Source organism: Gopherus flavomarginatus, chromosome 2 (genome assembly GCF_025201925.1).
Source record: "Gopherus flavomarginatus isolate rGopFla2 chromosome 2, rGopFla2.mat.asm, whole genome shotgun sequence".
NCBI classification, from domain to species: domain Eukaryota; kingdom Metazoa; phylum Chordata; order Testudines; family Testudinidae; genus Gopherus; species Gopherus flavomarginatus.
In genome coordinates this window covers 30,970,856-31,098,853 of record NC_066618.1, presented here as the reverse complement: position 1 = coordinate 31,098,853, position 127,998 = coordinate 30,970,856, and the positions used below count along the sequence as shown (strand labels likewise).

The window sequence follows — 127,998 nt, the reverse complement described above, 5'->3', positions numbered from 1 at the left end:
AGCAGTAGACAAAACAGGTAGCTGCCAAATGACATTATAAGGGAGCATTACACAACTTTAAACAGTCATGTTTCCTAATTGATCAGCAATGTAACAACAAAACAATGTTAACCGGGACCATTGTAAGTGTGGAGTTACTGTACAAAGTGTACAATGCTCACCTTACATTTATTTTTATTACAAATATTTGCACTGTAAAAAACAAAATAAACAGTATTTTTCAATTCACCTAATACAAGTATTGTACTGTAATCTCTTTATCATGAAAGTTGAACTTAAAAATGTAGAATTATGTATAAAAAACTGCATTCAAAAATAAAACCATGTAAAACTTTAGACCTACAAGTCCAATCAGTCCTACTTCTTGTTCAGCCAATCACTCAAACAAGTTTGTTTACATTTGCAGAAGATAATACTGCCTGCTTCTTGTTTACAATGTCACCTGAAAGCGAGAACAGGTATTTGCATGGCACGGTTGTAGCCAGTGTCGCAAGATATTCACATGCCAGATGCACTAAAGATTCATATATTCCTTGATGCTTCAACCACCATTCCAGAGGACGTGTCCATGCTGATGACAGGTTCTGCTTGATAACAATCCAAAGTGATGCGGACCAGTGCATGTTCATTATCATCATCTGAGTCAGTCTAGTGGTTCGGGGGCTGTAGTTTCCTCATCGAAGTGTTGCTCTTTAAAGACTTCTGAAACTGTGCTCCACACCCCATCCCTCTCAGATTTTGGAAGGCACTTCAGATTCTTAAACCTTGGATTGAGTGCTGTAACTATCTTTAGAAATCTCTCATTGGTACCTACTTTGCATTTTGTCAACTCTGCAGTGAAAGTGTTCTTAAAACGAACAACAGACTGGGTCATCATCCGAGACTGCTGTAACATGAAATATATGGCAGAATGAGAGTAAAATAGAGCAAGAATCATACAATTCTCCTCCAAGGTATTCAGTCACAAATCTAATTAATGCATTATTTTTTAAACAGGTATCATCAGCATGAAAGCATGTCCTCTGGAATGATGGCCGAAGCATCGAGAGGCATATGAATCTTTAGCGCATCTGGCAAGTAAATATCTTACAGTGCCAACTACAACAGTGCCATGTGAACACCCATTCTCACCTTCAGGTGACATTGTAATTAAGATGGAGACAGCATTATCTCCCGTAAATGTAAACAAACTTGTTTCTCTTAGCAGTTGGCTGAACAAGGAAGAGGACTGAGTGGACTTGTAGGCTCTGAAGTTTTACACTGTTTTGTTTTTGAGTGCAGTTATGTAATAAACAGGGGCGGCTCCAGGCATCAGCATGCCAAGCGTGTGCTTGAGGTGGCAAACCACTGGGGGCGCTCTGTCGGTAGCCTCGAGGGTGGCAGGCAGGCTGCCTTTGGTGGCTTGCCTGCAGAGGGTCCGCTGGTCCCGCGGCTTCGGCAGACCTCCTGCAGGCGGTGCCTGCCGAAGCCACGGGACCAGCGGACCCTCCGCAGACAAGCCTGCTGTGCTTGGGGCGGCAAAATGCCTAGAGCCACCCTTGGTAACAAAAAAACCTACATTTGTAAGTTGCACTTTTATCATAAAGAGATTACACCGTGGTACTTATATGAGCTGAACTGAAAAATACTGGTTTTTTGTTTATCATTTTTACAGTGCAAACATTTGTATTAAAAATAATATAAAATGAGCACTGTACACTTTGTATTCTGTATTGTAATTGAAAAGTATATATTTGAAAATGTAGAAAAACATCCAAAATATTTAATAAGTTTCAGTTGGTATTCTATTGTTTAACAGTGCGATTAATCGTGATTAATGTTTTTGAGTTAATTGGGTGAGTTAACTGCAATTAATCAACAGCCCTAATTTAGAGGAAAAATGGAGGGAGGGCCAGGTAGACATATCCATGGATGATGATGCTTCTCTCCTCACACGAGGCAGACACCTTAGTTCTGATGAGGCAGGGATCTCTATTGTCCTGAATATCTCCGAAGTACAAAACTTGATACAGTAAGCCAAGATTACCTACAAGCTTTGCAGTCCCTTTCCTAGATGAAGTGAATAGGACAAATAGAAAATCCACTCTTTCCCAAACTTTGACACTAATGGGTAAATTTTCAGAGCTTTGAAATGTCACAGGGATGGGGACAAAAATTAGACAATGTGATGTCCTGCGTCAGGTAAACGAAGGTAATGGAGGTAAAGGCAGATAGAGGGGCCATATGGAGGGAAAGAGCAAGAGATCTAGAGCACTTGGGTTTGGATGCATCATCAGCCCTTGCTGGAACAAGTACTGACCACAAGGAAAATGACTACTCCTTCCCCTCAAGCTTCTTGGCTACTCTGGGAGCTATTAGGATCAAAGAAGTCTTGTGAAACACTAACTTCTACATTTATAAAATTTCTAGGTATTGCCTATCCTGCAAACGAGGCACTGCACCACACCCATCTACCCACCAAATCCCTCAAGCAGAATTTTCCTACATAAAAATCCTCTTGATCCTTGCAGCATGCAGTGAAGGTCATCAGATTTAGGCTATTTTGGAACAAGGCCTTTAATTCTGGTTGGGGAAAAACCAAGGAAAAGGGACCTTGCTTGAGCAGGAGAAGTTACGTACCTTGTAAATGAGTTCAAAATGTGAGACCCTATGCGTGCTCCACTTGAGAGGTGCATACATTGCTCTAAATGCACCTTCAATCTGAGATTTTCGGTCACAGCGCCCATTTGGCTTGCACATATTTCCTACACAGCCTCGTGTCCTAAACTGAAGATATATAGGGCTGTGTGGGCAAACCCCACTCAGTTCCTTCTCCACTGCATAGCCCCAAGATGATGAGATGGAGGGTAGTGGAGCACCCATATGGACATACATCTCAAAGAACTCCTGTTACTACTCATAGTAGTAACCGCTGCTTCTTTGAGTAGTGTCCTTATGGGTGCTCCATTTAAGGTGACTCCCAAGAAGTTCCCCCTGAAGTAGGTGGGTGCTTTGTAACTCGGTCTAAGGCTGTCTGTAGGATTGCAAAGCCAAAGGCAGCATCTGCCTGGGAAGCAAGAACCAAAGAATAGTGTCTTGAGAAAGTACAGACTGAAGCCTGTGTAGCAGCTTTACATATTTCTGTAGAAGGCATGTCCTGTAGCAGGGCCACAGACATGAATATGTTCTCATAGAATGAGTGATACAAAAAATCCTCAATGCCATCTGGCAAAGGAGTTACAAGAATATCCTGATACTGGTATGTACATCCTGCTTCACCAAAGGAAGTCATGTAAGGTATCAAAGGAAAGCCAGTGTCACACTGGTTATGAAAATTGTCATAAAAATTGTATTGATACTATGTAAAGAGTTACATAATGGAAATATGTTCTTATAGTTTGTATCCAGGTGCTAGTCCTCAGCAGAGGTGGTTTCCTGTCAGATCAGAAATGTTTATCCACCTGTTGAAATGTATTGTCTTGTTCACAATCACCAGTCTGAGATAAATACGGATGACGGACTGTAAGATTTAACAGGAAGAGAAGAACAGCAGGGGTGGGGGAGCTTATCTGAGGGTGCCTTTGAAAGGTTTACTAGACTATAACTGGAGGGCAAGAAAAGCACTCTGTTAAATGAACAAACAGTGCATTTACATTCTTGAAAATGGGATCACCACCAGACTTGGTTGGAAACACTGCAAAAGGGTGCGCGTGTGTGTGTCTGTTTTTGCTGGCTGCTGACGAAGTTTCTGAGATACCATGTGCTGTCTCTAAGGCACTCACTGAAGGCTCCCTTGCTCTGTCCTGAGCCCTGTTGTCTCCCCTCCCCCGCTCTGCAAAGATGGGGTACATGGGGAGATGGGAAAGAGACTGTGTGAGCTGGCTGCTGGGGAAGTCTCAGAAACCATGCGCTCAGTCACTCACCGTTCAGACCTGAGACCGCAGCAGGTCTGAGTCCTCCTGAGCCAGGCTGTCCTCTGTCCCCTGCTCTGCGGCGATGGGGTACAGGTGCAGGGGGGAGGAGAGGTCACCCTGACATCAGCACTCCCCCACACACACACACACACACACACTGCATAGCAAGCAGGAGGACCCTGGGAGCAGCTGCACTTGAATCTCTCTTGGCACAGTGCAGCTTACAGGGAACACAGGTCACAAGGGAACATGACGTATCTCCACCTAAGATATGAGGGCTGTGGTGCTAGAAACCTAAAGAGTGGGTGCTCTTGCTGGATCATGAAGGGGAATATAGGTTTCGTTGCCCTGAACTGAGACAATGATGACAAAGGGGTTTAATTGTACTTGGTTTTAGAGAGATTAAATGATCCTTGATCAGTTAGTTGTGCCCAGGAGAACTAATAAGCATGAAAGCAGTTTCATTTGTTTATCTAGTATCCTTTACTTATCTTGCTGTATAATCCATGGCTCTGTTTAAAAAAAAAAAAAAATCAATTAGGAAGGCTTCTGAGAAAATTGTCTTGCTTTCAGAAAGATCTAGTAAGATTAGACTTGAAGCCTAAAAGTCTCTAGAGAAGGCTGATAAGTCTTTGGTGGCAGCATTTGAAATAAAGTACCTCCCTGTTACCCCCGTTTTCCTGTTCTTTTTATGCAACACTTTGAGTAAAGCCAGAAAGCATTTTTTTTATTCTGTAATAATGTGGACAGAGAAAAATGTAACAAACTGAGGTACCTGGATCCAGAGACTGAATGCTGCTTTGATGTCTTAACCCTAGAGTATTGAAAAATTTAGTGCGAAGTGGCCATCTTTCAGAAGTATCCTGATGCTGAAAGGGCAGAATTTCATGTGTATCTTACTTTGCTTCTTCCCTCCATTGCGGCCCAAACAAGCCCAGATTAAGGCATACGTGCTACATGTCTGCAGAAACTGAGGTTTTATGTGGGAGTCGAGAGTACAGATTCAGTCAGCTTTCGTTTAAAAGTTTCTAGCCTCTGTGCAGAAAATGTGACTGGAGCATGACTGGTGTACTGACATCTGCCAGAGTAGGCAGAAAGCTGGAAGCAATAATTTAGATTTGAATTGCCTCATTCATTTCATTTGGGGTGTTAACTCCAAGACCATCTGCTCTGGTGGAACCTTCTGCCACCTTCACAATGAACTGTGTAGCAGGAAAAGAGTGCAACAGGACCAGCCCACTTAGGCATATCTACACAGAAAATTAGGTTGATTTAACTACATTGGTTCAATGTGTGGAAAAATCCACAGCCCTCAGCTGCATTGTTATGGTGACCTAAGCCCCTATGTAGACAGCACTAGATCCACAGAACTCTTCCATCAACTTAGCTATCCCCTCGCACTGAAGTGCATTATCTACACAGGTGGTGCTCAAACTTTGAGTTGCTGCTACCCACTCTTACCAGTAACTGAATCTGTCTGCACCCCCCTCTCTCATTACTACACAGCCAAGGCTTCCTCAGCAGCAGAACTTGGGCTGAAGGCACAGGAGGGATAGAACTGCGGATGGGGGAGGAGTGAAGCTGATGTTAGAGGCAGAGATGGTGGAACTGGCCCTGGAGGCTGAACAGGGTTGGACACACAGCTGGTCTGAGGGCAGTGTGTCTGGAAGCATGGTGTCCCTCCCTGCCCTGCATCATGGATGGCCCTGTCTCTGCACCTCCATGTTCCTCCATGCTCCCTTATCAGGGGGTGTGCCCCAGGGTTTGATAAACACTGATCCACACCAAGAAAACCCCACCTACAGGCATAGGTAGTGTCTACATCAAAGCACTACAGAGGTGTAGCTGTGCTGCTGTAGCATTTTAAGTGTAGACATACCTTTGGTAAAACAGAACGGCTTCTGGCATAAAAGTCGTAGGGATTTTCCTGCTGTAGCCCTCTGGCTCTTGAGGTAGGGGGACCTTGTTGCTGCATTCGCTGTTGCCATCCCGTCTAGAAGGGGAAGGCATCCTCTATTGCTGCATGAGAACACAGCCACAGTATGAGGAGGAGACACTGCTGTCAGTGTGCTTATGGCCTCAGACTGCTTTACTCTGGCCCTGCTACCCCATTTCTTGCATTCCTCAAATTGCCCTCTGCTCCTGCTGGGGAGAGGGAGAGAAGCAGTGTCAGCACACTTTTCTCTTCTCCACTGTCACACTAACCTGCCCTCTAGAATAGTTTATGAAATATAATCTAACCAAGGGGATGTAGTGGAAGGTTGGTTATGACTCCCTCCCATAACCAGGAAATGATGTACTGAAGTATTTTATAGGCAAAATAGCAGTTAAGATCCATGGATGTGCTTTTAACCAATTTTTAAGGAAAAGGAACTGGCTGCTGTAAGTCAGACTTTACCCAGTTCTGTGTGACCACTATTACTGACAAGCCAAAGTGAAAGGGCTGCACTGAACAATTAGGGAAGTCTCTACACCTAGAAGTTTCTCACATCTACCACATAGGCCTGTGTATTTGGAATGCCTCTGTATGTTTTCTACATCAAGTATACTGCCCTTCAAATCATTCTGAGAAGAGTTAGGGGGAAGAGAAGGCGAGAAGAGGAAGATTTTGGCTTTATCTTGATTTCATACTTAAAAATTAGGAGCAACTATAGGAGTCAGTGAAGATACTGGTGAAAAGGAGATCAAATCCAAGCCCTCTTCTCCATATCAGTTTATCTAGGAAAACAGTATATGCTATCACTGCCTCTGTCTCTGTGGTGGGTCAACAAATCCACTGCGGAAGCAGCTCACGGCATATTTAAAAGTCTTGTCATAAATAAGATGCAATCAATCTTGGAAGCTTTTCATAACATGAATTTACTAGAGTGAAAAAACACAAACTGTTAAGACTGATGGAACAATCTTTTCCCAACACCTACACTAACTGACAACAACAACACAACAAAGGCTCTAATAAAGTGAAGGAGTATACTGATCGTAACCCACAGCAAAATACATGTTGTCTTGCCAAATGAAAAGTATTAATATGAAGCTGACTCAATGACACTGTTGCATAGTCCTAATAAAGTTCACTACATTTCAAAGACTTTTTTTTCCTCTTTATTTAAACACAGATACATTTACAGCATGCAGGTAAGTTAAAACTAGATGGCGTCTTCCCCAAACCAATTATGTTTTAATGCATCTTCATGTACTGAAATTAAGTCACTGTGTTCCACAGGTAGACTTGTCATCTCATGTCAAATTTAGAGTTACACACAGTAGTGAGTCAGTATTTAAGTTATGCAAATAATTTAGTTGATCACCATGAATAAATATTATTCCTTTATTTAACTCAGTTCCTACTCTAAACCATTTTTTAAAAATATGATCCAGAGGAACATAAAAATAAAAACCACTCAGACTGCAAATTGAAACAGCAATTCATTTAACATTCTATTACAGATTTAATTTACAAAACAGTAACTGTCCTGTCCAGATGACCTACCATAACTGAATCAAAAAACAAAATAGCAATTTCTTTGAAAATTGTAAGTTGCAATTCTTGGTAAACTTCATAAAAGCTTAAAATAAAAAAGCTTAGATATAAAAAAAGTGATGTACATTTTGAGCTACATGCTAGTTACAGTTTATTTTACTGCTTATTACACAGCAATGTTCAGCACCAATACCCGTGATACATTACTTACAGGAATGAAACTACCATCTACATGAGAAAAAAAAATCCTGCTTCATCTGAGAATATTTCCAAGGAAGCCAGTTTTTAGCTAGTGTAAAGTAAAATATGTAGAGATTTGAAAATGTGCAGTTAATATTGAGAGAGAATGGACAAGACTGTTTCCATAAGAGGACTCCATTTAAAACCATCTATCATAACTGCTACTTCACTGTCCTCTTTCCTTGATATGCTGCCTTTATCATGCTTCAGAAGAATTTGCGTGATTAGGACTCAGAGAAACACTCCAAAAGAGCAAAAATAGGTCTCAAAGGTTGAAAACTCCAAAACAGTGAGGATTTCTGACTGATGCAAAAAATAGGTTTAAAAATCTAACCTATTACAAAAGTCAAGCTGCAGTAGTTAGTAAGGAAACAGAAAAAAGTAACTTGAATTAAGGTTTAAGATTTGACTATGCTCCATCATAGCATGAAAATTTTACTTTTTATACAAAGTTTTTAAAAGTGATTTACCATTGAGGTCCTTATGGAGCTTTTACGTTTCCACAACAACTGATGAATAGCCAAAAAAAGATCAGGCCACTAATAAAGATAACATTAGCTGGTTTGGGAAAAAACAATTATTTGACCTCTTTCATATTGCGAAGTTCTTTCCATTTCAAAGATCTGGTAACAGTTCTATCTTTTGAGAAGGACTGTTAAAAATGTAGTGGCTAAAACCCAGGAATAAATTACACAAACAATGGAATTACAACATTAAAAGCCCGATCCTAACCTCAGTGGGAGTTATGGGTGCTCAAAACTTTTGAGAATCAGCTCAAAACCCAAAGTTTATTTGTTGTTAGCCAATCCTACACAACTATATTGCAAAGAGAAAGAAAAAAAAACTACTGTGGAGTAGACATTTAAATATTTCTAGAAGTAAACAGATTACAATACAATTCAGTGTAGCACAGATTTTACACATATCTCTGGGATTTCTGGCTGCATCAGCTATGAAAAATGTTTCTTTGCCTCCATTATTAGTGGATTAATTCATTATCCAATGGTTCAACTGACTTTCTCAAATTGAAAGCTTAAATTTCATCTCAAGAATTCCAGTATGTATACGTTATTGGAAACGTAAGAATTGAATTCTAGATTACTCTAGCTCATTTCAGTGTACACTAAATTCGTGAAAAATATCCATTTGTCCAACTCTGGTGATAGTGAACAGACTCATCAGAATGAAGCAGAATGTTTTCATTCCATCAGGATATGCTATGCGTAGAATCAAGAACAGGACAGACGAAATATTCTATTGCCAAGCTTTTTCCCCATGTAAACTTAAGTTTACTCTTGTTACTTTTACAGTATTTAACTAAAAATAATATTTAATCAGATAACAGTTAAACAGCCTTGTTCAAACTGAAATCTTTAGTTCTGTGGTTTCAAGATTTAAGTGCCTGATGGCAGCTGTCATAAGCACACTTCAGTATTTCCACACTGTACAAATAATATTAGTCCTGGCTACATAGAACATCACTTCAGGAGAACTTCAACGTACAGTGCTGTTCTAACTCAGAGTGGGACTAGTAGTGTTATTTAAAGTGGTAAATATTGAAAAAAAAATTCAACGTTGTTCCGCATTCCCTAAGACAATAAAATGTACACAAATTAAACTAGGAAATTTAAACTAAGATTTTCTTAACATACATTCAACTTGGCACAGTGCAGACTAAATTTAAGACATGAAAGACACTAATGGACAGAGCTACACTTGAAGTAACATGTCATTTTTCAAGACGCCAAAATTGCACTCTAGTTTTGTTGGGAAATCAGCAGAATTTGTAGGAGGGGAGAACGCTGTACAGGCCAGGTACAATTTATACATTTTCAAAAAATAATCCTACAATCCTCAGTGGGAGAGATTATTGTCATGGAAAGACACTCTCTGCATGATATCCAATCATCTTCATATTTCATTTACTTTTCAGCAACTATAAAGAAAAAAAGACAGTTAAACTGATATGCAAACATATGCCAAAGACATGAAATATAATCAGTTATTTACACTAATTAAGAACAAGGTGCTTAGTGCTCCTTTCAATATAATACCTATTTCAACCTTTATCAAATTGACGGTCTGAAGTTTGCTTTATACCTCACAATGTGAAAATGAACAACAGACAAGGTTGTTTTAAATACCTTGATGTCTACAATTTACAGGAAGGTAAGTAGCTTGCAGTAATTATGATCGTTTTATGTAGCCAATTCCCTGGAAGGCAGGAAAAAAAGACTTTTCTATAATGTCTTTTCTTTTCTATTGCCAGAAGCTGGGAATGGGCGACAGGGGATGGATCACTTGATGATTACCTGTTCTGTTCATTCCCTCTGGGATACCTGGCATTGGCCACTGTTGGAAGACAGGATACTGGGCTAGATGGACCTTTGGTCTGACTCAGTATGGCCGATCTTTTGTTAACACAAGCACATTATATGCCAATACTTTCTATGATCATTGCTCATGTATCCAGCATCAAGTTGACAGCTACTTAGAACTGATATTTTGGCAGTTTTCAGCACGTAAGATTTTCACAGAGGTGGGTGGGTGCAGCACCTGATATAGATGCTCTTCAAACTGTATCATTTCAGCTGTTTTAGAAAGAAGAGGTGTTTGGAATGAGCCATCCTTGCCCACTAGTCATCCCCAAAAGACTGGGTTGTACGGGTAGTAGACTAATTACTAAGTTTCAAGAGAGAAATATCCCTACTAACCCTGGCAGAAAAGGTTAAATAATATACCTATATTTCTAATCTCCCACACTCTCTGCCATTCATCAGTTCAGAACAAAATACCATTGTTGGGTGGCTGGAAAGTGGGGAGGTAGAGAGGGAACAGGTGATAAGGTTTTTGACATGATCTGCGGACTGAGGAGCAAATTATGAGTTTTCAATGGTAAAACTGATGTAACTGCTCAAAGAGAACACAACTCCATTTGCCCATTACAGAGTAAAAAACATTACTAGTGTAAGTTAAATGTGCAAAGCATAAATACCAGGGGTCATTACCATGCCTTTGATGGACACATGGGCACTTACTACCAACGTCAATGGGTAAAAATTCATTTCTGAGTAGCCCAGATGACTATCCCTCTTTTCCTCCCCTCCCCCAGGGGAGTACTGCAATAACCTAATGCAGAAGTGATTTCCATAGCACAGACAACAAAAATTTAAGGCTTCAAAAGTTATGTCACTTATCTCCCTTAGCTGGCTAATCTGCTATACTTAAGAACTTAGTCTAACAGCTAACAGTGTCCCTGCTTGAATTTCCCAATGCCAACTAGTATACAGCTACAAAGAGTGAAAGTTCTTTTTCAAGTGAGATGCGAGCTCAACAGGCAATGAGAGTAAGAGAAAGTCAATATACAAATTCTATCAATGGGAGAAAACTATGATCTGAGTATTTATAAAACACCCAGTCACCACTGTTTCTAGGTGCTAATCACCTGTCAGCATCAGTTAGCTGTCTGATACTTACTTGGATTTAAAAATCTTGTACTTCACAGTCCTATTCCCTGGCTCCTCTCTAATCCCAGAAAAAAAAGCATGACCCCAGTAGCCTTCAACAACTTTTAAATCAGTGTAAAGGAAATGTTAGAAAATATGTTAATAGTAATTAGGAAAGAATGAACTGAGATAAAAGCCAAATTCTGAGTCCTTAAGGAGAGAATTATTACATATACAGGATCTGAGGACCTGCAGGGCTCTACGTGTGCACTGTGCTTCAGCCTAAGATGCAGACAGTTTCAATACAGACAACTAATTGTGCAGCAGATGCTCAGACAGATGGAATACTCAAAACAGGGCCGATGTTTTACCGTGAGCAGAGGGGAGCGACCAACTGCCATGAATCTATTAGCGTGAAAATATGCTTTAAAGCCCCAGATCAGCACTGGTACTTAAGTATGTGAAAGGTCCCACTGATCTCAATGAAGTACTCATTTGCTGTAATATATACTCATATGCTTTTTTTTCTTACATCACATACTAATCTAAGTTGCTGAAAATCTGATCACTGAAGCACTTTGTATAGTACTTTAAAAAAGTAACACTGAGAACTCAGCTCAAACAGCAAGAGTTTTTTAAAATCTACATTAGATGTTTTATTGTAGTACGGTTGTGGCAAACTGGTCTTTGTGTTACAGCTTTTGTATTTTGTTCAATTAGACGTACGATTCCTAAACCCAGAACTGCCCCTTTACTACACAACTGGGTTTTGGTTGTATAAAAGGAGGCAACAGTATGGGCTGCATATTTTAGCACAGCCCCTCTAATTGCAAGATATAACCACAGAATATTCAAGTGGTTTGTTCACACAGTTGGATGGATTACAAACACAAACTATGAAATACAGTATCTCAAGAAGACACTAAAAAACAGCCCCGAGAAAGAGAAACTTACACTTTATCCTGCCGTCCTCCACCTCCACGCAGTGTGACTGGCTGGCTGTTTTGAGTAAATGCACCTCCTCCACGAATTGCACTTGGATGAGTTGGAGAAGCTGCTGGATGCTGGCCAGGACGGATAGGCTTAGCTACACGAAATAAAATATGTCTATTAGAAATCATACATCAAGGAATTCTACTCATTTGACCTTTTATTATTCAAATTTATTAATATTTTGTTTTATGACTCCTTGAGAAATGCATATTCTTACTATTTGCTTCATGCTTTCTAAAATGAGAAAAACATTTTAAAAATAACTAGGGAAGTGATGTTTTGGGAATTATAATAATGAGATTGTTACTCAGGCAATGTATCATATGATTGGTTGTATGAAACAGATCAAGGTTAAATTTATAACCATGCACTCTGCATCTTAAGGCCCAACCAGGCTGATTCTGCCTTATCAAGAAAACAAGTTACTGAAATTTCTGCTGTTGATATGAGTCTTGAGTTACGCAGTTGCAGAAGCTGCACCCTATCAAAGGTGGAGGTGCCAACTTTTTGCTAATGGCTAAGGTGTACCACATCAGGCATTCAGCATTTGCTGTCACATCCTCCCTTCAAACAGCTGAATCAAAAGATCTGTCAGTGTGATCACCATATAAAGCAATTGGGTTCATGGTGGTCATGCATTCTCTTACATCCTGACTAGGTATCTTCTTAGCTGACAGCATCAGCTCCAGAAGTTTTGGAGCCAAGATAAGTTTTGTCTTATCTTGACAAACAGCTGCTACTCCCTGACAAAACTGAAGCTATGGCCCACATCAAGATAAAGATTCTCTTTCTCTTTAGAAATCCCCCAGGGAGAAGATGGAAGATCAGGGACAGGAGCACAGCCATCACTCTCCAGCAACTCAGAATGGGAAGGGGCCTTTCCTCCCTCATCCTTCCCCAACTTATAGCAAAAATCATAAAATAGGCCTGGGACACGTCTCACTTCCCTCTTAGGGATCGGAAGTTGGAGCAATTTCTCCTGCCTACCTGACCTCAGCAGTAGGAAGAGAGGGTACAGCTCTAAAACTGGGATTCTGGAAGCAAAAGAAGCTCTGTGCTTGTGTTATAGTTAAAGTTGGTATGCTCAGAGAAATCTGCATGACCTCCTCCCTTCCTGGTCCAGCTAGCTTTTGGCCTTTCATAGAAAGCCACTCTCTCCTAACAGGTCAGCCCAGGGCCATTTCCTAGCATATCAGAGGCCTCTCCCTATGCTCTGTGATAAAGGTAGAAAGAGACCCTCAGGGCTTCAGTGAAGACTGGATTAAGGTTAGTGGATGAGATGATGCTCCACTATTGACCAGTGGGGAGCGTTAGCTCACTGCACTGGCCCCACCCCAGCAGCACAAGGAAAATTTTCCAGATTCCTCCTACTTTGAGCAACAAATCTTTAAATCCATTTTCAATATAGACTGATGGTTTACTGAAGTGCAGATTAGCAAGTTTCTACTGTGTTTTCAGGTTTAAATAAGAAAATACTCGATGTTATTTACTCTGCCATTGAAATCTGAGGTTGAAAGTTGTTACTGTATAACACAAGAAAAATGGATAATAATGTGGTTAGACCACTCTCAGGTTAACTACATCGGATATCAGAATTGTTTACAGTGACTTCCCACAGACAATAGAAGAATTTGTGTAAAGTGAACTCCTGTTTAATAACTGGCATTTTGGATTAATGCAAGTTATAAAAGTTGTCTAGTGACTCATCATTTTTTGGATACAGAACTTGCTCTCTGAGCATATTATTTCCGCACATCCCAGCCAATTTCTGTGAATGCAAGACATTTCAGAGAGATTAACTCTTTTAATCACTTTCTGTTCCCAGCATTAGAATGGCCATACCAGGTCAGACCAGTAGTTCGTCTAGCCTAGTACCCTGGCTTTTGACAGTGGCAGATGCTGATGCTTCAGAGGGAATGAACAGAACAGAGTGATTATTGAGTGATCCATCTTCTGTCATACAGTCACAGCATCTTGCAGTCAGAGACTTAGGATACATCTACATTACCCGCCAGATCGGCGGGTAGTGATCAATCTACCGGAGATCGATTTATCGCATTTAGTGTAGATGTGATAAAATCAATCTCCGATTGCTCTAACATTGACTCTGGAACTCCACCACAGTGAGAGGAGGAAGCCGAGCCGACAGGGAAGCGGCAGCGGTCAATTCGCAGCCATCCTCACGGCCAGGTAAAATCGACCTAAGATATGCTGACTTCAGCTACACTATTCGCATAGCTGAAGTTGTGTATCTTAGGTCGACCCCCTGCTCCTTCCCTCAAGTGTAGACCTAGCCTTAAGGACATCCCTGACCCTATCCTCCACGAACTTACTTAATCTTTTTTGAATCCAGTTATAGTTTCACAAAAACATTCCTTGGCAATGAATTCCACAGGTCGACATCCTCTTTTTAGGGATGACACCATCTTATTCTTTATGTTGGGTAACAGATCATGGTAGGTGATAGCTGCTCAGGTACTATGGTAATGGCCACAGCATTAAATCCTTGAGTAAACAATGATATTTTGATTTGCAAGCACCTTCAATATTTGAGTGTGCAGAGGAGCGGCTTTACAGATAATTACTGTGCATAGTAACCTGTATCTATCCTACTTTTTATAAATTAATAAAATGTATGTTCTATTCCATGTTCTTATACTGGTCTCATCACCACAGTATCCAAGTGCCTTACAGTCTTGCATTAAGAGATTTGAGAAACATTAGTCACATGTGGTTTTGTTCTCATCTCCTCGAGAGGGGAAATTTTGTGACCGATTGAGTGTTTTGAAATTGGGCTTTTTTGTTTAAGTACATATTGCTTTGTACGGATATTAGAGAAGGCAAAGTTGAAGGAATGGACATTGCATTTGGAATGGAAGGTGATGAGGATTGTTGTGATCCTTACGTTTTAAGTTCAAAACATTGAATTACGGAAGTCTTAGACCTTGTGTTTTCTCTTTGGATTTTCCAGTTTTATAAAGAAATGATAGTCAAGTTTTGATGAGATCCTTCTATTCAAAATATTTAATTAAGCTAATCAATTACCAAAAAAGAACTGAGAAAATTGTTTATTGCTTTAGCAAAGGCATTACTAATTTGCTTATGAAATTGAGTACACTTACGTTTCTTGTCCTTCCCTTGTTTTGATGGCAAGATAACAATTGGCTATCACAAGAGTACAGCAAAGATTTGAAGAGCAAATTATAGAATTTTTTGGCTTATGTTCAAACTTCATTTTGTTTTTAAAGGAGACAGAACATTCTCCTTCAGGGTAGTTAGCGTTCCATGCAGGTGAGGTTTTATATGGTGTGAAAGCCCAACCACCAAAGAAAAATCAGGTCAAAGCAGCAATGACTTACAAAGATTTGCATGTATTTCAGAATTGTACACTGAAATTAACTATAGCAGTTTTTGTATTAAGTGACAAATCCTGCCTTTTTTCACATGTGCAACTCTCACTGACATTACTAGGAGCTGCAGGCATGTATGCAGGACAGAATTTGACCTTAAGTTAGTTCTTTTAAATATATATAAAATAGAATAGAAAGGAAAGTTAAGCAAAACAAAACGTGTTTGTAAACTGCAGCATCTTCTTTACTAACCAATCTGTGCAGAGTGCCCTCTTCGGGCCATGTTCTTGGATCTCACGGCTTCCTTAATACGGTCTACCTCTTGCTGATATCGTTTGCGATCACGAGATGCATTCTCTTTGGCTTCCCTAAGTGCAGACTCCAAAGCTTTAACTCTCTCAGCTGTAGCTCTAAGTCGTTTCTCAAGTTTAGGAAGCTCACAGCGAAGATCTGCATTATCACGTACCAGCTGAGAATAAGCAAAATATCTTAATTTTTCTCTGAAAAACTAATAATTAAACTGTAGCAAGACGAAAGAAACCATAATAGACGGGACAATACTTACTTTGTTGAACGTTTAAACTGAATAAACTACTGTATATACTTGATCATAAGCCGGTTCATTTATAAGCTGATCCCCCAAGATGGATAAGTAAAAATGGAAAAATTTTATGACCCATTCATAAGCCGACCCTATAATTCAGAGGTCAGCAAACTGACTCCCAGGCCATCAGGATAAACCAATGGGGGGCCCAGATGGTTTGTTTACCTCGAGCTTCGGCAGGCATGGAGATAAACCTAAGTAAACAAAAAGTGTCCTGGTGCACCAGCTGATTATCCTGACAGGCTGGGACAGCAATTGGTGGGGAAATTTTTTTTTTTGGGTGAGGGGGGGGAAGAAGCTGGGGGTCAGGGGAGAACCCCTGTGACCACCCCTACATAACTCCACCCCTAGCCCGGGACCCCCACACTCTCCTCATCCCATCCCTTCCCACCTGGGAAGGGTCAGGCGAGGATGTCTCTGGCCTGGCTGGTGTTGCTTCCGCAGGCTGGGCAGCGCGGCCGCAGCCTGCTCCGTGCAGTGTGGCCGGGCTGGGCCAGGCAGCATGGCTCTAGGGGGCGGGGCCAAGTGGCACGGCTGCAGCTGCTTCGCAAGCTAGGGGAGAGCACCACAGCCAGAAGTGGAGAAACTCTGGCCCTGCCTCTTCCCTTCTGGCTCTGCTGGCTGGAATGCCTCTCCTGGCTCCCTCTGTTGGGGGGAGGGGCTGTGTCCTACCTTTCCCTCACTATACCCGCTCATAAGCCAACCCCCTTCTCTGGTGCATCCCTTTTTTACTAAAAAAATTCAGCTTATGAACAAGTATATATGGTAATTAAAACAACAGATATGAGCAGTAAAATTTCCTTTTAAGTATTAAGAGTCAACAGAACTATACCACTTATATAAATATAGACAGACAATACACACCACCATTTAAGTCTAAATTACTGTAAAAACCTTCATAGAATACATTAGTCTATGTATTTAATATTAAAAATTGAAGTTAAAATTTCAGACAAGCAAGCTTCTCTTAAGAGTATGAACGACTATTCCAGGATACAAATATGTACACATGCATTATACCTTTAAAATACATCTTGAACAAGGAACAGTTTTTGAAGTTCTGAAGTTAAATTCATTTAGTCTTAAGTTTTACTATACCTGTTTGTGGACTTTTGTGAGCTGTTCAAGATTATTCTCAAGAAAGGAAATTTTCTGTTTTTGCGCAGCACTGCCTCCCGTATCATCTGAGTCAATTTCTGCACTCTACGGTAACAACAGGAAATAGTGATATATGGGTGTTCAGCTTTCTAATAAAACCAGAACCAAAGGAACTACATTACATTAAATTAGTCAAGCTCACTTACTTACTTCCACATTTAAATAGAGACAAGTCTTGCTATCATGTCATGTTACCTTTTTAACTCTAGTAGCCAGATCTTGAACAAACAGCTTCCGCAGGTTGTGTAGCGTTTGAAGTTCTTTTGCCTAAAACAACAAATAAGCATTTTACAGCTTAGAATTCTTAGCAGGAACAAAAAAGTTACAAGCATTTATTTTAAGTACACATTGTAATTAACTTACCACAGTCTCTTCCAAACCCTTCAAATCTTGTCTTGCTTGTTCTCGTCTGTCTTGCATAACCCTAACAATCAAAGAGAATATATACACACTAGTACAGCATAACTCTAACAATCAAAGAGAATATATACACACTAGTACAGCTAAACATTTATACTTGTGTAAAATACAAATCTTATAAATAATACTTTATGTTCCAAATAGAAAGGAGATTAAGTCCTTAATTATGTAAAGTGCAAAACCACCTTACAATCAGTCACAAATGGCAGAGCATTCAAGAGCCCAAGACTAGAAGAGCAGGGATATTGTGAGAAAAATTGTATACAATTAGTGTTAAAGGGGATTTCAATAAGTAAGTTCAGACAGCTGAGTTATAGAACACCCTAAAACAGCCATATTAACATACCAGAGGTTGAAAACTTCTGATTATAGGTCCAGAGCCATTGCTTCAAAATATCTACTGCTCCTACAAATATTTCTAGCGTTGACTGGTCAAGGAGATAATAGATAGCATATGGGAGCAGGGGGAGTTATTCAATTTGAAAAAACTTTTCATGTTGTTATACTGATTTCTTCCTTTATACATGAGCAGTTCAGATTTCCAATTTCCAAAAAATACAACAGCTTAATGACACCAATCACATTACAGAATCTCTCTCAACATCCTATTTAAGATTCCTTCCTGGGAAATAAGCATCAACTTCATTGTTAAGGCCTCTGGTTTCAGCTTCTTTCAAATTATGAGGCAATTAGAGAGATCAGGCAGGATACTTGGGAAAGGACCCAGGAACTTTATGATGATCAAAAACACAGTGAAGGGTGAAAAGTAGGGAACCAGCACTGGGTTTACGGAGAAAGGAAACAAAACTTTGCAAGTTTTTTTCTGTCTTTAGAACAATTTCCTTCCACCCAGTATCACCAAAAGTCTGAAGTCTAAATTGATTAGGCTATTCTACCACTTCTAATGTTGCAATAGGAAATGCTCATGCGCTCCAGCTGCATTTCAGATCTCATCTGGAGAGAGTCACAGCAAATTTATAAATATGTTTTTGAGTTTGAGACTAAAGATGTTTTACACTGTTAGTATTCAGCATTGTCTTTGGTTTGACAAGGCCATGCACATTTATGGTACTGTACTGTATAAAGTTAAAAATGAAATACATTGGCCTACACTTTAAAATCATTTAATTGTGATAAACACTTCATGCCATCCAAACTTCAATTATAATATGATTCAATTATGCATACTGTATGAGGAACCGCTAGATTAAAGAGATTAATGCTTGATATAATTTGGTTCCAAGTTGCTTTGGGGGTGTGGACATAAAGCAAAGAGTTAGAATGAAGTGACTTTATGGGCCAAAAAATTGTATCCTACCAGAATATAAAACAAAGCTGCATTTTCCTATGGTGTAAGGGTATCTGTTTAAAAATCTTTGACGACTGATAATATTAGATCTTAGACATGCTTTGGCTACCATCACTCAAAAAGGGATTTTGTTTTGGTACTGATCATTGACTGACCAGCAGCTCCCAGACCAACGTAACCAAGTTCATGACTAATCTTCAGGTTTTAGGTATGCAAAATTAAATCTCCTACAAGTTTTCAGGCATGAATAAAAATTTCAGGATCTGTCTTTATGGAGAACTAGAATACAACAGGGTAAAATATGACACCCAGTAAATGTAAATGACACAGTTCAATAAGGCAGTCAATAAAACAATGCATTCCGCTCTCTGGTAATCCTTCCAAATACATGCTCACCAATTTTCTGTAAACTAGAGCATGTTTTGTGTCCCAATCCTCACACAAATCAATAAATTTTTGGACAAAATCCTTAAAAAGATATCCATGAGAGCTCCTCCGACTAGTCGCATTTAGAGAAATTTCTTTTTACATTTATACATCCAATTTTGAGACATCATAACCAATTCCCTTAAACAGTTTATTTAAGTTCCTGAAGAAGTCTATAGAAGATTCAATCTTGCATGTACTGGGCAAACCACTACCCATTTTAAATGTGGCATGTGTGTAATCCAAAATAGTTCTCCCATAAAGAAATGGCATTACAGCCAACTAAAGGTAGCATGTTTAATTTTTTATTTTTTGGGGGGGGGCGGGGGGGAAGTGCCTCAGAATCAGGTCACACTTTCAGACTTTGATTTTTAAAAAGGGGAGGGAGAGAATGGTGAGATGAGAGGAAGAAAAACTATTAAAGATGAGTGAACAATCCTACAAGTAGTAGCCTGTTTCCACTTCAGAACAGTAATGGAATTCTTAAATCACAATAAAATTTCAAGTAACTGTGCTGCCATGGACTATTTTGAAGTGAAGTGGCACAAAACTAATAACACATTCTAATACTGGAGGAATTAACATGACTATGGTAGTGTGGCTGAGCAGCTCTGGAGGCTTTAAATAATATGTAAGGTTAAGATTCTGCCATAGATATTTTTCAGTAAAAGAATTCATGGAAGCCCGCAACCTTGGGAGGCAGAGAGGGAGAAAGAGAGCTGCTGGGGCTTGCAGCTGCTTCAGCCCCACAGGGGCTGACCGCTGCTGCTGACCCAACCAAAGCCACTGCTCTGGTGTCTCCCCACCAGCCAGTTGTTCCACTGGCCCCGGGGCTGGATGGTGGCCAGCTGTTCCGTTGACCCCCGGGTGGCCACCAGTCAGCTGTTCCAGCAGCCATTGCTCCGGCAGCCCGGATTTGACAGCTGCTCCCACCTTGCCTCAGAAGTAGTCTCAGAGGTCCCCAGAAAGCCACAGAACTCGTGACCTCTACTAAAGATATGATTCTGTCACAATGTGCTAAGTAATGAACATCTCTCCCAAACCACTTCAGCTTACCAGTATTTACAATTTTAAGATCCCTAGACACACATTTTCTTGCCTGAAGTATGATCATGAACTTACGTAAGTTCATGCAGTTTTCTGCTTTTCTCCTGATCTGTAGCTCTCAGTTTCTCATGCTCAACTCTAAGACGTTCTTGCTCAAGCATCATCTTCTGATTTTGGCTGGACACAGAAAGTTAGGATTAATATACAAATATAGAGAAACATGATGATACTCCAACAATGCTCCAGGTCTTCATCATTATATGCCATTCTTAACAAAACTAAGCTGAGATAGGATGTGCTCTGCTCCCTTTATTAAAGGATTAAATTTATAATGCAGTCTGAGCATTAGAAATCTTAGCAACTAACCCTTATGAAGGTCTGATGATCTGATAAATGATCAACAAATGAAATGATCATCTGTCAGATGAATGAAATCTTTATCAAAGAATCATGCTCACATTAAACATGTTTACAATGTTGGAAAGAAGGTTTTTTCACTATACCAATAGATGCCTAGTATATTATCTTTATTTTATCCACACTAAAGCTAGGATTTCCAAATTCTAAATTCATTGTTTTTTTCATTACTCATCACTTGTAGAAACCCTGAAAATCAGCACTAACAAACCAGTGTAAAAAAAAAAAAAGAGGATGACATTCTTTCCTTTGTTTTGAGCACAGTACCTCAGGTGACAACAAAAGAGTTATCCTACTCACTACTATGAAGAATGCTTAAAGACTCAACCGAAGAACTAATTAAATTAGAATAATCAAATATTACCCAGAAATTAATATCCTAAGGAATTCAGTAATCTGCTAGGTATATAGGTAAAATAATAATTACCTCAGTAGTCTAAAAACTTAGGTAAAAATCAATAAAATATTTTAACAGCACAACTCTTACTCTTGGAGTTCAGTAATAAGCTTCTCCTTTGCATCAACCTCATCTCTTAGGCTACTAAGTTGCTTTTGATGTGTCTCACGGTGGCTTTGAATCTGCTGCTCAACAGCTTGCTATAGGAAAAAAGAATATTTGTTTTACTATTTAATATATGAAGTTTTATATAAAACTATTAAGGAACAGCAAAATACATTAACTTGCCTTGACTTCATTTGCAGTTTCGACCTTATTTAAGTGCTCCTTCTCCATTTCATGGACTTTTTCTAATGAGAAAATAAAGTTTTCAGTTACAGAGCCTAGTCAATCATAGGAACAACTGTCAGATTTATATTTACACTCTTTCATTTTAAACCTTGAATTAGTTTTTTATATTCAGACAGATTAAGGTGCAGTCTTATATCTGTATCTTAACCCCGTTCTGAATAGTTTTTAGACAAGTGTGTCCAAATATATTATCTCTAACTACTTTGTAATTTAGATATTTTAGAACACACTATATAGCACTAAACTGCTACCTTAATAGGATAAACACTAACCACATATCTTCTCTGATGCCAGTTATGCATAGCCACATTAATGGTTACATACTTAAATATAAAGAAAAATTCAGACCCTGTGCCCGAAGCTGGACTAGTTCTTCATTAAGGGAATCCACAGATTCTTCCAGTTGCCTCCTTTTCTGTTCCACATTCTGAAGATACTCTGTCAGTGACTTGATCTTGGCTTCATGCTTTCAGAATGAAAACAACATTAATTTAAATTTAAACTAGGCATATGAAAATGAAGTTCCATGCAAGACTTAAAATATTAAAAAATTAAAAGGCAAAAAAACCTAATTTGAAAACCAAATGCATACAAATATTCTTTTTCTAGAAAAAGGAATTCTTAACCCAATTCAGGATCAAGACCCTCATAGTATGCCTTGTACACACTATCATAATATTTCAAAAACCTCTGCTCACAGGTAAATACATTGATAGAATGAGAGAAAGGCAGGCTATAGATTTTTATCTTTGTACATCAGGGGGATAAAAAATTGATTTTTTTGGAAAACAATTTTTTTTAAAATTTAAATATTCTATTTACATAATAAGTTTCATTTTTAAAATAAATCTGTTTATAATGAAATCTGAATCTAATGCAAGATTTGTTAAGATCTAAAATCATAATCTCTTAAAATATTAAAACAAAAAAATATGCTGAATCCATGAATATCAAAAACTTTGAGTTAAAGGCCGCTTTTCTCTATAAAGAAAGTCAGGGGGGAAATATCTAGCTTTTGAGGTCAAACTTTATAAATATGGCATAATACATCGTATACTGTTTAAGGGTTTGATCCTTTGAGGGATCCAGGGGCTGTGCTACTTGGTGCAAGAGACTGGCAAAATCATCATAGGCCCTGGAATCTGGCCTCTGACTTCAGGAGACATCATCATGCATCTCATTAGGATCATCCACTCCTGTTTTATAGCTTCTCTCCAAGTGATCTCAAATTATAAATATTTAAGATTCCACTTTCCATTGAAACTTACTCTCCAGCTCATGGACAAACACTGATCTGCCTAATAACTACCAGCCCATGCTTCCTGATGGTTCTTGACACTTCAAGTAAATGACTTGTGGCATGTGTACACAGAGTTACAAACAGAAATCCATTACTCTTAACTGCCTCCCTCGGTCTCCAAACAAATAAAATACTGCAATGCAAAAGCCATGTGGGTTACACAAGCAACAATCCTGGATTGTTATTAGTTCTTGTTTTTCTGGGGGCAGTGATGGCAGAGTTATATAATAAGGGAGAAGTAGCGTACACAACCCAAAGGGAGCAACACTGGTGTCAAAGCAATGAAAAATGCTCCTCAGAATGCAATGACTTTGAAGATGATGATGTGGACATGTTTGAAACAATTTGGATCAACTCATTGGTCAACTTATTGCACCATTCTTAAGCACTGCCTAGCATGTTTTACTATGCTGGAGAATAATAAATTTGACAGTAATCTAAGTTGAGTTTTGGATGGCTTGATTACTTATGAATTTCAAAATGTGTGTTCAAACTATAGTTGATATGTTAGTTTGCTGTGGGAATAGTTATAAATCACATTTTACTGTAACTGCTGAACTTCTGAGACTATTTTTTATTGTGAACATGATCAAACATACTAGGTGCAGATTTCCTGTTTAACAGTAAAGTTTTATTAGGCATTCATGAATTTTAACATTTTAAATTTTTTTCTCCAAGCTGTTTGGTATGTTGCTAGAAATAAAGATTTAAATAGATTTAGATAATACTTATGATTTATTATTTCCCTATAAAGTTGGGTTTACAATAAGTTATACTATTTAAACAGTGGTACAAACAGCTGCAGCAGGATGAATCAATTTACGAATCTCAGTGCACTGTTAAAGCAGTTCACTGAGTAATACTCAGCATGAGTGGGACTTTTATTTTTTTTAAACCATTTTGTTTCAGGGTCCAACTTAGGCAAAGAGTTGTGAACATCCATCTGCAATGTCTACAGCTTCAGAGTCATTTGCTGGTATCACCAGCAGTGCTGCAACTAACAGACACCAGATAGTAAATCACCTGCCTGAAAAAAAAAAAAAAAAAAAGGGGTGGGGAAGGGCTTTCTTTGTCATACAGTAAAATCATGGAAGAATTTATAATCTGGATCAGCAAATTCGAGCAAGACTCCATAGATGAAAAGGATGCATGGTTTATTTATGCATCAAGTTTGTTCTGAACAAGACAAAAGGAGCGAACATTTTATTGACATGGTACAATCAATATGACCAGGCTATACTCAACTCAGTAGAGCAGACATTGCTGGAAGGTTGCTGGATACAGTGAATGAGAAGGAAAATGAACAGTGTGAAAAAAACATTGACAGAAATTTTTTAATTGCAGTCTTCATGGTTTAGCCATGCACACACTGATCCAGTAATATGTGCTGTGTAACACAAGATGTGGTTGTCTATCTTACCAAAACAATTGGTGCAATCAGTAAATGCCCATATATCAGAATACTTAAAGAAAAAAAACACACACAATAAAAGCTGTAACAAACTGGACAAAAATTCCAGTGTCAAATGCATAACTTTGTCAGAGGCAATGCTGTAAATGTAGCAAAGATGAGAAGAAATCTAGAAGATAATGAAGTGAATCTGAAACTTATAACATGGGGGCCATGCTCATCTGTTGCATCTTTTAGCCAAATATGTAAATACAACTGCAGGAGTAAAGGAAAATGTTGACACAGCAAAATACTTCCGTAACAAACACTTTGCTTCAACTTCACTGAAGAGAATAAGACGATCCAAACTAATTCTCCTCCAAGATGTAGGATTGGAATTTAGTGGATGACTGTTCTGTGCTATTTATTAAGAACTAGCCTATTTTGATGACAATTTGTGAGGAAAATTGTGACAAAACAAATGGAACTATCTAAGCCAAAGTATGGATTTAATATATTTCCAGGCTTTGGACAAACTGCAGAAAGATTGCTGCTGTAATGCTGATGCTGTTGAAATTTGGAAGTGTACTTCAAGAGAAGCTGAAGAAAGAAATGCCCAATAACAAAATTAAATTGCACGCAGTAAGGAAATAGATGGATCAAGCACTTACTACATCTCATTTTCTTGTCAATATTCTCAACCCAAAGTACCAGGGTAGATACCTAAGTGCTGGAGAAGATGCTGCTGTAACACGAGCACCAACCAATCATGGCAAACCTATCAAATTTCAGGAGTGGAGGTGAACCACTCAAACAGTACATGTTTGCTGATGATGTTTTAAAGAAAGTCATACCAATGAACTGATGGACATGTGTAGAAACAGACATTGTTGAAATGCTAACCCAGCTTTTGACAGAACTAGCTGCTTCTGCAGGCACAGAAGGAATATTTTCTTCATTTAGACTAATTCAAAGTTAACAAATTGATTGGGAGTTGAAAAAGCAGTCTATGACTAAAAATGAGGAGGGAGGGGATGATATTTACTGTTTTAAAAGTCTGTAGGACAGCCTATATAACTCAGGAGACTGCTGTCTCATTTTCAAGAGACTTAGGTGAGTAGGAACTTCAACTCCATTCACTTTTACTAAGGCATATTTGAAAAAAATTTCCCCAGCAGACCTGAAACAGTTTAATTCACTGACTCTTGTTAATACCTCTGTTTCTTTAAATAAATCACTTAGTTGTAAATGTGAAACATGTTTTGATAAGTTTATGTATCCAAAACATTTAAGGTTATTTTGTTTAATAAAAATAAATGTTATATGTGGTTATGTGTGTTTGTTTAAATACCAGTTACCATCCTAATGCAGCTTTACACACATCAGCAAAGAGTTAATTATCCAGTAAATTAATATTTCAGTCACCATTTTCTAACATACTTCAAATGTATAATTAATAAGAATCTGAAAATATTAAGCTATATAGTTGCTTAAATAAATGTATATAGTTATAGTGCAGCTTCCCTAGGTGTCAAAAAGATGTACCAAATCTAGTGTGAAGGCTCTATTTAGCTGTAAATCAACATGTTTTAATGGTTAGATCAACCAATGAGAATGCACCTGTCCTCAGAAAATAACTGAAGTATAAATGCAAAAGTTGATTCAAAATGATGATTTAAAATTGCCCTGATTTAAATCAATCCACCCTGTTGCACTTGAGGATCTATCTATCCAGAAATGGAAAGCTGCTTGCACTATAAGATGGAGATAAAGTCATACCAGTCACACACAGAAAAGAATTAGGGAAACAGCCAGATTATTACAAATGGACAGCTAATTTGAAAATTTTGAAAAGGGGAGCGAAAAAAAGAGCAGTTCTACTGTGATAACCTCCTCATACTGTGTCTACACTCTGATGCCTTGCCTTCCCTCCTTTCAATTGGTGTTTAAACTGGCTGTCTCCTCAGAGCACTTCAGAAAAAGTGACTGCTTTTGCAAGCTTTGAGAAATTATTTGTATGCAACACTTCTCCAACAGCAAAAAAAGTCAACAAGTCACAAAAAAGTTAAGATTAACCCAGTATAAGAATGTTGTTTCAGTGTTAAATATAAAATTATGGAAATGGACATTTAAGTCTAGGAACCTATATTGGGGTTTTAAGACATATGAAACCACTCAACTGTGCTCTTATGGTTGACAGGAAGCATTAAGTCCCCTTGGTGTCTATAGTTCTCAGTGCACTTTGTATCGGGAATGAAAAAATGTTTTAAGATCTTATACACTTTAATGTATTGCTGATATTAAAAACAGGTTGATGAATACAACATTAAAACAGTTTGAAGAAACAGATGTCTGACTTTTCTTGTTCTGCAAAAAGAAGTTCAGATCAAAACCTCTGAATTACTATTTTCAAAATCTGACCTGAAAAAGACTTCTGTGTAAGCTTGAAAGCTTGTCTCTCACCAATAGAAGCTAGTTCAATAAAAAGATATTACTGCATCCACCTTGTCTGTCTATTTTCAAAATTGTATGCTATAGGTTAAGTGAGAGTAACCTAGCTACTGACCAGTAACTAGATAAACATAAGAATCATGTTTCAGAAGTGACTTGAATTACCAAAGCTAGAGTAATGCAACATTTACCTGTGAGATAAGAAGCTGACAAGCTGCCAGCTCCTTTTCATTTTCTTCTATTTTTTTATTGCTTTCAGTTTGAGTGCTTTCTAACTGCTTGCAGCGTTTTACCATTGTTTTCACTTCTGATTTCATTTTGCTAATGTATAGTCTTGCAACTGTGAATTCTTCATCTATCATGCCAGTTCCTTCAGGTTGCTGAAAGAAATACAGAATTTGAAAGGTTTAAGTGATCAAAAAAATAATTAACATTCATATTAAATATGGGATGCGGCAGCTCAAAGTGCAATCAGAAAAAAGTAGTACCTAGTCTCTAGTACACAGTCATGGCACTGCTATTCTATTTCAGACTATGTTTATGGTAGCCACAGGTACTACTATTTTTCATTTTCACACACAACTTTACCCCAGCTGCTTCCCACTAGAAAGGCTAGTATAAGTCATACTTACTTTTTTCCCCCAATCAAGAAATTCTGACTTGTGTTTGCTAAGTTGTAGGTCACTGCAAGTGTTTACAGGTCAGCGACAAACTCTTCAAAATAATTTAGTTTTTTAGTCTATTTGGGATTTTTCTAAGTGAACATGTGAGCGTTTGAAAAGAAACTGTCTGAAGTGGAAAATAAAGTCGTCTTACACCCACAGGGAAAGTATAGGCAGCTGTAGTATCTTCTATATATGGCTTATTAGTTAACTTAATTACTCTGGAAGGAACAGCTATTCTAGAAGTAAAAGCAACCATTTCCAGTCAGTGCTCAGTCTCTCCTAGAGCAGGTACCATCAACTGTGCCAATTACATCTGGTGATTTAGCCATGTGGACTGAAGTGACTTAAGCTGAGGAATGTTTGCACTGTATTTGCATAGTTAGACTAAACCGCTCTCAGACTTTGTACGCTATGCCTTATTATAAATAAGTCAGCTATAAACACTGTATTAGCGGTAAAAGGCAAATACTAGCACTTGGGTACTCTTTATCCTCTCTCAGAATCTTACAGGAAGACATGTACATGGTTACAGGTGTTATAAATTACCTTAGTTATTAAATCTTTATAACACTGAAAAGACCTAAACATGAATGAATGTATGTATCATTTTACATTTGTGACAGTTCCTCTTTACCTTTGCGTCATTATTTCCTACTGCAATTCCTATTTCTGCAAGATCTTTTAATAAGGAGGCCATCATCTCTGTTGCCCGTTTTTTCTGGTGGTTGGTCATTTCTTTAAGTTTCTGAAGCTCTGCATCTATACTGGCTAAAATTACCTAGAACAGGGATGAAAGTGTAAAATTAGATTTTATCAGTTTCAATCTTTACATGGGAATATTTTTCTTCTTGTTTTTCATCCAGCAACCTCAAAATTAATTTTCTATTTTTTATTTAGACATTAGAAAATCTTGTCCCTCCATTAAAGTGCCTCAATCTGGTAACTACATTATGTTTTAAAAGTAAGGGTTAAAAACCTGCAAGCACTGTAGAGTAGCATAATATGCAAAACAAAAAGTTTCAACAACGAATAGTATTTCACCAAAACTCCTGGAGTTCTTTTCTGAAAGACACAAAGCCCTTCAGCACACAATACATAATCCTGCAACTCTGCCAATGATTCTGCCAACACCCTAGAAGAGCATTTATGGTTACATTTACCAATGTGTGACAGCACAGGGGTTTCTCATAAAGACATTAAAATGTGACCCATCCTTATCTGCTTTCTCTCATAGTAAGACATACATTCATCACTATGTATGTTTTGCTAGTAGGACAATTTAGATGTTTATCTGCTGTCCTCTGCACAGAAGCAGATTACATCAATTTCAGTCCATTCCTGCCTAGAGCTTTCTGAACAGATGTAGCTGTGGGAGACGTTTCAAAGTTGTCTTTTTTGCAGTGCCATTAATTCTAGAGCAGACATTCACAATAAAGCTATGACAATTTACACAGACTGACGATGGGCCCATCCATGTGCAACCAACAGCTAACTCTAAATCCAGGGTTAGACTTAAATTGAAGAAGCCACTTTATGCCAATACCAGCTGCCAAACAGAACATACTTCTTCGTTGTTCTCCAACGTTAATTTTGACAAAGTCATCCGAAGCACATTTAGGTTCAGCATCAGAAATCTATACCAAAATACTGCTTTTTCTATAGATGGAGGTAGACAGATACTGGATAAATGACCCTAAGAGAACAGAAGGTTGTTCTAGTTTCCTTAGTCTGAGTGACTCCATTTTTTCCATTCTCACAAACGTTTGCTGCCAGGTTCTTTACCTTCTGCTGAGTATCAATACAAAGGCTTGATGAACGCAGCCATACATGCCTGCAAGGATCAATGATAAATACTTATCACTATCACCTCAATCACCACAAATAACAAAGATATCAATGCATTATCAAGGGAACCTTGCACCTGACGCGTGGTCATGTCCACACTGTAGCATGTTAGTTTGTGAATTCTTTAAACAAAGGTGGAACTTCTCCAGTTTGCTGATATTTTAGCAGGAAAGACAGTCTGAACGAATGTTGCCAACATTGCTCGCTCTTATCTTGCATCCAAAGGCATCTTGGTATTCTGAATCATGGCTAGGGAATACTGTACCATAGGCACAGTGGGAAGAACAGCCTATGATGTCCTAAATCCAAATGGTACTTTCTACAGTTGAGTGTTCTGCCATATTTTACCAACTGATACAGAGTTCAGTGTAAGGGCCCTTTCTGTTGGAAGTATCTCTGTTCTTGGTACTGTAATACCAAAGCTCTTGGGCTTTCCTGGACAGTCTCCATCTCAAATGGGATGGCTATAGCTACCGTTACAACAAAAAACAGAAAGCTGGATCATCCCGAGGGAAACTGGCAGTTCTTGCCTTTCTGAACAGTAAACAAATTTCCAACATTCCTGTTCCTTAGCAGCATTCACTTCATCCCATACAAACATCAGTTTGCTGTAATAACTAGCAGCATAGTGGCTGCACTGGCAGCAACATATACTGTTTACAAAGAGGACAACAATGTGATCAAGATAATGGCGTTTATGGTTCCAAGACTCAGTGCATGGGTACCAAAGCCAATGTACCCAGGTATTCCAGGATGTAGAGGACACTGACCATTACAGCTGCTAGGCCAGTGCTTCAGTGCAAAGATCAGGAACACCGTCAAAAGGCCTATCCTGAAGTGACCAGAAATTTTTGGTTTCTGAAGTTAAGAGCAGAGTACGTTACAAACCAAGCATGGTCTACTCTCAAAGATCAAGATGGACAGTGGTGACATCTTACTCAATAAAGCAGATTCAAGCACCTGAGGAATCAAAGCCTTGACAGAGCAGCAGAAGTAGTGCATGGGATCCAGCTAGGTGTTTTACAATGATGAGAATGACACCAGCACCTACCTTATTGGATTTATGGCACCAATACAAAGTCTCAAATCACAAAGTCTCAAATCACTTTTAAATCTTAAGACTGGTTTTTGAAAAGGACTTGGCTAAAGAACTGTACGAAACCAGAGGAACTTTCAGGTGTGTTCACTGGATCATGGCTACTACTGTTTACATATCCCACAGTCAATCATGGGTGTTTCTGAAGAATGTCACCTGTGAATCATACCATTCTATGACAGACAAGTTAAAATTGCACTCTACACACACTTAAAAGGCTCTGGCAAAAACTATTAAAAAAAAAAGGTGGAGGAGGAAGCTACACAGAGGAGACTATTTACTACTTCTAGTAAAAATGTGAGGCCTATCCTTGTTGCTAAAGAATGATTTACTAAGATTAGAACAAAGCTTGGAATGCAAATAGTACACTTGTATTAAGGCAAGTTTCAGAAGCCCAATAATGTTCCAATGAAGTTGGGATTAATAAACTCAACATCAACTGCACATGTTGAGACTCTCTGGACCTCAAAGTAGTACCATGAAACCCCCATATTCACCACTGTCATATGATTATGATATGTTTTGTACAATCCATACTGGTGAGATCTCATTTTATATCCTGTTGGATTGTATGTACTTCATTGTATGTGAAGTTATGAATTATTGCCATATGTGTTACTGAAATATGTTGGGAGACATCCATAGCTGGCCTTTCAGTAGGAACAAAAGGAGCAACTATCACTGGCCAGACAGAGGTTGCTGGCCAATCAAGAAAAATCCACTCTCTCTCAGAGGCTTCTCAGTGAGGACAGCCTAATCCTCACAGCAAGGATCTTTCCAGCAGCTGGAAGAAAGTATAAAAGAGGGACAGTGATGTCATCACTTGGCCTCTCTTTCCCCATCTCAAAACCTGGAAGGTCATCTGAAAGACAAAGACTTTCCAGCCTGGGACCAATCTCCCCAGCTCAAAGGGCATCCAGCCTGTGTACTGAGAACTGTGAGCTGACTGCACGCTCTCTTAGGGTGAGAGACTGATTCAAATCCTGCTTAGTCTGTTAAAGTTAAAAATAAATACACACTCTAAATTCTATTTCTTATGTAATCAATTTTGATCTATATACCTGCTACTTATAATCAGTTAAAAATCTCTGTAATTAATAAATCTGTTTTTATATTTTACCTGAACAGTGTGTTTTTGGTTGAAGTCCTTGGGGAATCTGAGCTCAGATTACAAAGGCTGGTGAATGTCCACTTTCCTTTGACAAAGTGGCAAACTAATTAATGAGCTTGCACTGTCCAAGTGAGTCTTGAGCAATGTAAGACTGTAAATTTCCAGGGTGCAAGGCTGGAGTGATTTGCTGGTGGCTCTCTCTCATGATTCATGAGTGGCTCGGGGAGCATTCATGTAATTTAGCTGGGTGTGAGACTCCACATGCTGATAGTTGAGTGATCACAGCACCTCTTTTGATCACAGGAGTTTTGCTGCTTGTCATGGGCATAGCTTTTTGAGAGAGAGTCCAGGCTGGAGAGTCAAGGGGCAACAGCAGTCCCACAGTTCCAGGTTGTACCCCAAGTATCCCCCAAGGGAGGCCTGAAACCAATTATCCCAATTTTGGCACAAACATGCCCAGAAGAGACAAGCCTGTCACTGACAAAGGGACACCAGTTGTCAAAACCCTGTTTGAACAAAATGTATACCCGAAACAAAAAAATTTCACTGGGGTATATGCAGCAATGTCCTGACATCTCACACCGAGTTAAGAAAAACTAGTGATCAGAGGATCCCACGCCTAAGAAACTTTTTTGTTAACTATAATCAGAAACTAAGTCTCTAAATACAGACTGAAATTAGCAGATTCCCAGGCAAGAGGGATGCCACAGGCCTGCTGCTGAGCCCAACAGTTTAGGATAACTACTGGAACTCCCAAGCTGGAATCCTGGAGTTGGGTTCTTTGGAGAAGTGAGAATTTAAAAATATTTTTGTGCTGGTTCTAGATTGATCATTTATACTGTCTTCATACTACTCAAGTTTGATAAAATCCATCTAAAAAAAGATGGAGAAGCACTTTCTTCTAAAATTGTTCCAGTGTCAAATCCTAATTTACCAGCATTCTCGTTCTTAAAGTATCTGCTATCCACTCAACCTAGAATGTTTGGAGGGACAAAAAGATGGGCACAATGGTAGATACTAATTGCTATTTCAAATAAGGCCCAAACAGCTTTAGGTTGCTGATAGTCAACAAATACTACCTCTTATGTACACCTAGTCACCATAGCAGAGAGTTGAGAACAAGTCCCTCAAGCTAGTATCCGGTTATTTACTCACTGGCACAGCAAGGAAGTGAAATGTAAATAAAGAAAGTCAGCACAGAGAAAGAAAATTCCCCAGGCTGGAGATCAGCTTACAGAACTAAAATGTTTCATGCAAATGAAGATCTAGTTTGGTATCACAAAATGCTTTTTTAATTAAGAAACTCTGCAACTGGTTGGTAAGGAAACAAATGGAAACATCTATATTGCCTGTATGAAACCACACCATTTTTATGTAAGCAATGAACACACACAGAAAATTGTGTGTTACCAGTGTGATGGAAGCAAAGGTAAAATTCATCCTAAACACAAACAGAGTAGTTCTGGAAACTTAATCAGTAAGAAAAATATTTTACCTGGGTAATAGTTTTGAAAAGTATTGAAAGAATCCAAAGGAAAGAGGATTAAGTAGATTTTTTTTTTTTGGATGAATTCAAAACCTGACAAACATTAGAACTTCTGAAGCAGCTCAAACAGAAGAAAGTATAGAGCGGAATCTTTCTCCACCTTTTGGTTGGTAATATACCGCTAACACCTGGACTAGGACAGAACAGACCCACAGAATGAGACTTGGACACCAAGAGTCCAAGGCAGGCAGGCACTTCTCTCATCAATAATACAGTAACTGCCTACTTATCACCCTTCAAGTGCTACCAGCAGTTAAGGGTGGAAAGTTTTAATTGCCTACTGCATTAACGTATTGAGAGTCAAACACCTATCTCTGCTCACTTTAGGAAACAGAACTGACTGTACAACCTGCTGCTACAGTGACGTAACAGGATTTTGAAACCACTCCCCCAGGCAAATTGCAAAAATTAGCAGCTATGGAATAACTCCTCAGAAGGGCAACTCCAAGCCGAGGCTCCACAAGGGAAATCTGAGTGGCAGATATAAATTGCATTTTCTATCTTTCCCATTAACTAGGATTTGTTGTGCAAGGTACATATCACATTAATATTTGCCAAAATCTGATTTAGATAATCAAATCAGAACTATTACAATTCCACATCAGAAATACATAAAGCTAAATTTCATGTTTTAACACTCAAAAAAGCCATTTAAAAGAGACAACATATGTAAGCAGTTGAAAAAACATGTTTCCCAATAACAAAAAAATTACATTACAGACATTTAGTAATTCCCTGCCCTGATTTCCTACCGATTTCTGATTGAGTTCATCACTAAGCAGCTCATACTCCTTTGCTTTGTCTTCTACTTCCTGAGATTTCTGATCATAGTTGACAGCAAGTTCCTCAAGGGCTTGTAGCACCTCTTTTACTTCTTCTTTAGAGGCATCATTTTCAGCCTGGAGGCGATTCAGCTCAGCTTGCATATTGTCTTGGTCCCGCCTGGTAGATGCTAGAAGCTACAAGAGTGATAAAAAAGTAATAAAACACAAGTTGTCACTTCCATGACATTAAGAAATGCAAGTGGGAGCCCAAATGTACTGAACAGTTTCTCCTAGAGTATAAAGCCTTATTTATTTAGAATTTGTACATGGTCTACCATCACAAAATAGCAATCCCTGAACTTATCCTCAGTACAACTGTATTTTAAGAAACGGATGGTTAAACTATTTGTCAAGGATAGTAGATAAAGCTCATGTTGTATATTTCAATATCTGGTCTAACTGACAAGATCTGCATTTTTATTTACAGTTAACTATTAGTCAAAACCTGGGGGGTGGGGTAGGGAAGAGAGGGAAGGCTTGAAAATCATATAGCAGATCTTCCTGGTGAACTTTAAAGAAGTCGTTAATCATTAGTTTAATTAGAATGTTCTAAACTCCCAATTGACTTAAACGTGGCCAGTACTTCACTGTCTCTGTATTTTAATATTTCATTACTGAATAGGTACATGACCAAGCAGAATGGAGAGTTTTCAAAATATTGAAAAACCAGAGCCGAAACCATTTTCTGAAGTATGGTCAAAGTTGTATATGCTCAGGCCTTGTCTACACTACACAGATTTGTCAACAAAAGTCAGCTTTCATCGACAAAACAGTGGAGGTGTACACACTACAATGTTCCTCCCGCTGGTTTAACATTCCTGCTATGCCAGCAAAATAAAATCACCTCGAAGAGAGGTGCAGAGTTTTTTGTGACAAAAGGCAGATCAACGCAGTGTAGTGTAGACACTGTGCTTGCTTATGCTGCTCTAACTGGCTTCCGGGAGGTGTCCCACAATGCCCATCATGACTGCTCTAGTCAGCAGTTTGAACTCTGCGCCCTGAAGAAACACAGGCATGCACCCCTCCCTTGTTTAATGGATTGAGAATTTTTGTAATTCCTCTTCGCTCAGCATGGACAGTTAACACAGGACCTTTCCAGCTGACCTTGCTGGCTTTTCACAGTAGATGCACTCCTGCATGGAGTACACCAGAGCTGAAGCACTTAGAAGAGAGGAAAGTGATCAGGAACAGTCAGCATGGATTCACCAAGGGCAAGTCATGCCTGACTAACCTAATTGCCTTCTATGAGGAGATAACTGGGTCTATGGATGAGGGGAAAGCAGTGGATGTGTTATTCCTTGACTTTAGCAAAGCTTTTGATACAGTCTCCCACAGTATTCTTTCCAGCAATTAAAGAAGTATGGGCTGGACGATTGGACTATAAGGTGGATAGAAAGCTGGCCAGATCGTCGGGCTCAACGGGTAGTGATCAATGGCTCCATGTTCAGTTGGCAGCCAGTTTCAAGTGGAGTGCCCCAGGGGTCGGTCTTGGGGCCGGTTTTGTTCACTATCTTCATTAATGATCTGGAGGATGGCGTGGACTGCACTCTCAGCAAGTTTGCAGATGACACTAAACTTGGAGGAGTGGTAGATACACTGGAGAGTAGGGACAGGATACAGAGGGACCTAGACAAATTAGAGGACTGGGCCAAAAGAAACCTGATGAGGTTCAACAAGGACAAGTGCAGAGTCTTGCACTTAGGACGGAAGAATCCCATTCACTGTTACAGACTAGGGACTGAATGGCTAGGAAGCAGTTCTGTAGAAAAGGACCTGGGTTTACAGTGGATGAAAAGCTGGATATGAGTCAACAGTGTGCCCTTGTTGCCATGAAGGCTAATGGCATTCTGGGCTGTTTAAGTAGGGGCATTGCCAGCAGATCGAGGGATGTGATCATTCCCCTTTATTCGACATTGGTAAGGCCTCATCTGGAGTAGTGTGTCCAGTTTTGGGCCCCACACTACAAGATGGATGTGGAAAAATTGGAAAGAGTCCAGCGGAGGGAAACAAAAATGATTAGGGGACTGGAGCACATGACTTATGAGGAGAGGCTGAGAACTGGGATTGTTTAGTCTGTAGAAGAGAAGAATGAGGCAGGAATTGATAGCTGCTTTCAACTGCCTGAAAGGGGGTTCCAAAGAGGATGGATCTAGACTGTTCTCAGTGGTAGCAGATGACAGAACAAGGAGTAATGGTCTCAAGTTGCAGTGGGGGAGGTTTAGGTTGGATATTAGGAAAAACTTTTACACTTAAGAGTGGTGAAACACTGGAATGGGTTACCTAGGGAGATAGTAGAATCTCCTTCCTTAGGAGTTTTTAAGGTCAGGCTTGACAAAGTCCTGGCTGGGATGATTTAGTTGGGAATTGGTCCTGTTTTGAGCAGGGGGTTGGACTAGATGACCTCCTGAGGTCCCTTCCAACCCTGATATTCTATGATTCCATGATTCTGTGATTCTATGTTGGATCTTCTGAGTCTGTGGGGAGAGGAGGCTGTGCAGCTGCAGCTTTGTTTCAGCCATAAGAACTTTGATACCTACAGCCTGATTGCTAGTGGGATGCAGGAGAGGGGGCATGATATCAGCAGTGCCATGATAAGATCGATGTGCTGAGACAGACATACCAGAAGGCAAGGGAGGCCAACCGTCGCTCTGGTGCAGTGAAGACGACATGCAGCTTTTACAAGGAGCTGCACATCATCCTTGGCAGCGACCCCACTTCAACCACCAAAAACCCCCAAAGATACTTCGGGAGGACTTGAGGCAGCGGACAGCAGAGTCAACCCTAAAGATGAAGTGGTAAAGTGATAGACGAGGAAGTGGAGTTGGAGGAGGCTGTGGAACACATCACAGGATTATCCAGTGGCGTGGTAAGTCAGGGCCTCTTTTTGACTCCAGAGAGGTCCAGCCAGTCCCATCACTCCAGCCCTGGAGTTTCTGAAGCAAGAGATGCGAGCTCCAGTAAGCGTCCATTTTGCTTTGATACAGCACAGTGAGAGGAACTGAGCTCATGTACTTTGTTATATGGTAGACGAGGGATAAGGCACAGAAATTAATAAACTTCTACGCAGCGCGGGCCCAGCGGAGAAGTTCTTTAATGTACACCAGCATGTCCCGAGAATCTGAGATAGCGATCTCTAGGAAATTTTTCTGTAGGTATTCTGCAATTCTCTGCTGAAAGTTCCTTGGCAGAGCTGCCTTGTTTCTCCCCCCACTGTAGGAAACTGCCACGCCAACCGGAAATTATTTCCGCAGGGATCAGAGCAGCACACTGGCGAGCAGCATAAAGGCTCTGTCTGAAGCCGCATGCATGCAGGAGATGCATCCTGGGTTACCCTTAGGAGTAAGATATTGGGTTTGATTATGCATGTAGTGACCCTCCTTGCAAACCACCCAGACCCTTTTTCCCTTCTTGCTCATTCCCCAACCCCCCCCAAATCAAACTCACCACATTTGAGGCTCTCACCAAGCTGTGTGCTAGCAAAGGGACAGTGAGAAAGAGGTGTGTACAACTTTTGTGATTCATGGCTTTGAGTGAATTCACAATACTGTCTCTGTTAATTGTTTCTTTGGTTTCTGCAGATATGCCCTTGAGGATCCATTCCTCCACATAAGCAGAGCACCTCAATCAGATAAGGTTGCAAACCAGAAGGAGTAAGGAAGATATGTTTCACAAAGTGCTGCAATTAACAGATGCAGCATATAAATAAACAAGAGCATGGAGGGAGACAATTAAGACTCAGGCTGGGTAGCCTGGAAAGGACACAGGCGCAGGAGCGGATGATAAAGCTACTGGAGGGCCAGAGATGCTGAAGTCCACTTTTAGCCTGCAATCAGAGCATATTCATGCATGACACCCCCTGCAGCCAATACAGAACTTCATGCCATGTCCTCCCCAAACTCCCCCACCACATTCCTCACATGTTCCCAGTCCCTCGCAGTACCCCATGCACTCCAAGGACTGGTTTCACAATGAAAGCTGCAGTTATATGCAGCTGTGTGAGCCGAAACCGAGAGACATTTCCTCATTACCATGTCCCATTTGACAAAATTTGGGTGTTTCATCCTATTATCAAATGTTAGTCTTTGAAATAAAATGAGTCTATTTGTTTCACACATGTTAGTCGGTGCTAACATTTAAACACAGTGGCTATTGGCAGGAATATTTGCTTAGTACAATTAAAGCTCAGGAAGCAAGCACTAAAGGGATTGTTCAGGGTGGCAAGTAAATATTGTCTGGTAGAATGCATCACATAAAGACACGTTACAGCGAATCATTGTCAAAATGCTTCTTCAAAGCCTCCCTAATTCAAATAGCCCCCTCCCTGCTGTGCCCCTCTAATTGCCCGGATATGTAGCAGCTCCAAATCAGTAGCCAGCTGATCTACCTCAGCGCTCCATCCCAGGGAAACTTTTCTCCCTTCGCTTCGCAAATGTTATGCAGAGGATAGTCAACTGAAAATGATCAACCTGCCAAAAAGGCAGCACCAGCAATCTTTTAATTGGCAAAGTCACATTCAGTGGTCATTCGGCACCTGTTGAACCGCTCCTTGCTGCTGTATAGATTCCTGGTGTAAGGCTTCAAGAACCACGAGAGAGATGGGTAGACGGGGTCTCTCAGGATCACTATGGACATTTCGATATCCCCCATTTGAATCGTCTGGTCAGGAAAGAAAGTCCCACTGTGTAGTTTTCTATATAGTCCAGTATTCCTAAAGACGTGTGCATCATGCACCTTTCCTGACCACTCCACATGGATGTCAGTGAAACAGCCTTGGTGATCCACAGTGGAGAAGTAGCCCTTCCACTTCATGTACTCCGCTGAAAGATAGTCTGGGGCCCAAATTGGGATATTTGTTCTATACATTGCCCTGCTGCAGTGAGGGAATGCCATTGCCTCACAGCCTCCACTATTTCCTGCACATTACCGAGAGTCACAGTCCTTCATAGCAGGTGGTGATTAATGACCCTGCACACTTGCATCACTGCAGCTCCTACACTGGACTTTCCAATGCCAAACTGATTCATGACTGACCAGTAGCAGTCTGGTGTTGCAAGCTTCCACACGGTGATCACCACTCGCTTTTCCATAGTGAGGACAGCTCTCATTCTGGTGTCCTTGTGCTGCAGTACTAGGGTGAGATCCGCACACAGTTCCAGGAAGGTGGATCTGTGCATCTGAAAGTTCTGCAGCCACGGCTTGTCATCCCATACTTGCATCACGATGTGATACCACCACTCAGTGCTTGTTTCCTGAGCTCAGTACTGACGGTCCACTGTGTGCAGCTGCTCAATGAATGACAGCAGCAATCTTGAATTATTTCTTTCCATGGCAGGCAGCAGGGCAGGCACCACTGGTTCACAGCTCATGAAATACTGCAGAATCAACCACATTGTGTTCATAATGTTCATCACCAAACTGGTCAGCAGTTCAGGATCCATGCTTTCAGGCAAAGATGGTGGGTGCACAGTTAACAAGGGCTGTTGAAAAACAGCGCAAAACGAGCACTCACTGTGGACACATTCCGCCAATCCAAGGAGTGTTGTGTGGACATGCACAACTGATGTAATTAAAGTGGCTTCTGATCATCGACATAACTTAAGTCCCTCTTCCTCATCCCCAGATGAGGCAGTTGCAGTGAAGCCTATTTCGTCAGCCTGGGACAATTATAAGACTCATCAGGAGTTGTTGAGGAGGATGGCTATGGCCTAGATATCCAATCAGAGGAGGTACAGGAAAAATCTCTCAAACTGGTGGACATTTTGACATCTGTGGCTCCAGCCTGAATAGCTCTAATTTAAGTCACTATAACTCTGTAGTGCACACATGGCTTCAGACAAATATTGAAAATGAAATAAATCTATTTTCTTATATAGGAGAGCCAGGCAAGGTTGCCCACGCTTCCCTTTTGTTTTCTCTAGCAATGGAATCATTTGCATCTACAATTATAAATAATTCAGTGACTTTGTACGGAGATTAGATATTAATATTACCTAACCTAAAAATCTGTCAAAAATAACAAACAAAAGGATCTGGTAAAGCTTTTCTTTTTAAATAAATTATACAAAATTAAATACTTTTGGTTGGCATTACACAGCAAGAGCAGATTCATATACAGTTAATAAAAAGAAAACATTATGTCCAATACTTCCAGCAAACCTAGATAAGAGGATAACTGTATACAAATTATGATGTCACAACTCAATGCCTTGGTAAAACTGAATAGTTTTGTGATCAAAATACGGTGGTGATTAAAATGAACACTACTTAAGAGGGTTTTTTCCTCCATTTCATATTCTTTCTACAGAGGAATGCAAGTATTTTGAAACTTCTAAAGAATGAGACTTCTTGATACCCATGGAAAAGGTGGGGAAGATCTACTGCGCCAAAACTCTTAACGGACACATTAAATTGGTAAAGGGGTTTGTGAATCTGTAGTTACTGACTGGCCAAAGTACATCAAACTGGGAGCTCTGGATAGACATTGAACAGTTAGATTCTGACTTTAAAACTAGGGAAGGATTATGATGTGGTAAATGAATAAACCAGTTTCTTTATATAATCATCCTACTTTCAGTTAACTGAAAAGTTAGTTATAACTTTAAGGTGTTTTTTTTTCCTGCATTATCCTCTTTTTTTAATCAAATGAAAAACCCCAAATAAAATACACAATAGTGAAACTCACCTCTTCCTGATCCAACATTTGTGTCTTCAACTTTTCTACTAATTGGCTCTGCTGATTGATTTCTTCATCCTGCAATTAAAACCAGCAATCCATTGAACAGTTTGAACACACAAAAATCTCAAATACACATTAGAAAATCAGTTGTTCATCAACCTTTCCATTTTTGGAAACAAATCAAACTAAATACAATACCGATGATTCATGGATTCAAAAGTGATATAAAAAAATACAGGCGGCTTCTAGCTTTAGATGCATTTGTAGTAATTTACTTTGAACCCAAGAGCAAAATCCTACCCCTTTGTTATGTCACAATGTCTTCTCCAAGTTCAAGAACTAGGACATGTGCCTGCTGTAACTTCCAAGTAACCTGCTTAGGATGAAAATTCTCCTGACTTTAGATAAATTTATTACTTCAAGAAATTTAGTACCGTAATATTATTTAAATGTTAGAGAAATGTAACCAAATGTCATATTTTGTAAAATATAATAATGGACAAAATAAGCAACATCTCTCAGCTTTTCCAAAACATATTACTCAAATGTCAGTTTAATTGCATATTACCTCCCCGTCCCCCGACCTTTAGTATTGTATTATCACAGACATCCAACTATCAAGGAGCATTTCAACTAGTTGAATGCAGAACATTCTTCGAGACCACTCAACTCTACTCTGCCTACATCAGACTCCATTTTCATCTATTTCCTATGAGCTGCCCACTTTGCTTTGTTCTTTCTATCCTTTCAATCTCTGCCCCCACCTGTTGAAATTGACAAGGAGAATGCCAATTAGTCCCAAATGAGGTGATTGTTTCTGTTGTGTTTAATCCATGGGAACTGCAATCAGACCATGTTATACGGATTGAGAACACCCACCACGCTCATTTGTACTAACAAATGAAGATTTGTCTGAATTAAAGATCAACTACTGTAGCTCCAAACATGCTTACTAAGAGATTTTATATTTAACAAGAACATACCTTGTCATCAAGTTGTTTGTATAATTTAGTGATTTCTTCATCACACTTTCTTCTTTCAGCATCAGTAAAATTACCAGTCACTCCGATTGTAGCAGCTGGTTTATCATTATTGATAGCAACATCCTTATCCACTGCAAAAGCTTCCAAGTTGGCTTTCTCTTTGTCAAACTGCTCATCAACTGGAACAACCTCCCCTTAATTAAAAGATTTTATAAATATGTTCTCTTATCACAGTTACTTTAGAAATGTCTTTCAAAGCGAGGTATCCGTGAGAGGTTATATATGAGATAGTCCGTAGTTATGACAGGTACTAGTTAAATGGTAAATAAAATATTCCAGAGAGTTTAAGGCCCTGTGATATACAGGAAATCAGACTTGATGAGCGAATGGTGTTTTTTGGCCTTAAATTTCACCTAGTTATTATTCCAGTTAATTACTGAGTCTAATAACTTGTATGCTTGAGTAACCACAATTTGTTTGACTAAAGCATAACTTCTAGGAAAGGATCTAGCTTTCATCTGAAAGACTGAGAATTCACGATTTCCCTTGATAGTTTAATCCAGTTGTTAAATCACCCTCACTTAAAAACTTAGGTCTTATTTCTGCTTCAGCTTCTAGTTTGAATCATGTTATGCCTTTCTCTGGTAAATTAAAGAGCTCTTTAGTATCTAGCATTTCTCCCTGTGAAGGTACTTACACCCTGTAATCAAATCACCTCTCGATCTTCTTTTTGACAAGATAAATATATTGAGCTTTAAGTCTCTTGCTGTAAGAGGAGTTCTGCGTAAGCTTGAAATCTTGACTTTCACGAACACAAATTGGTCCAATAAAATATATTATCAACCACCTTGTCCGTCTCTGATAAGGCATTCTTCAAGCCCTTGAATTATTTCTACAGCTCTTTTCCACACCCACTCTAGTTTTTAGAATGTGGACACCAGAACTGTGCACCGTATTCTAGAGTCAATCACACCACTACTATACACAGGTCAAATCACCTCCCAACTCCTTTCGTCCCTACTTCCTTGTTTATTCATCTAAGGATCACATTAGACTTTTTAGCCACAGCATCACACTGGGAGCTCACGCTGAGTTGCTTGGCCACTATGATCCCTAGATATCATTCACAGTCCCTGCTTTTCAGGATACAGTATAGCCTGCATTCTTTGTTTCTAGATGTTTAACTTTGCATTTGGCTATATTAAAATGCATATTGTTTGAATGGTTTTACCAAGCAGTTAAATAGTGTCAATATTTAGTATATAAATATTAGTAAACAGTATCAAAGTGAGTATTCACCCACGAAAGCTCATGCTCCAATACATCTGTTAGTCTATAAGGTGCACAGGACTCTTTGCTGCTTTTACAGTATCAAATAGTAATTACTGTTCAGTAAATACTATTTAACACTGCTATTGATACTATCAAGTCGAGTATTAATCCCTGCCTACTAGCCCTCCCATCATTCGATGATTTCCCACTGATGACTACTTTGAGATCTTTTGAGATTAATTTGTGCTTTAATATTGCATAGTGCTAATTTTTTAGACTGGTGTGAGTACTAAGTCAAACATACTATACAAGTCTAGTTCATGTATGTAATTACCTTTATCAGCCAAACTTGTAATCTCAAAGAATGTAATCGGTTTGTTTGATGAAACCATTTTGAGTAGCATTAATTATATCTTATCCTTTAATTAACAGAATCCTGTTAAAAATTAGTATTATGAAAACTATCTTGCCATCCACAGATAGTAAATTTTCCAAAACACAGCATTCCAAGTGTCCGCTTTCCATAATCCCACAAGTGCATCCCTCAAAGAACATTTAACATATTAGTGCACATTTACTTTAAACAGCCACCATTCCCATACAATTTAATGTATTTAAAAAGTAAAACAGATTAATGCAGGGGTTCCCAAACTTGGTTCACAGCCTGTTCAGGATAAGCCCCTGGTGGGTCGCGAGACAAGCCGTGAACCAAGTTTGGGAACCCCTGGTTTAATGTAATCAATATTTTCCTATAAGTTAAACACTTAACACAAATACAGCGTCTACTGAAGTAAAAATCCAGTAAATTGAAAGCTAATGCATGTCATCTCAACTGGAATGTGAAGAAATATTCTTAGCCACACGTTTCAGTTACAATTTATTTTAAAAGGAGTAAGGACTACTACAGTAGCCTCAAAGATTATATGCTATTTTAACAGCATGTTTCAAGATTATACAACCCTAGTTTTCACAGGCCATTAACGTCCCTGTAAAAGTTTGCTCCTGGTTAAAACTGTCAGCGAAGTCTTATAGTAACACAAACTGAACTGGAAAAATAGATTTGGTCAGTGTCTAAGTTATATAAGGGTAAAAAATAGTTTACAGATACTCCCCAACTTATGCATGCATTCCGTTCCGGAACGCCTCGCATAAGTCAAATTTTGTATAAGTATATCCAACAATTACACAACAAAAACTCACCCACCCACCACGCTTATGGAACTTTTTCTGTAAGTGGGTTTGAGTAAGTCGGGGTTTGAGTAACCCGAGGAGCGTCTGTACCTCGTTTAGATACCTGCAACTATAGCAAACTAACTTTTTAAAATTAATTTAATAAACTCAATACACTAATTGAATCTTATTTGGAAAAGAAAAGCAATTAATAGGCCTTACCTCAGATTCACAAAATGCAAAAAAAGTGCGTAAATTGAAGAGTTAATCTAGAACTCAGTATTGTTATGGTTATAACAAGCCATAAAATGAAAAGCTGAAAATGAGACTTCAGATTGACCCTACAGTTTACAATTTATCAGTTTTTGATATACCCATTTTTTAAAATGTACTTTTCAATGATTCATAGATTCCATGGGCCTACGATGATCATCTAGTCCAGGGCTGGCCAAACTTACTGACCTTCCAAGCTGCCTATGATCCTTTTCAGACGTTTGAGAGCCACAAGACACAATCTGCCCTGTAGGGCTTCTGCCCTGATGCCCTGCAACATTCTCTCTCTCTGCCCCCCTTCCCTCCCCAGCAGAAGCCTCTAGCCCCACCATCCCGCTGCAGAGCAGATGCCCCAAGCTTCCCCCACTCTCCTTTCTGGTAGGTGGAGAATAGAGGGTGAGGAGCTCCAAGAGCCACATTAACTATAAAAGAGCTTCATCTGTTTCACGAGCCACTGTTTGGCCATGCCTGAGCTAGTTTGACTAATTCAACCATCTTCACTAAGCTAAAATTCAAGCAACAAAAAAAGTAACAACTTCTTACCATTGCGCCATCTGTTGAGCTCATTTTCAAGCCACTGTATGGTGTTACGCAGTGTCTTGTTTTTCTCTTTTTCTTTTTCATACTTTTTTTTCCATTGTTCTGCAGTGAGTTCCACATTGACACAGACTGTGTTCTTAATAGTCTTAGCTCTAGATAGAAAGATCAAAAAATTAGCCAGGCTGAACAAGTCTGATACAGAGATTCCAGGCTGCTCACAGCTTGGTCAGACTGATTCATTAAGTAACCTATCGAACAGGCACAATATTGTGCCTGACTGTGCCTTATTCTTCTTTCCACACACAAAACCTTCAATAACTGTGATAAGATAACTACATAGTACATCAAAAGTAGTGAAGTCATTAAGCAGTGAAGTCATTAAACATCCAGTCTACACTGCACTAATCAGTTCCCCTTCTAAACCACCATCTTCCTTCCAACCATCTCTAGATAAGACCCATATGCTCGATAACCAGTGGGTGGCCTTAACTTCAATCATAAAATAATTCCAGTGCCAGACATATGCAGATTTTAATTCTGCAAATTCTACATAAATATCAACTTTAGAAGAATCACTAATGTGGACTCAACGATGTGGAATGAAGTAAGGTTTAAACTGAGAATAGCCTGAGGTAAAGGATATGTGCCCTGACAAACTATCTGAATCTCTCAGATTCTTTCATGTTCTCTAGTTCAGGCAAAAAGAGAAGTGACTGTAGTTCTTTGAGATGTGTCCCCCTACAGTTGTCCATGTGCCCCACACACCTTCGAATGGAGATTTTCCATTGTCACTGTCTGTTGAGCCCCTGCATGTGCCACTGATATCTTCATGGCCAACACTGAAGCTGTATCAGGCTGCATGGGTGAATCTTCCTCAGTTCCTTCTCCACATCTGAGTCTCAGAAAGAAACTCCAAAGCAGAGAGGAAAGAGGGCAAGTAGTGGAGTACCCATAGGAATGCACATCTCAAAGAACTACAGTTACTGCATAGGGTAAGTAACTTTTCTTTCTTTGAGTAGTATCCCTATCAGGGCTCCACTTCAGGTGACTCCAGAGCAGCATCCCCATAAGGAGGAAGGCAATTCAGAGTTAAAAAAGTTAAAGGAAAGACCTGCAATGCCGACTGCCACATCAGATCTGGAGGCATTGACTAAGGCATAGTGTCTGGAGAAGGTACGTGCCAAAAACCATATGGCAACTCTGCAGATATCTGAAACTGGGGTGTTTTGAGTAAAGTCACAGATGCAGATTGTGACCTCACTGAATGAGATGATACACCAGTATTCATGTTGATAGTCCCAAGGTAGAAAAGGCAGAACTTTTTTATCTGTCTGCAAAGAAAGTGAACAGTTTAAGAGAGTCACAACAAAAGTTTAGTTCTATTCAGGGAGAAGGATAACACCCTTCTAACAGCTAGAATATGGAGGACAGCCTCCCGGTTGGAACTGTGCAGTTTTGGGGGGCAGGGGCGACTGGTAACTAAATTATCTGATTTAGATGAAACTTAGAAGACGCTTTAGGAAGGAACTGGGATGCAGCTGTAATGGAAACCTTATCCTTGTAGAATATTGTGAAAGGAGGGTCAGTCATTAATGCCCCTAACTCTTGAACTCTGAGATTGAGGTAATAGCCATTAGGAAGTCTGTTTCCATAGAGAAATTCAATAAGGCTGAGGCCGGCAGCCAGGACCTCAGGCGTGGGCCGGCAGCACCCCCTGCAACGCTAGTTCTCATGCCTATGCCCACACTGAACCTATATCAGGTTGCATGGGTGAACAGCCCTTAATTCCTTCTCAGCGGCCTCGTCCTGAGATGGAACTTAGCATGCCTTCTTTGCATGTATCTCAGCTACTGCTGAGCTAGTTTCTTTCTTTGTTTAGTTTCCTTAGTACTTTGTTCTCATTTTTTAAAAAAAAAAAGTTTATATTCTCTGGGAAAGTGCTTCTTGAGAGGGGCATGTCTGATTCACTGAAGTTTAAGTGTTGCCTCTTGTGTAGAGAGGCCATCCTGGTCAGTGACCGACACACAAAGTGAATTTGCTGCTGGGAGAGTTGCACATACTACAAAAGTGTAACTTCTATTTAGCTTTCAAATCCAGGGCTCAGAAGAACAGTCATTATGACTTGAATTCCTGGATGATGGTGCACTCCTTGTACATCAGTTTCCCCCATGAGTCTCCAGCACCTCTCTGACCTCAGTGCAACACTCTCCCAGAAGGGAGAAGTCCTCAAAGATCTCCTCTAAACATTGTAAGAGAAGCTTTAAAATTTCCCTCCCAGGGATCCAACCCCCAAAACCAACCTGACCGGGTTGACAATCTCAGAAACATCATCCTTGAGGCTCAGTACTGTGGAGGCAAGGAGCTCCACCAGTACTGGTGAAATAGGAAAATGCCACAGCCCTAAGGCTAAACATAGCTCTGGGAAGGCTTTGATACCACCTAGTGGAGATGGTCAGAACAAGCTCAGATGTTCCGTACCATCAGAGTTTGCTCTTGTTCTGTTATCTGTATCAAGTTCTTTGGTACCAAATAAGCCTCCAGACACATCAGTACCATTTGCAAAGCACTTCAAGCTATCCGTACTGTCTAGCAAGAACAAGCTTACAGGTCCATCTCTCACACAGACATTTGTGACTCCCCCACCTGAAACGACTTCACAATAGGCTTCATCATTGAAGGATCAGTTTTGACAGGATGATTGAGGGTTTGACTCCCTCTTGCTGCATTAGCCTGCCAGCTTCAACATTTTGTCCACCTCCCCACCATCTGGAGACCGACTGTTCCATTTCCAATAACCATGGGAACGGACCACCTTGGACAAATGGGTGATGGAACTAATATCATTGGGCTATGCCATCCATTTTACCTCCCTCCTTCTTCGCCTTCTTTGTCCCGCTTCAGGGACAAGTAACAAATTACTGGTAAGTCAGGAAATAAAATCCCTTCTTCATTTAGGGGTGATAGAACTGGTCCCCACTCAGCACAGGGGAAAGGGGTTTCTATTCCCAGGTGTTTGCTTTTATTGAAGAAAAATTGAGGGTGGAGACCAGTCTTAAATTTAAGACTTCTGAACAAATTTGAGGCCTCAAAAGTTCAAGGTGGTGATTCTGGTATCTACCATTCCTCCTCTAGATTCAGGGGTTGGTTTTAGCCCTTGACCTTCAAGATACGTACCTCTGTGAAGCGATACCACCTGCCTCACAAGAGATTCCTCCATTTTGTCATTGGCCAGGATCATTTTCAATACAGGGTGTTCCTGTTCGGGGTCTCCTTGGCTCCAAGAGTGTTTTCAAATATTCTCTCTATGGTGACTACCTATTTGCATCGTCAGGCAAATATAGTATTCTGTACCTTGACGACTGGATACTCAAGCATCAGTCATACCAAGAGGTGTTGTCTGCCACAAGGACAGCACTTTCTCTATTCTTGGACTTGGGTCTTCAGTGTGGAAAAAATCCACACTGACTCACGTTCAGAACATATGATTTACAGGGGCATCCCTGGATTCCCTGGGCCTTCCTATCCATGGAAAGAGTTGTGACTTTATCACACCTTGTCAGAACTATTCAAGTGAGCCCCCAGACTTCAGTTAGAAACTGTCTTCATCTCGGTCACATGGCAACTTGCACCTTTGTCACAGAGTGTGCAAGGTTATGCCTTCACTGTTTTCAGGGGGAAGGAGGGGCTCAAATCCGTTTATTCACCCAACAGGCACAGTCTAGACAAGTAGGTGTCAGTTCCCCAGCAGGTGAAGTATTTGCTAGACTGGTGGAAGGTCCATTGCAAGGTAGCAGTGGAGGTTCCCTTCCTCCAACCAACATCATCGGTAACCATGACCACAGATTCGTATCTGTTATGGTGGGTGGAGGGGCACACCTTGATTCTCTAACAGTGCAGGGCAGATGGTGATCCTAGGAAACCACCCTCCATCTCAACCTGTTGGAGCTCAAAGTGATCAGATATACCTGCCTTGAATTTTTGCCTCTTATCAGGCACAGATCTGTCAAGGTCATGATGGACTACATAATCTGCATATTCTATATCAACTGACAGAGAGGAATGAGATTGCCTTCTATCTGTGCTGAAACAGTGAAATTATGGAAGTGGTGCATAAGATATTGCATAGGAATTTCAGTAGTGTAACTTCCGAGCAGACAAATTGTCATGGCCGATGTTCTCAGCAGAGTTTTTTTCCCCAAGTGTCTGTTTCCTTCTCTCCTTCTGCCCCCGCCCCCCCCCCCCCCGATTGCGTGTACATCCCACCTTACTTTCTGCCCGCAAGTTTTTTATCCCATCCATTGACCTCTTCCCCTCCAGCTCCCAATTCATATCCCACATGCTCACACCCTCATCCACAGCCACCAGGTTTTACTGGACATCCCATAGTCAAAGACGCATCTCATCCAGGCGTTTACTCTACACAGAAATGATGGAGTCCTCATTGCATAAGGGAAACACCCACATGAGAAGCTTATACCCCTACCTGCTGGAATTCCTACCAAGGTGTTGCTGCTGGATCTTGTTCTGGGACTAGCTGTATTTCCCGTAAACAGCAGGAGTCAAATTTGAACCCCGCTTTCCTCAGCTGCCAGAAAGGAGATGCAGCATTCTGTGTGTGTTTCCTCCATTCAAAAGCCTGAAGAGGGCTTTGGTGAGGTCTCTGCTACTCTACCACTCACTGTTCTCATTTCTGAGTTTTCCTCCACCACAAACAGCTCCAGTGACAGCCTTTGCTACTGCTCAGTGCTTTGCTAAGCAGCAAAAGAACAAGATCTACAATTCCCTGTTTCATTGAAGCACATAAGGTAACGAATAGTAACAGTCAAAAAAAAAAATCCTCACACACTCTGGTCAGTATTTACTCTGCAGCATAGTAAGAGCAGCTGCAGAAGCACTAGACCTCTGCTGTCTTTCTAAGACGGCATCAGATCAATCTTTTCTTCCATAAGGATGAGAGCTTTATTTTAAAATTAAAGTAAACTCTGCTGAAGATGATGATATTGGTCGTTCACACTCAAAAGAAAGATTCTAACTTGCCACGATGAGTGGATTTTTCAAACCCTGCTTATGGATATTTTAGGCACACTACATATTTGGGCACTAAAATGCTTAGCAGTGTGTATACATGAGTTAAAGAAATATTAAGTGTTGATGTTATATTTGATACAGGGACCGTAACCATCTGTGAAATTAAATTAAAAATGTATTATTCTGCATTAGTGGCTTTCCTACATTGATCTTTTTGGGTTTAAGAAGAAAGACAGACATATTAATGTGCATAGCTGACCATGCAGTCAGCAGTAGAATTTAAGAGCTCAATCTACTTGCTTGACAAGAGCAGACATCTTTGGCAGTTATCATTTCACTGAATACATCAATCTTACCAGATAAGATGCACAGGAGCTTAATAAAAAGATGCTTGCTCTTCATGACTTACAAGACTTCAGTGAAACAAATGTCTCTCCCTACTAGTATTTTTGAAGTGTTTACTCACCTTTGACCAAACAAGAGCGTAGATTTAGTTTCAGATTCATTGTATGATGATGGAGAGCAGCAAATTACAATAGTGGTTCTGCAGTTACCACCCAGTGAATCCTGGAGGATTCTGGTCATTTTACTATCACGATATGGAACATAAGTCTGGAATAAATAAATGTATAGATTAGCATATGTTTGAAGGAATAAGTTAGAGTTGGCAGACTTAACTATCTAGTTTGTTGGATAAGGATCTGCGCTCAATTCAGCTAAGACCAACAAATTAGCAAGAAGGATAGTAAAGATAATTTCTCTTCAGGTTCTTAATGCCCAACACAGTGGTACAAGCACAAACCTTTCAGATAAAAGAGTTATGTCCAAGCTTTTGTACTTTTAGGGTAGAGTAAACTTCCAATAAGATTTCTGCTTTACACAGCAAGCGTGACATTGTAAGAGACACTGTTGCACTTGCAATGTAGTGATACAATGGTTGAGATTTCTAAGGCAGTGCATGGGGAGATATGTGGTTAAATCCCATGCACTGCCTTGAAAATTTCAGCCCATAGTTCCTGGGTACTATTACATCTGTATTGTCTCTTTCTGGACTTAAAAAAAATACACTTACGCTGCTTTCAGCCAAAGCAGAAATGACATTTCCAAGAGCTGAGAGAGACTTGTTGATGTTCTTAGCTTCATCCAGCAGAGCACCTTCTGCTCCAGTTTTACTAACCTAAAAAGGATTGAGTAAATAAAAGTAAACATTCTAGAAAGCTTTTTTCAGATTCAGTACTTATAAAAAAGACTGAACAGCTTGCTCTTTTTTAAAGACCAAGTGTCACTCCAGCACCTCTAACTTGTAGAGCCAGTTAGGAAAATGGATTCTCTTCCCTCATTCCACATCACCTGAAGAAAAATTCAGATTTTCTATCAAAAATCAAAAGTTTTCAGCTCAAAACTACTCAGTTTTTCAATGAAAATCAAAAATTTCCCAAGGAAAGCAGACACTTAATGTGAAAAAAATTAATTTACTTGAAAGCCCAATTTTGGTGAAAAATTTGACCAACTGTACTCACCAGTCATTTAAAAAAAAACTGAATGCAAACAATTCATGCAAGAGGCTAAGACTGTGTTATGGTCACTTTTAGTAAAAGTTACGGACAGGTCACAGGCAATAACCAAAACTTCACAAAAACCCATGACCTGTTCCTGACTTTTATTAAAAATAACTGACAAAATGAGGAAAGAGGAGGATCCAGCACTCATTGCTGCTGAGCCTCCAGGATTCCCCCTACCCTCAGTGAATGAGCATGTGAGATCCCCCTGCTCCTGGCAGCAGCTTGGAGATGCAGGGGTTTGCCTGTGCCAGCAGGTTGCCACACTGGCTGAGAGCTCCAGATACCCCAGGGCCAAAGCAAAAATGTCACAGAGGTCTCTGGAAATCACTGATTCTGTGACTTCCATGACCTCTGTGACAAAATCTTAGCCTTATTCATGTGAAAAGCCTAAGAAATTCAAAGTTATGGACACCAATGAATCCAGAAGTCAAGCAAGTCAGCAGAAGAGTTACCATTTTAAACAATAGGGAAAGATGATATAGACCAGATTCAAAAACAGTCTCTGACACAAAAAAATCTCAGATACAGGTTCCCAACAATGAAAGTCTACAAGAGCAGAGAAGACTGCAGTGGAAAATTACTGCAACCTGACTTCCCTAAGAAGATACCTGAGGGTCATGGATAAAGATGGGTGAGACTGAAGAACAAGAAGCGTCACCAGTTCCTGCTAACATCTGTCCCCAGATCTGCTGCCCAGCCTAGTTTCCTAGTCTAAATGCCCAGCCTTGCTCTACAGTTCTATGATCTGCATCTCCCCTCCCTCAATCTACACTGAAAGAATTTTGAAGTTACGTTTTTATTTTATTAATATAAACAAGCGTTAAGTGTAAACTACTAAAATGAGTACATATGCTATAAGGTGGGTGCACAATTTGTTGGAAAGCTGCTCAATGACCATTTTTAGGAACTAGTTAAACAATGAAGGGAATTTGACAACATGGCCACTTTTTTAAACCTTTCCTTATAGATCAAGTTTTCTAAACCTTTTGTCATTTTTGCTGCACTCCTCTGGCCAGACACTCACAACAGGATCAGGCCTGGAAATGCCTTCCCAACATGGCATGACTCTAGAGGGGCAAGGAAAGGCTCTGACAAAGAAACCTTTAAAACCTTGTTTTTTTAATACACTGTAAATTAAAAAACAAGTGATGTCACTGCTGATTATTGAACCAAAACTAAAGCCAGATGAAGCAGTTCAGGGCTGAAACCTGATATACATATATTTCAAAACAAATATAACTAATTATTTCCTGCACCTGGTGGGTATCCAATTAGCCATGTTTTTCTTTATTTTGATTACCTCAACCCAAATCTTAAGTAAGATAACACTGGTATATCAAGGGTCACTACAAATTTAAAATAGACAATCCCTCTCCCTCATTACCTTATTCTTTTTGGTCAAATGCTTTGCACCTATCACTCATGCTATTATCCAAACTCAATTTAAAAACCATAGTTCACTCAGGCCTAATGTGGGCCTCCTGGTGGACTATAGGGGACAAGCAGGACTCCATAAATAGGGAGCTCGCAGTACTGGCAGAGCAGCGCACAAGGTGACTCCACTTCATTCAGTTAAAATAAGGAAGAAATTTTCACATAACAGCCTTGACTCAGAATTAAAGTTTTTCAAATGCATTTCCAGTCAACATGATCAGTTAGGACAGCATTAACACAAGCAACCACAACCTACACAACATCCACAATGATATCACCTTCACAACAAACTCCTTTTCAATTCCAACCTATAACCAATCAGAACCCACACCTCCAGTTTGTCATATCGCACTTAAACAGGTCAATGGAAAAAAAGTAGATTGAAGTTCCATGTACAGAAAAATCACTACACCTTACACCAAATTCAAGCTTATCTATCAACCGGGAGCATATCAAAGTAGCCTATGCTGGAGTCTGGGTTTCACATATGAGCGCTGGAGTTAAGAGTCATGAAGCTGACCGGGGAGGCTGTATTATGATGTGTGTGTTCTTAGGAAGTGATACTTGAGCAACCTAAGCTCTACGTCAAACAAGGTTCCGTATGTTCCTTTAGTTTTCAAATATAAAAAGAAAAAGTTACCTTTTCACTACCTGCCAAGTCCACAAGGTATAGTTTTCCACTCAGTTTCTGTTCTGTTTGAGTGTTTTCTTGTTTTACATTAATAAGGAAGATACTATGACTTCGAGAGCTGTGTTCATTCATATCTGTAATGCAAATATTTAAGAATTTTCAAAACATTTGCTTATGAAACAAATCTGCCTGGATAACAATTACTTTAATTTGACCTTAACTGAACATTTAGTATACTAATATGAACCTCTCACAGTGAACAAATATATCTCTATATCTACAGTAGTTTGTGATGAATATAGCATATTTAAACAAAAGTAGGCAAATGAAGGGTTAATCCCATATTATTCAATAGATTAAGCATCTTCTTCCTATACATTTCTGTGCATAAAATGTAAAGTGTATTGACAGTATACTAATCTGACCTTTTACTCTGGGCTTAAGTATTTTTGGAGTTTACTAGAAACACTAGAATATTTGTAGAAAAAAAAGTTCAAAGCTGTTACATACTGACCCAACGTGTAGAGTTTCCTTTAGAAACTATTTCATTTTTGTTATAAAGAATGATTTTTTTTTCCTTTATGCTTCATAGCACAGGTAAGATATGTGAAGCACAAGTAAACTTTTAAAGAGACACAGTTCATACTGAATTAAAACAGTTCTTCGAGTTCAGTAACAGAAGTCTAAGCTGATTTACTTTGGAGGGGAAGAGGGAGAAGATGAGCCCCCTATCAAGTCTTGTCTCTAGCTCTGCGTCAGACAGAAACAACTCTAAATCCCCTATAGCCCTCTAAAGACGTGCGTTTAGCTACAAGAGAAGCTGAGGAAGTGAAAAGAAGGAATAGTCCCTTGTTCCCAACCATTGTTACTTCTCTGTTCCTCAGCTTTTAAATGCTGACCAGTTCTGGTTTCTGTTCCTTGCTGCCACCAAGAAAAACAGTAACTGTGTTTGGCTTATCACTCCTCCAAAACACTCTCCTGATCAAAAGGAGGGCCAGAGAAGGCTTGGCCTTGATATTTGGTTGCCTTCCCCAACCTTTTACTGATAAAGTAAGAAAAGGCAGCAGGAAGAGGAAATTTCCACCAAAAATAGCAGCTCCCAACATTTTTCTGATGAAGTCCTCTGTAGATGAAAAGCTTGTCCATTCCCTTGGCCAAATGCTGCCATATTTTTTGTTTATATTCTTTCCTTCCGCCTCAGTTTTACTTTTTCTGCCTCTGTTCTGTCCCCAATGTAGCATTTTCTGGTTTTCCTCTTTTTGCCATCTCATTTTGTAGCTTTCCCCTCCCTATGTCCCACTCAGCAGAAGGCTACATATTGCTTACAGTGAGAGCGTACACTGATGGTTCCAAAGACCCAAGGCACATACTTTTATAACTTAGTGGAGTGCCATAGGAACGAAGAGAGAAACTTGGACCTATGGGATACTGCCTAAATCTGCAGACAGGTAAACATGGGCACCTCGTGATCAGCTTTGTTATAGGCCTCTGCAGTAGTAGAGAAAAAGCAGGTGGCTTCATGAGAGACAAACTGCTTTACTTCCAGATACAGGAGTACATTCAAGGTGTGAGGGACATGGATCTGGGATCATGAACGTTCACTACCCCATGCTTGTGCCCGGCCCCTACTCCAAGAGGGGGCATGCAACCTCAAGTTGAGTAACACTGCCCTAGAAACAGGAAGTTAGATGAAGGGAAGACAAACTAATTAGACCAAGATTCTTTTAATTTGTCTAATCTACTCTTGCTTCCCCCAAGTGACACACTGAGGTGAGTCACACGTCAATATTTCAAAAAACTAGAACGATTCACTTCCATTCCCAGCTTATTTTCTCTCATTTATAAATTCAATACAAGGAAAAGAATGCCATCGGGGGGGAAAAAACACTTACTTGTAACTGCTACATGTCTGTTAGATTTTCCTTCATCTATAGTATCCATAACTTCATCCGGACTACATACAAAACGTTCAGTGCAGCCCTTTAAAAATAGACAAAACATAAATAAGTGATGTACACAGAGAAAAGATAGGTTAGTTCAATAGTGTAACACTTATACTCACCTTTACATAAGGAACTCTGTTCTTGTCCTCATGAACCGAAAGATTGGTCTTTGAAACTGGAAGAAAAAAGCTCTACAGATAAAATATTTCATTTATTCAAAAGAATAATATGTGGAATAAGCATATATATCCCGAGGGAAACAGAAACATCATTTCCCATGATATTGCATGCAATTCTTATATTCTAACATCTGAACAAGGATTTACACAAAATGGCCATTAGAGAAACTCAAATGCTTTTATACAGATAACACATTATACAAAGAAAAGGCAGAGCTATACTTAATTTTACAATTATAAGATTATGAAAACCAATGAAAGACTACATTTATAGTTGCCATTTACAATGTCTCATTAATATGCCACATAACTATCCTAATCTGGCAGTTTCTTTCCCCTTCTTTGCAGTCTAACTATCCCCTTCCTATATAAAGGGCACAGACTTACCATCTAAAAGGTCCCTTATTTTATCCAAGTATATTTCAAAATATGACACCTAATAAAAAAGATACAGCATTAAAAACACAGTAATTCATAGATTTTAGGCCAAAAGGGATCATTATTATAATTCAGTCTGACCTCCTGCCTAACACAGGAGACTTTCTTCCTTCCAGTGATACCTGCACCTAGCCCAAGAATTTGTGGTTGAACTAAAGCATCTCTATTAGAAAAACATCCAATCTTAATTAAGAATTCAAGTGATGGAGAATTTACCACAATCGTTATCCAAGTTATCAAAGGATAACTGCCCTCACTGTTAAAGATTAGCATCTTATTGTCAATGAATTCCCTATTTATGAAAAATATGGATTCCCAACCTCTGGGCCCAACTGTCTTTGGATTCATATCTTCCAAATTAAATGGTAGACTTGTACATACACCATGCCCCCCCCACAAGATTTAACCACCAATTACTTTACTTTAAAATCAGATGCAACTTTTTGTTTAACAAGTACTTCTTAAATCAAACAATTTACCTTAATGTGGAACTCCAAATTTTCATCCATGGAGTAAATATAATTAAAAATATCTTGCACTATTCTTGGAATAATCCCCATCCCATCTGGATCATGAAGTGTTCCCTTTTGAGAAAAAAAAAAGACAACTAAATGCAATATTCTTTATCAGTTATAATTCCATGAACACAACAGATTTCTAATATTCAAAGATGACAAACTGAAAATAAAGGAGTTGATTTTAGAATAGTAACTAGAAAGAAAAATTTTAACAAGTCTTGCCAACCCATTTAGGACCAAGATTTGTTAGGGTAAAAAATTATCCCAGAACCTTTTAAATAATAAATTAAAGATAAAAAGCTGCTATTAATGGAATACTTAATATTTTATCTTTTTTTCCATAGTTATATACCGTTCTTTTGAAATAAGTACTCAGTCTCCTCTGTTCATCTGGCATCCCTTCTCCCACATTTTTTTGGTGGGCTTGATCGTAATATAGTATTTTGTGCATCATTACCACCATGATCTGGGAATAGCAGTAATTAATTTGTGGAGCCTTATTTGGCCCTCCAGCAGCAGAAGAAGAAATATTATGAGAAAAGTTCTTTTTAGATACCTTACCTCCATAGTGTGTGTTTTCCCAGATGATGTTTGTCCATAAGCAAATATCGTACCATTGTATCCCTCAAGTACATCTAACAAGAAAGAATTTATGCATTAGGGTTCTTTTCCAAGCAAGAAGATAATTCAGTGTTTGATGGACAAATAACCTAATTAAGGATTCTGACTCCAAATGAATTTTGACCATTACAAGGTGTCTCCACTGTGAACACAAGTCTAATAAAATAGAATTGCATGTTGCTAGAATAGGAGAAGTTACATTAATAGATTAAAATGTAAACTAATGCATTACATAGGAGTTTCAGACTCAACATACAGACACTTTTAAAAGGTAAGCAACAATGGAAAAAAATGGGCTTGTACCTTTTTGCTTCTTTTTAGTATATAAAGGCAGGGTGAAAGGCTTTTTTTAAAAAGTTTACATTAGAAATTAGTGTCTTGTTTAGGCTAGGAAACTATGAGAACTGAAATACTAGGAACACAAAAACCTGTACTTCTGAAGACAGAGGAAGAAATCCTGCAACATGCTGTTATTGGATAACCGGCCCACCCAGAGAAACTTTCTAACTTCCAGTAGTTAAGAGGTTAACTTATGCCATAAACTCAAATGTTTGTATCCTTTCTAAAGCTAGTTTTTAAGCATTGTGACTGTAATATATGTACATTTCAAATTTATTGTAATTATATTTATTGAACTGATATTCTTGTTATCCATATAAATGTCTAAACTTTTTTGAAGTCTCCTAGGTAATTTGTCTCAATGATTAATTCACTACCACAAATTCACAATTTAATTGTGACTTGTGTGAAAAAGGAAATCCTTTTTTATCAGTTTTGAATTTGCCATTTGCCAGTTTCATTAAATGGCCCCTTGTCCTTGTGTTATGAGAGAGGACAAACAGAAGTTCCTTGTTTACCTTCTCAATACTATTAATTACTTGAGAGGAGGCTAGTAAGGAGGGACACAATGAAAGGGAGTAGTACCAATCTTTAAAACTCTTCATGACATTTTACCCATCCCCTTAAATTGCTCATCTTCTGAACTCCCTCAAATAATGCAATATCTTTTTTTGAGAGGCAATAACTAAAAAGAACACTGCAGTCCAGGTTAGAACACACTATTTCTACAATTGACATAATTCTTCTGTACTATTCATCCTGTCATTCCTTATGCCTCCTAACTTTATTTGCTTTTTAGACAAATGCTGCATATTGAGCTTAAGTCTTAATTTTGCTCTCCACAATTATGATTTTCTTAAGTTTTTACAGTTAATTTAGAACCTTGAAAGGTGTATGATTAGTTCAAATTATCTCTTCCAGTGCTCATCACTTTGCATTTATTAACAATTAATTTCATCTGTCACCATGTTATGCATTTACCTAGCTTGGTACAGATCCTCTGAAGTTTCTCAGTCTTCTGCAGTCTTGCTCAAGTAATCTGTATCTGGAAGTTTGAGTACCAAACTGCTCATCCCCTTTTAAAATCATTAATGCATTCACCAGTGCTACTATAGACCCTTATAGCAACTCACTGCTAAACTTCTGCTATAATGAAAATTTAACATTTATTTCTCTGTTATCTCTCTTAGCCAGTTTCTGATCCTTGCCAGTAAACTGCCTATTATACCAAGACTATTTTTATTTTATTTTTATTTTTTTAGTAATTTGTGAAGGTCTGGTTAAAAGCCCTTTGAAAGTCCAAATAATTTACATCTACTGGGATGCCTTTCCTTTACCTAATATTTTACTGACCTGTTCAAGGGATTCTACCAGGGCCGGCTTTAGGCCGATTCAGCCGATTCCCCAGAATCGGGCCCCATGCCTAAGAGGGCCCCGCGCCTTAAGGGCCTTTTAATTTTTTTTTTTTTTTTTTCTTTTTTAAACTTACCCTGGCTGCGGTCTGCTCCGGGGTCTTCCATGGCCCCGTTCCCCTGACCAAAGCACCAGCGGGAGCGTGGCTGCCCCACAGCCCGGCTCTCCCGGCCCGAGCCGCGGGGCAAGCCCTGGCCCGAGCGGGGCGAGCCCTACCCTGCAGCCCTGCTCTCCCGGCTGGAGCTCTGGGCCCCCAAAGCCCTGGGACAGCAGGGGGCTATTTAAAGGGCCGGAGCTCCAGCTGCCTCTGCCACCCCGTCCTTTAAATAGCCACTGGAGCCCCCCCACCCCCATGTATTCTCCAGGGCTCCCGCGGCTATTTAAAAGGTCTAGGGGGGGGTAGAAGCAGGGGAGCCCCAGGCCCTTTAAATAATCACCCTGGGACAGCGGGAGGCTTGGGGGCTATTTAAAGGGCGGGGGCTCCAGCTGCCTCTGCTGCACCCCCTGCCCTGCCCGCACCAGCCCTGCCCGCAGGCAGCTCTGCACCCAATGCCCACAGCCAGCCCCTTCTAAACCTCCTGCCCTGTCTCCAGCCAACCCCGTCACACACCTCTGTGGCGCTGCTCAAAGCCAGCCAGCCCCACACACACCCCTGCCCACACCCAGCCCTGCACCCCCTGCCCTGTCTCCAGTCAATCCCTGCTGCACTCCCCTGCCTGAAGCCAGTCAGTTCCGCACTCCTCTGTCTCCAGCCCTCTCAACCCCTGCTGCATCTCCCTGTGGCCCTACCTGAAGCCAGCCCACCCCACACATCCGTCTTCAGCCAGCCCTGCACCCCTTGCCCTGCCTGCAGCTAGATCCTACCTCCAGTCAGCCCCTGCCCTGCCTCCAACCAGCCTCATGTCCACTGCTGCCCTGCAGTTCCCAGGGCAGTAACCCTGCACACCTGCTTCAATGAGGGGGTAGGGAGCAGCTGGGACCCACACATGTGAAACAGCCGTCATTAATAAGCAATCAACAGCATATATGATGCGATGTACATAATATATAATTGTATTATTTATATAGTTATGGAAAGTAAATAATACATGGAAGAAAGACAAGGCTTTTTTTTTTTTTTTTAAACACACATCCCTGCCAGGGCCCCACTGAAAATGTTTGAATTGGGCCCTGCATTTCCTAAAGCCGGCCCTGGATTTTACTACAGTTGTAAGGCAAGATTTTTATTTCGCAGAAGATGAACTGGTTAGACTATCACATGACAAATTTCTAGGCGTTTTATAATTCTATTTTAAAAGTATTGCCTCGACCAATTTTTAATATATTCAAGGACAGAGATTCTGTACTCTTTAAGATGCATAAGCATTGAGGCAGGAGTTCCATCTGCAGAGGATCTTCACTATAGTCAACTAAAGTTCTCATTACACAACTAAGATGATTTCAAACTCTTACTTTGCTACGTATTATACTTAGCTTAGAAAAACAGTGCATATGCTTGATTTTTGAAGGTTCATACTAATCAAGGTTTTTTCCTGGAACAGATATTTCCATAGCATTATCTAATCCTATGCCATATTTCAACCCCATTGATTTTGGCTGAAAAAAAAATTTTTTTTAAAAGCGTCTCAAGCATCATTTTAAAATAGAAACGTTGTATTTTTCCATCTTTTTACTTAACAACTTTTCCCCTATAATTGTCCAAGAGAGAATTTTAATGGAAGAGACCTGACCTGAAAGATTGCAATCTAACAAGATCAACATTTCAAACAGTTATGAACTGAATACATGGGTTCAGAATTGATATCATTCATCAACTCTAACTATAGTGACTGCTGCCATTCCTGCTATAATTCACACTGTTTTGTTTAGATATAGTTTTGGGGGGAAAGATGGGTAGGAAGAGAAGAGATGGAACTACATCACAATTTTCAACAGTAAAAGCCACTTAATCTACTGATGGCCTCCTTATTGTCAAGTTCAATGTTTTTCCTTACCTTTTACTATTTTTTTAGCACAATCATTGTACACTTGTTCCTGCGATGTACTTGACTGGAATACATGGTCAAACACATACGGCTTGGACTGAAAAGACAAGAGTAAAAAATCCCAGTCACAAAGGAAAAAACTGAACATTTTTCAAATCTGAACTGTTCATAATAGCCGCTTCTACAGTATCTTTTTGCTCGTTTGTATACTTGAAGCCTTCAATAAGAGGAACTGATTTACACACAAGTTACCTGAGTGAAAGATAATCGATATCTGACCACGTACGAATGAAGCCTTGAACTAAACATACTTGAATCCTGAAATCAGCCTAAACAGGTTTTCTAAAGAACTTTCACCAGAAGCATGACCCAGTCTCACTTCATTACTGTTTGGCAACAAGTCAGTTCATTTTAAGTTTTCACATAAATCTTAAAGTAAAATGCTCAGGTTAGTACTGTACACCCAAAAACATTTTTCCCTCTGGGAAAAGGACTAGAAGGTTATTACTTCAGGATTCTGATCGCTGAGATTCCTCTTGAAAGGGAAGTTCTAGAGGAAGTATGCCAAGAAACTACAGTGCTTAATAGGAAGAAGCCAAACCTGAGGTAGCTGAAGTCTAAGCTGGAAAAGCAGATGGCTGCTTATATTTGATTCTCTGGATGGAAGGAAATATTCAAGCTGCTGCATTACTGAATTCTACTTCTAAGTGTTTCAGTCACTGCAAACTTAGTTTTGGACTTGGCATGCTCTTGGAAGTGTCCACTACTAATACTTTGGATATTCTTGTGACTACATGCTGATCTGACTAAAGAGACAATGTAGTATTATGTCACTATCCCCATTTTCCGGAGTATGCTGCTACCACTCCCATCATCTGAGTGACTACGCTGAGATACTCATAACCACTCCCTTTGGGATGGTAGATGGATGATGATGAAAGAAAATTTTGTGTTTTGGGGTGGGATTTCCCAAAGCTCTTAAGTGATTTAGGACACAAGATATACGGATCTTCATCAAATCATTTAGGTGCTTTTGGAAATCACACCCATGATTTATTCTAGCTTCTTTTAATACAGTCTAAGAAGTTTATCCAAGCCAAATTAAAACTGGGATGGACAACTACATTATTAGCAAGAGAGCTGCCTTCTTTAACAATTACTGTCAGTCTTGAGGTGTAAGGCTGAAGTTTCAATAAGAACATATATAAAAATTAGCCACTGAATAAAGGATACAGCTATAGACAGCCATTTCCTCAACCCTCCAGTAGTGACTTTAATAATAGGAATATTAACAGGCACATCTGCTATTTTGTGTGTTGCCGGCCAATGCCATTTTAACTCACAGGTAACATTTGTCTAATACGTACACATCTGCATGCACTACTTCATGTGAAGTGAACATCGCTATTGCTGGATCATGTTGCCCCCATTATCACCTTTTGTACCATATCTACTCTATTCAGATTGTGTCCAATAACATCCTAAACAAAATTTATGGTGTACTGTTGATGTGGTTGGCATGCCTTCAGGTTTAGATGCAATTTGAAACTTCCTCTAAATTATCTTTCCACTTAAAAAAAATTGATATTCATGAATACACTATTCCAAGTCAGTACATTTTTGAGAAAGTCTTGACTATCAATTGATTTTGGAGACTCTCTACGGAGGAATTAAGTCAGGCAGGTCATTGATCTTAAAAACACTAGATCTTGCAGTAATCCAGATCTTCAACAGTTAAAAGTCTGTTATAATGCCTGCATCTAATTATCACTCATATCTGAAGAAGCAAGGTTTTTTACCCACAAAAGCTTATGCCCAAATAAATCTGTTAGTCTTTAAGGTACCACTGGACTCCTTGTTGTTTTTGTGGATACAGACTAACATGGCTACCTCCTGATAGTTAAAAGACTGTTTAAGTCATCAAGTTTTTTTCCTTCATTTAGATTGTCAATGTACCTGATCCCTGATGCTTCCGGTACAATATATGGTTAATTTTTAGCTTTTCCATTTCCTCACATAGGAAAATGAAAATAGAGCTATGAAACAAAGCTGTAAACTGCATAAGAAACTTCCAGAATTCTTTGTTATAGTATTCTTTTAATTTGTCTTAACTTACTCTTGCCTCCTCCAAGTGTCACACTGAGATGAGTCACACAAGTCAATATTTCAAAAAACTAGAACGATTCACTTACATTCACAGTTTGGGCTTCTCTCATTTATAAATTCAATGAAAGGAAAAGAATGCCATGTTATAGTAGTGGATAGATTGTTTTGGGACAACATCAATAACCCATCAGACTGCTATATTTTATTTTGATTTAATGCCAAGTCATACAGGAATTTCTTAAACATCACATTCATAGTGCCTGTATTTCAATCAAAAACATTTATTCAATCAAATTAAAACTTCATGTTAGTCTAACTTTTTTGAGTTTTTTAGAGAGACAAGGTGGGTGAGGTAATATCTTCTACTGCACCAACTTCTGTCAGTGAGAGAGACAAGGGTTTCTGAAAATCAGTTTTTTAACATACGGTGCCTTCTTGAATTTTACGGATTAGTTAGAGGAAGTAATCTATATATAATAAGGACTTCTCTCTCAAACAATGAATCCCTTATTTGAATTGATCTTAAATATAAGTTTATACATCACAAGCTTCAGGAACCCTTGACAGACTGACTACCTCCAAAACACAGTTCCCTGTAACAAATTTACTAAGTGTACCAGAATCCCCACTAGATTCCCCATTCTCATTACTGACCGGGAACATAGTCTTGGTGGCATACCCTGAAAGTTGAGTGATTACAGACCAAACTAGGGAAGCAAATTCCAAAGGTTCAGTGCCTTAACAAAACAGTCCGCCTCCCTCCCACCATAGTTTATACGAATGAGGCTCTTGCTCAGGCATCTCCACTGATCTGTATTTGCCAAACATCAACAACTGTTAATTTAAAAAATATATATATTTAAAGGCCAAAATAAGCAGAAGTGATAAAGAACAGCTTTGCCTACTACTGTGACTAAGTTTAAAAGAACTACATAAAAACCTATCACAAAAAAAACAGTCTGAAAGATTGTTGTGTAATTCCAAACAGGTTTCATTTATTTGGTATATGCAATATCAATTCTACCTGTTTTCCACTGGCCTACTTTCTCACAGCAGAACCAAATTTCTAAAAAAAAAAAAAATCTTCATAATATAGATATAAAGACATACTGACTGTGCTTCTTCAGAAAAAAAACCTATCTTACTTTTCAGTGCCCAGATCACATCATTATTGCAGCACAGATTTCCCTCACTTTGCCACAAACACCTTATCTGCATCAAGAGGCTATGACTGAAATCTTTCTAAGGAAGGGTACAGAATCAGGCCTTTTTCTGGATTGCAGTTTTTAGGTACTACCGTAAGTGAAAAAACAAGTTGGACCATCAGACATTCTATACGTTAGGTGTAATAAGCCTTGTGTTTTGGAATACAGATATCCTTTTGACTAGGTATCAGATTCTCAATAGTTCAGTAAATATTTCACTTAACATTGCAAATTAAGCCTATAGATTGCCTATTCACATGTGTGCCAAGTCCCTATTTTCCAGTCTCCCCAAAGCCCACAGACCCTGAGGTAAACATCCAGACTCACCTCTTTCCCAGAGTTTGGCTATACTGGTAAACAAACATTACCACATAAGACATCAGCCTAAGCTTCCTCCTTGCCTCCTTCTATGGTTTCACTCTATGAACCTTCTCTAAATGAACCTAAATCAGTCTGTCTCAAAGCAACATTCCAAGCCCCTGTTGAAGCTAACTTGCAGCCACCTGCCAGTATGACCCAGCAGTAGTTATTCAAATCTTAATGGAGGGTTTTTGTTGTTGTTTTCTTTTTTAACAGACTTTGACACAGAATCTTTTTATCATCTTAATTAATGGCCAGTTTAGCTTTACTGGGCAACAGTTTTCAGTATTAGCCTATATACAAATATATTCAAAACAACTGAAATGTACAAAACTTTGCTCTTCACAGATATCTGCTGGCAAGTCATCATCTCCTAGTGTTGTCTTCATAGAAGACGATTCCATTACTCTTAATGAGAAAAAATAACCCCTAATTTCAGGTTATCCTCAGAAGTACAGAAAATAAATTGTATAAAAGAATTAAGTATTTATTTCTATTGCATTCATACTCTATAGTTTTAAAGTTTACTGCAAGATTTTCAGAGTCCATCCATAGAAATGTGTGGTTTGGATCATCTTGTTTTCTGATCCTTAATACCTAGAATAGTCTTTTCATTATTGATACTATAAGATGAGCAACCAGTAACATTCCATTTCTCTGTCACAATGTACACAGAGCTTTTAACTCTAAGGCATATTCTTTTTGCTAATGTAATGCATCATTTTATAAACCCATCCTGTCGAACACTGTAGCTGGCTTATTCTTGGCATGAAGAGCACAAGACAGTTTATAAAAGATTGAAGTATTAAAAAACAGCTTTCTCCCAATGCAAAACAGTATTGCTATCACCATTTTTAGCCATAAAACAAACAAAAAATGTAAAGCTTTACGTCTAAGTAAATCTCAAACTGAGTGATTTTAGAAAAAAACTTACCTTTTTTCCATTAATTTGAGAGCACATTTTCCATTCCCAACCCTCTTTCCCAGTTTGAAAGATAACTTATTATTGCTCTGTCAGTGACAGAGTTCAAAGTAGCAAAAAAGATAAGCAAGCAGAGTCCCAGTATAGTAGTATTCTGCTTCTAGTAAGAAAAATGTTTTTCAGTTCTTTTGGGGTGCCTGAGAATAAGATGCATGTAGAACTGACTTTCTGTAACTGTAGAGGGTGCAAGGTATGTCATTAGACCTTAGTTTTCCTGCCTTCCATTCTTATTTTTCTGTGTTAAAATTGTAATTTGAGTGCTCTCTTACTTGCTTATATAATACATCAAATTTAAGGCTCTGTATACTCTGCAATAAGTAGGAATAAAGTTCTGCAGCATTTCTTTTGCCAGAGGATAAATGGGAAAATACTATCAGTGAAACAGCCATGTTATATAATTTGATGGTCTCAATTTTATGATGGCCCCATATTCAGTTTCAACATGAGACGTTTTTGTAACGAAAATGCATAATTGCAGCAGGGAAGATGTTACAGAAAGCTGGAGGTTCTAGCAGATGGGTGAGGAACAGCTGGAATTCTGGCATTCAGGGAGACCTGGGAGGTAGGCTGGGACTATTGCTTTAGCTGGATGTTTGTTCTAAAGGGATCAACAGTGAAATAGTTAACAATGCTGACATTTAAAGTTTTTAGGTTTTAGAATGAACACCACACTTGTGACGACCAGAGATTACTACTAAGATGATCGCCCAGCAACAGTACAATATACACCTCTACCCTGATATAACACTGTCCTCAGGAGCCAAAAAAATCTTACCATATTATAGGTGAAACCATGTTATACCAAACTTGCTTTGATCCACCGGAGTGTGCAGCCCTGCCCCCCTGGAGTGCTGCTTTACCGCATTATCCGAACTCGTGTTATATCAGATCACATTATATCGGGGTAGAGGTGTACTTCCTTCAATATTGAAACAAGTCTTTTAGCCATACACGTCTGCACTATTACAGTGTTTGTCAAAGCCATATTCTTTGAGAAACTGTTGTACTTCTAAGTGATCAAGGCTCAGCAAAATATTAAACTAAACACCACCACTCAAATAATCCAAATAGTTCAGTTACAGAAGCTGTACTTTGACCTAAAATATGCAGTTATTTTCCATATAAGGTCAGATTATAATATTAAGGTGGAGTACTTTTACAAGTATGGAAGTGTTTTTTTCCTTCTAAAACACAAAAGTGTACCATCGTTCTACTTCTGCTGTTTTGTGTAAGTGTTCCACCCCTTGCATGCCCTATCCTCTTTCAATGTTCCATATGAATTAAATTTTCTTTCTGAATATTGGTTTTCTGCTGCCAAGACGATGAAGTCAGTAGAAGAAAGATCTTCACTAGTCTGGTTCTGCAAGAAACTGACAGAGCCAAACCTTTCTTTAACTTAGTATAAAAAACTAGTTTTAAAGAAGTATATTCTTTAAACTGAAAGCCAGATATATTTAGATATTCAGGGCAGGCACCAGGCCTTGCATGTTACGGATACTACCTAGTTAATCAGAAAATACACTGAGGCAGCCAGATGTCTTCTAAAAAACAGAAAAATATGGGATTGCTCTCTACATTACCGAATATAGGCATTTGAAGGAAAAATGAGATGCTGCTTATTTGTATGTCAATACCCAGACTGCTCTTCCAGATCTCAATTCAGACTTTAGCAGTTGTGAACAGTCTAAACAGTCTGGGTGTGACTGAGTACAATAGTTTGGGTTTTTGGGGGGTAGGGGGAAGAGGGAGAACAATCACAAGACAAGGAAGAGCACATATACAGGTACTAAAAGTGGCATACAAGCATTTCATTCAGAGTGATAACGCTCTCTGCTTGCAAACAGTTTCAAGTGTAAAAAAATAATGGTCAAAACCACATACATATGAATATGCTGGTTTCTCTCTTCATGTGACCTTTTCAGTAAGCACTCCCCATAACTTACATTTAACACTGAAGAAATAAGTTTGTGGGTAACTCCAATATCGACTTATAAAAACATGTTCACAGCAGTTGTGTTAGGTTTCAGCTTGCCTTGCATACATTCTTAAACAAAAAGGCATTATAATGAATTCTTCATTAAAGAATTCAGTTTTCTCAGCATTCATGCTGTAAATATTTCAATAGAGTCACTAGCTGGAAAAGGCTTTACTATTTTAAAAGCACGATAACTTAAAAATATCAATTTGAAAATTATGCTGTTGCAATCATCAAGGAAATATCATCACTAAGACATTAGTCATGTTTAGACAAGATTAAGATGCCTCGAGTTAGGTGTCATGATGCTTATGGTAGCCTGGTCCACACTTGAAAGCTTTACCAACAACACACCTCTGTTGGCCCAGCCCAAACCCCATGATTTCTCCTTGCCTACGCACACCGTCATCATTTTATTTTTAACAAGTTACAAGCACAATGTAAGCACAATTCACTTTCCTAGCAAAGAGAGGAGAAGTTATGCTAGGACTAAACTGCATAACATCTAGGGAGCACAGCTACTTCCACAGCCCAGTTTCCAGACAGTCCCAGTGCTCCTCACAAAATGTCATGTTTAAACCTGAAGATATTCTACCTACAATAATTACAACACTTAAGGTTACTATAAACTATAGGATTACAGAATTTTTTTTTAAGTTAACTTGTGTTTTTGACCAGTGAATATACTGTCAGTTTCACTATTTCTCTCTACAGTCAGTTCATCCCACAATGAAAAAAATCCCTCTCTAATTATTTAAAGGAGATCAGAAAAATCCTTATTTTTTTTAAATAAATTTGTGTTCTGAATCTTTAAAAATTAGATGGTGTTTTAACAAACTAGATTTTTTTTAAACTTAGTCAATTTAAAAAGAGGTTAGGTTGACAACCTTTTCTAGCACCAAAGCAAAAATATCTTGAGCAAATTCCCAGTGCTAACAGTATTTGAAGGAATAGGACAATACCCACCCAACCTCCAAAGAACTGGAGTCACAATGAAAACATATGTCTTTACACTGCTAACACAAAAATGTTACATGCATACAAGTCCACATACTGTCTTAATGGATGGGCATTTGTTTTGTTATCACATGAATTCATCAGAAAGAACAACTAGAAAAGATTCCCCTTAAAATTAACTATTTCTATAATGAAAAGACTTTTGGAATTAGAATTCAAAGCCTTGTGCGAGAACTATTAATGAGCTGCATCTTTCTTATTTCTATTGTTCTTCAGAAACAAACTAATACTACATCTCAACCACAAATTGGTGTGAAATACATAATATTTACAATTACAATAAATCGTTTCTCTAAAAGACAGAGATGGAAAAGACTCACTTGTCCAGGATAACAAGCATACCTGTAGATATATGGATGCCCAGGAAAAAGAAAACTATTGCTGCTTTCCCCAGAAAGGAAGGGGAAGTCAAGGAACACATGTGTATGGTTAGAGTAAGACAAACCCGCAGAAGAGTACGGGGAGCATCTCTGCTCTCACTCTGTCTCCTTATTTCCAGTCTTGCCCTTCTCCATGCCAATAGGCACAACTCTCCCAAATGTTACTAGGTAGGTAAGAGGCAAGCTTCTCTATATTTCAGCATGGGCCTGCAGAAGCAGCCTTGTAAGTACCACGGGCCAATCAAGAGGGTGTAGCTCTCCTCGTGAAGAGAATCCTAGCTCAGCTTACTGGAAAGAAGAGCTTGGCAGGCAGCTACCACTATCTATAGTGGTGAAGAGAAGCCCGATAAGATACGCATGAAAAGGAGAGGGAAACTGATATAGTCTGCATGGAAACAACAACTGAGGAATGGCTTTAGGAAGGTTATTTCAGACAAGATATTTCAAACAAGGTAGCTGGTTAAGGGTTCAGGCTACTAGAGATCAGTGAAGCTTTGCAAACCCTGACTAACTCATCCTTGGAGATAAACTGAACAGTCATGAAAGGTGCAAGTTTGACAGTCCTGGAGAATTAGGTGTTCAATTTTATTTAGTAATCAGAGGAGTGATTTTGAGTTTGAGAATTTTGCCATATCAGGAGTAAAAATGCTTTATGTTACTGGAATGATGGGAATTCCAGCATATTCACTGTAAAGAGCATTTGTTTACAGTCCCAATGGTCGGAGTATCATGAGATAGGACTTAAAAGACGGTCAGTGGTACCTCAACATATCGGCACTTTCCTGGGCACTGGTCCAAGGTTGAAAATAGCAAGTTCTGGGCCTAAGACTACTGGATGTTTTACATTCGGCCTTCGCTATTGCAGAGGAATATGGTTAATAAAAAAGTCATTACAATGAATGTTAATTCCCTCCTAATTCTGTCAATTTCAAGCTCCATGTAGTCTCTAAGGAGAATGACTAGTTTCCCGTCACACTCCAGACCACTTCATCCTTCAGATGTAATTTTGCAATCTTATTAGAAAAGCAAAGCTCACACTATTGTGATAATTTCTTTATCACCTAGGGAAAATTCTAGCTTTTGCATTAGTGGTAAAAAGTTGTATAGAGAAAAACATTCAATCATTTTTTTTTAATTTGTAAAAACTGACCATCTTGGAGTTCTTTTGGAAGATCCTACACAGTCTATACCACAATGGTAATGTTTCTGAATGGCCACTCCAAATTACCTCATTTCTATCATTTGAAACCTAAACAATGGATCCTCCTAATGAACTTCAAGCCCCTGCCCCCTTAGCAATGATTGCACTTTGGCACAAAAGGTAATTGCTAGAAGGTTAGAGAGTGGGGAGGGAACAGAATTTATCACCTAGAAAGTCTGATACATCTCAGGAATGGAATTAACAACCTTTGATTTCAGATGGGACACATGGTACTCCTATGAATGGATACTCAGGACCAAGCATGGAACTGAGCATATTTACTTCTGATAGTGACATCAGTTCTGTCATATTCTGTATCTGCTAACAGTCTAGATAAAGGACGGTCAATGCTTCTGTGTAACTGAGAGAATGAATGCAGTCTGCTGCACCAATCTCTGAAATGAGATCTTGAATGGGCCAATACCAGCTCATTTCACAAGCATTTTGTTGGCTTTTCAGTGGCCTACTTACTGTTGACCTGATCTGAATTTATACCAGAAACAGTAAAAGGTTCCGTATTCCATCAGCAATCCATTTGTTTTCTAAAACTGAATTTAAGTAGAATAAGAGAAGAAATACTTTAAAACCTTGTACTATAAAGCCTTTCTAACAGAAGCTTTATTTACTATTACGCATTTGTTCCACTTCCAAGTTAAGCTGCAGATGTGTTTAATTTGAGTTGCTTCATGAAGAAGCTAAAATCTAAACAACTATTAGCAAGGTAAATTTTAAAGTTATATTCCTCATTTCCTCTCTAAATTTGCAATTATGCCACTGTATGGCAAATTCTTCATCTGAATATGCAGATTAAGAATGAGAACACATGAGAAACAAACAGAGAGGGGAAAAAATCTTTATACAACCCATTTATCAACAAACACCAATGACACCAGAGAAGACAGTTACTGTAAATTATAGTCTAGCTCTCCATTCAATAACTCACTCTACCGCAGCTGCATTGCAAACTGGCACTGCTGGAATTATCTTTTCCAGGACACCACCAAGATCTCTTCATAGCAAGCCTCTCTTCTGAAGAAAGTGATTTTTGTTAAATTACAAACAAATGTGTGTGATGAACCATACAGATGTAAGTGGTCTCAATTTATTTTGCTGGACAGAGTATTAGCCACTAGGCCACTGGTCGATGTAATAGTGATCACAATAACCACTCAGCAGATTTTCTTTTGCCAGAACTATTCAGTGGACAAATTACTCTGGCAACTTCTTTCTTAGACATTACTAATGCAGACATTACATTAGTTGCCAAACTCATTAGGTTACACAAAAGAAGCCTAGCTCTTTTGCTGATATTCTCTCTCCTGCCATACACCTATTTCCAGGATGTCAGCTCTTTATTTTAAAATTTCACTACTGTATTCAAAAAAACCACTATCAATATCCTGAAAACAGAAGAATGGAAAGCCCAATATCTGGGGTGCTCTATTCTCCAGAATCACCCCGCTTATTTTGTACCTTAGTTCAGCGCAAACTTCCTCAGACTGACCAATAAACAAAGATATGAATTGGTAAGTGACTAGTGATCAGTAACGAATAGTCCAACTCCATTAATGGCACACTACTGTATACACCGTTTTCCTCCACACATAAGAGACCTAGAGAAACAGCTCTTATGGGGCGTGGGGGAGGGCACTCATTGCAGCACTGACTGATCTGCGATACAGCACAACTTTCATACCCACAGTGTATGAAACGTGCACGATGCTCCCACCTCAATTTCAAAACTGCCTCTTAAACTTATGCCCAAAGTTTCCAGTGCGGCTGCTGCAAGAGGCCTGCTAGGAAGGGAGTTTTTGATTAGGTGGCAGCTTTATGCCCGGCCAAGTCAACCCCTGCGCCTGCCCTGCCCTGCTCCCTCCTCTGCCCTATCATGTTCCCACGAAGCCCGGCTGCTCCCCTTGCCTCCACTCTCCCTCAGCTCCTATCCGCCTTGTCTCTCCCCTTCGTACCGCGCCCATCCCCGTGGTATCCGGCCCCCTCCCCAGCCCGCCGCTCCCAGCCCGCCGCTCACCGCGATGACGACGGTGTCCTCTCCCTGGAACTTGGCGATGTACTTGTCGCCGCGCATCACCTCGGAGTCGTTGAGGGGCCTGAAGCGACACATCACTTTGATGTTACATTCCGCCGGGTCCGCCATTTTAGGCCAAAGCCGCCGCCTTCGGGGCGCTCAGCTCGGTAGCCGCCGCGGCCTCCGCGCCGCTCACTCCGGGGTCCTGCGAGCGGCCGCCGCCTGCAAAGCAGCGCCTCACTGAGCCGGGGGGAGAGGGGAAGGGCTCCTCCCTGGCCGCCGCTGCCGCCTCCTGCTCTCACTTCCTCCCCAATATGGCAGCCATGGCGGCGCCTGCAGCCGGCGAGTCCGGGCCCTCCCCTCCTCGAGCAGAGGCGGCGCCGACAGCAGGGCAGGAGTGACGTCACCCTCCGCAGAGAACACCCACCCCCTCCACCTCAGACTCACCGCGCAGGCGCGCGTCGACCTCGCCGCGGCTGCCACCGAAGAGCTCCTTTGCGCAGGCGCACACTAGGTTTGCCGGGAGGAGGGGGAAACATGGCCACCCGCAGACTCAAGAATCTCCTGCGCAGGCGCACAAATGGGATATGGTCATACTGTTATTGGGTCAAAGGGGCACATTAGAGATGAGGCGTGTGAAGAGCATGATGGGAAAGCGCGGTAGCAGACGATGTCCTGCTTTCAGGCAGGGGCCTAGCGACAGGGATGCTGCCCAGGAGCCATTTACAAGGGTCTGTGCCTGTCAGGGCCATTCCCCCTGTAGCTGGTTAGCCCCTGGGTTCTTCCCACCCAGCAGTCACCCTCTTTTCAAAATACACAAACCAGGGCAGGTTTCTGACATTATGTTTTAGCATCACAAAATTGCCATTCACCATGGTGTGATATATCACAGCTCCACCCAACTGTACCACAGGCATCCGTGTGAAACTGCTTGTAAAGGCCTGGGCAATGGTGTCATATGCATAGTCCATGTGGGTTCCTATCTGTTTGAAATCATGTCCACGTGAAATTGTAATAGGAAGCCATATGTGGCTTCTGGACAAATCCCTATGGCTCTGACAACCACAGATGAGAGGTGGGGAGGGAACACCAGGACACTACGTATCTTCACCAACTGCCCTGGAGGGGCCAGAACAGGAATTTTACACAGACTAGACCAGGTCATCACTTTTCAGTCCCATTGCAATGCTGTCAACTGACAAGTAATGACAGGCTTTGCCTTGAACGATGGCTGGCACAAAACACACTACACATTGAAAGAAAATGGGTGTACAAAGCATTTCATATAGGTATTTTGGGTGCCATATGTTAGGTAACATAAGAATGGCCATACTGGGTCAGACCAAAGGTCCATCTAGCCCAGTATCCTGTCTTCCAATAGTGGCCAATGTCACATGCCCCAGAGGGACTGAACAGAACAGGTAATCATCAAGTGAGCCATTCTGTTGCCCATTCCCAGCTTGTGGCAAAAACAGGCTAACAAAACCAACCCTGCCTGACTAAAAGCCATTGATAGACTTATCCTCCATGAATTTATCTAGTTCTTTTTTGAATCCTGTTATAGTCTTGGCCTTCACAACATTCTCTGGCAAGGAGTTCCACAGGTTGACTGTGGATTGTATGAAAAAATACTTTTGTTTGTTTTAAACCTGCTGCCTCTTAATTTCATTTGGTGACCCCTTGTTCTTGTGGTATGAGAGGGAATAAATAACACTTCCTTGTTTACTTTCTCCACACCAGTCATGGTTTTATAGACCTTTATCATATCCCCCCTTAGTCATGTCTTTTTCAAGCTGAAAATTCCCAGGCCCTTTAAACTCTAGTCAATACAAACCTACTGGTTTTATCCAGTTTAGGTCAAGCTTACCTACATGGCCGTCCATAGGCATACATGGCTTTGTAGGGCACCCAAAAATTTGGGGCACTCCTGGGTCTTAGTGTCCACCCTTCCGCCTCTTCTTATCCCTGTTCTAATCTGACCCTTCCTGCAGGCTTCCACCACAGCTGACTGTTGTAGCCTAGTGAGTCTTCCTCTGGAGGGGATTTAGTACTTAGAAGTGAAAAAGCCTTCCAGCCTGCCAGACCTATTAGCACAACATTGAAACTGTTAAAGAGCCATTCAAGTGGTAATGAAGCCATTTAACACGCATTTGCCAACCCCCAGGTATATACTGTCAGTTTCTGAATTTACTGACAAAAACAGTTGTGCGTAATATTTACTCAGAACATGTTAGTCTACAGAATCTTAGTTTAAAATTTGTTTTAAAGCTATTTCATTAGTGTGTTGCTGAAGATTATAATATCACATCTCTAAAAAATCCTTGCATAGATTTTTAGATGCATAATCTAAGTATTCATCTTTAGCCTTAAATGCTTGGATGTTCAGACATATAGTTTTTTAAATAAATCCTTCAAAAAACCACTGTTATCTAAAATAGACATGCGAGCTCGGGCTGCCGGGCATATGGGCACCAGTTTAATAATATAGGGCCCTATAAATCTTAAGGATGGCCCTGCTTACCTAACATCTTTAATTGTGTTTTGTCAAAGCAGTGGCAGGGAGGTTGGAGAGAACTATTGACTAGCCAAGCTCATCACCTTGTTGTTCTGCCTCTGTGCTCCTGGGCTGGAAGAGAAGACAGCACAAGACCACTCTCCCCTCCAATCCCCACCCTCCACCTCCCCACATCAACTGACTCATCAATTGGTTTTAAGGCTGTAATAATTTTTGGAGAGAGAGTTAAAATTGAATGAAGTTTTAAATGTAATTGAAACACAACTAAATCCTTCAGTGTGGAAGCTCTCAAGGGGTAGTTCCAAGCAGGTTTTACCATTATGCTGGTTTAAATTCAGATATTATCTGAGCTTTTTCCACTACTGGAAATTGGATCCAAGTACAAATTTACATCTCTATTCAGTTTAGTCTACTCACTGTCAGAGATTACCAGCCTGCAAAATGGAAACTTTTAAAATGGCCATGAAATTATTTAAAAAAATGAGAGAGTCCCTTTCTTAAATTAGTACTATTTAGTAGGTTTTAATGGCCCCTAATGGTAGCTGCACTATTTATGGTTTTTATGAAAAAAAAATGGAGACCGTGCTTATAAATTAAATGTGAGGATTATGAGTTTTAATGGGGAATGATCTGCCACACAGCATTGTCCATCCCCAAGACCTTTCTCACAGCAAAGACTTGGTTGAATACTATGTATTTGTCGGCTGTAGGCTATTTAGATGGATCCTGTTCCAAAACTAGTGTGATGGATCTGCAACACAGGGGACTACAACTCTCACCAGCCCCCTCCCTCCTGCATATCCCCTTCTCTTAGCCAGGTACTGAACCAGGAAGGGGCCAGGCTCTGTTGAGAAGCAGCAGCCACATGGTGAGGGAGGAGCTGCAGAGAAGTTGAATTCACAGAAGATCCTCAGGAAATGTACACAGAGCCAAGCGTGAAATAGGCTGTGACAGCCAGACATGAGAGCAGAGTGCAGGTCTGGGTGGGACTCATGGGGGAGCAGCAGTGGCTGGGTACGGAGCCAGTGCAGAGGGGCCCAATGAGAGGCATTAACCGAACCTCGCCTGGAAATCTGCAAGTTCCTATTTGCTTGAATATAAACTGAACTGGAGCATGCACCTCTAGGCCTGAAGAGCCTTGACTGCCTCAAATGGACTTCCCCAGTCAGGGCCGACTTTAGGAAGTGCGGGGCCCAATTTGAACATTTTCGGCGGGGCCCTGGCAGAGATGACTAAAAAAAAAAAAAAAAGTTTAAAAAAAAGTCTTTCACTTCTTCCATGTATTATTTACTTTCCATGACTATATAAATAATACAATTATATTTTATGTATATTGCATCATATATGCTGTTGATTGGTTATTAATGACCACCGTTTCACATGTGTGGGGCCCCGCCACTCCCTGCGGGTGTGCACATGTGTGAGTCCCAGCTGCTCCCTGCCCCCCTCATTGAATCAGGTGTGCAGGGTTACTGCCCTGGGAACTGCAGGGCAGCAGTGGACATGGGGCTGGTTGGAGGCAGGGCAGGGGCTGACTGGAGGTAGGGTCTGGCTGCTGGCAGAGCAAGGGGTGCGGGGCTGGCTGGAGACAGGGGGGTGTCGGGCGGGCTGGCTTCAGGCAGGGCCGCAGGGGGATGCAGCAGGGGTTGAGAGGGCTGGAGACAGAGGAGTGCGGGACTGGCTGGCTTCAGGTCTGGGGGTGAAGCAGGGGTTGGCTGGAGACAGGGCAGGGGGTGCAGGGCTGGGCGTGGGCAGGACGGGGCTGTAGGGCTGGTGTGGGCAGGGGTGTGTGGGGGGCTGGCTCGCTTTGGGCAGGGTCACAGGGGTGTGTGGCAGGGGTTGGCTGGAGACAGGGCAGCGGGTTTGGCAGGGGCTGGCTGTGGGCACGGAGTGCAGAGCTGGCTGCAGGCAGGGGGGGCAGGGTTGGTGCGAGCAGGGCAAGAGGTGCAGCAGAGGCAGCTGGAGCCCCGGCCCTTTAAATAGCCCCCAAGCCTCCCGCTATCCCAGGGCTCTGGGGGCTATTTAAAGGGCCCAGGGCTCCCCTGCTTCTACCCTGCCCCGGACCTTTTAAATAGCCTCAGGAGCCTGGGGAATGCATGGGGGCAGCAGGGCTCCGGCGGCTATTTAAAGGACGAGATGGCAGAGGCAGCTGGAGCCCCGGCCCTTTAAATAGCCCCCAGAGCCCCCCGATATCCCAGGGCTCTGGGGGCTATTTAAAGGGCCCGAAGCTCCAGCTGGGAGAGCGGGGCTGCGGGGCTTGCCGCACTCCGGCCGGAGCTCTAGCCGGGGCCGCGGGGCTTGCCATGCTCCGGCCGGAACTCCAGCTGGGAGAGCGGGGCTGCGGGGCTTGCCGCGCTCCTGCCGGTGCTCCAGCTGGGGCCGTGGGGCTTGCCATGCTCCAGCTGGAGCTCCAGCTGGGAGAGCAGGGCTGTGGGGCGGCCGCGCTCCGGCCAGCGCTTTGGTCAGGGGAGCGGGGCCATGGAAGACCCCGGAGTAGACCTCAGCCGGGGTAAGTAAAAAAAATTAAAAAGGCATCTAAGGCGCGGAGCCCTCTTAGGCGCAGGGGCCGATTCCCGGGAATTGGCTGAATCGGCCTAAAGCCAGCCCTGGCCCCAGTGACCCAACCAAGAACCACTATTGCTCACTTTGAGCTGTAATTATTCAAGCCTCTGTACCTAGGGTATTTGTAAACTTCGGCTTTCCTGCCAGCTCTACTAAAACACCTTTTCACATAGCCATGTGTCTGAATGGTTATGAGGACTCAACAGGGCTAATGTCTACAAAGTCTAATTGCTGAAGAACCTACAGTTCTTGCCTCAGAATAGCAGTGTACATGGCATGCAACCGGCACCCTAAGGTTTGATGCACTTAGACACCATGCAGCCCCAATAATAATACTAGCGCATCATGGCTCATGCAGCTGGGAATCATTCTAAATATTACCAATTGTCTAAATGTATCCAGAGCTGTTTTTCTCACTTTAATACATGATATAATTTGTGAAAATCTAGTTCTGTGTTGTGAAGCAAGTTTTCAGTCTTCTCAATCAAGATCATGTTGTAACAAGTCCATCCTTCTGCTCTAGTTAAAACCTTCACAGGAGCGTACTGTCTTAATCAGGACAGCAACAGCTACACCTTCCAGCCACATAAGTACTCTATGCAATAATTACTTGCTAGGCACAGGGTGTGAACACAGTCAGACAGGGCACTGATGCTTGATGCAATCTAACCTAAGAGGTATAGCATATGTATGTCACTCTAAAGTTGTGTTTATCTTTAATTGTAGTAAAATATTTTAAATATAATGGCTGCCAGCCTTAAGAATATGCCCTATATAGTCCTAAATAAAAGAGCCTATTTCTGTTTATTGATAATTTCAGAATTGTGATTAGATACTTAAACACTTGCCTAACTTTAATCATTAATAGGGTTATTCACATGCTTAGAATTAGGCATGTGCTTAAGTACCTTGCTTAAAGAACACAGAGTTAAAATATTTGTTACAATGTAAATTCCTTTTCTTTTTCTATCCATTTCCAAGCAAAACCAAATATCCTAACAGTAAAATCAACAAGCTTTCCCCTCCATGGTTATTACTCACATAAACAATTGTTTCAACTGCTGAGACATCCTTTATTTTGGTCCATTTAGGAAACTTGTAATTATCATTATCCATAACCAAAGGGGATATAAATCATTAGCTAAATATGATGAGATACTATGCATAATGTTAACACAACTTCAGTACAAGAGCAGGTTTGCAGTAGCTTGCTCCCAAGTACTCCAATATATTCTAGTGCTAAATTGAAGTAATTCTCAAGAAATTATATGAAGAGGCCAACTGTTAAACTTTTAAATGTTTTAAATTGTCTAAATTCCACAAATACACAGAAAGGACGCATGAAATAAATAATTACCAATATTTGAATTACTCTCAAACAAAAGATATCTCAAAGAGTTGGCTCAATGTATCATTAAAACGCTTTTCACTTCTATGTTACCAGTTTCATGCAAACTCATTGGAATATTGGTTGACAATACTTCTCATAATTGTTATTGTGTGAAATGAGTTCTGCTGAGCCTTAATCAGTTCCTAAGAAGTGGTGCTCCCATCACAAAAACACTTTTACAAAGTTTCAGAGAAGCACAGGATTAGTAGGCATAAAGAATGAATTTTTTAAAGTCCCCAATAATTTTTCAAATTATTCAGATTCCTGGGATTATGTCATTGGCAAGTATAGAACCTGTACTTTGATATCTCAATAAATTAAGTAGTAATTATCTCACAAAACTTTGAGTGCAAAATTGTGGTGAGAATTTTCTCAGTGGAGAAAAAGCATTCTGTAAAAATCAAGGTGACACTCTTCAAGGAGTCATGACTTGTGTTGTTGACACTTCAGATTGAATTCTCTTTAACCATCTGCTATGCATACTACTAAAGCGTTCACTGCTTTTTCAGAAGTGACTTGATTTTTGCCCTGTATTAGTTATATATAATTTTATATATATATAATTTTAAAGTCATACTTTATCTTACTGATAACTTTAGTAAAGTAAGTTGGTAAAGACTGAATACTTTGGTAAAAAAGTAATTTATCTGACTGATATATGTCTGAGTTCACCAACAGTGTTTCTTCTCATTAATGATTTAGGCAACAAACTTTAGAAATTCTTCAAGGAGATTTGCAGCTACTTGAGATTTCCTATCTCTATCCAGCATTATAAGAGCAGCATCTTCAGCAAAGAGGATATGCCAATTCTGAGGCTTATAGTGGAACTATATCTGAATAATGATGGAATTGCTCCATCAAAATTGTTTTGGGAGCAATGACAGCAATCTTGAGTCGATCTAGAAAGACTGAACATATTTGATTAAATCTTTAACCCAGGTTTTCGTGGAGAAGCAAATCAAAGCTACTTACCCCCCTTTTTAAAACAATTTATTGAGACGATAGATTCATCGATTGATAGCACAAGTCAAAACTGAATATCTATAATGCAAACACAAGTGTTTTTTTCATTTTAATTTTCAATGTGCTGGAAATATATAGCACTTGCCAGAATTCAAAGTGTATTGCATGTCAAAGCTATTTGGAATTTGCAAATCAGTATGCAGAAGCAGATGAGAGAATAGTCTGTCAGACATGGCATCTTCTGAACAGTCTGAAATACTTTGTTACCTCACACTGCTCTTCGTATATCTAGTGCTACCAAGAGAATTTCTGGGTGCTGGTGATGAAAGCAAGCCATGGACAACATGTCTTAGAGTGGCATCAAAGATATGTAAGGTCTGTTATTGCCTGACAATGGAAATTTAGAATACAAATATTTTAGGGCTCTGACAGCTTATTCAAATACATTTACAACATCTCTGCACCAGCAACCAAGTTGCCTCCACATGCAACCTAGCCAATTTTAAGCCTTTCTGGATCCTTTGCCCTTTCCAAGTGTAGCTCTCTATCTCACACACAGTCACGGATGTCAGGAATTATCTTCCTTTCATCCCTCTTACCCTGTATTTTCGTGTAAGCAACATTAACATCAGTTTAATGTTTTTATTGGCCTGTAACTAGGAATAACATTATTGCGGTCCAAACCAATAACACTCGATTGCAAATGCACTCCACCCTTCAGGTTAAATCTCTTCATTCAAATTCACTGTCTAGTTTCCATTCACATGCCATGCCTGAAAAGGAGCCGTTTCCCCTGCTTAGCTCAAGGAGCTCTGCAACTTGCCCAAGTTGTTGGGCTCAAGATCGTGCTGTCTGGGTAAAATTTAATGGCCTGTAATACAGAGCATATGATCTAGTGATTCCTTCTGGACATAAGTTATATGAAATGTATGAATTTCTGTGGAATGTACCTCCTGTCTCAGTTATAGCTAGAGCCCTTAATGAAGCAACAGGATGGAACATCTTTGAAGATGTAAATGCTGATGCACATCAACTTATTCTAGTTGTACATTCTAAGTAATTACACAAATCAACTCTTCTTCTGCTGATTAAACCAGAGACACTTAAAAACAGGTTTGACTTTTCATCCAATTCACATGCTCCAAATTATTTTCATATTATTTTATACCATTTTTTAACTAGTTAAAACTCTCCTGGAGAATATTGTCCTTACATATAACATATTTATCTCAGTATTTTTTTAATAAATACTTTTTTAAAGAAGTTTTTTTATTAACCTTCCTAGCTAGAAAACTGCCTCTGAAACCCATTCAGATAAATGAACATGGTTTTGCACCTTACATCTAAATTTTCAACTACTATACTGGCACTGTTCCCTCTCATAAAGGTTGCCTGACATTTCCCATTATAAGATCTTTTTTTCAGTTGCTTTTAACTTTGTCATACTTTAACCATTTAGACTGAAAATTTTCCACCCTGGGTGTCTGCTTCAGGCTGTTTTGTGTATTTATTTTTTAGCCAAAACAGTTCATCAGTTCCTAAGAACTAGATTAGGGAAACATCTGTTGTTTTGCCATCTTAAAAAAATTCTTACAACTGTGTCATTTAGAAGCTCTAACCTTCCCAAGCTTTGGAGCAGAGCTTTGAAATTTGTCAGAAGAATGGGGGGTAGCAGTTAACCTTATGCCAGGAAAATGCCTTTGCTGTGCCCTTGTAAAACTGCCCAAATTTGGCCATTTTATAAGCCTTTGAAAAATCTTAATTTGCTCATGTTCAGTAGAAAGTTGTTGGATCTTTGCAGCTAAAATCTCCGAAGAGTCTGTCGTCAGTGAGCATATTACAGGTGATCACAGTTCCTACGTATCTTTGGATGGTGTATGCACTATTCCCACAGAGCAACTGAGCATGCTCCATACTAGGACTACAGGGGCTGACCAGGACTTTCCCTGCAATTGCTGTTGCAGCTTGGTATGGTCTGGGCACTAGAACTGAGAATAGGGAGTGTGTCTTTCTTGTGCTATCAGTGACCCCTCCTGCTAGCTCCCAAACAGCATAGAAGAGGAAGCTGCCTGTTCCAATGATAATTACTCTCACTGTTAAAAATACTCTTATTTCCAGTCTAAATTTGTCCAGCTTCAATTTCCAGCCATTGGATCGTGTTATAATGTTCTCTGCTAAATTGAAGAGCCTACGGTTAAATATTTGTTCCCTATGTAGATACTTATAGACATAGGTGCCGACTCCATGGGTGCTCCGTGGCTGGAGCAACCACGGGGAAAAAAGCAGCTCCCCACCTCCCCACCCCCAACTCATCTCTGCCTCCGCTCCACCTCCAGCTCCTCCTCTGAGCGCGCTGCTGGGTCCTGCTTCTCCCTCCTCCCTCCCAGCACTTGCACCATGAAACAGCTGTTTCACGTGGCAAGCCTGAGAGGGAGGGGGGAGGAGGAGGAGGAATGCGGCATGCTTGAGGGAGGAAGGGGGGCCAGGACGGGGATTTGGGGAGAGGTCCAATAGAGGCAGGGAGGGGTGGAGTTGGGGTGGGGACTTTGGGGCAGGGGTGGAGTTGGGGCAGGGCCGGGGTGCGAGCACCCACTGGCATGGAAAAAAGTTGGCGCCTGTGCTTATAGCCTGTGATCAAGTCACCCCTTAATCTTTCTTTTCTTTGTTAAACTAAATATATTGAGCTATCTATTACTCTAAGGCAGGGGTAGGCAACCTATGGCATGCACGCCGAAGGCGGCACGCAAGCTGATTTTCAGCAGCACTCACACTGTCCAGGTCATGTCCACCGGTCCGGGCCGCTCTGCATTTTAATTTAATTTTAAATGAAGCTTCTTAAACATTTTAAAAACCTTATTTAATTTACATACAACAATAGTTTAGTTATATATTATAGGCTTATAGAAAGATACCTTCTAAAAATGTTAAAATGTATTACTGGCACCTGAAACCTTAAATTAGAGTGAATAAATGAAGATTCGGCACACCACTTCTGAAAGGTTGCCAATCCCTGCTCTAAGGCATGTTTTCTAATCGTTTAATCATTCTTGTGGCTCTTCTCTGAACCCTTTCTAGTTTATCAACATCCTTCTTGAATTGTAGACACAAGAACTGGAAACTGTATCCTAGCAGCAGTCACACCAGTGCTAAATATAGAGATAAAAGAACTTCTCTACTCTTACTGAAGATTCCCCTGTTTATGCATGCCAGGACTGCATTAGCTCTTTTGGCCACAGCGTCACACTGAAAGCTTGTGTTCAGCTGATTATCTACCACAACCACCAAATATTTTTCAGTCACTGCTTCCTAGGATAAAGTCCCCCATTGTGTAATATGGCCTGCATTCTTTGTTCTTAGGTATACATTTACAGTTAGCCATAATATAACACATGTTGTTTGCTTGTTCCTTGTTTACCGGGTGATCCAGATCACTCTGTAGCCTCTTCATTATTTACCAATCTCCCAATTTTTGTGTCATCTGCAAACTTAAATCAGTGATTGTTTTGTTTTCTTCCAGATTACTGATGAAAAAGTTAAATAGCGTAAGGCCAAGAACTAATCCCTCTTGGACCTAATCGGAAACACTCCTGTTCAATGATAATTTCTCATTTGCAGTTACATTTTAAGTCCTATCAGTCAACCAATTTTTAATCAATTTAATGTGGGCCATGTTAATTTTATATAGTTCTAGTTTTTTAATCCAAGTCAAACGCCTTTTAGAAGTTTAAGCAAGCTATGCAAGTCACTGAAACTAAACTTTTCACAGGTGGTCACTAACTGTTCCTTGTTTTCTGACTGCCTGACTTGAGACTTTAGGGTCTAATTTGCAGAACTGCTGAGAACTGACAACTGCAGCCGAAGTCAATGGGAACTGTGCTTTGAATTTATAAAGTGCCATGTAATGCAAAGTACTTTAAAAAATTTGGCATCTCAAACTGGGCACCCAAAAGCAGTGGATAACTTTGATCTTAATCTCTCAGTGCCTCAGTTCCCATCTGTAAAAGGGGATAATACCATCCTCTCATTTCACAGGGGAGTGATGAAGATAAATTTTCACTCCACGCATCTAAAGAAATGGGCTTTTTACCCACAAAAGCTTATGCCCAAATAAATCTGTTAGTCTTTAAGGTGCCAGTAGACTTCTTGTTGTTTTTATTAACTAGATAAACTAGTTAATGTTTGTGAAGCACTTGGATACAATAAGAATGAGCACCATCAAAAAAACAGGAGGAAAGTAATATTTCTGTATTCAGAGCATGGTATGAATAGTATGCTCACACTGAGCAATCAGGAGATAAAAATACTGAATAGCTACTCATTCAGTGAGCACTGGCCAGGCTGTGCACTGAATAAGGAGGGGTGTTTAAACAAATATAAACCAAATTTTTATTTGTGGAGAGGGGTTTATAACTTCACATACAATATTATAGAGAGAAGGGGCAGTTATTATTACTACTAATTTTGTATGTGCTTGTCAACTTGAACAGTTTAAAAAGAGATGAAAATATAAAAGCAAGAACATAGCAAGATGGTTAAAAGTTAAATGAAACACGTCTTGCACTGTGAGATGACAGATGAACTAAATTCACATACAATTTATTTTTTCATGAGTGGTTATTATTGGAAAAGTGGTTATATACACTTAATTATTTATTAATTATTATTATTATTTATGTTTTTATTTATGTGTATTACCATCGGGCCTAAGAACACTCATTATGGATCAGCAGTCCATTGTGGTAGGTGTAGTACAAACACAGTACAAAAAGATGATCGTTACCCCAAGGAGCTAGAATCTAACTATAAAACAAGAAATAACAGATGGATACAGACAGGTGGGAGAGAAAACAGTGAGATAGTATTGGTCAGTATGATAGGCAGTGGTCTCAACACACCAGCTGCCTAAAGGGTAAGTTTTTTTATAGCTATCATAGCAAAGAGAATTTTAAGGAGGGATTTGAAGGTGGATATAATGAGGTTGCTCTGCAGATGTTTACAGAGAGCACCTCTCAATGAGCATGTGGGGCAGTATAGGAAAAAGCACAAAGGTGTTTAGTTGAAAATTTTACAAGTGGGCATTGGATGTTGGCATCATGAGGCAATCAGAGGTGAGTATTGACAGTTCCATTAGCCAATAAGAGGTTACAGGTAAGGTGGGGACTGACCATAAAGGCTTGAAAGTAAACACAAGCATCTTATTTGTGGTGCCATAAAGAAGGGGGAGTCCCGTGGAGAGATACAAAGAAAGAAAGAGTTGATATGTCAAAGCGGTGGGCAGGGGAAATGATCTGTGCAGCAGCATTCTGAATGGATATAAGTGGGGCAAGACTGAACTTGTCAAGGCCAGAGAAAGGATGTTGAAGCAATCAAGATGTGAGAGGATGAGAGCTTGAGGAGAGCAGGATGATTGGTGTTGTCACAGTGATGGAGGACGGAGGTAGAGGGGAGGGCTTGGTGGGAAGATTAGGAGTTCTGTTTTAGCCATGTTCAGCCTGAGTTGACAGCCCTATATCCATAAGGAGATGTCAGAGAGATAGGCTGAGATTTTAGTTTGGACAGAAGCATTACTTTACAGATCAGAACTGATGACTGGACAAATTTTTTTTACTACTTTCTAATAAATTCTACTATTTTAAGCTCTGCAGAGACAATAAACCTATGGAAGAAGGATCTGAGTTGTATGTTAGCTCACTTATCAGGAAAACAATTAAGTAGGTTACAATATTTATTACTGGTTCTAATACGAGTCATACAAGTGGAAAAGAATGTAGCTTGACTTTCAGAACCCAGGCTGAGTTTGTCAGGCTGAAAGATTTTTTTTTAAGTTGTAAAGTGAGCATAATTTCTCTGGCAATGGTAGACACACCTTGGAACCTTATGCTGCTTTTACAGATTCATTTTCAGAGTACTATCGTATATTAAAATTAACCTCTGCTATTGTTCCTGCTGACCTCATACAAAACAGTCTAACATAATTGACTTGTGATCTTCCCATAAATTGATGTGTTCTCTGCATACAGAGAAGTAGAAGAGTCCTCATTTGCTGGAAAGCTTGCAAAAGTTGGTGTGACGTTATTTGTGTGTGCATGCATGTGCATGTCATAGTGTCATAGCTTCAGGCGTACAAGCTTTAAAAACAAAGGTCTCAATCACCTCAGAATCACTCCACCCCCACGCTCATTCATCATGCCACACACAGGATACAACAGAGGGAAGCCAGGAGATGCGGCGCATCGTCACCCCCGAGGCGAGGGTACGGGCAGCCGAGTCTGCAGCGTCCAAGGAGGCCTGCAACGAGGTTCGTGCAACCTTCTTGCCCTCGTCAAGAATCGCCGCAAATTCTTGACGCGCCTCTTGTGGCAGCAGCTCTTTGAACTTATCCGCTGCCACCCAAGAGTTAAATGCGTAGCGGCTAAGAAGGGCTTGCTGATTGGAAACCCTGAGCTGAAGGGCCCCAGCCGAATAAACCTTGCGGCCGAGGAGGTCCATACGCCTGGCCTCCTTGGATTTGGGGGCTGGGGCTTCCTGTCCATGACGCTCCCTTTCGTTCACCGACTGTACCACCAGGGAGCATGGTGTCGGGTGAATATGGAGGTACTCATAGCCCTTGGAGGGGGCCATGTACTTCCTTTCGACGCCCCGTGCAGTAGGGGGGATGGAGGCCGGCGATTGCCAGATCGTATTGGCGTTGGCCTGGATCGTCCGAATGAAGGGCAGGGCGACCCTGGTGGGAGCATCGGAGGAGAGGATGCTGACGACGGGGTCCTCGATCTCAGAGACCTCCTCAGCTTGCAGGCTCAGATTCTGTGCTATGCGCCTGAGGAGGTCCTGATGTGCCCTGAGATCTAGCAGAGGAGGGCTATTAGAGGAAGTGCCAGCCACCGCCTCATCGGGAGAAGACAATGAGGAGACCCACGGCAAGAGAGTGTCCAGCGGGGGGTCTGCCTCAGCCTTCGCCTCTGGCTCAGGAGGGAGATCAGGGTCCTGTTGCTTTGACCCGTCCTCCCCGTCCGGGGAGGGAGGGGGGCGAGACGACGACGCCTCCGGCGCCCTGTGCTCTGCCGTTGCAGGCCTAGAAGGAAGCTGTTGGGGGCCCTGGGCTTGATGGTACGCCCAGGGTGTCCAGAACCCCCACTGCTGCGGACCCTGGTCCTGTTACGGAGGGTCTTGAAAAAGGGCCGCTTGTTTGTCAGTGCCCAGCGCATATACACTGTCTGCCTGCGATGACACCGACGGCTGTCTGGAAGGCCATGGAGGGGCCGACCGCGGCTGGTAAGAGTCTCCGCGTCCTGGCGCCGAAGATGTTCTCGGTGCCGGGGACCGGTACCGGGAGTCATACCGGTGCCGGGATCGGGACCGGGGTCTGTCTTGGACTCGGTGCCGGGATCGGGACCGGGACCTGCCACCGACGCGGTGTCGGGAGGTCGACCGGGACCGGGACCTGCCACCAGCTCCGTGCCGGGAGGTCGACCGGTGCGCTGATCGACGGCGGGACTGGCTCCTAGAGTCCCGGTGCCAGTAACAGTGGCTGGAACCAGACCGTGACCGTCTGGAGGCCAATCGGTGCCATGAGTACGACCGGTACCGCCAAGGGGAGCGGTGCCGGGACTGCGAGCGGCGGCGGGATCTTGAGCGACCATGGTGTCGGGACCTCGACAGCGAGCGTGAGTCCCGAGACGGCGCTGTCATCATAGGTTTGCCCCTGGACACTACCCGCACCGGAGGTACCGGGGGTGGAGGCTGAGTTGACTCAGTCAGGGCAATGAGGTCCCGTGCCGAGGCGAAGGTCTCTGGCGTCGATGGGACCAATAGCTCAACCCCAGATCTTATGGGGGAGCTCGGCGGGACCGGACTCGACGGACCCTCTGGGCCCGGAGTCGACGGTGCCGGTAGCGCCGCGGCAGATGTCGGTGCCGGGCGCTCCACTCGAGTCTGCCTGGATGGAGTTGCAGACTTCAAGGGTCTTGCTTCTGCACCCGGTGCCAGGGAAGGTCGGTGCCGGGGAGTCTTTCCGGTGCCGGCGCGATCCGGTGCCGGTGTCGAGATGACGGCCTGCGAAGCTGCCGGGTCGAGTGCCGCTTCCATGAGGAGAGTCCTATGTCTCTGGTCTCTCTCCTTCTTTGTTCTAGGCTTAAAAGCCTTGCAAATGCGGCACTTGTCCGATCTGTGCGATTCCCCCAGGCACTTTAGACACGCGTCGTGAGGGTCGCTGGTCGGCATCGGCTTCTTACAGGCCGCACATTGCTTGAAGCCCGGCGAACCAGGCATGAGCCCGGTGCCGGGTGCCGGGAAGGGCTACGGCCCAAACCGGCTAACAAATATCTACAATTAACTATATAACTAACTACACTTAACTACTAACTACAACTATCAACCGTAGAACAAGGAGAGCTAGGGACGTGGAGGACAGCTATGCCGCGCTCCACAGTTCCAACGACCGACACGGCGGTAAGAAGGAACTGAGGAGCGGGTGGGCCGGCAGGGGTATATATCAGGTGCCATGGCGGCGCCACTCTAGGGGGCAACCTGCCGGCCCACTGGAGTTGCTAGGGTAAAAAGTTTCCGACAAACGTGCACGCGTGGCGCGCACACCTAACTGGAATGGATGTGAGCAATCACTCGAAGAAGAACAGAGGGATTGCAATAGCTTTTCAGGGTGTTTAGTAAAGATCTCCTTTCTAACTTGAATGTTTGCCCAGTCCTTACAACACTGAATTGGCATCTCTGAAAGCAAAGGCTCTTGGTGGTTAGTCAGGAGCTTCTGCTTCTAGAAGTGCTGATTTAGCACACATGGGAGTGACTGAGTCAGAAAGAAAATGAGGTAAGGTAGAAGGTAGTTGCTAATCACTCCATGGGTAGCACAGGTTCAGCTTTTATCATCATGAGTAAATTTCATTTACGTCTAGATTTCGTTCATGCTTAGTTGCAACCTTTCTAACATCCTACCTTTTCTTTCCATCCTTACTGCTAAAATTCTCATCATATCCTGCCTTGATTACTGTAACATCCTCCTCTCTTGCTTTCTCATTTCCTGTACTGCCTTATCTAATCCATACAAAACATAGCTGCTAAAATAATCTTTCTTGCCCATTGTTCTTATCATATCACCCCTTCTTTGAATACCTCCACTGTATTAAGTTCAAGATCCTTGCTCTTGTGTTCAAAGCCCTGCATAACCCTATCTCTCTTTACTTATTTGTCTTTGCCTCTTTTCATGGCATCTTCATCCTCTTTGCTCTGCCAATGATCCCAGCTTCAGTACACTATTTGTCTACGTCTCTTACAGCCGGCTATATGCTTTCTACCACATCACTTTTTACACATGAAATGCCCTCTTGAGCTGATCTCTAAGCTGCTACCAGTTTTTCATAAAAAACTACTACTATTCTGATGCCTACAAGAAATTAGCCAACTAGTAATGGCAAAGTAGAGGGACAACTGGGAATAGTTTATATACACTTTGTACTATTAATGTACTATGAAGACATGGTCTGTCATCCCTTCGATAACTTCACTTGTGTGTTGTACCCTCGGTTCTCCCAAAACTCTTCAGAACAGGGACTCTGCTGTATTCCTAGGTGTTTGCACAGCATCGTAAGTGCTACTGGAAACAAATAATAAATAGTCAAAATAATAGACAGAAAAGATTCCTGGATACCTGAGCTCCTTCCTGACTTCCAGTCCTCAAACAAAAATCAGTGAAATCAGTCTAATATTCACCATAACATGTGGTTATATTGAAGGGGTTACCAATAGCCTTTGTAATTCGTAGCACAGCACCAGCATAGAAGAGGGGAAGAAGGAAAGCAGGGTAAGCAGACCACCACTAAGATATGAGAATAGTTATATACCATGCCTACCATATGCCAGATCCTGTAAATTGATCCATGTGGGCGATAGACAGAGGGGTCAGCCTGCACAGGTCCATATGCTGGATCTATCTATATTGTCTTTGGTAGTACAGTACTGAATTTCTTCTTTAGCATTAATAGCCAGGAATTTTATTCCCCATCTTATTTACTGTATTTCTATATTTTAATCTGTGAATTTAATTTGATACATCTATTACATAACAGACAGTAACGTCTGAGCATCTACAAAGCAGGTACCTCCTTTGTTTAAAAGGGGATACTCCTAGCAAAGTGTGGGACTAGCATAGATAAGGCAACAGCAACAATAAGAGAATTGTAAAACCATTTTCAAAGCTTTCAGAATCTCCTTTCTTTGCCTTTGTTCTCTGCTATTCTGTAGCAGTTTAGCTCACTCTCAGAATTGTTCCACACCTATCTTCCTGCCTGGTGCTCCACCAATCCAAAACAAATGAGCTGCTCTTCCTTCCTTTTCCTCAGGTAGCACAATCTGGGTATAATAGTTACAACGAGAAGCAAAACTTCTTGTTTTCTTTTCAATTATTTCCTTCCAAACTTAAAAAACAGATCCATTTTCTCAAAATATGCTATGGTTCATGAATTTTTCTGTCAAAAATGAACCCTTTTGCCAGTGGAAAAGGGTCCTATTTCAAATGAAAAATTGCTTTAAAATTCAAAAAGAAATGTAAAACACCTGAATGTATTCAGGCTTCAGTGCAAAATGGGGCATTTTATTGATCTCATGAAAAAGTGAATTTTAGAAGCACAAAAATAATCCAAAAGGAAACAGCAGACAATTGAGTTTGAATTTTTATGCAAAAAATGTTTTCAGGTATACACAGCTGAAGTGCTGAAAAGGATTTTGCATTGTTGCTTCCTCAGACCAAATCTTGAGGTCTTTAATGTTAGTGGATGGGACTCATCTAGGGGAAGCAATATATTAGACAATCAAGTGATTCTGGAGGTGTGGATATGCAAATTCCAGAAAAAAAAATCACATATGCCAAGATAAAATGCAGCAAAGGGCCCTGTAGCACCTTATAGACTAACAGATGTTTTGGAGCATGAGCTTTTGTGGGTGAGTACCTACTTTGTTGGATGCATGTAGTGGAAATTTCCAGGGGCAGGTATATATATGCAAGCAAGAAGCAGTTCCCTAAATAGCTCCCCTCAGGGACTGAACTCACAACCCTAGGTTTAGTAAGCCAATGCACAAACTGCTGAGTTATCCCTCCCCTCTACCATTTCATTTCATTTCATTTCATAATCCTTTGAAACTTCACATCATGCATCACACCAATATGTCACCACTACCAAGAAACTTTCAGAACAGGGAGACAATGTAAAGGGATGTTATAGTGGGCCCCTAAGGTAGTATAATTAAGGTAAAAAAAATGTCATTTTGCTAGATGTAGAATAAGATCTTCCCCCAACTTTGTAATCAATTGCCCTGTTGAATGAATGAGGTGTGACTGAGGAAGGCATGGAAGGCAGGCACCTCCAGACAGTTGCAACCCTTGGAGAGGGGATGGGAGCCAGACTAGATCAGTAGAACAGGTCAGCCTGTTCATTCGCCTCCTCAGACTCCCTGCACCCCAACTCACCTCCTCAACCCCCGCCACTGCCCACTTGCCCACTCGCCTCCTCAGCCCTCCTTCCCCCGCCGCCGGCTCACCTGCCCCCCCGGCACTGCCTGCCTGCTTGCCACTGCTCATCTGCCTCTTCAGCCCCCCTCCCTCAAACGCCACTTGCCTACGCATGCCGCCAAGGGCTGCAGAGTGAGCCCACCTACTCACCTCTCGCGGGCCGCACAGTGAGCCCATGCGGACCGCACGTGGCCCCCGGGCCTCATGTTGTGCAGGCCTGGGAAAATAGATGTGCTGGTGAGAGCTCTCTGGGGCTCTCTAGAGCCTGTGGTTAACATTACACTACCAGAATGGAGGAAGGAGAGTAGAATCCACCTTGCCAGAAATGACTTGTCTCTAGGGCTTATAAAATAGAGCCATATTTTTGCTATTGGAATGGTCCAATAAAAGTCTTTTTCTAATTACACACAGTGAATACTGTGCTGCAGTGTCACTACACTCTGCACATTTTTCAAGAACACAGTATAAACAGCCTTGGTGATAGACATGTAATACAAGTTTGTTTGCTCCGTGCGCTGCCTCCCTCCTTGGTTATAGTTGTGAGAGAGTGTTTGTGCAGGGCTAATTATATCGAAATCTTCTCTATGCCGATCAACTAGATGCCAGATGTGTGGAGCAAGGATTCTTGTGTAAGGATGCGGGGTTTGACTACGTAGACCAAAGATCATCATTCATTTTTGGAAGTTGGGGTCTGGCCAGCAGGGCACGGGACTGTTGGTTGTAGTAAACACCAGTTTCTGGTGCTGTTTATGTTAGAGTTATGTAGGCCCAAATCCACAAAAGGGACTGAGGCATTGCGACACTGAGCACCACAATGCCTAGAAAATCACAGGCACAACACTGCAATCCATAAAGCCTGAGTTTGGTGACTAAGCTTCCTGTACAATGAATGGGGAGAGATAGGTGCTGTGGTGCCAAGGCAGGCTCCCTGCAGTACTCCGGAAGTGGCCGGCAGGTCTGGCTCCTAGGTGGCTTGGGCCCAGCGGCCCCTACCGAGGCACTCACCCTCCAGCCGAACCACTACCTCTGGCTTCTACCCCCAGCTTGGCTGCTACTTCTGGCTCTGAAGAATGAAGGGCAGGTGCCGCAGCCAAGAGGAACTTGGAAGGAGGCAGTGAGTGCTGAACAGCACCCCCTGTGACCGATCCACCCCGGCAGCAAGGATCCCGCAGGGATCCAGTACCGCAGGCCACAGTGAAACTGCCCATGCACAGCACCAGGCACAGGGTGGTTCGCTGGGGGAGGGCAAAGCGGCTGTGTCCCCTTAGTTGGAGATTTACCAGTCTGAGCCTTCCTGTGCTGGAGGCTGGTGCCCAACTCCCCTCAGGCCAGGTACATGGATCCCTGCTCTGACTGAGCCTCTCCTTGCAGCCGGCAGTCATTGGTGGGCGGGATCAAACCTGGGGCTTCTGGAACGTAGTGCATGAACTAAAAGCCTGTTTTAGCCAAGGCTGTAGAGCAGACTTATTTTATCTCTCTCTCTTTAAGTGGGCTCGGTGCCACTAGATGGGACAGAACACCACACCCAGAAGGCCATTGGGGGCCATAAGCAGAATACTTTTGGCCCCTCTCCCATAATACTAAAACAGGCAAATAAAAAGCCAATGGGAGTCGCATGGACTACCTAAACAGCTGATCTGGCTTAGGTGCCCCACACAAGAATGGGGTTTGCAGTTGGAGACTCTGAGCAGAAGAAGCCTCTCTGGCCCCATGTATGCCTAGGAGCCGGACATGACGCCCGCTTCTGGGGTGCCGTGTTGAGCCAGCGCAGGCAGGGAGCCTGCCTTAGCCCCACAATGCCACTAACCAGAGTCGCCTGAGGTAAGTGCCGCCCTGCCGGAGCCCACACCCTGTGTGCCAGCTGTGAGCCCTCTCCTGCACCCCAACCCCCGCCTCAGTCCTGAGCCCTGCCCCCCAAGCCCCTTGACTCCAGCCCAGAGCCCCCTCCTGCACCCCAAACCCCTCATCCCTGACCCCACTCCAGAGCCCGCACCGCCAGCCGGAGCAACCAATCTAGGTTTTGTGGATCACAGTTGTGCCTAAAAATGGGACTTAGGCACCTCAGTTCCTTTATGGATCCCATCCGTAAAATTTTAATAAAAATAATTTAAGGGTTAATTACAAGCCCTTGTTCCTTTAAAACAAAAAGCAACACACCCGGTGCCTGCTGTGTTCCCACAAGCTAGATTTGCCTGGGAACAGACAGTTTATTGTTTATTAATAGTTTATTGTTACAGCTAACAGGTGTGTTGTAAACAAGACACGAGGAGTCATTCTTCCACTTTACTCTGCACTGGTTAGGCCTCAACTGGAGTATTGTGTCCAGTTCTGGACACCGCATTTCAAGAAAGATGTGGAGAAATTGGAGAGGGTCCAGAGAAGAGCAAGAAGAATGATTAAAGGTCTTGAGAACATGACCTATGAAGGAAGGCTGAAGGAATTGGGTTTGTTTAGTTTGAAAAAGAGAAGACTGAGAGGGGACATGATAGCAGTTTTCAGGTATCTAAAAGGGTGTCATCAGGAGGAGGGAGAAAACTTGTTCACCTTAGCCTCCAATGATAGAACAAGAAACAATGGGCTTAAACTGCAGCAAGGGAGATTTAGGTTGGACATTAGGAAAAAGTTCCTAACTGTCAGGGTAGTTAAACACTGGAATAGATTGCCTAGGGAAGTTGTGGAATCTCCATCTCTGGAGATATTTAAGAATAGGTTAGATAAATGTCTATCAGGGATGGTCTAGACAGTATTTGGTCCTGCCATGAGGGCAGGGGACTGGACTCGATGACCTCTCGAGGTCCCTTCCAGTCCTAGAGTCTATGAGTCTATAATGTTCTACATTGCACATAGGTATAAATCTAGAGGCAGAGGGAGAAGCAGTTTCTGTAAGCATGGAAGGCTGGATCTTTTGATCCTTAAATGGCTTGGAGCACTTCCTTCTAGGTCTAATAAAAGTTAAGCATTTTCTTAAAAAATTCCAGGCCAGTACTTGGAGATTGTTGACAACCAGTTATTTCTTTGGGTCTGAAGTGCATTTTTGTTTCTTGTTTGCATGTGGGTGTGGCACAGCTTTTTACCTGGAGGGCAGACATATCCTTAGCTATTGCTTTTCACTGCTGAGCAGTATGACTTGGACTATAAAACAGACACAGAATGTTAAACTGCTGATTACATCACTTTTAAATTAACCAGCAACGCTAATGTGAGCATTAATCTTTAGAAAGACCCTGGAAGGCCTCATGAGATTTAGAAGATGTACAAACATAAGAAATAATGAGTGGGAAATTATCAAGAATACAAAAGAGTCCTTACTTCTAATATATAAGGAGGTGGGTTGGGGAGGGTTTTTTTGTTTTACTTTACTTTAAAGGATGGTTCTGTCCTGAAAAAGTGATTACCTGAGAATGAGATATGCTTTCTTTGTCTATACAAAGTTTTATTTGCTGGCTTTAATGACAAAAAAAAAAAAAAAAAGTATTGCCTGTTGAAAGGGAGTGAGCCAAATGCTGTTCTTTCTCGTGCAGCAACAGGAGAGTTGTTAACTATATTCCATTCAAGTACATCTCTGCAACTCCATAAGGAGCATACTTCAAAAACTGTGGTGGTTTTGATTTGAGTCAAACAAACATCCCAAGTTCAGATACTTTTCCAATTGTTACCAAAATTACTTAGTCAATATTATATATTTTTAAGAGAATCCATGCTTATGCTAAAGTAAATCATTTCCCCAGCGTCATCTATACTGAAATATATTATAAACTGGGTGCAAGCTTTTGTTCTTAGCTCACACAGAGATAAAACAGTATTTTGATGAGGTTTGTGAAAATAAGAAGCAACTAATATAATTGTGCTAAAAATTAGGTAAAATTTTCCAACAATCTTGGATAGCAAGTGCAGACTGCATAGAAATGGAAATATTAGGGCAAGAATTATGCAAACTAATTTTGGTGCATTTGTGCCCATGGTAACAACATTAGGTATATATTCTCCTTAGCAGCGAGTTATATTTCTGGAACAGTCCATGCTGCTGATTGCATCCCCAGATAATCAATTAAATAGTAAAGTATTTAACTCTTATCTTTCTGTATTCGTGCTAACTGATCTTTGACTAGTACTCATGGGTTAATAAATTTGGTTATTTGTGAGTATTTGATGTCTTATTAATAAATAATCGAACCTTTATGTAACAAAATTAATCTGAATCTTTCAGGGCTAGATGTTTTGAAATAACAGGTTTCTCTTGAGATTTCGGGTACTTCCTGACTCTGACTGAGTCAAAATAATAGCTTTGTAGTAGTACCACTTCCAACCCAGGAACAAGAACATTAAAACAAACAAAAAGAAATGGTAACCGAACTTAAAAGAGGTTTCAGATCAGTTATTATTTTATCCAGATTCATTTGCCCCTTCTTAGGCCACCATCAAGCAATGCTTTTAAAGAGTAAGAAAAGAGTGATCTTTTATCTATTAAAAGGCTGTGTTTATAATAGAATGGCTCTTTAGAATGCTCTATTAACATGAAATACTTTTTTGTTTTTTTCATAAACATATAAACAAAGTACAGATGTAAAGAGATAGCAGATTGGACAGAGTCCATACAAGGAAACTTAATTTGATATAAGAAAACCATGAGCAGGGAAACTTTAAAGGGAAATATTTAAAGGTTCAGTTTGGTCCAAGGGATTGCCATTACGTGAGTTAAGGAATTAAGTAAAAAATAACTTACAGTCAGATTTTTAAGCACGCAAAAATGCCAGAGCATTAAAAAGCAGACTCTTAAGAAAAGAGTGCAGGTTAACAATATATCATTAGCACCTTGTCATCCTGTATGAAATAAAAACAGAGGAGAAGGAATAAGAAAGAAGAGAAAAAGTTCATGAGGAACAAAAAAGAAAGGATGTGAGAAAGAACGGAAGAGACCAAAAGAGATGAGCATGGGGATACCAGGTAAGGACCCATTAGTTTGTGTGATGAAGGTTCTATAATAAAATGTGATCATACAAGTGGTTTTCATGGCATAAAAATGCCTTGTACCTGGCAGTATCTCCTAGGATTGGAAGAACAAATCCAGTTGCCCTCTTTGGACAATGTTTTTTCACTATGAGGATAGATGTTAAATCCAGTTTCTCCTCAAACTGGGGAGGAGAAGAATTTTAATATCTCAATAAAGCTCTTCTGTAAAGAGTAAAAACTCTAATGGCACATTAGATAAACTGGTATGGGCTCATCCTGTTTGAGAGTTTTGCAGAAAGGCTAATGTGGTAGTTCAGTGCTTCTGAGACATTGGATGCAGATACCTGGCCATATGAGGGCAGTCATGTGACAGGATCAAAGGATTTGTGATAGCAAGGCATGCAAGTGGCTGCATCTCTAACAGTGGAGAGGTTCTGCAAGGTTCTTGGGCTGTAATCTGGCTGGTATCTGGTTGAATCTGATCAATATTTTGGTTTGGGTTCAACGTAGGTTGGGCAAAGCTGAAGGTTATTTTACTTTGCACCAGATTTGTTTTCAAGTTCTATAATCTAGAGAGATTCTAAATTTGTCATTCACTGTGTCCTAGATGAGGAGGCTCTTTAGAATGTTAAACAACTACGTGATTCAAAATCCAATATTCAAATAGCGAACTGTTGCTATCCAGACAGAAAATCAGGGCAATTTCATGCCGATTCTTAAGTTTATCATTGTTGCTGTCCACAATAAACTTGGATCAACTTTCTTAATGTGATTTCCAGAAAACTGCAGTTGATAGGGATACATAGTAACTAGGGTTGTGCAATAATTAAAAAAGTAATTGAAGATAAAAGAAATAGTTGCAATTAATCACAGTTTTAATCACACTGTTAAACAATATTAGAATATCAATTTAAATTTATTATAAATATTTTGGATGTTTTTCTACATTTTCAAATATATTGATTTCAATTACAAGATAGAATATAGCAGCAAAGAGTCCTGTGGCACCTTGTAGACTAACAGACGAATTGGAGCATGAGCTTTCATGGGTAAATACCCACTTCGTTGGATGCATGCATGCCTACATGCATCCGACGAAGTGGGTATTCACCCACAAAAGCTCATGCTCCAATACGTCTGTTAGTCTATAAGGTGCCACAGGACTCTCTGCTGCTTTTACAGATCCAGACTAATACGGCTATCCCTCTGATACGTAACATAGAATATGCAATTCTGGAAGATACAATTAGAATAATATGTCTTAGCTCTCTGTTGTTTACAATGTTGAGTGGTCTGCAGTCCATAGCTATGCACTTTGCAATAGCACTGGTTAAGCTGTTCTACTTTGTTTGATCCATGGGCTTGTAGCAATCCTGAAACTGTGTAAGTGTACTCTGTCATGGCTGGCAGGATTCATTTGCTGTCGGAGAGTTATCTGTAGCGAAAGAACTGGAGGCGAGGGCATGTTTAGCACATAGGTGCTACTGCAGACTTGAAGTACTTTGATGGTATTGGAACTCAGCCTTGGAATAGCTACAGATAACCATCTTTTTTCCAGAGAATGATCTGGAAGTTTTTAAACAATAAACATTCTATTCAAAATACCAGAACCTTTGCCACTTTGCTCCATTAACTTTTTATGATATTTAATCACTCCAGATCATGAGAACACAGTGGAACTGTGCCAATTTCACCAAGCAATAAAGTACAGCAAGTGAAGAGGTTCAAAACAGAGATTTGTGATTAACGCTCATTTAAAAAAAAAAGTAAGGCTGTTGATTAATCGCAGTTAACTCATGTGATTAACTAAAAAAAATTAATCATGATTAAAAAAATTAATTGTGATTAATCGTACTATTAAACAATAGAACACCAATTGAAATGTATTAAATATTTGTGGATGTTTTTCTACATTTTCAAATATATCGATTTCAATGGCAACACAGAATAACAAAGTCCGTGCTCACTTTATATTATTTTTATTACAAATATTTGCACTGTGTAAATTATAAACAAAAGAAATAGTATCTTTCAGTTCACCTCATAGAAGTACTGTAGTGCAAGCTCTTTATCATGAAAGTGCAATTTACAAATGTAGGTTTTTTTGGTTACATAACTGCACTCAAAAACGAAACAATGTAAAACTTCAGAGGTTACAAGTCCACTCAATCCTACCTCTTGTTCAGTCAATCGCTAAGAGAAACAAGTTTGTTTACATTTACAGGAGATAATGCTGCCCACTTCTTTATTACAATGTCACCTGAAAGTGAGAATAGGCATTCGCATGGCACTGTTGTATCTGACTTTGCAAGATATTTACATGCCAGATGCACTAAAGATTCATATGCCTCTTCATGCTTCAGCCATCGTTTCAGAGAACATGCTTCCATGCTGATGATGCTCATTAAAAAAAAAATGCATTAATTAAATTTGTGACTGAACGCTTTGGGGGAGAATTCTGTGTCTCCTGCTTCGTTTTACCCACATTCTGCCATATATTTCATGTTATAGCAGTCTCAGATGATGACCCAACACATATTCATTTTAAGAACACTTTTACAGCAGATTTGGCAAAATGCAAAGAAGATACCAATGTGAAATTTCTAAAGATAGCTAGAGCACTTGACCCAAGGTTTAAGAATCTGAAGTGCCTTCCAAAATCTGAGAGGGGAGGTGTGGAGCATGCTCTCAGAAGTCTTAAAAGAGCAACACTCTGATGTGGAAAATACTGAACCCAAACCACCAAAAAAGAAAATCAACCTTCTGCTGGTGGCTTCTAACTCAGATGATGAAAATGAACATGCGTCGGTCCAGACTGCTTTGGATCGTTATCAAGCAGAACCTGTCATCATCATGGACACACATACTCTGGAATGATGGTTGAAGCATCAAGGGACATATGAATCTTTTGTGCATCTGGCATGTAAATATCTTGCAACGCCAGCTACAACAGTGCCATGCAAATGCCTGTTCTCACTTTCAGGTGACATTGTACACAAGAAGCAGGCAGCATTATCTCCTGTAAATGTAAACAAACTTGTTTGTCTGAGAAATTGGCTGAACAAGAAGTAGAACTGATTGGATTTCTAGACTCTAAAGTTTTACATTGTTTTATTTTTGAATGCAGGTTTGAATTGAGACGTTTCTGTTCAATTCTACATTTGTAAGTTCAACTTTCATGATAAAGAGATTGCACTACAGTACTTGTATTAGGTAAATTGAAAAATACTCTTTATTTTGTTTTTTACAGTGCAAATATTTGTAATAAAAAATAAATGTAAGGTGAACACTGTACACTTTGTATTCTGTGTTGTAATTGAAATCAATATATTTGAAAATGTAGAAAACATCCAAAAATATTTAAGTAAATGGTATTCTATTATGTTTAACAGCATGATTAGTTATGCGATTAATTTTTGTAATTGCGTGACAGCCCTATAAAAAAGTGTTAATTTGTTTTACGTTAATCACTTGCATTAACTGTGATTAATTGACAGCCCTAATAGTAGCCTCAGAACTGCAGCTCTAGTTATTATGAAAGAGGATGGCTCATGTTTGCACCGTGTATTTAGTATATAGTGCAGTGCCATTGACATTTCTGCCATTGAAGAAGTTGTATTTGGGACTCCAGCTGGCTCAATTAATAAATGACATAACATTTCATAGTTATTTTTTTCGCGTGTTGGCATGCTACTGGCACTAGCTATACAGATAAGAACCTTCTCCACAACAAACCATTGACTCAGGTCAAAATTTTGAGCATGATCAAGAATAATCCATGAAAGACTTTTATTTAAGTTTAAGACTCTGTACAGTACTTTATTATTATTTATGAAGTGGACCCCCTTCCTTTAAGCCGTTAAAATGTCTGCTTATTGCTCACCAAAAAATGGGCTGTTAGTGTATAAAGGGATATAGCTTGCACACAGCATTAATACAGAGAATGCACACTTTAGAGTCTAACTCTGTATTCCTTGCACACCCAGATTTGGCAGTGACTTTTCAATTTTCTGTCCTGTCATTATACTTCCTCTATTAAAAAGCCAATAGAGAGAAAAGCAAACGTTTTACTTTAACATTAAAGAGACAAATTCTGCATATGCCTCTTGCATATTTGAAGGAAAAGTAATGAGCAATCAGATTTAAAGTGGAATCATTTACACAATTAACAGAACAGCCTAGCAATAACGGATTATTATGCACTTTTTCCTACAAGCTTCCACAGACATTGTAATTGATAAAAGGATGTTAAACTAAAGCAAGGAGGGATCGCTCAGTGGTTTGAGCATTGGCCTGTTAAACCCAGGGTTATGAGCTCAATCCTTGAGGGGGCCCCTTAGAGATCTAGGGCAAAAATCAGTCTGGGGATTGGTGTTGCTTTGAGCAAAGGAGTTGGACTAGATGACCTCCTGAGGTCCCTTCCAACCCTCATATTCTCTGATAATCCTAAAGTGCATAGCCATGCATTATAATTGTCTGTCTAGATGACACAGCAAGGTACCATACCTCATTAACTTTTACTTTGTGTTCCAAAACAGACATTCTGCTGGTAAAACACAGTATATGCTCTGTTCAGCCTAATTTTCCCACCCATAAACAGCAGTGATTCCAAAATCATAAGTTTTTAAAGTTTTATTTAATTTGCACATATTGAGATGTTTCTGTTCAAACCATTAGACATAATTTTGTTTTGTTTCCTCTTTTTTGCCTGTTCCTCTGGAGACCCCTTTTTCCTCAGCCTTTGGGGAAGGGACCAGCTGAGTAATCTAAATGAACTGAGTCTTCAACCGGAAAGATTACAGATTATGTTTGTTTGTTTAATGATGTATTTATTTCCAAGGACCAGCTTTATATGCAGTGGTTAAAACAATTACTCTGCAATTATTATTATTTAAAATTATTCATTAATGGCAGGGTGCTGAACAGGAACCAGGTCTCATTATTCAGAGGCAAGACAAAGCCTCCCTGTGCAATAACTCAAAAGAAAATAGTCAGAGGTTTCAGTAGTTTCCTTTCATGCTTTTACAGCACAGAAAATTTTGAAGGAGCTTTGGATGGCTCAGGTGCTTAGTAATGGGAAACAGAGCCTTATGCCTATTGGTTCAAATCCCACACTGGTAGTAATCAATAGTTTTTACCACATGTTGTTTATTTGGTGTTTTGTGTGAAATTATTTTGGTGGTCTCAGTCCAGTACTCAGTGGACAGGTGTCCTCTTCACCCACACTATCACATTTGACATTAATTGTCACACTTGCGGGAAGTCTCAGTAGAGACCAAGGACTGAATAAACAAAGGGGAATGAATTACTTTCTCATCCTTCAAACCAGTGCTAAGGTCATTAGCAGAACCTTGTGGGGAAACTTGTCCTGTGGCTGCTGCCTGCATTCACATTATTGTGGGTGAAATTCACCCCAGTGCAGGTGGCCCACACAAGGTCTTATGCATCATTAAAGTTCCACTTAAGACCTTGGTTTGGACATACCGAGGCTGAAAAGAATGTGTCTTAAAGTGCTCTCAGAGTTCAGCATATTCAGTTCTTCAGAACAGTACTTTAGCAATAATCTTCTGAATGTAATATTCTCTCTCTGATCACAAACCTTGCTGAAATACATTATGATACCTTTGAGATTTTTTTATACTGACAAGCAGCATGAAATGCAGTAATTCTTCTTCCTCCTAATTTCTGGCCTGCCCTCATCCCAGTCTCATTCAAGGATTTCAGTGCAGCAGCAGTGATGGAAGGATTATTATCCTTCTCTCTGAAAAAGACTCCATGTTGTTATTTAGAAATTAATGCAATTACTGTATAACTCGGGGAACCATTCAAAACTAGAACTTGTTTGTGACTGGTGCTTCTTAAGGTGCCACAAGTATATCCCCTATTATATGCTGAAAGAAGCTCCAGTCAGAGATGATTATAGATGTAGGTATAGGAAGCATTGAAGATACTCTGTTCTGCTGACAATATAACCTGCCTTTTCACAGAAAACGGAAATGAGTGAAGGAATCCTGCGCAACTGAAAATCAGACAACCAAGTGATAATTTTTAGTAGCTGTCCCTCCCATTACTATCAGAGCCCTGCCTGCCAGCTATCCATCCAGTAAAAGACGGTTACTCACCTTTGTAACTGTTGTTCTTCGAGATGTGTTGCTCATATCCATTCCAGTTAGGTGTGTGCGCCGCGCGTGCACATTCGTCGGAAAACTTTTACCCTAGCAACTCAGTGGGCCGGCAGGTCGCCCCCTAGAGTGGCGCCATCATGGCGCTTGATATATACCCCTGCCGGCCCACCCGCTCCTCAGTTCCTTCTTGCCGGCTACTCCAACAGTGGGGAAGGAGGGCGGGTGTGGAATGGATATGAGCAACACATCTCGAAGAACAACAGTTACAAAGGTGAGTAACCGTCTTTTCTTCTTCGAGTGATTGCTCATATCCATTCCAGTTAGGTGAATCCCAAGCCTTACGTAGGCGGTGGGGTCGGAGTGAAATGTGGCAGAATGAATACTGCTGAGCCAGAGGCTACAGCATCTCTTGACTGTTGAACCAGGGCATACTGCGAAGCAAAGGTATGGACCAAGGACCAATGGAGCTGCGCGACAGATCTCGTGGGTAGGAACACGAGCCAGCAAGGTGGCAGATGAAGCCTGAGCCCTGGTAGACTGTACGATGATGTGGCTTGGGGAAATATGAGCCAAATCATAAGAAGTGCGGAAGTCCGCCATCACCCAAGATGAGATCCTCTGAGAGGAAAACAAGCAAGCCCTCCCTTTGGCCCGCTACCGTGACAGAGCTGGGGCACCTTACGAAATGGTTCTGGCAGCGCAATATAAATGCGAGCACTCCACAGATGTCCAAGGAGTGCAATGGTTGTGCCCATTGCGTTGAGCTGTGGGTAACATGAAAGGCCGAAACCACCTTAGGGAGGAAAGCCGGGTGCGGTCATAACTGCACCTTGTCTTTGTGAAACCTAGTGTACGGCGGAACCACCGTAAGAGCTCTGAGCTCGGAGACCCGTCTGGCCGATGTAACAGCTACGAGGAAAGTTGTCGTCCAAGACAGGTATAGCAGAGGGCCAGTCGTGAACGGCTCGACTGGGGGAGACATAAGTCTGGTTAAAACTAGGTTGAGGTCCCAGGTTGGGGCTGGGCGGCGCACCCGAGGGTGCAAGCTCTCCAAGCCCTTCAGGGATCTCGAACCCATAGAGCGTGAGAACACGGAACGTCCACCTTAGCCTGGCTGGAAGGTAGAGATGGCTGCTGAGTGTATCCTCAGCGATGATACCGCCAGGTCCTGCCACTGAAGGCCAGAGGCAGGCCAAATAGAGGGGATCGAGACCACAGCAGGAGCAAGATCGAGCGTATTGCAGCTGTAGAAGAAACGCTTCCACCTGGCCCGGTACGTTGACCCGGTGGAAGGCTTCCTGTCACCCCGGCTCAGTTACGCAGCAGCCACACCATGAGGCGAAGAGGCTGCAGGTCCGAGTGACGAAGCCTGTCATTGCCCTGAGTGATGAGGTCTGGGTGGGGTGGCAGGGTAATTGGGTCTGTTATTGACAGGCCGAGCAACGTGGTATATCAGTGCTGCCTGGACCACTCTGGAGTGATCATGATGATGCGCGCTCTGCCCCTGCGGAGTTTGAGCAGGACCTAATGAACCAGTGGGAACAGTGGGAAGGCATAATGGAGTTGGCCTTTCCACGGCATCAGGAATGCGTCCAAGATCGATCCCGAGGAGAGACCTTGGAAGGAGCAGAACATCTGGCATTTTCTGCTCTCTCGGTGAGCGAACAGGTCTATGTGAGGAAACATCTCTGCTTCTGGAAAGCAGAACGCCTCACATGGGGCAGAGTGATCACTCGTAAGACAGGAAAGACCTGCTGAGTCAAAGCACCAAGACGTTCCGAACGCCTGGGAGAAAGGACGTCACCAGCTCCATCGAGTGGGCCATGCAAAAGTCCCGGAAATGGATGGCCTCCTGACAAAAGGGGGGAGGACCATGTCCCTCCTTGGATATTTATGAAGTACATGGCCGCTGTGTTGGCTGTAAACACCGAGATACAACGGCCTCGCGGCTGCCGCTGCAACCCCTGGCACGCCAGGCGGACTACTCTCATTTTTGGGGCATTGATGTGGAATGCCAGCTCCCGAGAAGACCAAAGGCTTTAAGCTCGGAGGTGACCATGAGCACTTGAGCAGAGAGATGACGCGTCCGTCGTCAGGGGCAGTGAGGGCTGGGGCGGATGAAACCGCATCCCTGCCCACACCAGGGAGGGAGTTAGCCACCACTCTAGGGAGCCTAAGGTGCTCGAGGGAACGGTGACTACCATGACCATCGGCTCCCTGTCCGGGTGGTACGCCGAGGTGAGCCGGACTTGGAGAGGACGGAGGCGGAGCTTGGCGTGTTTGGTTACAAACTTGCGGGCAACCATGGACCCAGGAGACTGAGACAAGTACGAGCCGAGGTCGTTGGGAAAGCCTGCAGACCTCAGATGATTGTTGCCATCGCCTAAAACCGCAGTTGTGATAAGCAGGCTCCGGCTAGGTAGGAGACCAGGATAGCCCCTAGGAAGTCCAACCTCTGCGTGGGAACCAGAGTGGATTGCTCTATAGTAATCATCAGGCCTTGACCTGTGAATAAGACCGTGACGATGCCCACGCGCTGAGTGGTTTGTGTCTCAGAGTCTCCTTGGATAAGCGAATCGTCCAGATACGGAAAAACGCATATCCGACATCAGCGAAGGTAGGCGGCGACTATGGCCGTAAACCAGAAGTACTGACAGTTGGCTAGAAAGCGGAGGTATCTCCTGTGCGGAGGGAAGATGGCGTTGCGAAAGTACGCGTCCTTCATGTCCAGGGCGGCATAGTAGCCCCCAGGAGGCAAGGATGGAATAATGGTTCCCAGGGATACCGTGCGGAACTTCAACCTTATCCTAAACCGGTTGAGTCCGTGCAGGACTAGGAAGGTCTGAGACCTGCGTTCGAGTGGGGCACTAGGGCATAACGGGAGTAAAACCCCTTGCCCCTTTCGTCCATCGGCGTCTGCACCTCTTGTACGAGGAATTGCTCGTGAGAGGGGTCCCTGAAGGGGGACAGGCTGCAACAAATTAGAGGTGGTACCTATGCTCCACCGTGCGCAGGATCCAGCGATCTGAAATTAACTGGGGCCACGCCAGGAGAAAGCGGGATTGGGATCCCGGCCTGTGACTGGTACACCGCCCTCAGGCGCACCTTGGAAGGTTCGTCTTTGGTCCCAGTGGTAATTGCGAGGGACCTTGACCTTGGCTCTTTGGGGGTCCTGACGTTCGTCTGCGACCACCTTGGCCTCGCCGTTTGCCAAAGTCCTGTCTCTGGCTAGGCACAGAGTATGGCGGCTGGGGACAGAAAGGCCTGCGTTTGGTCGCTGGCATATGCATGCTGAGAGAGCGCATTAGGACCCTATTGTCCATCAGGCTTGGCAGCCTGGGGCTGTCTTTGCCGCGAAAGGCCTTTACCAACAAAGGATAAATCCTGAATGGCATACTGCAGCTCCGGCCGGAGGTTTGAAACCTGAAGCCATGAGATGCACCTCATGGCGACACCAAGGCCAGAGTCCTGGCTGCAGAGTCTGCTGCGTCCAACGAGGCCTGGAGGGACGCTCTGGGTACCTTTTTCCCCCGTCCTCCAAGACGGCAGCGAACTCTTGGCGGGAGTTTTGAGGGAGAAACTCCATAAACTAAACTACCTTCACCCAGGTGCTATAATTATCGCAGCTAAGCAAGGCTTGTTGCTTTGCTACCCAGAGCTGCAGGGTCTCTGCAGAGTACGCCTGGTGGCCAAACAGGTTCATTCGCCAAGCCTCTTTCGGTTTCGGGGCTGGCGCCCGCTGGCCATCGTATCAGAATCGTGGTCCTGAGCATAAGATCTGCGCGTGTGGGATGACACGGATGCGTGTCCGGATGGCCATGGAGGTACTAAAAGAAGGCACAGGCAGAGTGTCTGACTCTATCGGACCTTGCCCAACTCGGCACCGGGAACCGGCACCGGGAGGCATACCGGTACCTGGAACGAGATCCAGACCCGCAACCAGAACGGTGCCGGGAGGTCGACCGAGATCTCGAGGCTCGGAGAGAGGCTACAGGAGTCAAAGTACCTGTCGCGGTGCCGGGAGTCGGAACGGTGCCGATAGTGGGTCGGCGAACGGGATACCGACCGGTGCAGCGAGTGCGACCAGTACCGATGAGGAAAACAGCACCGGGACTGCAAGTGGTGTCGGGCGTGCCGACAGGATCTGGAGTGTCTGCGGGACCGTGATCATGAACGGTGCCGCTCTGCTGTGCTGACAGAGGACGGTCACATGAAGAGACTGTATTACCCGCACCGGCGGTGCCGGGGTCAGGCAGCATCGACTCTGTCATGGCAATGAGATCCCTCGCCGTTGGTAATGTCTCCAGCGTGGAGGGAACAGCAGGCTCAACCACAGTGCATACTGGGGAGCTGTCAGGCACCGGATTCGACGGCCCTCGTGGGACCGGGATCGACGGTACCGAGGTCGTCAGAGCTTCGGTAGGTGTCGGTGCCGGGCGATCCGAGTTAGATGAGCTGTCTGGCTGCGGTGCCGTCGGCACGGAAACAGCAGGAGCAATAAGCTCAACCATGGCGCGCGCCGGGGAGCCGTCAGGCACCGGATTCTACGGCCCTTGTGGGACTGGAATCGACGGTGCCGACGTTGTCGGTGCCTCAGAGGTGTCGGTGCCGGGCAATCCGACTTAGACGAGCTCTCTGGCTGCGGTGCCGTTGGCACGGAAGCAGCAGGAGCAGTAGCTCAACCACGGCGCGTGCCGGGGAGCCGTCAGGCACCGGATTCTACGGCCCTTGTGGGACCGGGATCGACGGTGCCGACGTCGTCGGTGCCGCAGCAGGTGTCGGTGCCGGGCGATCCGACTTAGACGAGCTCTCTGGCTGCGGTGCCGTTGGCACGGAAGCAGCAGGAGCAGTAGCTCAACCACGGCGCGTGCCGGGGAGCCGTCAGGCACCGGATTCTACGGCCCTTGTGGGACCGGGATCGACGGTGCCGACGTCGTCGGTGCCGCAGCAGGTGTCGGTGCCAGGCGATCCGACTTAGCCGAGCTCTCTGGCTGCGGTGCCGTTGGCACGGAAGCAGCAGGAGCAGTAGCTCAACCACGGCGCGTGCCGGGGAGCCGTCAGGCACCGGATTCTACGGCCCTTGTGGGACCGGGATCGACGGTGCCGACGTCGTCGGTGCCTCAGCAGGTGTCGGTGCCGGGTGATCCGACTTAGACGAGCTCTCTGGCTGCGGTGCAGTTGGCACGGAAGCAGCAGGAGCAGTAAGCTCTACCACGGCGCGTGCCGGGGAGCTGTCAGGCACCGGATTCAATGGCCCTGGGGGACTGGAATCGACGGTGCCGATGTCATCGGTGCCTCTGCAGGCGTCGGTGCCGGGCAATCTGACTTAGACGAGCTCTCTGGCTGCGATGCAGGTGGCACGGAAGCAGCAGGAGCAGGGGGCTCAACCACGGCGCGTGCCGGGGAGCCGTCAAGCACCAGCAGGAATCGTAGGCTCTCTCGACCTCGGAGGGAGGGAGCGGTGCCGAGTCAACTTCGGTGCCGGCGACGGCCGGTGCCGAAAGGCCTTGGCAGTACCGGCGGGGTCCGGTGCCGAGGAGGCGCTTCTGCCAGCCGCTTGATCATCGCTCGGCGCCAAAGGTGGAGGGGTAAGTGAAAGTCCCACTCCTTTTTGTTCTCGGCTTAAAGCCTTGCAAATGGGGCACTTAGCTGTCAAGTGTGATTCCCTGAGGCACTTCAAACAGGAGTCGTGTGGATCTCCCTTCGGCATCGGCTTCTGGCAGGCCGAGCCCATTTTAAAACCCGGTGAGCCGTGCATGGGCTCCGGCACCGGGTTCATGGAAGGGGCTACTTCCTGAACCCCGCTAACAATTACTAACCTAACTATGTTAGCAAGAAAAAACGTATAACTATACAAATATATATATAAAAGGATTATAACTGCATAACTATATAAGAAAACTACGAGTAGCTAGGGAAGTGGAGGTCAGCTAAGCCGCGCTCCACTGTTCCAACGACCGACACGGGCGGTAAGAAGGAACTGAGGAGCGGGTGGGCCGGCAGGGGTATATATCAAGCGCCATGATGGCGCCACTCTAGGGGGCGACCTGCCGGCCCACTGAGTTGCTAGGGTAAAAGTTTTCCGACGAATGTGCACGCGCGGCGCACACACCTAACTGGAATGGATATGAGCAATCACTCGAAGAAGAACCATTATTGCCATGTAATTTCTAGTAACGTTTAGAGTCCATGCTGCGAATGATAGCAATGACCTCTTTGTATGCTGATCAGTGCATAATATCTACTCATTCAGTCAGCTGCTTCTGATTCAGAAAGTTAACTAGAGGAGTCTCTCGGATATCTGACTTCTTTTGTGCAGAAGCTTGAGGAAAAATTTATTCTGAAATCATTTATTTCTTAATCAATTTGTGCTTTTATGTAGCAATGGCCATTAAGTTTGCAACTGAGTTTCATTCCAAGACTGATTTTTGTCTCCCCTCTAAAATGCACAAAAAGGTTATATTGGCCTCAAAATTGGTAGGTAAGATGGGGGAAGAGGTCCTGAATTATCACTCATTTAAAAATATAGCACAGTTCCAAAATTCTTCTAGCATTGCTCACATGCTTTCCCCTCCTTCACTGTAACAAAAAGGTCACTTACTCCACTTTTTCTTCATGTTAACTTAGTCTAAAATCATTTTTCTCTAATGAGTATTCAGATGCTTTGGGATCCTGGAAGATGCTGGAGAAAAAATGCTGCTCTGTACTAGGCTAGGGCACAAGTGCAGAAAGGCAGGGAGGTGGGAATGGGGGGCTTTTCCACTGCATGAATAGCAGGACAAGATCTTTCCATAATGCTCAAGAGAATATTAGTAATGAGGGCCAGGAAATGCACTGGTCCCACATACTACTTCCCTAAGTGGGAGGAGTGTTCTGCAATGTAAAAGTTTATATCCAGCCTCCCAGATAGCGGGCATATATCCTGCTGCCATGCAATAAGTAGCCTGAGATAGCTGGGGACAGATGCTGTTCTTGCCCAGAGTACGTGTCTCTTTTCCCCACCCATTCTGAGGAATGCTGCTCTAGCCAAAAGGATACCAGTAACAGAGGATTATGAGACAGCAGTCTCTGCTTCCTCTAGTCTGTCTCAGTACCAGCCATGGTACAATTTAGCCAGTGGTGCAAGTACGGTGGTACGGTCCAGTACACCATATCAGTAAGATATTTATAGCTGGTACAGTGTACCAGAAAGATACAGGAGGAGTCCGCCCCCAGCCCTTCCACGCAGCTGCATCTCCTGAGTCCTCCTACCACAGGGGTGGGGGTCGGGGGTGGGTCGGGGCTGGGGGCAGTACAGCAGCCATGCTGGAGGAACTGTCAGGCAGCTCCATGTTCTGCTCCTTTCCCTGCTGAGGTTCCAGAGAGCCCTGATCTCCCAGGAACTGCAGTGGCAAAAGGGAGCAGAAGATGGGGCTGTAGGGCTACCCCACACCAGCAGCTCCTCTGTCACAGCTGTACCGCCTCCAGCCCACTCCCCAGCCCTTCTATACAGCTGTGTCTCCTGAGTCCTCCTGCCTGGGGTCTGTACAGCAGACGTCTTCAGTGCAGTGGGAGGAAAACAGAGCCTCCCCTCCGCCCCGGTAACATGGGATGGATGTGGATCATGGGGAGGGGATGGGGAGACGTGGGGACCTGGGCTGGGAGCAGGGAAGAGTCATGTGGGGATGGTATGTACTCCCCATTTGCATCCCTCCCATGAGCGCAGCGTACGAGCAAGAAATTATTTTTACTTGCACCACTGGATTTGGCCCAAAATGTTTTGGAAACTTAGTAGTGATAAGACAACATCTTGTCTCCACACACAGCCCCTCCAGCATGCACTCCCTTGCTTCAGGGAGCACTTTTTTGTTCTCTCTCTCTGTGTCTGGTTAACAGATTTTATCTTTTGTTCAGAATCTTAGGGATCTGAATTAAAGCTTTGAAGATCTTAGTTAATATGTTACCAAGACATCATTTTACCATCACAGGAATATCTTTTAGTTTAGAGACATGTGCTTTGCTAAAATAGATTTGGAATGACCTACAAATGCTTTTGTGTCCTCTTGAATCCATTGCTGCCATTCTTTCTGTACTGGCATTCCAGAGCTGATGATTCATAGACTGCATCTGGTTCAAAATTCTGCTGTGCATGGTTCTTTCCAACACTGAGTCTAATACATTACTTGAACTCTCAAAACTCTGTACTGGCTTGACCTCCAGCATTGTCTCTAGTTTGTTTTAAAATGCTGTGTGTTGTAAACAAGTTTCTATAGGGTCAGGTCTTATTATATTTGTCTGGATTCGTTCAGTTATGACTAGGAATATAACACATATGTTCTTTTTACAGCCCAAGTCCTGCAACTGATTCTGTGCAAACAGACCCTTGTGCCCATGTGAAGCCCTATTGCATTCAGTAAGGCTCTATGTGGGTGAAAGGATCTGCTTATTTGAATTTAATCATGAGACTGGTATCCATAGTCTGTAAATTCCAAAGTATAAGAATTTGTAAAATGTAACTTTGCAAATTTCTTACTAACGGGCAGCTTTTCCTTTTATTAGAAAAGCCCTAAAATTAAGATCTGTTCAAGGCCTTTAAGATGTTTCATTGTTGTTATATTTGATATGGACAAGCAAGTTTTTAATTATTCATTAATTAGAGTCCTATATACAACACCACCTCAGTCACCACAGACAGTACATGTAACAAAGGAAGACATATGCAAGGTTATATTCTGGGATCCTTCTTAGAGTGCAGGAGGAATGCCAATTGAGTGCATAGGATCACGTCTTTCCCTAAAATTTTCACCTAAATAGCAGAATACAAAGAGGGAGAGAACAATAAAAACGGACTTGATATCCACTACATTAATGTGAGCACCCAGGCTGGAGAGGGCTCACAAGAACCCGTAGTAAAAATTGCACATTAAGTTGATGAGACGTTTAAAACAATTTCCCTTCTGGAATTCACCTCCTTTCTAAGACACAATGGGTGAAATCCTGGTCCTATTGGAATGAATGGGAATTTTGCCAATGACTTCAATAGGGCTAGGGTTCCATCAAAAATCTTATTCGCACTAGGAATGATGTCTATCTAGCAAATTTTGAAAGATTTTCTTTGTAAAAATATTGTCCAGTGTATCACTGGCTTTGTAGAGTGAAATTTTATATATAGACTATGTGTGGCATGTGCAGCAGCACTGCAAAATTCTCCCTCCTGCCTCACCCATTTACTTCATGAATCAACCCTGCCTTGAAAGGATCATCACTAGGGTTGAGACGGGAGTTCAGTCTCCAAGGCTCATTCAAGCCTGGGCCTTTCTGCTGAGACTTCCTGTAAAGTTGCCAGCTAATGCCAGTTGTGGTGGTGCATTCTGTGATACTGACATCTGTTGAAGGGGAACACGATTGGTGGGCAACTCTAAAGTCATTTCACCAGGAAAGGTTCTTAGTGCTGCTTGTTTTTGCTATGCTTCTTTCAATACTGCTTACTTTAAGTCAGAACAGTCACGGTTTTCTAAAACAAAAACAACGATGTCCTCTTGAGAAACCCTGGAGAAGGTATCCACAAACTGAAATAGGAAGAACCACTTGTCAGACTTACACAGTGAGATCAATTTACATTTTAGAGGGCCATATCAGCAGCAATGAAGTGATCTTGACATTAAAAACAATGGAAACTGTGATTAGTGTTAAGGGAGTACAAAATTGGGGGCCAGTGTAGCCCAAAAGCTGGCTGTAAGCTCCTGGAAGTACAGTGTTTTCAACTCATGCAGTTTTACAGTGAGTCTCGCAATATTTGGGGGCTTTATTAAAAAAAAAAGTCCTTAGGGTCACATGATTGTATAGCCACTCATCTTTCATTTTTTTTTAAAAACAAGTTCCTAGTCCTCGTGGTTGCAAATTAATTGAAAACATTAACCCTAAAGGCTCAGAAACCAGAAGGCAAATTGGGGGTCTTAGGCCCATGACTTGCAGGGGATTGTCATGGGTGAGCCTGGGCCCATCCTCTCCACTGGGGTCTGACTCAGGGCCTTTTGAGGGATATCAGTGATCTAACAGCCAGGGGGATGCTTAAGGTTGCCCTCCCTGGGCCACTTCCTATCACCCACCCTATGATTGCCCCAAGGTCACCATCTGGGTTAAGGTGCTGTGAAAGATGTCCTCTGTTCACAAGGCACCTTCTGGTAGGTTCGTGTAATGTGATAGCTCTCTTCCTTTCTCTTGTGGCAACTGTCTCCTTCTGCGATATGGCCCGCCCTCCTGGGCCAGCTCAGTCCTAGGGCTCTCCCCTTCTGGGTAATCAAACAAAATAAAGAGGGGTGAGTTGATATTAGAGGGAGAGGGGAATGCTTTCCTCTCAGACTGTACCTGTAGCAGATCCTCCCTTCCCTCAGGCAGTTTTGGCAGCTGGCAGTTGGCAGTGAGGAGAGATTCTGCCTTTACCTCAGCTTCTCTCTCCTAGAGCTCCAGATTGTAGGTGTGCTCTGTTCCTTGGCCTGCCGCCAAATGAGCTGCTCCTCCGCCTTTTAACTCTCCTTCCTGTTGGTGCATTTCCTACAGGTGTGACAGGGAAAGTCTGGCTGAGCCCAGAGCAGTTCCTTAACCCCTTGTTGCTCAGGGAGGGGTTTGTATACCCCATCACAGAACCAGACAATACCTGTCTCTCACTGAAGGAATAAAGAGTATAACCCATTCATGGAAAGCCATTTCCACTACCTGTGGATGAAATTCACTCCTGTGCAGATGGTCAGTACAAGGCCTAGCCTCTACTTAAGTCCACTAGCGAATTTCACTCTGTGTACAACCTCTTTGGTGGTTGATGAATCTGTGCCTTTTCACCTCAGTGTCATAATATCAGTCCCAACAGATGCATAAGACTGAGTAGACACCTCAATTCAGGAACAGAGGCTTGATGTCTCCCTCATCATGCAGTCCAGTCATTGTCCAACCTCAGGATCTCTTCCAGAGTCAATTATTTGTTGTCAAAATGCCTGTTGAACCAAGCATCACCAAAAGCTATGTGCGACTTATCAGCATCAGCAGGAGCCAATGACAATACAGAAGAGACTTGCACGAGTCCATATTTTGTGCAATATTTTTAACTGTCTAAGCAGACACAAGGCACCAACAGGATTCTCCCCATTGCTTATGAGCACAGGTTTAATGTATATTTGACACACAATTTTGTGAATGCAGACTATTTGCATAACTGGTCCAATAATGCTGGACTTATCAAAGGGAAGAGAGAATATGGGGTTTCTCACCAAAATGATCTGACTGTTCACAAGAGAAATATGTAAAGTCTCTGTAGAAAATGGTGAATCTGAAGATACTTAATTTGTTCCTGTTGCTGGGGAAAGGACATAAATACAACATTCGGATACAGACGCTTCAATACTTTGATGCCAGGCTCTCACCTCACCAGAACCATCCATCCACCAGTTTTAACCCTGGAGTTAATCCAAACTGGAGAATATGAAGTGTGTAATTCTGACTGGAAACTTATACTCCACATATTTTCATTATAATTCAAAACAGGGGTGTTGTCTGACTTTCACAATATGCTGAAGGTCCTAGTCCCAGCTGGATTATTTGATTTTATATTGCCTGAATAATGGGTACCAGGTTTTCTTTTGCTTTAATTTTCTTGTTAGTTGCTCAGTCCTGTTGCTTGCTCTGTTTCTGCAGATCCTTACTGAAAATGGTAAAGTGAACAAGAATTCCAGCAAATATTATCTTGTAAATCTGACTTGAAAACACAAGGAAATAGAAAGAATTCAGATGTTTCTTGCTCTGAAGAATCACCTGGCTGAGGAGTAGTCAGTTTCTCTGGTGACTTGTAAGTAATGGCTTCTTGACCCATTCTGTAGAAACCTTCAGGACATCTCTGCAGTGAACAACTGACTGACATTGTTGGAGTCAGACTCTCTCTTTTATCTTTTGGGTGGCAGTGGTTAGTAGTAAAATGCATTCATTTTTTGCAGCAACTGTTTATCAGTAGTGGGACTGGCTTAGAAACCCTGGCAGATGGAGATGGGAACTTGGATTCTCACTAAAACAGGAGCTTTTAAAATAGAATTGTGATAAATACTGTAATGATTCCAGTAAAAACCAAAATTCTCAGCACACCACACCACCAACATGCTTCAGCTCTGATTTAGGGGACAGACTGTAGGTCAGTCTCTAAGCCATTAGGTCCTTTGCCTTACTCCTGAGTCTGCGCACTGGAGTGCTAGTTATGTTGGTGGTTTCATGACAGTGATCCATGTCCATCAGGAACAAGCCTTGAGACCACCAACCCATTTCAGCTAACAAAGGTTAACTTCTTTTGTTAACTACTAGCCTATGCTGGATGCAAACAAATGTCCTCAAGGTAAGGTTCTGTATCCCACTACAAGTCCTCTGAATGAGGAACTTCAATAATCCCAATTTGATCTATGTCAAGGAACAATGGAAATAAAACAGGAAGGGCAATGGACAAGCGGGGACAGGTGGCAACACTAGAGAAGCTGCAGGAAAAGAAGTGAAGGATGGTAAGCTAATTGGGAACACCTGTCTGTGAACAAGGGCTAATCAAAAGAGATATACAAGGTCATTCTTTGATACCAAATTTAAATCTGCATGAATAAAAGTTTGGCTGATAAAGGCTGCTGCAATATCATCAGCTATGGTCAGGCACAGCTCCAAAGCTTTCACAAGAGAAGCCTGACAAAGTGCTTTTCACAAATGTTTGTCAACGCTTTGTCACTGACAGACATGGCAATAAATCAGAGGAGGCTGTATTAAGGAAATTCTGGATCTTTTCTTTTCCAGGGCTTGCCTGCATGCTTACCCGCAAAAATACATGCAGATTCACTGAGCCTGCAAAAGTGCACATTGTACCAATAAAACTCTCTCAGACATTTTCAAATAAGGTAGCTGCATGTGAAAATGGGTAGCTATGCACACAATTACTTGATTTACTTGTGTTTGTTGGGGGCCCACTCTCCCTGAATCTTAGGATATAACACTACCTTCTAGAATAGAAATTATACTGATTATCAATACTTATGCTTCAGGGCATGAACTAATCATTAGGTTTGATTAGGTTGGGAAGAAATTCTTCCCTGTGTCATGGTGTAGTATTGCACAATTGTGTGAATTATGGATGTTTTTTGTTATTCTGCAGAAACATTTAGGACTGACCATGTTGTCTACAGGATACCATACATTGCTGATTATAAGCTTATAAGGGACCAGTGCAGTCTGTTCTCATATAGCAATTCTTATTCCTATAGCAAAAATAATAAAAAGCTTAAATCACAGACATTAGTCAGTTGTGGAAAGCTGAAAGCTGCATCAGTAGTTCTAATAGGATGTGGGAAGCCACATAGTAATTATTCTGAAGTAGAAAACAAGCTTTGAACTTACTTACAAGGGATGTTGAACCTCAGAATTAGCTAATTCTATAATTGTTTTATTTTGACTTTCTATGAGATTGGGTTTTTTATGCATCTATATATCCTTTATAACATGGAATTATCCCAGTAAGTGACATGCAAATACAAATAGATTTCTATGGAATATGCAATTCACAACTTCATTAGGATTATAATTAAGATTTTTTGAGGTCTTTTTCTTATAAAAAGTTTATGGTACACAGGTATGAGTTTTTGATTGGATTATTATTTAACCTTGTCGGTTGATCCTCAGTTGTATTAATAACATCAATTATCTTTTTTTTTTCTTGAACAATCAGCATTACCAACTCTTGCAGTTTTATCATGTCTTGTGATATTTGGTTTCTTACTTAAAGCTCCTGAGGATAAGTGATTAGGCGAGAATCTTAGCTCTCATTCTTGAAAACAAAGTAAAATTCTAGCCCTCTTGGTTACAGAGAAGAACTTGACAATGTACCAAGTGTACCCTGAAGGCTCAAAAACCAGAAGGAAAATAAAAGAACCCAATATTTATTTTTTTTAAATGTATGATTATTAAGCTAATCTTTTAATTTTTGGGGGCCTGATGATTTTGGAATGTCTGGTGTTGGCATATTGCATATTAAAGTCCTGAGGAGATGCAACCCAGTATGGTGAGGTTTTATTTTTTTACCTGACTCATGCTGTTGACAAGGGAAAAGATAGCCACAACCCAAGTTCATTTTCACACAAAGCAATGTCGGAATTATTTCTACTGCATAAAGTCATTAGTGTACTGTACCTGGACTAGTGAGTGAGGAGACCAATTAACTTCTCTTGAGCTTCTGTTTTTCATTCTTAGTACGGAGACTAATTATTCAGCTGTGATTCATAGGTCAAGAGTAACAAGGAAAGAAAAAAGGGTTGAATTAAAAACAGCAATATAACAGCAAACGTAACAATATTTGAAATTATAGTGCAGCAGTAGCACTGTTATAGTTAAAGTTGAAGTAGCTTAACAGCTGAATTTTCTAAGTGCTGTAAAATCTACCATTATACTTTCACTCTTTATTTTCTGGTTTTCAGAGGCTTAAATACAGATGTACTCAACATTCTGGAAAAATATGAGGGACTGCTAGTCAACCTTAACTCTATATTAATGAAGTTTTGGGGCAGTGAATTTTAACAAGGGATACTAGAAGTTGATAAAACATGGATATCTTATACCTTTGAGCAAAGAAAAGCAATAATTAAAAAAAATGTATGTAGTTGATTCTGTTGTACCAAGTGCCCTTGAATCCCTCGCTTGGACATCTTGAATACTCTGATTTATTGTATAATACAATTCTTTTGTATGTAGAGTTATTTATATAAAAGAATCCCAGAAAGCTTAATAAGTTATACCTGCAAATGCAAAAACTCTGTGAGCTACAACCCATGTTCCCACAGGCGGTACTCCTGACATGACACACCTATTGACATTGATTTTAAGGGCAGAGAGATCATTAGGATAATTTAATCTGACCTCAGAGGTGGTGCTAGCCCATTGGGGGCCCTAAGCAGGAATTTTTGCGGGGAGGCCCACAAGTGAATAGGGGGTCTCCTTGAGCTGCTTGGGGCCCAAAGCAATTGCTAAGTCTGTTTATGCCTAGCACCAGCAGTGTCTGACCTCCACTAGATATGCTAAATGTTCCATCACTTCTGGCCTTAAAATGTACAGGTGAGATTCTGTGAGCCCAGCACAGAAGTCACAGCCCAAGAGGAAGGGGATGCTAAGCTAGCTACAAGCCAGCTTTGCATCCTCTGCTGCTCCATGGACTGCAGAGACCCCTGGAGAAATCCTGGAGGCCTGGGTGTAGATTACAGCAGTGACAAGGACTACTTTATGATCCATAGTGCTTCCTGAAATCTCCAGTGCTGTGTACTGTGCCCCCACCTCTCAACATGTCCCTTCTCCTCCCAGACCCGCTCCCAACAGGCCCTCTATACCCTGGCTTGTGAGAGGATTCTCAGAAGGCAGCCATATGGCTATCCATAGTGCTTGCGCTGGGAGGAATCCTTTCCCAGCTGGACATGGGGCTTGTAGAACTCCTTTCCACCTTTCCAATGTTTGTATGTTTGTTAAGAGGCCAGAGAAAGGGCGAGGATCTCGCTTTATGAATGTGTAAATGTGTTAAGTCAGAGGAGCAGCTTATGGGAACAAGGAAAAACTATAGCCCTGTGACTTTTGGAATACTCTGAAACTGAGTCTGTAAAAACAACAAGGCGTCCTTGTGGCACCTTAGAGACTAACACATTTATTTGGGCATAAGCTTTCATGGGCTAAAACCCACTTCATCAGACGCATGGAGTGAAAAATATAGCAAGCAGTATATATACACTTTTTAGAACACATAAAGAGATGGGAGTTGCCTTACCAAGTGGGGGGTCAGTGCTAATGAGGCCAATTCAATTAAGGTGGACTTCACCCATTCCCAACAGTTGACAAGAAAATGTGAGTATCATCAGAGGGAAAATTACTTTTTGTAGTGACCCATCCACTGAGTCTGTAAAACAAATCTTAAAGAGGGTGCCTTAATGGGAAATGTCTTGGCAGTGTACAGCTGAGTGTGCTGTCCATATCCTTCTGTTCCTGCATTATGATTCTTCTTTAAGTGCTTTGTCAAGAACACTTACACTGTTCTGCTCAACCAATTTCTGTACCAAGCATCAGTTCTTGGGTGGCTGCCACTTCTGTGGCGGTAGATGGCTTCCTGCAGTTTGCCCTTTGAAGGCAACTGTGAAACTCAGCAGCTGAAAACAAAAGACATGTAGTGAATGATTGCAGGTATATTCTAATCTCAGTGCCACTGACATTAACACTAATTCCATGTGCACAGCAGGGAGGGCGATATAGAATATGCCCCTTAGTTTGCTTAACTTTTCTCTTTGTTTATTTTTCCGATGTAGGGGGTCTGTGCACTGATGTTTGATTTTCCTGACCTTTTGAGTTTTAGCCTACGTTAGTTTTAAGCTCTCCCACTCTCTCCATTTGTGTTTCTTATTTCAGTTTTGTTTGTGTTTCTTCACTGAAATTATTGGTCCAACTTATGACAGTTTTGCCACAGCTGTGGGTCTGTGCCAGAATGGGCTGCTCTGCAGCCCCCCATAGACAGAGTGCAGATTGTTCTTCTGACCCCAACGGGCCAGCCACATTACCAGGTCAATATTAGTTTGGCTCTTACCCAAAATATCATGCTGCCAGCCAATCCTTTAGTGTCTAAAACTAAAGGTTTATAATAAGGAAAAAAAGAAAGAATAAGAAGGAAGTTGTTAAATGATAAGCAATCAGATACCTACATAAGACTACAAAGTCCACATCTCAGGTTTCTTAGCAGTATTGGTGAGTTGCTGGCTTGAAATTCCCTCTGGAACATATCCACAGCTTGGATGGGTCATGAAGTCCTTTGTTCAGAGCTTCAGTTTGTAGAAAAGTTACTCCAGAGGTAAGAAGCAAGAATGATGAAGACAAAATGGAGATGATGCAGCTGCCGTTTATATTCCTTTTGCCATGTGGCTTGTATTTCCTGCGTCCCAAACAAAAGCTTCACTGTACCTGGCATGGAAAAGCCTTAGAGTTCTGTCCATCAGCCTGCCCCTACATGCCTTGCTGACTCATCAGGTGTATCCCCTGCCTCCTTTCAATGGTTTGTTGTACAGCTGATGACCCTTCATGGGCCCCTGAACAGGCTAGGCAGTGCTGATGCCGTTATGTCCGGAGGTGTCACCCAGAAACACTGCACAAGTTTGGAAAGACAGATATACCCTATATATCTGTAACTCATCGTACGCAGGTGGCACAAACATATAAACAAGATTATCATACTTTGCAAATTATAAAATTTCTGTAGATACCTTATATGGCCTGTCTGGGCAGATCATTTTCAATTTTATAATATTGGTATCAATAATATCACCAAGCGTTCCACATATTCCCTACAGCGTAACAGGGGAGTTTTCCTAAAGGTCATTGCACACCTTTTGTGGTCCCTAAATGTTTCTGTAGTGGTGAACAGGAGATGCACCAGGAGCCAAAATCTAACCATATATATAGTACACACAAAAGTGTGTTAAAGAACATATTAAGGATGTAAATCAAGCACTTAAAAGATAGGAAATGCTAGAGTTAAGATTGCCTGAGCAACCTTAATTCATCTCCCTTGTGCATATGCATTATGATACAGTCTTTAATTACATGATCACAAATGGTACAATCCACAAAGGTACTTAGGTACCTAATTTCTGTTTTTAGGCACCACTGTGAACCACCAAACTCTTGCTTGGCTGTTTTCTAACCCTATAGGCACCTAAACTCACTCAGTGCCTTAGTGTTTGCCTCTGGGAATTCACAGTGCAGCCTCAAGCTAGATGCTCAGGAGGGAGATGGATATGTGCACTACTGCCTTGTGATGGACATCCAGGCGCCTATTGCCTATATGCCCCAGAGCAAGTCACAGACTGTGAAAGACAGCCTGTGGCCACGTAAGTTGCACGCAGAGCCAAAACAAAATGGCTAGAGGGGAGCCTCCTGTATGCAACTGTGAGGGAGTGGGTTTTAGCACCCCCCAACCTCCCCACGCTTGGTGTTTCTCATTGGCTAGCTTAGGCAGCTCACTGCTTAAGATGCTGGTTTTGTAGCTCACAGTCTAAGGTGCCTGTTTCTTCCTGTTCATTGTATGGGGAGCCTAGACACCTAACTCAGGTTTGTGGATCACAGTGTTGTTCCTGGCATTTTCTGGGTGCCTAAATGTTAGGTGTTGTGATGTTCTGCATCACAAGGCCTAAGTTCCTACATGGATGTGGGTCATACTGTTTTCCCACAGGATCCCTGCCTCATTCAGTCCACATGCTAGATGGTGCTCACTATTCAATATTTTGTTTAAATCTAATTGTTCAATATGTGGCCTTACACCTTTTTATTAAAATTCAAACCTTGCTCTCAATATATTAATTTCCTCATGGGATTTTCTATGGTGCTCAGCACTACAGTATTTGAGTGCTTCACAAACAATAATTACTTTAACTTCACAATACCACTGTGAGGTGAGTGAATGGTATTTAAAGATAAGACTTGAGGCACAGTGATTAATTTTGAAAGTGTCCACTAACTTGGGGTGCCCAATTTCATTTTTCAGATTACTTAGCATTAGATAGCATTTTATATATTCAAAGAATAGCTTCGATTGACTTCAGTTGCAGTTGTGAGCAATAGCACAAATCAGAGCCCAGGATATCAAGTTGGGCACCAAGAAAACAAGGAACACACAATTTCATTTAACTGATTTGCCCGGCATCAGACAGGAACTCTGAGTCAGACAAATATAGAATCCAGTTCTCCAGGGCAGCATTCAACTGCCTTAACCATGAGATTATTCTTCCTCTTCCTGCCATCCCCTACTCTATTCACTACATACTTTCCAACTTCTGCAAGAAATCAGATGGAGTCCTACAGCCAAGAAGCCTCCTTCGTACATACAGATTTTTTCAATAAGGTAAGTTATTTTGTTCATCATGGCTCAGATGAACATGCTGCATTTAGCTCCACTTCATGACAATAGACAGTAGACAAAAACTGTATCACAGATAAAATTTGAGTTGTAAGCCACAATATATTACTATTCCAATGGAGACCTTTGGACACTTGCCATAATATATTTACTACAGTAACTCCTCACTTAATGTTGTAGTTATGTTCCTGAAAAATGCGACTTTAAGCACATCAATGTTAAGCGAATCCAATTTCCCCATAAGAATTAATGTAAATGAGGGGGTTAGGTTCCAGGGAAATTTTTTTCACCAGACAAAAGACTTATACACACACACAGACACACACACACAGTGTAAGTTTTAAACAATTTAATACTGGTATACAGTGATGATGATTGTGAAGCTTGGTTGAGGTGGAGGAGTCAGAAGCTGGGATATTCCCCTTACTGCTAAATGATGTACTAGCAATTGGCTGAGCCCTCAAGGATTAACTCTCTCACTCTACAAGGCAGCAGAATGGAGGGAGGGGAGACATCGCAGACAGAGACACACACCATATGTGTGTGAGAGAGATATGCACATTTCCCCTTTAAGTACACTGCCTTGTCAATTAGATCAGCTTGCTGAGACCGCACCTGCTGCAAGCTGCCTCTGTCCTGAGTCCTGGTGTGTCCCCCCTGCTCTATGGAAGATGGGGTAAGCGAGGTGCAGGAGCAGAGTGGAGAGGGACCACCCTGACATTAGCCCCCCTCTTCCTTCCCTCCACCCTGCAAGGCAAGCAGAAGTCTTAGGGAGCAGCTCCAAGGCAGAGGGCAGGAGCAGCACGTGGCAGTAGGGGGAGGGACAGCTGAACTGCAGGCAGTTGCAGCACAGGGAACTTAGGGGAGCGGGGAGCTGATAGGTGGAGCTGATGGGGGGCTGCCGATCCACCCTCGTTCCAAGTCGCCACCAGCTAGCTGCAACGGGCTGCTCTTCCTGCAAGCAGTAGACAAAGTGGGCGGCTGCCAAACTACCTTAGAAGGGAGCATTGCACAACTTTAAACGAGTATGTTCCCTAATTGATCAGCAATGTAACAACGAAACAACGTTAACCCGGATGACTTTAAGTGAGGAGTTACTGTACTAAATACTAAATGTTATTTAGCTGCACTGTAATGGTACGTAAAAAGATTTTTGCTAGGTATTCATTCAAAGCCACATAATGTTCACTTCATATGCCTGAATGTAACTCTATAACAGCATGTTTTGAAACCCCCAACCTGCACACCTAAGTCTCTGATGGACTGGTCATCCTACTAAGTGGAAATTTACTGCCTGATGTAAATGCAGGCTAATCACCACCACCATTAGGGACTGTGCTGCCTAGCTGCAGTAAACTTTGGTACCACAAGATGGCAGAAATTTTGCTTTCTCCACATATGATCCATAAAACATGTTAGGAGTATGTAAAGGGTTTATTTTTACCTTGCAAAGAGAGCTGATGTTAAAAAAAAAAAAGAATGGAAATCACTTATTACCATAAAACTAAGGGCTGATTAAAATACACACTCAGCAGAACTTAACATAGTTTAAAATTGGTAATTTTTGTCTATCTTCTTGGATTGCTGTGGGTTTGTGGATTATAATGAATGTTTGTTATTTTTTGTAGAGAGGTGTAAAGCTCACTTTCCATATATATATATATGTGTGTGTGTGTGTGTGTGTATAAAATGTTGGAAGTAAAATGGAAGCGATAGAAATCTGTAAAACAAGGCAATACAAAAATAACAATGTAGCAACAACAGGTACCAAACTGAGGCTGAGACAGTGCATCATAATGGACATTTTACCCACAGTGCCATTCTCTCCTCAGATGGACAGAAGGGGCTCGATATTAAAGTGAGTGCCAGCTACATACACACAGCTGAAAGCCAATTTGGCCACGAGCTCCTCCAGTTTGTTATTCTGCCAACAGTTAAAGTACAAATTGTGCTAAATGAACAACAGCCATCAATAAATGTTGCCTGTTCCATCGTCTTAGCTTGGCTAGACTGAGCTGGCTTGTTGCAGGATGGGTATAGCTCATTTGGTGTATGGTGCATAGGCAACTTGGTATACAAGGTATAGGCCATTGGGTTTATAGGTAGAGAAGTTTATGCATCTCATGGTAGGAACAAACAGCTGAGACATCACCACTAGTCTGGGTAAAACTCATGAAAGGATAGTATAGGAGAGAATCCTGCACTGACAGTGATGATGACCTTATAGTATTTTCTATAACTAGTGAATGTGATTCTATGAGACAATCATGGAGTTCATGATTTTTAATGAATGTCAAGTATATTTAAACTAAGGGTTTTTCTTATGATACTGCCAAAAACCTGAGAGATGAAAAGAAGGCTAGTTGGGATGCTAATACAAAGCTATATGAAACAGAGGACTAATATTACTAACATTATTTCCTAGAATTCTAATTTAGTCGTTTAACTATTTTCTATTCTATTTTAATTTGGACTCATTTTTAAATCTAGCAGCTCCTTAATTCTTGTTTTTTTTTTCTGTCTATTTAAGGTATGTAATATGTTGTGTTACCATTTGGTGTTGGTCCTTTGTTATAAAAAATTACATGCAGAGATTTTATACCATGGGAGGCTGAGGGCCTGATCCCAAGTACATAAGTCAATGAAAAGACTCTCATTGACTTCACTGGGCTTTGGGTCAGGTCCTAGAGGAGGCACTCTAAAACTCTTGATTAGCTAGTAGGTAAATATATACAATAGTGCTATAACAGATAATATCTCATACTTCCAGAAACACAGCATAACACTGGTACACTACAATAGCAATTATACACCTTCTAAACAACTATATTCTTTCTTTCTTTTAACCAGATTAATCATTACTTTCCATTAAAAGGAAATCCCAACGTATCAAAACAAATAACTGGCTAGAGCTGTTGATCTCATCACCAAGGAGAGGATAGAGAATCTCAAAGGGACACTTTCTGATACCTCCACAATAGAATGTGAATGCTAAAAAGGTGTGAACATGCCCAAAGCTCATTCACTTAATTCTAGAGAATACCTGTAGGGTGGTGTGTGGTGTTGTTGTTTTGCATTAAGTGCACAACTCCAGGGTAAACTAGCCACATCATTAAAGTTGACATGCCATGGAAAGTTGGTTAGAACATTCCATTCTTTCTGATATATAAATGTATTATAAAAACTCTCATTGCTTCTGAAGGAGAGATAGGAGAGAAAGCTCTAAATGCATCATCAACAATAAATTTTGGCACAACATCTATGGACTCGCTAAAGTCATCTCCATTAATGCATTTTTCAAATTGATCTGGGAAGGAATTGTCCACTTCGTATATCTCAGATTAATTCTGTTGATTAAATGCAGCCCTGAAAAACCTACAGAATGCTCTAGATGCCTCATATGCTGATGCTTCTTTCATCTCAGCTGGGATTGCCCTTCCTTGCAAATCTGTTGGTTTGATGTTGTTATTCCATATCTTTTTGCACAAAGTTAATAGTTTGTACAGTCACCTGCTGCAGTGTTATTTTTTTTGTTTTTCATTGATACATTTTGGGTTCACTGGAAGGTGCTCCTTGTCAGAACCAGACCCCTCCCCTCTGGTACATCAGAGAAAGGAACTGCTTCTGATAGAGGCAATAGGTAAGGATGTTGCGGACAGAGGAGGAGCATGCATTGTCTATGCCTGAGTCCCATTCAAATACTGGGTCATGAGATGGAGAGGGCTTAGGTTGGCATTTCACCGCTGGCTGTTTGCTTGTGTAAGGAGATCAGAGAGCTGGATTGGAGGACAAGCAGAAAGATGTAGGAGATCTGTGTACCAGTACTGGTGATGCTACGTGGGGGCATTAAGGAGAAGAGTTGCACTATCATGCCACATCTTGTGCAGTACTTGGGGGAGCAGGGGAATGGGCAGGAAGGCGTAGCGGAGGCTGGTGGTCCAGGATACGAGGAAGGAATTGCCCTGGGAACCTGGGCCGAGCCCTCCCCTGGAACAAAAGAGAGGAAGCTTGCGGTTCTCTGGTGTGGCAAAGAGATTGCAACACATTGTGCCCCAGAGACAGAAGAGTGGGGTCATGAAGTTCCCATTTGTGGTTAGCATGGAAGGAGCAGCTGAGCATGTCCGCCAGGGAGTTGTTGCTGCTTGGAAGGTGAATGGCTTGTAGCATGATGTTGTGTTGGGAGCTCCGCACTGTTTATATAGATGACTGCCATCGTGCTGTTGGACAGCAGATGAAGGCTGTGAGATTGGAGAAAGGACAAAGGTTTGGCAGGCAAGGCGAATAGCCTGCAGCTCCAGGATGTTGATGTGCATCTGCACTTCTCTGGGTGACCAGAGGCCTTGAGCTGTGCGGCTGTCCAGATGAACGCCCCAGCCTACGAGGGAGGCATCCGTCATGAGGGTGGTGTGAGGCATGGGGGACATGAAAGGGATGCTGGCTAAGACATGGACGGATTGTGCCACCAGGTGCGAGAGGCCAGGACCGATGGGGGAAAGAGGACCTGCTTGCTCAGGCAGACAGATAGTGGGTCATAGATGGAGTGGAGCCACAGGTGGAGGCACCATGGAGGTGGGCATATGGTATAACCAAGGTACATGCTGTCATAAGGCCCAGAAGGGAGAGCCACTGATAGATGCACTTGAGTAGGTGAGAGCTGAGGTGAGTGATGAGTCCGGCAAAGCGGTCTGAAGGAAGGAAGGTGCATGCTGCAACAGAGTCCAGACGAACCCCTATGAAGATGAGAGTGGGTAGGGACAAGAATGGATTTCTCCTTATTGATGAAGACTCCTAGGGCATCAAGGAGTGAATGTAGGGTCCAGATGGTGGCCAAGAGACTGGCTCGGGATGGTACCATGAGGACCCAATCATCCAGATAAGGGAACACTGAGTGACCAAAATGCCACATGTATGCCGCCACAATGGTGAAGACTTTCGTGAACATATGGGAGGCGGTAGTGATCCCAAAGAGGAGGACCTGGAACTGATAGTGGGAACAGCCCACCATGAATTGGCAGAACTTTCAGGGGTGGATGTTGATATGGAAATAGGTATTCTTCATAGTGAGAGCCGCAAACCAGGCTCCGGGGAAGGGAGAGGGGAAGGCTAGCCATCTGGAAACTGATTCAGTGGATAAATTTGAAGAGCAGGAGGTCCAGAATAGTGCAGAGGCTACCCCCTTTCATCAACACAAGAAAACGGGAAGAAGCAGCCTCAGCCTCAATAGGGGTGCGAGACAAATTCTCTAGTTCCCTTCCACAGGAGGAGATCTGCTTCCCCTCTGAGAGGGTGGGACTGTGAGAAAGTGCCTGGGCGCTGCTGGGGTTGGGGGCGGGGTGGAAGGGAGAGGAATTTGATAAGGTAGCCCTGGTGGACAATGTCCAGCACCCAGCAGTTGGTGGTAATCTGGCCCCAGTTGTGAGGCAAGGGGGCGAGGCAATCCCTGAAAACCACCGGCAGGGGTTTGGAGGGGTGGAAGAAGGTTCGTAGGTCTCAAGGAAGGAGTCAAAATGATTGTTTGGGAGAACGTTGTGGAAACATAGACATGGAAGAAGTAGCTGTAGTGGAGGATCGTGGTCATTGTGAACATGGGTGATGGTGGGAAAAGTCGGGCAGGTGCTGGGGGGTAAGGCTGAAATGTTGTTGGTGGGGACAGGTCAGAAAATGACTGTTGTTGGCAGTGAGCTGGGGTTGGAATATAGAGGCCCAGCGACCAGAGAGTGGCACAAGAGTCTTTGAGAGCATGCAAAGACTCATCTGTTTTGTCACTGAACAATTTTGTTCTCAAAAAAAAGGTCCTCCGGAGTGGTCTGGACCTCCTTCAGGAAGCTGATGGACTGAAGTCCCAAGTCCTGGTGGAGGATGACCCTGGATGCCAGGGAGCAGGATGCAGCATCTGCAGCATCAGCCCAGGCCTGGAGAGCTGCTTAAGCCACCAGCCTGCGCTCATCCACAAGGTGTTCAAAGTCCTGCTGTTTTTCTGGGGGGAAGAAGACCTGAAAGTCTGTAGGCTTGGAGTATGAAAGGAAGTCGTACTTGGCCAGGATGGCCTGGAAGCTGGCAATACGAAGTTGGAGGCCACCAGAGGAGTAGACCTTGTGGCCCAACAGATCCAACTTCTTGGCAGCCCAGTCAGGCGACATGGAATGTACATGTTGTTGGTGGGGATGCTTGGTTGCAGCTCGCACCACCAGCGAGTTGGGGGGGTGGGTGGATGAAGAGAAAGTCCATGCCGTTGGAGAGCACAAAGTAGCAGCACACCGTCCATTTCAGAGTAGAGGCACAAGAGGCTAGGGTATGCCAAACGGATTGGGCTGGCTGCATGAGGGCATCATGCGAGAGTCCAGGGGGTTGCAGGATGTTCAGGAATTGGTTTTGTGGATCCTGGATATCTTTGATAGGCAGACTGAGGGCTGCAGCCCTACATTGAAGCAAGTCCTGGTACTGCAGGTGATTGTTGGGGGGAGAGAGTGTGGGCGGGATAAAAGCATTGTCAGTAGACAAAGAGGCACCCATATGGACTGGAGAGGACCAGAGCAAAAATTGTCAAAGGCTCCTCCTACACAAAGGGAGGAGCAGTATGCACCAGAAAAGGGTAGTGATGTGGGTGGGGTGGCATGCCTCAGTCACGGTAGGGGTTCCAAGTAGCCTAGGAGGGCCAAGCATAGGGGTTGACAGACATTGGCGGTGCCCATGAGTAGCGAACCACGGATCAGCCAGTGAAGCATACAGCGGATGGTATGGTTGGTGCCAGGGTTCTGGGCTGTACAACTGGGCAGGCGAGAAGGCGGTGTCCGGTTCAGAGGATCACTCAGAGTCTGAAGACAGGTCCAGTAAGGGCGGGGCAGTTGGAGCCGGCAGTATCGTCGGAGCAGGTTGGGTGAAGATCAGATGATCCAAGAGAAGTAAAGGTGTGCCTGAAGGGTGCCTGGAGAAAGGTGGAGCGGCGGTGAAGACTGGAGCAGGAGTGGCTCGTCTAAGGAAGACGACAGACAGAGGATGCCTGAAGGAATGGGGGGTGGAGGTGGATCAGCATATGGCA

The 127,998-nt window shown here is 41.8% G+C and overlaps 1 protein-coding gene across 2 annotated transcripts; it reads right to left on the bottom strand.

The window, feature by feature from the left end:
- Positions 1 to 6,979: 6,979 nt before the first annotated feature.
- Positions 6,980 to 72,382, bottom strand: KIF5B (kinesin family member 5B). Of its 2 annotated transcripts, none has more exons than XM_050939027.1 (26): positions 72,021 to 72,382; positions 60,775 to 60,862; positions 56,969 to 57,042; positions 56,369 to 56,473; positions 55,839 to 55,887; positions 55,392 to 55,447; positions 55,222 to 55,309; positions 53,339 to 53,463; positions 50,775 to 50,879; positions 50,169 to 50,314; positions 44,678 to 44,826; positions 41,420 to 41,613; positions 40,443 to 40,511; positions 33,689 to 33,895; positions 27,973 to 28,116; positions 26,865 to 27,053; positions 21,857 to 21,998; positions 21,466 to 21,531; positions 21,272 to 21,377; positions 20,443 to 20,544; positions 17,529 to 17,589; positions 17,361 to 17,432; positions 17,106 to 17,210; positions 15,656 to 15,872; positions 12,015 to 12,147; positions 6,980 to 9,550 (listed from the first exon to the last, which is right to left on the bottom strand). In XM_050939027.1, the coding sequence occupies exons 1-26, from the start codon at positions 72,144 to 72,146 to the stop codon at positions 9,544 to 9,546; spliced, it is 2,925 nt and encodes a 974-aa protein (XP_050794984.1). In that variant the 5' UTR covers positions 72,147 to 72,382; the 3' UTR covers positions 6,980 to 9,543. The 2 variants fall into 2 exon arrangements, with proteins under 2 accessions (XP_050794984.1, XP_050794985.1); XM_050939028.1 differs by having other exon boundaries at positions 21,881 to 21,998.
- Positions 72,383 to 127,998: the final 55,616 nt, after the last annotated feature.

Coding starts and splice junctions, on each gene's coding strand:
- KIF5B (XM_050939027.1), bottom strand. CDS start 72,146: ATGGCGGACCCGGCGGAATGTAACATCAAAGTGATGTGTCGCTTCAGG. Junction 44,827..50,168: donor ACGCTCTTGTTTGGTCAAAG/GTGAGTAAACAC, acceptor CTTTCTATCTAG/AGCTAAGACTATTAAGAACA. Junction 41,614..44,677: donor GCTCAACAGATGGCGCAATG/GTAAGAAGTTGT, acceptor CTTTTAATTAAG/GGGAGGTTGTTCCAGTTGAT.